Source organism: Rhinoderma darwinii, chromosome 9 (genome assembly GCF_050947455.1).
Source record: "Rhinoderma darwinii isolate aRhiDar2 chromosome 9, aRhiDar2.hap1, whole genome shotgun sequence".
NCBI lineage: Eukaryota > Metazoa > Chordata > Amphibia > Anura > Rhinodermatidae > Rhinoderma > Rhinoderma darwinii.
The window spans coordinates 98,469,836-98,614,014 of record NC_134695.1 but is presented as its reverse complement, the minus strand read 5'-3'; positions in this window follow the sequence as shown (position 1 = coordinate 98,614,014).

The window sequence follows — 144,179 nt, the reverse complement described above, 5'->3', positions numbered from 1 at the left end:
GCAGTGTGATGGCATGGGCATGCATGGCTGCCAAAGACATTGGGTCACTAGTGTTTATTGATGATGTGACTGAAGACAGAAGCAGCCGGATGAATTCTGAAGCATTCAGGGATTTACTTTCTGCTCAGATTCAACTAAATGCAGGGAGGTTGAGTGGACGTCGCTTCACAGTACAGATGGACAATGACCCAAAACATACTGCGAAAGCAACCCAGGAGTTTTTTAAGGCAAAGAAGTGGAATATTCTGCAATGGCCAAGTCAATCGCAAGATCTCAACCCGATCGAGCTACATTTCACTTGCTTAATCCCTTAATGACCGGCCTATTTTAGAGGTTAATGACCAAGCCATTTTTTACGTTTTTCCATCGTCTCATTCAAAGAGCTATACACTTTTTATTTTTGCGTAGACATAGCTGTATAAGGTCTTGATTTTTGCGGGACAAGTTGTAATTTTTAATAGCACCATTTTGGGGTATATAGAATTTATTGATGAACTTTTATTAACTATTGTTTGGGGGGGAAATAGTAAAAAAAACAGCAATTTTGCCACACTTTTTTGCGCCCTAAATTTACGCCGATTACCGTGTGGTATAAATAACACAATAACTTTATTCAGCGGGTTGTTGTGATTGCAACGATACCAAATTTGTAACGTTTTTGTATGTTTTACTACTTTTACACAGTGAAAACACTTTTTTTTCAAATTTATTTGTTTTTGTGTCTGCATATTTGAAGAGCCGTAACGTTTTTATTTTTTTGCGGATGCAGTTGTAGGAGGGCTTTTTTTTTGCGGAACGACTTGTAGTTTTTATCGGTACCATTTTGGAGTAGATGCGACTTTTTGATCACTTTTTATCACATTTTTTTTAAGGCTGGATTCAAAGAAAACAGCAATTTTTGCATGTTTTTTATTTTATTTTTTACGACGTTCACCGTGCGGGTTAAATCATGTAATAAGTTTATAGTTGCAGTCGTTACGTATGCGGCGATACCAAATATGTGTAACTTTTTAACTTTATTTTGTTTGTTAATAATAAAGAATTTTATAAGGGGGAAAAGTGGGTTTTTCATTTATTTTTCACTTTTTTTTTTTTTCACTTTTTATTAAACTTTTTTTTCAACTTTTTTACTAGTCCCACTAGGGGACTTCACTATGCGATCATCCGATCACATTTATAGTACACTGCAATACTTCTGTATTGCAGTGTATTATGCCTGTCCGTGTAAAACGGATATGCATCTCACCAAAGGCAGACCTGGGGGCCTTTATTAGGCCCCCGGCTGCCATCGGAGACACAGACACTCGGCGATCTTATCCCTCCCTCTCTCCAAAACCACTCAGATGCGGTGCACGCTATTGAGCACCGCATCTGAGGGGTTAAATGGGTGAGATCGATACTTATATCGATCTCACCCGGCCGAGTAGGGACGCCCGCAGCCCTCAGCTGCCTCTGGCAGCTAAGAGCAGGGAGATTTGACAGCTCCCTGCTCTGTATACTTATTCCGATGCCGCAACGTAAAAAGTCTATGGCATCGGAATAAGGTTCGTTAGTGATCGACGTAGAAACACTATGGGCCAGTCACTAACGGGTTAAGACAAAACTTAAGGCAGAAAAATACCACAAACAAGCAACAACTGAAGACGCTGCAGTAAAGGCCGGGCAAAGCATCACAAAAGAGGAAGTCCAGCGTGTGGTGATGTCCATGGGTTCCAGACGTCAGGCAGTCATTGCCTGCAAAGGATTCTCTACAAAGTATACAAAAAAAACAACATTTTATTTATGGTAATGTTAATTTGTCCAATTACTTTTGAGCCCCTGAAATGTGGAGGATGTGTAGAAGAATGAGAACAGGCCATACTTACTCATGAGGGAGGTACACACACCACCTCCCAACAGGACGCAGACAAAACACAATGCTACATAGAGGGAGATCAAACAGGTGCAATATACTGATGAACACCCACTCACACGGCTACTATTCGTGAGGGGGGTGGCTGCTTAGTATTATCATTGCACACAAATGTAGCTTATATAAGAATGATGTAGCTTTTATAAGTGATTTTAAACTAATATAACTCTTTTTCAGTGATTTGTTTGTAATAGGAGTGTAGGTACTCGCAAATACAATGGGGACCCTTGACGCGGGTCGCGAGCTTCCGTATTTTGGCCAAAATATCACCAGGGATCAGTAATGAAAATGTATCAGAGCCGGGTTTGTGGTACAGTTGCGATAGTCAGTAGAATAGTCGGACAAGCGAAGGTTTAGTAACAGTAATGTTTTAGAACCGGGTATGCCGTGCAGTTGCAGTAGTCAGGAGAGTAGTTATACCAGCCGGGTCAAATAGAAGTCAATCAGGAGACAATACACAATATGTCGGATAAAAAATGTACTCGAAAGTACACCTTAATAACACTGGGGTCAGTGCATAACTGTCTTAAAAGGCACTTTACAGGAGACCATGAGCTCTTGGCATACTCTGCCCCACATCTCTGCCAGACGCACCACAAGACTGCTGGGAGCTGGCGGGTGAAGATGGCGCTAGAGCGGGGCTGGGTCATTATGTGACATCTATCTATCTATCTATCTATCTATCTATCTATCTATCTATCTATCTATCTATCTATCATCTATCTATCTATCTATCTATCTGTCTGTCTGTCTGTCTGTCTGTCTGTCTGTCTGTCTGTCCATCCATCCATCCATCCATCTATCATCCATCTATCTATCTATCTATCTATCTATCTATCTATCTATCTATCTATCTATCTATCTATCTATCTATCTATCTATCTATCTATCTATCTATCTATCTATCTATCTTTAGGCTAGGTTAATTTTACCAGTGAGAGATAGATTATATAAAAAAAAGAAAAGAAAATCACATTGTCAAAATGATATATATTTATTTGCATTGTGCACAGAGAAATAAGTATTTGATCCCCTACCAACCGTTAAGAGTTCAGCCTCCTCCAGACCAGTTACACGCTCCAAATCAACTTGGTGCCTGCATTAAAGACAGCTGTCTTAAATGGTCACCTGTATAAAAGACTCCTGTCCACAGACTCAATTAATCAGTCTGACTCTAACCTCTACAACATGGGCAAGACCAAAGAGCTTTCTAAGGATGTCAGGGACAAGATCATAGACCTGCACAAGGCTGGAATGGGCTACAAAACCATAAGTAAGACGCTGGGTGAGAAGGAGACAACTGTTGGTGCAATAGTAAGAAAATGGAAGACATACAAAATGACTGTCAATCGACATCGATCTGGGGCTCCATGCAAAATCTCACCTCGTGGGGTATCCTTGATCCTGAGGAAGGTGAGAGCTCAGCTGAAAACTACACTGGGGGGAACTTGCTAATGATCTCAAGGCAGCTGGGACCACAGTCACCAAGAAAATCATTGGTAACACATTACGCCGTAATGGATTAAAATCCTGCAGTGCCCGCAAGGTCCCCTGATCAAGAAGGCACATGTACAGGCCCGTCTGAAGTTTGAAAAAATTAACATCTGGATGATTCTGAGAGTGATTGGCAGAAGGTGCTGTGGTCAGATGAGACTAAAATTTAGCTCTTTGGCATTAACTCAACTCGCCGTGTTTGGAGGAAGAGAAATGCTGCCTATGACCTAAAGAACACCGTCCCCACTGTCAAGCATGGAGGTGGAAACATTATGTTTTGGGGGTGTTTCTCTGCTAAGGGCACAGGACTACTTCACCGCATCAATGGGAGAATGGATGGAGCCATGTACCGTCAAATCCTGAGTGACAACCTCCTTCCCTCCACCAGGACATTAAAAATGGCTTGTGGCTGGGTCTTCCAGCGCGACAATGACCCGAAACATACAGCCAAGGCAACAAAGGAGTGGCTCAAAAAGAAGCACATTAAGGTCATGGAGTGGCCTAGCCACTCTCCAGACCTTAATCCCATCGAAAACTTATGGAGGGAGCTGAAGATCCGAGTTGCCAAGCGACAGCCTCGAAATCTTAATGATTTACAGATGATCTGCAAAGAGGAGTGGGCCAAAATTTCATCTAACATGTGTGCAAACCTCATCATCAACTACAAAAAAAGTCTGACTGCTGTGCTTGCCAACAAGGGTTTTGCCACCGAATATTAAGTCTTGTTTGCCAAAGGGATCAAATACTTATTTCTCTGTGCACAATGCAAATAAATATATATAATTTTGACTATGTGATTTTCTTTTTTTTTTTTATATAATCTATGTCTCACTGGTACAATTAACCTAGCCTAAAAATTCTAGACTGTTCATGTCTTTGACAGTGGGCAAACTTACAAAATCAGCAAGGGATCAAATACTTATTTCCTTCACTGTATCTATCAGGTCTCCCTGATATTGTAATGCTTCTGGAAAGTGGAAAATTAGACAGGGTTATACTTCCAATGGGGCCAACTAGAGCAGGGGCAAGTTCCCTCCATGGACTCCATATCCTTTGCAGGGGATAACTCCTTAGGGGAACGCATGGCCAGCTGACATAAGACAGCCCCTTTAACATTGCTGCTGTAAGAAATTTAATTAATACATTTAAAAATATAGCCAAGAAATAGAGATCATCATATTTTATTTAAGAATTAAAATGTATTTATATTATATTTTTGTTTGCTTAAAACTCAGAATTTCAATTTAAAGCAAGCGATCAAATCAGGTGACAATGCCCCCATTCTAATAAGGTATATCAACTTTTAACATTTCCAATCACAGCTGCCAAACTTCTATCAGTAACAAAATGTAGTAAAAATCTAAACTTCCAACTAGTTCTATGCAACTTGTAATTGTAAAAGGCAATCAATAATTATGTGCGTACATTCCATACAGTGCTGGAATTTTTTTTTATTTTTTTTTTTTATTGCCAAGCAAAGTAATATTGGAGAATAAATGAATTTTTTAGAATTTACTTAGTTTACTATTCTATTATGACAGTTTTCTAAATAAGAAGTTTCTGCTGAAATGAGATCAGGCAAATGATTAATTCTGCAAGACAGTGTGGATCTGACAGATGACAATTAATCTATAGTAGTTATTTGCTTAGCCCAATCTGTAGTCTGGTAAAACCCACTTGAAGTGTCAAAAGAACATAATTTAGCAACATATTGTAAAGATTGTTTATTGCCCATGGGCTCCACGGTGCATTCGTAATAACTGTAAACTTCCCTCTAGAGAGCTGCCCAACTGTTATCCTCCATAAAACGGCTTATAGTCCAGTTAATGTGAAAATATAAACAACATTTATCCATTTAGTGTATTAGATAAGGAACGGAATTTCCAACAGAAAATGACAGTAGGTTCTACCATAACCTTCTCTTTAATGGTTGTATTATATTCAGTCAGACTCTTTTCTGTATTCGGTTTTCATGTAATATTGAATTGCAATTAAACATAAGTGGTTCAATAATAATTTGCGAATAAAAGGTAGCAACATCTTGATATAAAGGGAACATAGTGTAAAAATATCTACAGTCTGGTATATGCATCAAGGTAATACATGGACCTGTCAACATTTGGACTAATCTCAACAGGCTACATTTTTTTTAAAGACCATATGGTGAAGAATTTATATTTTAAGTAACTTAAATTACTCTATAATATCTACCATATTTGACATAAATTATACCTTGACGGTTCACCCCCTTCCCTTTATTCCCCTTTGCCCATTTTACTTTCTGTATCCCATTTTTTTGAGAAAATGTTTAATAAAAATAATTTTGGAAAAAATACTTTATAAATAAATGCATCTGTTCATACTTGAAGCTGCTTTTCTCAGCCTGTGGGAGGGTCAGCTTGCTTGTCTGTCTGTGTCTAACCATACAAAATTGTAAAGGAACATAATAAGGATCTCTTTACCCACAATCTGCATCTTAGGTCCAATCTTATTCCGCTAATGACTGAATGAATCGCTGTGTAGAAGAAGCAGGATGTAGAACCTTCAGGTCCAGTAACAGGCACTTCGAGACAGAATGATGCAAGATAAGTGATAAGGGAGCAATGAGGGGGGCTGTGCAGGAGGAAGGAAGAAAAGAATGCAAGAGCATGACAAAGTATACCAGAAGAGGAGCTGTAGGAATTATCTAGACATAGACATGATACACATATCTCTATAGGCTGATATTCCTACCATGACTTACAAATGAAAATCAAATGATAATGCAAGTGGCAGAAATAAACAGAGGAAGTTAAGTAGTTCCTGTTGGCACTGTGTCATTTAGTTTTTCTTGCATGGAATATGACTTTAAAACTGTGGAAAGTCCGTTTTTGGTCAATGAAAGGGTCAGCAAGAGGTACCATGTGTGGTGACATTGACACCATTTGCAATATGTTCTTCATACATTTTGAGTTGTGTATACTAAGGACCAGAGCCGGTAGAAATGCAGCAAGAAAAGTAAGACCTGCTAATGTCAACATTTTGGACTATTCCCAACTGATGTGACAAATCTCCATCCATTAAGAAGCTGAAGCAAAAATCTGCAGTCTATGCTATGTTTCTCTGCTTTTATCCTCTGCAGAACCTCTTTATGTGAAAGCTGGGAGACCATGCAGTAGATACACCGTGTGTTCTGATAGTTCATCTACCACATTTAACCTCCTTGATATTGGGGATGGTGAGAAACTTTTCCTGGAGTCAGTGTGTTGAATTGTTATCCGGACTATACAGTGTGTAGCTCCATTGCATATCATTTTTATATATGACAGTAGAGATAGTTACATTTACTCACATGTAAGATATTCTTTTTCTGTGTGAATACATAGAGAAGAAAGGATATTTGAAGCCATCAAAATAGTGGTTTTAAAGACAATTTTTACATTCACCGCCCCCTTAATGTGCCGCATATTGCATAGTTGGGGCTTTAGTTTACCATTTAAAAAAATCTTAAGTAGGTAAGCAGCATATTGTAAAAATGATCAAGTGTCTGTATTGCTGTATGTCATAAAACTCTATCATCTATCTATCTATCTATCTATCTATCTATCTATCTATCTATCTATCTATCTATCTATCTATCTATCTATCTATCTATCTATCTATCTATCTATCTATCTATCTATCATAAATCTATCATTCTATCTATCTATCTATCTATCTATCTATCTATCTATCTATCTATCTATCTATCTATCTATCTATCTATCTATCATAAATCTATCTATCTATCTATCTATCTATCTATCTATCTATCTATCTATCTATCTATCTATCTATCTATCTATCTATCTATCTATCTATCTATCTATCTATGTCATATCTATCTATCTATCTATCTATCTATCTATCTATCTATCTATCTATCTATCATCTATCTATCTATCTATCTATCTATCTATCTATCTATCTATCTATCTATCTATCTATCTATCTATCTATCTATCATAAATCTATCTATCTATCTATCTATCTATCTATCTATCTATCTATCTATCTATCTATCTATCTATCTATCTATCTATCTATCTATCTATCTATCTATCTATCTATGTCATATCTATCTATCTATCTATCTATCATCTATCTATCTATCTATCTATCTATCTATCTATCTATCTATCTATCTATCTATCTATCTATCTATCTATCTATCTATCTATCTATCTATGTCATATCTATCTATCATCTATCTATCTATCTATCTATCTATCTATCTATCTATCTATCTATGTCATATCTATCTATCTATCTATCTATCTATCTATCTATCTATCTATCTATCTATCTATCTATCTATCTATCTATCTATCTATCTATCATCTATCTATCTATCTATCTATCTATCTATCTATCTATCTATCTATCTATCTATCTATCTATCTATCTATCTATCTATCTGTCTGTCTGTCTGTCTGTCTGTCTGTCTGTCTGTCTGTCTATCTATCTATCTATCTATCTATCTATCTATCTGTCTGTCTGTCTGTCTGTCTGTCATTCTGCCTGCCTGTCTGCCTGCCTATCTATCTATCTATCTATCTATCTATCTATCTATCTATCTATCTATCATCTATCTATCTATCTATCTATCTATCTATCTATCTATCTATCTATCTATCTATCTATCGATCGATCGATCGATCGATCTATCTATCTATCTATCTATCTATCTATCTATCTATCTATCTATCTATCTATCTATCTATGTCATATCTATCTATCTATCTATCTATCTATCTATCTATCTATCTATCTATCTATCTATCTATCTATCTATCATCTATCTATCTATCTATCTATCTATCTATCTATCTATCTATCTATCTATCTATCTATCTATCTATCTATCTATCTATCTATCTATCTATCTATCTATCTATCTGTCTGTCTGTCTGTCATTCTGCCTGCCTGTCTGCCTGCCTATCTATCTATCTATCTATCTATCTATCTATCTATCTATCTATCTATCTATCTATCTATCTATCTATCTATCTATCTATCTATCTATCATCTATCCTTTAATGGATATTCCATTTTTATAGAGGAAAAACCCTATTTACTATATAAAGAGATTATCTAACAACTTTCCAACATAATTTGTGCATCAATTCCACACAGTTTTAAAATATCTGCTTGCTCTCAATGAATGGAAAGATTCATTGTTTACATGTTCTGCTGTTTATTGACCATGTCCTGCACCCAGAGTTTACATGACAGAGCTCTGAAACACTTAACAATCCATGTACATGTGTTAGTTGTCCATGATCAGGACAGGTTTTCAGCCTTGGATATAAATAAGAATGTTTCTATTTACTGAGCACAGATCTGTAAAATGATAACAAAATGAAATGCGAAGTGCTGTGTATTAGAAAGTAGCAAAACTTTGATTTCTGTAATGACTTATAGATAACTGGAACACTGGCATGTATTGTCTGTTCTCCTTCGCCTACAGCTAGACAAAAAATAATCCTGGAATTTAAAGCCACCAGATTAATTTGAGTTGAGCAAACCTGAACATCCAGAATAAATTCCTTGTTACTTTTTTAGTTCATTCATGACCGCTTTGCTCACAAATCAACCCTTGTTCCAATGAAAACTAATGGGGGGTTGGTATAGCCCCATGTCCTATACTGCTAAGAAAGCCACACGATGAGTTAAGATCGTGAATACTGATCTGTTGTCAAAACGGCATTATCATAGAGTCAATATCTATTAAAATGTGTGGAATAACAGCACAATTGGCTATTTGGTGCCCACACTTTCAAGTGATGGCATATCGCTACTACTATCGCTATTTTCTGATCAGTGGGTGTGCATCGGTGTGTGACTAACTGGACCCCTACCGAACCTGACATTGAAGAACTTTAGCACTGTGGCCCTTTACTGTTTTTCACTGCTGCACTTCCGGACACTCTAGAACTGCAGCACACAGCGGCGTAGCTATTGTTTGGAAAAGGGATAGCAGGCACTACCGGTCCCTGAAGGGGCCTCTCTGCCACATTAGAAGACACCAGTATTATAAATGGCACATGGTAGGTAGAGGGCCTGTTACAGACTTTGCATTTGGGGCAAGGTGCTTCAAGTTACGCTTCTGGCAGCACAGCTTTATTCAAATGAATGGGGCCATGCTGCCGTTCCCTGCACATTCGGTAACTGGAAACACTGTTGTGCCGGGAAAAACTGAGAAGGGGACACAGCGCTAAACCAGTGATACCACTTTATTCTCAGGATTGGTAGCGTCCCGGCAGTCGGACCCTCACCGATTGCAAAGTGATGTGATATCATAGTGATATGCTATCCCTTTGTGTGATGAGAATATCCCTTTAAACATAGACAAAAGTGAGTCATGACTGGTATAATAAAGCACTGTTCCTGTTTTGATGAAGAAAGAATTTGCTTTCAGGTAATGGTAACCATAGAAGTTTTTCATTTCCCATCGATCCATCTCTGCTCTAGCAAAAGTCATGTGCTTAAAGCTAAAAAAAAATCTGGAGCTGGTCTCAGCTGCTTCAGGCAGTGGGTCATTAACTCATAATGTGAAAGAAGAGGAGCCGAAAAGCTTAGATCCAGCAGATGATCAGTCACCTTGATACCGCATGGCCTATGGGTAATTATAAAACATTTACAGAAAGCAAGAGAAGAGCATAACAAAAGGAAAAGTTGACATAACTCTGGTATATGTGAATTGAGTTTACACTGGTTTTGATGGCTGCATTAACGCAGCATGACTAAATCCATATAATAACTCAAGCGAATGAGGTGTTTCTTTGAGTTTTCATGTTGTTTAAGCTATAATAAAATAGTCATAAATCTGTTCCTGAGACTGCATCATCTACAGAAGGTCTTCTTTATTTTCTATATTGCCTATCACGAAATGCGTATTGTGTCTCCAAGGTTGGACTGAAGAGTACTAGAGGATCCTCTGGTGGGCCCGACAAGAGCAATGGGCCCTAAGGGTCCAAATGAAGATGACCCAATTAGGAGCTGGTTTGGAGCCAATCATTTCATCAGAACACAAATAACCTCTTAGATCTTTTTGATGGTATGACCGACGTGTGCATAGATGGAGGGTGGGCATCAGAATTATTTCCTTTGGTGTACCCAAAGAAACCCAGGCTGTGAATCTGTATCAGTTAAATGGGTTCCAACATACTGAATATGCAAATGAGTTGCTAATGACTGCCAAATTCTTAATGTCCATTATTGGAGAAGAATGTAACACTGTGGACTGTCTTTACAAGTGTGTCAGCGTTTTACAGTATTGAGCAGTAAAGAGAATATAGGGGAATCGGCGCTCACACGATCACCGTGGTCCCTTCAAAACAGCTTTCTCAGCAGGGGTGCAGTGAGTCGGACCCCCACCGATCAGATATTGATGGCCTATCCTGTGGATAGGCCATCAATTTTCTTTCTCCAAAAAAAAACCTTTAATACTTTAAACCTGAATTAGTTGCCATGTTCTGAAAACCAAGTACTTTGTTTCTCATTTTACAAGCAGTAGACACGCACTATGTCTGTCAAAGTGAATGAATGGGTCTAGCCTGCATTTAGAAAGCTCAGAGTTTCCTGAATATTTACATGGCTTGGTTGTTAGTAAATCTTGTCTGTACTCCTAAGTATATTCAATATATGGCCAAACTAGTTTCTATGAAATATAGCACAAAAGGTCTCATCATTATACTACTTTTTTCTTTCTGGATTAATTTTTTGACATAGATTTTAAGAATTAATAAAGTATAATAACAAAACAATAAATAACAAATTCTATTCATAAGACAAATTACTATCAGGACATTACAATATTACATGATATAAAAAAAAATGAGAGAAAAAATAAATAAAACAAAAACCCAACTAAAATTAAAAAATATACCTAACCTTGCCACCCCCCTCGAAAAAAATAAAACCTCTCAGACATCCCTTCTTATTTCCTATGTCTTCCTCCTACTTCTTCTACCCTCTCGCCTCCTCCACCACTCATTACTTAAAATACCCAGCATTATACCACTGTCTGCCTGGAGATTTTAAACAGTATCACATATAAAAAGAGACAATTGTCATTTTACCAAGACACTGATAGCTGGAATTCTGAATTATTTGCCCTAGAAAGTATTGGACCTGGTTATACAGTGGCTTCGGGCTTTGCATTGCTAAGCACATAGGAATGCATTGAGTTGCCCAATTTTTTGCAACTTAAAGAGGACCTGACGGTTCTCCTGACATGTCTGTTTTAATAAACAATTGCATACCCGATGAAATAACAATTCTGGAGCATCTTTTCTTAGAACTCCATGTTGTGCCGTTTCTGTGTTATTCCTTCTAGAAATTTAGGAATAAGTTGAGAACTGGGTGTTACCAGCTGGGGGGTGTCCCTACAGGGGCTGACACTGTCCAATCAGTGCTGGCAGAGTGAGACTGTGGATGGGCACACCCTGTTGACAAGGGGAATGGTAACACCCAGTTGTCAATTTATTCATATTATCCCAGGAGAAATAACAGAGGAACAGCACAACACAGAGTTCTAAGAACAGTTCTAAGATGCTCCAAAATCCAGCAGGGTTTCATAGGAGACTGTCAGTATCACAATATACTGCAATACATTAGTATTGCAGTATATCATGCAAGCGATCCAACAATCAATGGTTCAAGTCCCCTAGGGGGACATGTAAAAAAAGTTAAATACAGTAAGATAAAAATACAGTAAAATAGAGTCTTTTTAATATATATATATATATATATATATATATATATATATATATATATATATATACACAGTGAAGGAAATAAGAATAAGTATTTGATCCCTTGCTGATTTTGTAAGTTTGCCCACTGTCAAAGGCATGAACAGTCTAGAATTTTTAGGCTAGGTTAATTTTACCAGTGAGAGATGGATTATATTTAAAAAAAAAACAGAAAATCACATAGTCAAAATGATATATAATTATTTGCATTGTGCTCAGAGAAATAAGTATTTGATCCCCTACCAACCATTAAGAGTTCAGCCTCCTCCAGACCAGTTACACGCTCCAAATCAACTTAGTGCCTGCATTAAAGACCGCTGTCCACAGACTCAATTAATCAGTCTGACTCTAACCTCTACAACATGGGCAAGACCAAAGAGCTTTCTAAGGATGTCAGGGACAAGATCATAGAACTGCCCAAGGCTGGAATGGGCTACAAAACCATAAGTAAGACGCTGGGTGAGAAGGAGATAACTGTTGGTGCAATAGTAATAAAATGGAAGACATACAAAATGACTGTCAATCGACATCGATCTGGTGCTCCATGCAAAATCTCACCTCGTGGGGTATCCTTGATCCTGAGGAAGATGAGAGCTCAGCCAAAAACTACACGGGGGGAACTTGTTAATGATCTCAAGGCAGCTGGGACCACAGTCACCAAGAAAACCATTGGTAACACATTACGCCGTAATGGATTAAAATGCTTCAGTGCCAGCAAGGTCCCCCTGCTCAAGAAGGCACATGTACAGGCCCGTCTGAAATTTGCAAATGAACATCTGGATGATTCTGAGAGTGATTGGGAGAAGGTGCTGTGGTCAGATGAGACTAAAATTGAGATCTTTGGCATTAACTCAACTCGCCGTGTTTGGAGGAAGAGAAATGCTGCCTATGACCCAAAGAACACCATCCCCACTGTCAAGCATGGAGGTGGAAACATTATGTTTTGGGGGTGTTTCTCTGCTAAGGGCACAGGACTACTTCACCGCATCAATGGGAGAATGGATGGAGCCATGTACCGTCAAATCCTGAGTGACAACCTCCTTCCCTCCACCAGGACATTAAAAATGGCTCGTGGCTGGGTCTTCCAGCACGACAATGACCCGAAACATACCGCCATGGCAACAAAGGAGTGGCTCAAAAAGAAGCACATTAAGGACATGGAGTGGCCTAGCCAGTCTCCAGACCTAAATCCCATCGAAAACTTTTGGAGGGAGCTGAAGATCTGAGTTGCCAAACGACAGCCTCAAAATCTTAATGATTTACAGATGATCTGCAAAGAGGAGTGGGCCAAAACTCCATCTAACATGTGTGCAAACCTCATCATCAACTACAAAAAATGTCTGACTGCTGTGCTTGCCAACAAGGGTTTTACCACCAAGTATTAAGTCTTGTTTGCCAAAGGGATCAAATACTTATTTATTTGCGCACAACGCAAATAAATATACATAATTTTGACAATGTGATTTTCTGTTTTTTTTTTTTTAATATAATCTATCTCTCACTGGTAAAATTAACCTAGCCTAAAAATTCTAGACTGTTCATATCTTTGATAGTGGGCAAACTTACAAAATCAGCAAGGGATCAAATACTTATTTCCTTCACTGTATGTAATGACAGGGATAGGGAAACAGACAAGTGAGCCCTAATCTACACGCCACTCAGTCCCTGTCTACTTGTAACGACCCGCCCTAGGCGACGGGGTACAACTGGGCGACGGTCCCTACACTCAGTAAGTGCACGACAGACAACCAGACAAGGAAACACAGAACAAAGGGAAACGGGGAAGTTACCCACGGCAACACCGTGAGCAACAAGAGTAGTAAACGAGCCGAGTCAAACCAGGAGAGTACGAGGTTGCCAAACGCAGAGCAGGAGAGTAGTGAACAAGCCGAGTCAAACCAGGAGTGTACGAGGTACCAAACGCAGAGCAGAAGAGTAGTCAGTAAGCCAGGGTCAATACGAAGCAGGGACAAGTAGTTCAAGAAGCTGCAGCAGGGCCAGGAAACCAACAGAGAAGAATCACAAGCAAGGAGGAACAGGAAAGGCAGGTATAAATAGACAGAGGGCGGGAGCCAGCTCCATCTGGCAAGGCTGCGATAGGTTCTCCCACTCCTAAGCCTGCCATCCTGAGTGGTGGAAGATGGAGTCAGTCTCACAGACATAGAAGCAGGTGCAGACTGATTACCTATGGGCGTGGATACAGAAGCTGTGCCTGGCAGATCCTTAATAGTACCCCCCCTTTTATGAGGGGCCACTGGACCCTTTCTAGATGGACCTGGTTTATTGGGGAAACAAAGGTGGAACCTCCTGACCAATACCCCAGCGTGAACATCCCGGGCGGGTACCCAAGTCCTCTCCTCAGGCCCGTATCCTCTCCAATGGACCAGGTACTGGAGGGAGCCTTGGACCATCTTGCTGTCCACAATCTTGGCCACCTCGAATTCTACCCCCTCAGGGGTGAGAACGGGGACAGGCGGTTTCCTCGAGGGAGCCAAGGACGGGGAGCAGCGTTTAAGGAGGGAGCCATGAAACACGTCGTGTAGTCGAAAAGATGGGGGCAACTCCAGTCGGAAGGAGACAGGATTGAGGACTTCAGTGACCTTGTACGGCCCTATAAACCGGGGAGCAAACTTCTTGGTCGGGACTTTAAGGCGCAAGTTCTTTGACTATAGCCACACCAGATCCCCGACCATAAACAAGGGGTTAGCAGAACGTCTTCTATCTGCCTGAGTTTTTTGTATGCTCTGAGACGCCTCTAGGTTCTTCTGAACCTGGGCCCAGACTGTGCACAGTTCCCGATGAATGACCTCTACCTCGGGATTGTTGGAACTACTAGGAGAAACGGAGGAGAACCGTGGATTAAACCCAAAATTACAGAAAAAGGGGGAGACCCCTGACGAGTTACTGACCCGGTTATTAAGGGAAAATTCGGCGAGGGGAATGAATGAGACCCAATCATATTGACAGTCAGAGATAAAACACCTTAAATATTGTTCTAGAGACTGATTAGTCCTCTCGGTTTGGCCATTAGTTTCAGGATGGAAGGCAGAGGAGAAGGACAGATCAATCTCCAACTTTTTACAGAAGGCTCTCCAAAACAAAGAAACAAATTGTACCCCTCTGTCAGAAACAATATTGACAGGGACCCCATGGAGACACAGGATGTGTTTGACAAACAAGGTAGCTAACGTCTTCGCATTGGGTAGTTTTTTGAGGGGCACAAAGTGGCACATCTTACTGAAGCGGTCTACTACAACCCACACCACCGACTTGCCTTGAGATGGAGGCAAATCGGTGATAAAATCCATGGAGATATGGGTCCAAGGTCTCTGGGGAATGGGCAAAGAACGTAGTAAGCCCGCTGGTTGCAACCTGGGAGTCTTGGACCTAGCACAAACCTCACAAGCGGCGACGTAGGCCTTAACGTCTTAAGGCAACCCAAGCCACCAATAGTTTCTGGCAATGAGGTGCTTGGTACCCAGGATGCCTGGATGACCAGATAGTGCGGAGTCATGATTTTCCCTAAGTACCCTTAGCCGGAATTGCAGGGGAACAAACAGCTTGTTCTCAGGAAGGTTCCCGGGAGCTGAACCTTGATCAGCAGCAATTTCAGAGACTAAATCAGAATCAATAGAGGAAATGATTATACCTGGAGGCAAAATACAAGCAGAATCTTCCTCCGAAGGAGTGCTGGCCATGAAGCTACGCGACAGTGCATCAGCCTTAATATTTTTAGACCCAGCCCTATAGGTAACCAAAAAATTTAATCTGGTAAAAAATAAAGCCAATCGAGCTTGTCTCGGGTTTAGCCTCCGGGCCGATTCTAGGAAAACCAGATTCTTGTGGTCAGTAAGGACCGTTACCTGGTGCCTAGCCCCCTCCAGGAAGTGGCGCCACTCTTCAAATGCCCATTTAATGGCTAAGAGTTCGCGGTTGCCAATATCATAGTTACTCTCAGTGGGCGAAAACTTCCTGGAGAAGTAGGCACAGGGACGGAGATGGGTGAGGGACCTGGTACCCTGGGACAAGACAGCCCCCACTCCCACCTCGGACGCGTCAACCTCCACGATAAATGGCTCCATTTGGTTGGGCTGAACCAGCACCGGGGCCGAGATAAAGCACTTCTTAAGGGCCTCAAAAGCCTGGACAGCCTCAGGAGGCCAGTGGAGGAGATCAGCACCCTGTGAGTGAGGTCCGTAAGAGGCTTAGCGATGACCGAGAAGTTAGCAATAAATCTCCTGTAATAATTAGCGAACCCCAAGAAGCACTGTAACGCCTTCAAGGATGGAAGGTTGGACCCATTCCGCAACAGCCTAGACCTTGGCGAGGTCCATGCGAAATTCATGAGGAGTGAGCATTTGACCCAAAAATGGTATCTCCTGCAACCCAAACACACAATTTTCGGTCTTCACAAACAGTTTGTTTTCCCGAAGGACCTGGAGCACCTTCCTGACATGCTCAATGTGGGAGGACCAGTCCTTGGAAAACACAAGTATGTCATCAAGGTACACTACAAGAAATACCCCCAGGTAATCTCTTAAAATCTCATTTATGAAATTCTGGAAGACCTCGGGAGCATTACACAACCCAAAGGGCATGACGAGGTATTCGAAATGACCTTCGGGCGTGTTAAACGCAGTCTTCCACTCATCACCCTCTTTGATGCGGATAAGGTTATACGCCCCCCGTAGATCAAACTTAGAGAACCATTGGGCCCCCTGAAGCTGATTAAAGAGATCAGGAATCAAAGGAAGGGGATACTGGTTCCTTACAGTGACCTTATTCAAGTTACGGTAGTCAATGCATGGCCTAAAACCACCATCCTTCTTCCCTACGAAGAAGAAGCCAGCACCTACCGGAGAAGTAGAGGGGTGAATGTAACCCTTGGCCAGGCATTCCTGGAAATACCCTCTCATGGCTTCACGTTCGGGACAAGAGAGATTAAATATCCTAACCTTAGGGAGCTTAGCTCCTAGTACCAAATCGATAGCGCAATCGTATTCTCTATGAGGAGGTAACACTTCGGCGGCCTCTTTAGAGAAAACATCAGCGAAGTCCTGAACAAACTCAGGTAGCGTGTTCACCTCCTCAGGGGGAGAAATAGAATTAACAGAAAAATATGACGTCAAGCATTCATTACCCCATTTGGTAAGATCCCCAGTATTCCAGTCAAACGTGGGATTATGCAACTGCAACCAGGGAAGGCCTAAAACCAAATCGGACGATAATCCCTGCATCAACAGTACAGAGCACTGCTCCAAATGCATGGAGCCAACAAGGAGTTCAAAAACAGGGGTATGCTGTGTAAAATAACCATTAGCAAGAGGAGTGGAGTCGATACCCACTACCGGGACAGGTTTAGGCAAATCAATCAAAGGCATAGCTAGAGACATAGCAAATTCCACAGACATGATATTAGCAGACGACCCTGAATCCACGAAGGCGCTGCCAGTAGCAGACCTACCACCAAATGAGACCTGAAAGGGAAGCAAGATTTTATTACGTTTCATATATACGGGAAATACCTGTGCGCCCAAGTGACCTCACCGATGATCACTTAGGCGCGGAAGTTCTTCCGGCTGCTTATTCTTACGCCCAGGACAGGTGTTCACTTGATGCTTGTCATCCCCACAATAGAAGCAGAGACCATTCTTCCTGCGGAACTCTCTACGTTGTTGGGGGGACACGGAGGCCCCGAGTTGCATAGGTACCTCTGAGTCTTCCGTGGAAGAACGAAGCAACGGAACCTCGGGAGGCATCATGGGGGAGTCAGAGGAGAAAACACATAAACGTTCACGTTGTCGTTCCCTGAGACGTCGGTCAAGTCGTACCGCTAAAGCCATAACCTGGTCTAGGGAGTCAGAAAAGGGATAGCTAACTAGCAGGTCTTTCAGGGCGTTCGACAGACCCAACCTAAACTGGCACCTTAAGGCAGGGTCATTCCACCGAGAAGCTACGCACCACTTCCTAAAGTCAGAGCAATACTCCTCAACAGGTCTCTTACCCTGACGTAAGGTCACCAGCTGACTCTCGGCAATGGCAGTCCTGTCAGTCTCGTCATAAATGAGTCCGAGAGCAGAAAAGAAAAGATCAACGGAGGAAAGTTCAGGGGCATCAGGAGCCAAGGAGAAGGCCCATTCTTGGGTCCCTTCCTGAAGCCGGGACATAATTATACCCACCCGCTGGCTCTCAGAACCTGAGGAGTGGGGCTTTAAACGAAAATAGAGCCTACAACTCTCCCGAAAGGAGAGAAAAGTCTTCCGGTCCCCTGAGAACCGGTCAGGCAACTTGAGGTGGGGTTCAAGAGGTGAGGTGAGGGGCACTACCATGGTAGCATCAGGCTGGTTGACCCTCTGAGCCAGGGCCTGGACCTGTAGGGAGAGACCCTGCATTTGCTAAACCAGGGTCTCAAGGGGGTCCATAGTGGTGTGAGGGACCAGGGTAGAGTAGGTATATAGGCTTGTGATTATGTAATAACAGGGATAGGGAAACAGACAAGTGAGCCCTAATCTACCCGCCACTCAGTCCCTGTCTACTTGCAACGACCCGCCCTAGGCGACGGGGTACAATTGGTCGACGGTCCCTACACTCAGTAAGTGCACGACAGACAACCAGACAAGGAAACACAGAACAAAGGGAAGCGGGGCAGTTGCCCACGGCAACACCGTGAGCAACAAGAGTAGTAAACGAGCCGAGTCAAACCAGGAGAGTACGAGGTGCCAAACGCAGAGCAGAAGAGTAGTCACTAAGCCAGGGTCAATACGAAGCAGGGACAAGTAGTTCAAGAAGCTGCAGCAGGGCCAGGAAACCAACAGAGAAGAATCACAAGCAAGGAGGAACAGGAAAGGCAGGTATAAATAAACAGAGGGTGGGAGCTAGCTCCGTCTGGCCAGGCTGCGATAGGCTCTCCCACTCCTAAGCCTGCCATCCTGAGTGGTGGAAGATGGAGTCAGTCTCACAGACATAGAAGCAGGTGCAGACTGATTACCTATGGGCGTGGATACAGAAGCTGTGCCTGGCAGATCCTTAATAGTACCCCCCCTTTTATGAGGGGCCACCGGACCCTTTCTAGATGGACCTGGTTTATTGGGGAAACAAAGGTGGAACCTCCTGACCAATACCCCAGCGTGAACATCCCGGGCGGGTACCCAAGTCCTCTCCTCAGGCCCGTATCCTCTCCAATGGACCAGGTACTGGAGGGAGCCTTGGACCATCTTGCTGTCCACAATCTTGGCCACCTCGAATTCTACCCCCTCAGGGGTGAGAACGGGGACAGGCGGTTTCCTCGAGGGAGCCAAGGACGGGGAGCAGCGTTTAAGGAGGGAGCCATGAAACACGTCGTGTAGTCGAAAAGATGGGGGCAACTCCAGTCGGAAGGAGACAGGATTGAGGACTTCAATGACCTTGTACGGCCCTATAAACCGGGGAGCAAACTTCTTGGTCGGGACTTTAAGGCGCAAGTTCTTTGACTATAGCCACACCAGATCCCCGACCATAAACAAGGGGTTAGCAGAACGTCTTCTATCTGCCTGAGTTTTTTGTATGCTCTGAGACGCCTCTAGGTTCTTCTGAACCTGGGCCCAGACTGTGCACAGTTCCCGATGAATGACCTCTACCTCGGGATTGTTGGAACTACTAGGAGAAACGGAGGAGAACCGTGGATTAAACCCAAAATTACAGAAAAAGGGGGAGACCCCTGACGAGTTACTGACCCGGTTATTAAGGGAAAATTCGGCGAGGGGAATGAATGAGACCCAATCATATTGACAGTCAGAGATAAAACACCTTAAATATTGTTCTAGAGACTGATTAGTCCTCTCGGTTTGGCCATTAGTTTCAGGATGGAAGGCAGAGGAGAAGGACAGATCAATCTCCAACTTTTTACAGAAGGCTCTCCAAAACAAAGAAACAAATTGTACCCCTCTGTCAGAAACAATATTGACAGGGACCCCATGGAGACACAGGATGTGTTTGACAAACAAGGTAGCTAACGTCTTCGCATTGGGTAGTTTTTTGAGGGGCACAAAGTGGCACATCTTACTGAAGCGGTCTACTACAACCCACACCACCGACTTGCCTTGAGATGGAGGCAAATCGGTGATAAAATCCATGGAGATATGGGTCCAAGGTCTCTGGGGAATGGGCAAAGAACGTAGTAAGCCCGCTGGTTGCAACCTGGGAGTCTTGGACCTAGCACAAACCTCACAAGCGGCGACGTAGGCCTTAACGTCTTAAGGCAACCCAAGCCACCAATAGTTTCTGGCAATGAGGTGCTTGGTACCCAGGATGCCTGGATGACCAGATAGTGCGGAGTCATGATTTTCCCTAAGTACCCTTAGCCGGAATTGCAGGGGAACAAACAGCTTGTTCTCAGGAAGGTTCCCGGGAGCTGAACCTTGATCAGCAGCAATTTCAGAGACTAAATCAGAATCAATAGAGGAAATGATTATACCTGGAGGCAAAATACAAGCAGAATCTTCCTACGAAGGAGTGCTGGCCATGAAGCTACGCGACAGTGCATCAGCCTTAATATTTTTAGACCCAGCCCTATAGGTAACCAAAAAATTTAATCTGGTAAAAAATAAAGCCAATCGAGCTTGTCTCGGGTTTAGCCTCCGGGCCGATTCTAGGAAAACCAGATTCTTGTGGTCAGTAAGGACGGTTACCTGGTGCCTAGCCCCCTCCAGGAAGTGGCGCCACTCTTCAAATGCCCATTTAATGGCTAAGAGTTCGCGGTTGCCAATATCATAGTTACTCTCAGTGGGCGAAAACTTCCTGGAGAAGTAGGCACAGGGACGGAGATGGGTGAGGGACCTGGTACCCTGGGACAAGACAGCCCCCACTCCCACCTCGGACGCGTCAACCTCCACGATAAATGGCTCCATTTGGTTGGGCTGAACCAGCACCGGGGCCGAGATAAAGCACTTCTTAAGGGCCTCAAAAGCCTGGACAGCCTCAGGAGGCCAGTGGAGGAGATCATCACCCTGTGAGTGAGGTCCGTAAGAGGCTTAGCGATGACCGAGAAGTTAGCAATAAATCTCCTGTAATAATTAGCGAACCCCAAGAAGCACTGTAACGCCTTCAGGGAGGCAGGTTGGACCCATTCCGCCACAGCCTGGACCTTGGCGGGGTCCATGCGAAATTCATGAGGAGTGAGGATTTGACCCAAAAATGGTATCTCCTGCAACCCAAACACACAATTTTCGGTCTTCACAAACAGTTTGTTTTCCCGAAGGACCTGGAGCACCTTCCTGACATGCTCAATGTGGGAGGACCAGTCCTTGGAAAACACAAGTATGTCATCAAGGTACACTACAAGAAATACCCCCAGGTAATCTCTTAAAATCTCATTTATGAAATTCTGGAAGACCTCGGGAGCATTACACAACCCAAAGGGCATGACGAGGTATTCGAAATGACCTTCGGGCGTGTTAAACGCAGTCTTCCACTCATCACCCTCTTTGATGCGGATAAGGTTATACGCCCCCCGTAGATCAAACTTAGAGAACCATTGGGCCCCCTGAAGCTGATTAAAGAGATCAGGAATCAAAGGAAGGGGATACTGGTTCCTTACAGTGACCTTATTCAAGTTACGGTAGTCAATGCATGGCCTAAAACCACCATCCTTCTTCCCTACGAAGAAGAAGCCAGCACCTACCGGAGAAGTAGAGGGGTGAATGTAACCCTTGGCCAGGCATTCCTGGAAATATCCTCTCATGGCTTCACGTTCGGGACAAGAGAGATTAAATATCCTAACCTTAGGGAGCTTAGCTCCTAGTACCAAATCGATAGCGCAATCGTATTCTCTATGAGGAGGTAACACTTCGGCGGCCTCTTTAGAGAAAACATCAGCGAAGTCCTGAACAAACTCAGGTAGCGTGTTCACCTCCTCAGGGGGAGAAATAGAATTAACAGAAAAATATGACGTCAAGCATTCATTACCCCATTTGGTAAGATCCCCAGTATTCCAGTCAAACGTGGGATTATGCAACTGCAACCAGGGAAGGCCTAAAACCAAATCGGACGATAATCCCTGCATCAACAGTACAGAGCACTGCTCCAAATGCATGGAGCCAACAAGGAGTTCAAAAACAGGGGTATGCTGTGTAAAATAACCATTAGCAAGAGGAGTGGAGTCGATACCCACTACCGGGACAGGTTTAGGCAAATCAATCAAAGGCATAGCTAGAGACATAGCAAATTCCACAGACATGATATTAGCAGACGACCCTGAATCCACGAAGGCGCTGCCAGTAGCAGACCTACCACCAAATGAGACCTGAAAGGGAAGCAAGATTTTATTACGTTTCATATATACGGGAAATACCTGTGCGCCCAAGTGACCTCACCGATGATCACTTAGGCGCGGAAGTTCTTCCGGCTGCTTATTCTTACGCCCAGGACAGGTGTTCACTTGATGCTTGTCATCCCCACAATAGAAGCAGAGACCATTCTTCCTGCGGAACTCTCTACGTTGTTGGGGGGACACGGAGGCCCCAAGTTGCATAGGTACCTCTGAGTCTTCCGTGGAAGAACGAAGCAACGGAACCTCGGGAGGCATCATGGGGGAGTCAGAGGAGAAAACACATAAACGTTCACGTTGTCGTTCCCTGAGACGTCGGTCAAGTCGTACCGCTAAAGCCATAACCTGGTCTAGGGAGTCAGAAAAGGGATAGCTAACTAGCAGGTCTTTCAGGGCGTTCGACAGACCCAACCTAAACTGGCACCTTAAGGCAGGGTCATTCCACCGAGAAGCTACGCACCACTTCCTAAAGTCAGAGCAATACTCCTCAACAGGTCTCTTACCCTGACGTAAGGTCACCAGCTGACTCTCGGCAAAGGCAGTCCTGTCAGTCTCGTCATAAATGAGTCCGAGAGCAGAAAAGAAAAGATCAACGGAGGAAAGTTCAGGGGCATCAGGAGCCAAGGAGAAGGCCCATTCTTGGGTCCCTTCCTGAAGCCGGGACATAATTATACCCACCCGCTGGCTCTCAGAACCTGAGGAGTGGGGCTTTAAACGAAAATAGAGCCTACAACTCTCCCGAAAGGAGAGAAAAGTCTTCCGGTCCCCTGAGAACCGGTCAGGCAACTTGAGGTGGGGTTCAAGAGGTGAGGTGAGGGGCACTACCATGGTAGCATCAGGCTGGTTGACCCTCTGAGCCAGGGCCTGGACCTGTAGGGAGAGACCCTGCATTTGCTAAACCAGGGTCTCAAGGGGGTCCATAGTGGTGTGAAGGACCAGGGTAGAGTAGGTATATGGGCTTGTGATTATGTAATAACAGGGATAGGGAAACAGACAAGTGAGCCCTAATCTACCCGCCACTCAGTCCCTGTCTACTTGCAACGACCCGCCCTAGGCGACGGGGTACAATTGGTCGACGGTCCCTACACTCAGTAAGTGCACGACAGACAACCAGACAAGGAAACACAGAACAAAGGGAAGCGGGGCAGTTGCCCACGGCAACACCGTGAGCAACAAGAGTAGTAAACGAGCCGAGTCAAACCAGGAGAGTACGAGGTGCCAAACGCAGAGCAGAAGAGTAGTCACTAAGCCAGGGTCAATACGAAGCAGGGACAAGTAGTTCAAGAAGCTGCAGCAGGGCCAGGAAACCAACAGAGAAGAATCACAAGCAAGGAGGAACAGGAAAGGCAGGTATAAATAGACAGAGGGCGGGAGCTAGCTCCGTCTGGCCAGGCTGCGATAGGCTCTCCCACTCCTAAGCCTGCCATCCTGAGTGGTGGAAGATGGAGTCAGTCTCACAGACATAGAAGCAGGTGCAGACTGATTACCTATGGGCGTGGATACAGAAGCTGTGCCTGGCAGATCCTTAACACTGTATATATAAGTTCAACCCCCCTTTTCCCATTTTCCCCCAAGCAGAATGTAAGAAAAATAAAATACTAACATAACTGGCATCAACACATCTGTATTAAAGTATATAATTATATAGTCCGCACGATAAACGCAGTAAAAAATTAAACCGCCAGAATCGCAGTTTTTTGTCACTTTATCTCTCACAAAAAAAGGAATAAAAATTTATCAAAAAGTCTCATGCAGCCCAATCATATTATTAGAAACTACAGCTCGCCCCGCAAAAAATAAGCCCTCATACCACCAAATTAAAAAAAATTATGGCTCTCAGAATTTGGCGACAAAACACAAATTTTATTTTTAACAATCAGTTTTTTCCTTGTAAATGTAGTAAAACATAAAAAAAACTATATGTTTGGTTTCGCCATAATTGTATTGACCCGCAGAATAAAGTTAACATACAGTTTTTAAAGCATGGTGAACACCTTAAAAACAAAACCCCCTAAAAGATTGAGGAATCACTGTTTTTTTCCTATTACACTACACGAATATTTTTTTTCCAGATTCCCACTACATTATATGGTACAATAAATGGTGCTGTGAAAATCTACAACTCATCCTGCAAAAAAAAGCCCTCATATGGCAATATTGATGAAAAGTTAAAAAAGTTATGGCTTTTGGAAGGTGGGGAGGAAAAAAATAAAGTGAAAATCCGAAAAATGGCTGCGACGGGAAAGGGTTAAATGAAGAGTACACTGTGCCAAGTCCTCCAGAGAGGGAACTGATTTCTGCAGCAGCTCTTTCCTCTGACTAATAGAAGGAGGTGCTGAATGAGGAACCCCCATTAGGATGTTTCAGGGGAAATGTAGAATTACGAATTACAAGGTGCCCATTCAAATAAAGATTGTAGATAGTAGATTGCGGCCAAGCAAACAAAAGTAGGAATTGTTTTTTGCAGCAGCTCTTCACCATGACTAAAAGAGGGAGGTGCTGAATGTGGAACTCCCATTATGTTGTCCATAGGCCCTTGAAAAGTTTTTCTTAAAGAAACATCCTCTTTTTTGTGGCCTTTATAGAACTACGACAAAAAGTTATAATGATCAGACACTGCAGAAAAAAATGTTAAGCCATAAACATACTTTCTTACGGATAATGAGATAAAGTTGTCATCAAGTCATGAAAATAAATATTTTTTTCCTCCCATCTGATCCAGCTGACTGTCCATCTTTTCTATATTATTAATAATAAAGCTACTAAGAATCATTATAATTTTATCCTAACATTAGATATGTTATATAGCAATTATTATATTTAAGTATGTTGTTTTATTTTGTGTTTCTTCCTTCATACTTATGTGTCTGTTAATAGGTGTAGATTCATTTACTTTATGATTCTCTGTACATACATACATAGACTAGTTTATGACTGATACAGAGTTAGGCCACATGCACACGGCTGTGCCCGTAATCATGGTCCGCGATTGCACGCACGGCCGGCCGGCATAATTTTCTGAACATTTCTACGGCACGGACACCCATCCGTAGCGAAACGGAATGGTGTCTGCAGCAAATGGAACTGAATGGGTCCGTAATTGCGGACCGTATTGCGGTCCGTAATTACGGAGCGTTTTTACGGTTGTGTGCATGGGCCCTTATACAAATGTTTTTTTTATCTGCACAATAAAAAGATACAAAAATAACAAAATGCAGCGAGATGTCTTTAGATATCTTTAGAAATCACACAGCTCCTACACTATATAGATGTGAGAAAAAAAAGATACATTATAGAGGTTGACTTTAACATGGTATATTAGCAATCAGGAAGGTGGGGACAGAGAGCCTGACACCAAAGATTCAACTCAGGGCTCGTCCACACGCTGCAGAATTGCTGTTTTTTTTCCGGACAGAATTTTTGATGGAAAAAATGCAGAAGAATACATTAGCACCCACTGAGCTCTGAACTTGCAGCGCCTCAAGCAGATGCGTAAGAAACAACAGCTCTTGAAAATAAAAGAAACAATGGAGAAATTAGCCAACAAGATAGTACAACTTAAAACTCTCCAGGTATATAAAAACAAACCTTAAAATATTAATTCCTTGACACTCTTTAAGGGCAGTCAACAAAATTTACATATGACACACAGTATCATTACTTTGCATGCTTGCTGCATGACAATACAGTTCAAAAACACTGATGTCCTCATGAAAGTTTTACACAAAATTTAAATATACAATTTGTTATCACAAATGTTCAATTTTAGATATTTTTTTTCAATATTTATGAATCAAAGGGACCATGGATACAATATTGCTATTACTTTGGCTTTGATTTTTCACCTAATATAATAACATTGCAGGGAGTAGCAACACCTCCTTTCAAGATCACTTGGATTCTGTTGCATTTAACCTGTGAGACTCACAAAGATTCTTTCTGTGCAAGATTCTCATGCATAAATGATTGTGAAGTCACAAAGCCACCTGCAATTTTGAAGATCAATACAATTCTGCAATTCTTTAAGAGCTCAATATCACTTTGGCTTTATGCTCTGAATAAATGTCTGCGTCTATTGATCTCCTGATTGTGCTCTTGGTAACATGGGAACTTCGCATTTTTATACTGTGGTGGTGTCTTGTACAACACTTTCCTTATTTTTATGTTAAAATGAATGTTAAAAGACCAAATAATTTATTGTTCTGAAACTTATTCACTACTTTCAAGTAGATTTTTTATGTTGAGAACTATATACCATGTGTCACAGTGTATTAAAAGGCTTTTTTTTTTTTTACACTTTGCTCTATATATAGGTATTATTTAATTTATTGCATGGATTCCACTGTGTCCCAGTGGTTCAGAGGTTAGCAATGCTTCTTTGAATCCCCCATTTGTATTAAGTCTGGTATTATTATCATGGGGTTTGTACAATTTTAGTTGAGAAAAATCTCTTAAAGGGCACCTATCAGTCACTTATCAGGCCGCTATAGAATATTAAAAAACATTTAAGGAATGGTGTGTCTAATCTTTGTTTTTGGGTTTCTTTCAATCCCTATTTATGCCTATTTCAGAGGGCGTTCTCTCCCTGTAGTGATATAAAAGCTACACTGTGCGCTTTGGGAAAAACAAATGACTCCCTACTTCTGCGATTCTTCACCTCTCACTGCATGCAGTCTAACATACAGAGAGAGAGAGTGAGAGAGAGAGAGAGAGAGAGAGAGAGAAACTGCAGCTGCATCCCCTTCTTACCCCCTCTCCCCTGTCTTCTATTTACTCTATTGCTCTAGACAGGTTTCTGTGGAACTATTTCTGAACATTTACAGAGAGCTTGCAGACTGGTAAAGATAAACTACTTGGAGGCTAGGAAGATAGTTTTCTGCAATAAAAAATATATTACAATTTTACACATTCGCATATACAACTGATTTGTCCAATAAACAAAAAATATATATATCGATAGGTACTTTTCAATCTAATTAGTCTAACTTTTATCAGATTATTCATTGCCCCCACTGGTCTGTATTTTACCCAAATTAGTTTATACAAAAAAATATGAATGTAAAGGATCTGCCAGGCACTACGTCTGTGGATACTCCCAGGATTAATCAGTCGACACCTGAGGCCAGACCTCTTAGATTGACACCGGCTCCCACCAATCAGGGTGGCAGGCTCACGAGTGGGAGAGCCTATCGCGGCCTGGTCAGTAGGAGTTAGCTCCGCCCCCTGTCCATTTATACCTGCCGTTTTCTCTTCCTCATTGCTTGTTATTCTTCTTGGATTCCTGGCCCCACTGCTGCCTTGCTCCAGCCTGCTTCTGCCGTGCTTCTGCCTTGCTTCAGTTCCCGCTTATCCTGGTTCGCTCTGCCCCTGGCTTGCTTCCTGCTCCGTGCTCTACGTTTGTATACTCCACTACATACTGATCCTGACTGGCTCGTTCACCACTCTGTTTCCTCACGGTGTTCCGTGGGCTACTGCCCCTTCCCTTGCTTGTTCCCTGTTTGAATCCCCTTGCACTTAGTCAGCGTAGGGACCGCCGCCAAGTTGTACCCCGTCGCCTAGGGCGGGTCGTTGCAAGTAGGCAGGGACAGGGCGGTGGGTAGATTAGGGCTCACTTGTTCCCTTCACCTCCTTCCTGCCATAACAATGAAAAGATCAGATGACAAATTTAAAAGCAAAAGCCATGTTAAGTTATGATAGTAATTTTCAGAATAAATGCATCTCCTAAAGCAGCGTTCAGCCTACTGACCACAAAAACATACATCAATCCTGCCCATCCCTTGCTCTTTGAACTGCTTTCAAGGGGTTATCATTTCCCCTGTAGTGGACGCTGCAGGAGAAATGGGGAAATGTAGTTTTACATGTTGATTATGTAAATTCTCTGGCAACCATGTAGTATATGGATGGGCCAGGGCCATCAGAGCTCTTTGTTAGTGATGCTCTGCTCTGGCCAATAGACATAGTTGGAGGATCCACAAAAGGATTCACGGGTGGGCCCAGGCTCCATTACAATAATAAAAACCAAATGTCCAGAAGAATAATAAACAAACAAACATGAGCTTACTTTGGAGGCAATAACTTGCCACTATGGTCTATTTCTATGACTTGATTCACACATAACCTACTAAATCGTATTTATAAAAAGGGTCTGTGTATATAGCGATAACAACAAAGTTGTACGGTGGTATTCCCAACTCAGACATTTACATCATATACATAGAATATGCCATAAATGTCTGACAGATGCAGGTCCCATCTCTAGGACCCGCACCTATCGAGAACGGGGGTTCTCATCCAGACAGGAAATCAGTGCAAAGGTGGTCAGGGGTTACGGAAACAACCGAACTCGCTGACCTATGCTGTTTCCGTAGCACCTGTAGAAGTGAATGTGAATAATGGAATCAGCATACCCTCACAAGACTGTAGTGCAGTTGGGGTACCCCTGTTCTCGGGATAGTTGTGGTTTCCAGAGCTGAGGCCTGTATCTGTCAGAAATTTATAGCATATCCTATTTTAAGAGTGAATGTGTACATGTTCTGTAGAGATGTAAGGTGTGTCCTCAAAATAATTTCTTATGGTAGGCCTAAGGAACCCCAGTCTGACACTGCTAAAAGAGGAGGTCGCCATGTCCATTTGACCAACCCCTTATTAAGACTACCGCTTAAGGTCATGTTTTTATGTTAATACTTTCTGCCATTATTTCAAGTGTATTAATGTGATATTTTCTAAAATTCTGTATATATTAACACTATAGTTCATGAATAAAACCATTAGGGCGGGTTCACACATGGCGGAATTTCACTTAAATTCCGCTGCGGACACTCCGCAGCGTTAATCCGCAGCGGAGCCGTTTCTCCATTGACTTTCACTTTAATTTAGCAGTGTTCGTTTACACGATGCGTACAATTCCGCTGCGGAGCATAGGCTGCGGAGCGGAATTTGGTGTCCGCAGCATGCTCTGTCTGTTGCGGAGCAGTGGCGGACTGGTTGCGGACTCATGGCGGAATTTCTCCATTGACTTCAATGGAGAGTCAAAATTCCGCAATGAAGTCCGCAGATCTTATGTGTGCTGCGGAGCGTATTGTTTTTACTACCATGACATTTCTTCATTCTGGCTGGACCTATGTATTTCTAGGTCTACAGCCAGACTGAGGAAGTCAATGGGGCTCCCGTAATGACGGGAGCGTTGCTAGGAGACGTCTGTAAATAGTCACTGTCCAGGGTGCTGAAAGAGTTACGCGATCGGCAGTAACTGTTTCTGCACCCGGGACAGTGACTACCGATCTCAATATACATGTATCTGTAAAAAAAAATATAAGTTCATACTTACCGAGAACTCCCTGCGTCTGTCTCCAGTCCGGCCTCCCAGGATGACGTTTCAGTGTAAGTGACGGCTGCAGCCAATCACAGGCCAAGCACAGGCTGCAGCGGTCACATGGACTGGAGCGTCATCCAGGGAGGTCGGGCCGGATGCCGAAAGAGGGACGCGTCACCAAGACAACGGCCGGTAAGTATGAATTTCTTTGACTTTCACTAGGGAAAGTGCTGTCCCTTCTCTCTATCCTGCACTGAATAGGGAGAAGAGAAGCACTTTTCCTGCAGTCCGCAGCGGCCAGTCCGCATCAATTTTCTGCACATTTTGTGCAGATCCGCTGCAGAATCTGCAACGCAGATTCTGTGCGGCATTGATGCGGACAGTTGCGGAGGAATTCCGCCATGTGTGGTCATGCCCTTAGAGTCAAACACAAACCTACAAAGAATTCTTCAGAGGAAATGGCATTAGATACATCTTATTACTTATATGTGAAACAGAGAACACGTCATTGACGTAGATCATGAAATGAACTTGCCTTCTCTGTAACAGTGTCATTTATTAGAGCACTAAAAGTGACATCTTTAACTTGGCCTGACATGATATATGGAATGGTCTTATTTTTTATATGTCTTTGACTTTGTATTTTTGTTCCTAAGGACTTTAATCATAGAGGGCAGCCGTCTTCAAGAACAAATGTACAAGAAGGAAAATAAAGTGGCAGAAAATACGAACAAACAGGCAAATCTTAAAGGGGTTATGTGGGGACCAAAAAGTATTAGCCGTGTACACACTGCAGTATGTGAGTACACTCGCTAATATACATTCCAGTCCATCGTCGCGCTGATTGTGAGATTTTAATCGATTTTTATAGTGCTGGCGGGGGACCGGATATCTACACGCAGAGTCTTTTACAGCTACAGCGATTACATAGAGTACAGTGGGGCTGGTCACATGACAAAGAGTCGTGTCGTCATGAAGAAAAACTGTGCCACTAGACTTCCGGTCCCCCGCCAGCGCTATAAAAATTTATTAAAATCTCATAATCAGCGTGACGGGGGACCGGAATGTATATTAGTGAGTACATACTGCAGTAAGTACACTGCTACTACTTTTCGGTCCCCGCATAACCCATTTAAGTTAAGAACTTCTCCAAAGGACCACTACACAGTATTCCTAAATAATAGTAAATGATAATTCTGTTTTATAAAAAATGATCATGCTATGATTTATATGCCAGTGTACACCCATATCATTCCATACTTTATATGACCTCATATATGACTATACAGCTAATATACCTCCATATCAAATGCCTCTTTATAACCAGTCTATAAGTCAATATAATCTCCTAAAATATCACATACTCTAGCCCTATAAAACCTCACACCCAAGAATCATCTGTATACAGACGTATCCTTCTTTACATTTTCTCCTACCTCAACATAGATGTGTGGCGCGATATGACCATCTTTATAAGGAAACATGATTTTGCAATACTTGTCATGAGATGTCTATGCTGTATGTGTCCAATGGTTGTGATTTTAATTGCATCCTGTCAAGTGTTTTACTAGCACGTCGCGATATTTTATTGAAGTTGTTTCATGAGAGTCCTTAACCAGATTCAAACAAGGTAAGGGTGGACACTTCTGTATCTCCCAATAGCTTCATACATATGCATATAGCCAGTATATCACAAACTACCAACACTAAACAACATTTCTGACAATACTGTTACCAGGTGTCAGCCTTGCTTTATTTAGAACAAAATACTCCGGTCAAGCTGGAATGTGTACTTTGGTGAGCATGGAGTTGATCTACGGCCGCTATGGTTAGGGCATGGCCTGGGTAGCCTGTCTACCCAAGTTTGGCCAATGAACTTATATTTACAAGCCAGATTAACACCACCTGTATAACAGTACGGAATTATTAAAGATGGATTAGTTGGTAGGACATATCTCAGGTTCGTGCTTAACAAGTTGTGGGGTGAATTATCTTAGTAGGATAATTAACCTTAATATAAATATGGGATATATTTGACATAAAGAGGTTTTACACTTATGCAATATATTTTATAAAACTGTGGTTAAAGTGGCAGTAAGAAAAACAGAAACGCGTTTACTTGAGCTGAAGCCTGGAGTAATCTAAGACATACTGGTTACTATGGACATTGTGCCTGGCAATACCATTGCAAGAACAGTGAGTATTAGCTAATATATGCCTAGCAACAAGACTGTCAACATTTCTCTGCTAATCAGCTCAAAATTGGATTGTCGGTCTTCTGACAACAGAGAAGAGCCAGCAGCCAACCCATGCCATTCTATTTCTCAGGCTACTTTATTGACAGATATTTCTAGTTTCAATTCTTTTTAAGTGAAGAACTACTTTAATATAGTTTAGCTTTAATGTGTGTTCACTTTAATCCAATTTCATTTTTAGCTCCAAAATGTGCTAATTATTTACAAACTATATGTTTTTAGGGATTGGACCTCCAAATTCCCTGTGTAGTCATATGTAAATGATACAATTATAGCAACCTGCCGCCCCCACTAGATGGAGCCTATGAGGTTACTGCATACACTTTAGGAGCTATATAAATCTCTATACAGATAGATATTCCTAGTGATGACAACAGGCCACATGCTCCAACCCTTATAAAAAATATATTATAAAATGCATCACTGCAGAGTTTTGGAACTACCTAGATAAAAAAATATTTTTTTTTTAATATAAAAGCATTGTATTTTTTACTATTTTTGACCATATTTTTCTAACTTGCAGACTTTACTCGAGTGGCAGGTGTGTTTGAGCACACATGCATGGCAGTGTATAAACAAAAATCAAAGTAAATAAAGTAATATATTTAATTCACAGATGAGATAGTTCTAAGCTCAGTGTCAGTGGGAAGTAAACCTGGAAAACTGATCGCAATAGCCATAAACATATATTTAAAATTTAATTTTTGACAGATGGTAGTAAATTACAAATTAATCACAAAACATTCTAAATAAAAATAACAGTAAAAAAGTTTTGAAAAATAAAAAGTTAAGGCTATCCTTCAGTATTTTCAAATTGTCTAGTTATAGATATGCCTAAAAAGTTTTTTTTAATTATTTGTCTTCATTTAAATATTTTCAAAACGGCACCTGATGTCACAAAAAAACACCTGAGATCCAACGTGTAATGTTTTTCATTTCTCAAAGTAATTTCTTTTTTTTTTCTACTAAATATTTATTTAACTTTGTGTAATGGTGAAGCCGCTCTTGAGGACACATGCATATCGTTTTTCACAGCTCATACATGCATCTTAAACTGAACAGTTTAAATATTTTCCATTACAGAGAGTAATGAATTAATATTGATTTCCTCTATCTCTGGGGTATACTTGGAAACAATGACATTTTATAAATAAATATTTATTTATATGATACACGCCTCTGCTGGAAACTCTGTGTTTAGTAGCAGATAAAAAAATGTAACGCAGTCAAATTAACAAAGGTCACGGCTGTGAAAGTGACCAGACTCACTACGGATTTCACACTATCATTAAATATATCTTTCAGTCCAAGGCTTTAAAGGGTAACTAAATGTTCGACCAACTTCTGACATGTCATAGTGACATGTCAGATGTTTTGATTGGTGGGGGTCCGAGCACTGAGACCTTCACCAATCCCTAAACTGAAGCGGTACCAGCGCTCAGCCACTTAGTTTTTCTTTGGCTTTTTCCAGAAAGCCGATGTATCGGTGTACGGGCTCATAGACTTTCTATTGAGCCTGTACTCCGATACATTGACTTCCGGAAAAGGCCGAACAGAAACAAAGCGGCTAAGCACTCACACGAGCGCATCTGCTGCTTCGTTTTAATGATTGGTGGGGGTCTCAGTGCTCGGACCCCCACCAATCAAAACTTCTGACATGTCACTATGACATGTCGGAAGTTGTCCTACTTAGGAAGAGAGTTACAAACAGTACCATATGTATGTTACCGTATGTTGCTATATTGTACCTTATGTTGCCTCACCTTACAGATGTAGCCAAGTTTATCTTGACTCTGATAACTTGCTGCGTGATATCACACAAGAAAAGCCATTGAAATGTCATTGAAAAGGTCAAGTTAAAGTTTCCTGACACTGTGTATTTATTGTGTTAAAAGTCAAGATAAAGAGTATAAGGATAATATTATGGGGTTATTTTTCAGGGGTAGGCTCCTTAGTTCCAAGGAAGGGAACTCTTAATGCTTCAGCATACCAAGACATTTTGGATAATTGTAGCTTCCAACTTTGTAGGAACAGTTTGGGGTTCGGCCCTTTTTTGTTCCAGCATGACCAATCACCTTTGGGCTAAACTAGAACGGAGATTGTGAGCCAGACCTCTCATCCAACATCAGTGCCTGATCTCTCAAATGCTCTTCTGGATTAATGGGCATATATTCCCACAGATACACTCCAAAATCTTGTAGAAAGTCTTACCAGAAGAGTGGAAGCTGTTTTAGCTGCAAAGAGGAGACCAACTCCATATTAATACCTATGAATTTACAATGTAATATCATAAAAGCTCCTGTAGGTGTAATGTGTAGGTGTCCCAATACTTTTGCCAATAAAGTGTATGTAATATAGGGTTAGTGGCATAGCCATATGCCTCCTAAGAAGACACTATTGTTATAAGTAGCACATGGTATATGCGATACCCTTTTACAGATTTTGCATTGGGGCCCATAATCTTCTAATTATGCCTCTGAATGCAGGCAGCATATAGACGTTATCACCCAGCACCGACAATACTGAATGCATAGATAATGTAGCTTTCTCTATCCCTTGCACAGCTTGATGCAGGTGGTATCCGTATATTAAAAGTAAGCTATATTACGTACAGCAATACAACATTATTTCAGAAACACTCTTTGATTTGGTAGATTATACAGCATAGCTCAGGGCAAAGAAAAATGTTATTATTGGAAATTTAGCAGGGAAGAATTGGCAGGGTGGCGGGCAGCACCTGCCGCTTGTTTCATGGGAGCTGTTAAATCATCACTTTGTTTCTTAAATACAATATAAAGGTGAAGCCGACGCAGCAGAATTCCAGGTCTAAGTCAAAATAAACAAAAAAGTAAAGCGTTGCAATACTGCAGTAAGCACAGCATGGGGATGTGCTGGAGTTTTGTTTGGTTGAAAATAAGAAAAAGACACGAAGCCGTCATCCCACTATTTTCTGTACTATAAATTGCTCTGTTGAAATGGGGAAATAATCGATTAATGAGGTTGTCTGGTTTAAAACCCCGTTTTTCAAATTCCCTGAGTTAATAGAGCAGTGTTTCCTGTCAATTGTCACCTAATAGGCCACATGCAAATGACCGTAAGAATCGTCCGTAATTGCGGACCGTAATTACGCTTCGCAATTATGGACCCATTCACTTCTATTGTCCACGGACACCGTCCCGGTGTCCGTGCCATAAGAACCTTCTGCAAAAGATAGGACATGTACTATCTTTTGCTTTTTACGGGCCGTACGCCCATATTTTATATTGGGAGCGCGGCCCACAACTGCGGACGAATATCTACAGCCGTCCTTGGCCGGCCGTGCCTGTAATTACGACCATGATTACGGGCACGGTCGTGTGCATGGGGCCCTAGTCAGATTGAGTAGAGGCTATAAAGAGAGTGCTTTGCTCCGGAGGACCAGACCCATCCATGCATAGCTCGTACACCTCATTGCTTTTAACCCCTTAACGACCACCAATACGTCTTTTCATGTCAGCCATTAAGGGTACTTATGCCAGAGCGCCGCCTTTTCACGGCGCTCTGACATAAGCCCGGCACGGGTGTCCTGTGCTGACTAAAGCGAGTGTCAGGGGGTCTAAAGACAGCTGGACACCTGCACTAATGGGCGGGATAGATTTCAACATCGATCTCACCCGTTTAACCCCATAGGTGCGGCACTCAATAGCGAGCACCACATCCAAGTTGTTTTGGAGGGTGGGTGCTCCCTCTCTCACCTCATTGGCACCCTGCAATTGCAATCGCAGGGTGGCAATGGCTTTTATGGCAGCCGGGGGCCTAACAAAGGCCCCCAGGTCTGCCCTTAGTGGATGCCTGCTAAGCCATGCCTGAGGCATGACCTAGCAGGTGCCTGTCAGTTTTACACTGACAGGCAATAATACGAAGCAATACAGAAGTTTTTATTAGTTCCCCTAGGGGACTTCAACCAGCGATCGTCGGATCGCTTGCACTGCCAGAGGCAGGGCTTAATAGGAGCACAAAGATGGCAGACCTGGGGGCCTTTATTAGGCCTCCAGGCTGCCATAGCAACCATCGCCACTCCGCAATTGGTGGGGATCGGTGAGCTGCTAGAGGGGATCTTTCTAATGAGTCGCTATTGACCGCAGCATTTAATGGCTTAAACGAGCGGGATCGCGCTTCAGTGCTATCCTGCTCGTTACTGTGAAGTGTTGGCTGTACGTAGCCATACGTGAAATGTCGGGAAGGGGTTAAAAACATTTATTATTGACAAAGTTATGAACATTTTTTGATTTATGCTAATTTTTTCTAAATGCCCAACTGGGCGTTTTTTTCTATTCACCAAGTGGGTGTTGTATAGAAAAGTGTATGATGCTGACCAATCGCCACCAGCCGTGCCAGGACATTTATCCAAATTTGCAGCGGCTGGAGGCGATGTTTGTTCAGTTTACCGTCACTCCGGTGAAGGACCTGCGGGAGGAAGTGATATCACAGCGTGATCTCGCGAGATCACGCTGTGCTGTGAATTAAGCAGGGCTGGAATGAAGAGAATTGTATGACGCTGATTGGTCAGTGTCATACACTTTTCTATACAATGCCCACTCAGTGAAAAGAAAAAAAACACCCAGTTGGGAATTTAGAAAAAATTTCCATAGATCGAAAAATTTTCATAACTTGGTCAATAATAAACGTGTTTTTTAGAAAAAAAATAACAGTAGTTATCTACATCAAAGCGCCTATTAGATTAGGAAGGAGATAGGGAATTTATAAACTGGTGACAGAGCCTCTTTAAACACCAATGTCACCTAAGCCTCTAAATAGAAATAAATATGTATTACTGCTAATTCTACTTACAATAGGGATGTTCTTAGCGCACATTTTGATCAAATTGTGTGAGCCCACCTGCCACGACCAGACGTCCTCTATAGGTGGGAACCTACTCTGCACATACACCCAGAACTGGGACTAAGCCTACATATATCTGGGGATGGTACGAACCAGCATTACATGAAATAAACTCACCCGGGGCAGAATGGGAGGAGTGCAAGATCAAAAAATGGAGGCAGTCACTAACCCCACATATATAAATCACATAAAAAACACAAAAGTTTGAACAGCACATTCCAACAAAATGAAGCAAAACGTGTATACAGGTGTAAGAACACCTGTGACTGCAAATTACAGCACACAAGAAAATGGCGAAAATGATCTTGCACTCCTCCCATTCTTCCCTGGGTGATTTTAATTAGTTTAATGCTGATTCCAACCATCTGCTACAACAGTATTTTACCATATAGTTGATAAGCTCTTAATAACCACATCTGAAAAATACAAATCTGCGATGCAATATATTCTACAACGGACTTCATGTTTTACATTATCAAGGCGGGTGTTTTTGCTGCAAGACATAACTTCATTGGCACTTCCCTCTTCCCCTTTTCTTACCCATCTAATATCCACACGGAACATACAGAATATATTTTTATTTTTCCATTTTCCATGCTATAAAATTAACATCTCATCTAGAGAAGAAAAGGTGGTGACAGTTTCCCTGCATTGAACAGAGGCTGGAGGATCATTCTCATAAGATCAAAGTTTTATAATGGCAAGAAAATCACATTGAGAAGTTCAAAGCATTTCTGCTTTCTTCTGCCTTTTCCAGTATACAATGAAAGCATTCTTCTAGTGTACAGTATGCAGAGATAAAAAAGTATAAAAAAAAAGGCAATAATAGTTTACATTTTAACCATTTCACAAGTTTCAGAGAGAACTGGTGATGTATTGTTCAACAAATAAAAAAGAGCGAGCGTGAAAGGAAAGTGTTCGTTCAGCATCCAGACTTGCTGATCTGCAGAATGCTGTAACTGTCTTACACTGAACGGTGTCCTTCAACTCTATGGAAGAAATTACGATAGTAAGTGTTGGAAATGAGTTTTCTAGAGTGGGGAGGCAGAGGTCACCTTATAAGCATGCATGGGCATCCCTCATCTGGGCGACGGAGCTATTAAGAAACATTTGATGATTCACAGTATTACTATTGTTCATTGGCCCCATGAATAATGAATAAATATCTTTGAAAATGAAGTCGTAATGTAGGACTATTGAAAAGACAAAAAATAAGTGAAGAATTTGACATATTTTTTTCAGTTCAGAGATGCAACAAGTGTCCCCGTAGAATTAAAAGGGACTTCTGTCCATATTCTGTCCATATTCCCTTTAGGGCACATGAAATTCATAAAGGACGTTTCTCCCCCAAGAAAGCTTTGGCGGACCCTAGCCATCCATGTGTTACCTGGACGGTCATTCGTCTGAATAGCTGCCATGTAATACTACATTTCCCCTGCAGTGGTCACTGCAGGGTAAATGTCTGTCAGAGGCTCCCCTTGCAAAATAAGCTTTTTGTTTGTTGTCAGGAGCCAAATCCCTGACGATCAGATGATTGTCGCGTTGGCTCCCATATGAAAGGGGTTGTCTATGATGAGATCCATTTAAGGAAAGTCAAGGTCATAGCTATTGGGTCGGCACAGAGGTAGCAGTAATACCTGAGCTTGAGAGGTCCTCTGCTACAGAAGAAGACGCCAGTAATAGAGGGGAGCTGTTACAGATTTTGCATTGGAGTCTACAAGCTTCAAGTTACGTCTCTGGAAAAGGTTAAAGTACCTGTATACTTTTTCTGTAGGTACTAGGCATTTCTAAAGCTAAACCTGATAAATTTTCTCCTACAGGTGTAGCATAGTTGAACCTGTCAATAAAGAGGAGCTGAGTATGTAATTTAGCACAATGCACCGTGATATTACAATGTTTTATTAATATTTTTCCATAAACCTGAATCCAGTGAGTTATCATGGTGCACAAAAGAAAGAGTTAATGGATAAATCCAACTCTGCTACATCTATATAACTTCTCCTCGTAGCCTGTACAGATAAACTAAACTGCACCTTACGTTTTCTAAAACCTATCTTTATATATATATATATAGAAATGAATGTCTATTGTCTGTTCTTTATGCACGGCCGAATGACTGGACCAATCTGCACCAAATTTAGGGCATAAGTAAACCAAGCGCTTTCGAAGGTTTTAGACCGGATTTCCGCTCTCTAGGGTCCACCGTTCTCGACATATTCACAAAAAAATATGTCACCGTTGGCTTCCACATCAAGGGTCCTCCTCGATATCACATCAGATGACTAATATTAGCCAATAGAGTCTCGCAGGTTCTTCATTCACACAGTTTTACACCAGGTTCCCATATCAACCGAGTCATCTTTGTTTTACACCGTGTTTCCATAACAATCCAGCCATCTTTCTTTACTCGCCGTGAACGCCAACACTGGATTTCAGCATTCTCATAAATTAAACCGCTTTCAGGCAAGACATGCCTGCAAAAAGGATCCCTGCACTTGGATGAAAGCGCGTGGCCGCTGCCTGAGCGGCTGAATCCTCTCAACAGACCCAAGCCCGTCTCCAGGCTGACAAGATATGTCACAGCCAACAGCGACCTGCCGAAACTCCCCAACGGACTGAGGCTCTCATCAGCAGACCCAAGCCCGTTTCCAGTCTGAGAATATGCGTCCCCGCCAACCTTTTAGAATAAAACTTGATGTATTTTGTAGTAAAAGGTTTACTCTTTTGAGACCCGTGCGAAGCTGGGTAACTCTGCTAGTCTCTCTATAACAATGATAGCCTTTATCTTTTCTGTTGTGTGATATGTATTATTGTGGATTAACTAGGGAACCAACAGAAATAGATAGCGGGTCTGTTACCTAATGCCAGAAAGTAATAGGGACATGGTACCACCAGGATGCCAATCTCTCCGACCTGGCTTATAGTAGGGTATCCCAAACAAGAGTCCCCTCTGTATAACATGCAAATGCTGTAATAAGGATTATAGACAGAGGTTTCTCTAATAGACTTCAACAAAGAGGACAGTTCAAGGTCTTACAGTGACATGAAGTTTTACATTTTAGATTAAATGCTCTCTGTTATATTTATTCAGTAGACAAGGATATCTCAAAGATCAGAGTATTAATGGGAACTGACGACAGATATTTTCAGTTTCCATATATTTGCATTCACAAACCACACTATCTTAATAATGACTAATCTTAATGCAAGATCTTATTCTAAAACAGCTACTTAGATCAAATAATGCAGATTCCTGCCCACAAAACATAAAAATTGTGTACATTATGTAAACATTTATTGATTAGATGAATAGATATTTGTGATTTTCTCTTTATATCTGTTATGTTGTCAAACCATGTGGGCTTCCAATTTAATTGTGTAGATAACAGACTGGATTAAACTTCGTCTTGTTGAAATCCTTAAACATGGAGAGAAAAGATTACTGATGCAATTTTAGAAGATTAAAAAGTAAATCATACAATTTCATGCAAGACGACTGGAGGAAGATGAATATGAGCTTCCATGTTATTACAGACTCTTTGCACCAGTCAATCCAAACTGTCAAAGTTCTGAACTAGATACTCATCATGAATAGATTCCAAATATAGTAAACAGAAAAGTATACTCGGGTTGTCTGCGTTCTTGTAAATAAAGTTTTAAAGACATACATGATCAACAACTTAGGTTCTGTTCACATCATGCCCTACATTCGGCATATGCGATGCAAAAGCTCCCGGCTCATATGCCAAATGTATCCATAGGCCCCTATTCCCCTGGTGAATGCCAAATGCCTCTTCTCTTATCTTGTCTCAAAGATTGGACCAGGCAGATGGAGGGCAGAAACACTAAGGGCATGGCCCCACGTGGCAGATTTCTTCCGCAACTGTCCGCATCAATGCCGCACATACTCTGCGTTGCAGATTCTGTGGCAGATCTGCCCAAAATGTGCAGTAAATTGATGCGGACTGGCCGTTGCGTATTGAGGTGAAAGTACTTCCCTTCTCTCTATCAGTGGAGGATAGAGAGAAGGGACAGCACTTTCCATAGTGAAAGTAAACAAATTTCATACTTACCGGCCGTTGTCTTGGTGACGCGTCCCTCTTTCGGTATCCAGCCCGACCTCCCTGGATGACGCGGCAGTCCATGTGACCGCTGCAGCCTGTGATTGGCTGCAGCCGTCACTTAGACTGAAACGTCATCCTGGGAAGCCGGACTGGAGGAAGAAGCAGGGAGTTCTCGGTAAGTATGAACTTCTATTTTTTTTACAGGTTGATGTATCTTGTGATCGGTAGTCACTGTCCAGGGTGCAGAAACAGTTACTGCCGATCGCTTAACTCTTTCAGCACCCTGGACAGTGACTATTTACTGACGTCGCCTAGCAACGATCCCGTAATTACGGGTGCACACACGTAGTCACCCGTAATTATGGGTGCACACACGTAGTCACCCGTAATTATGGGTGCACACACGTAGTCACCCGTAATTACGGGAGCCCAATTGACTTCCTCAGTCTGGCTGTAGACCTAGAAATGCATAGGTCCAGCCAGAATGAAGAAATGTCATGTTAAAAAACCAATACGCTCCGCAGCACACATAACCATGTACATGACATCTGCGGACTTCATTGCAGAATTTAGAATCTCCATTGAAGTCAATGGAGAACTTCCGCAATGAGTCCGCAACCAGTCCGCAACAGGTCCGCAACATCCATTGTATGCTGCGAACACCAAATTCCGCACCGCAGCCTATGCTCCGCAGTGGAATTTTCCGCATCGTCTAAACGAACCCTACTAAAAAGCAGTGAAATGCAATGGAGAAACGGGTCCGCTGCGGGGCGTTTTCGTCTCTGACCTCCCGTTGACATCAATGGGAGGCAGAGAAAGCGTTTTTCTCTGCGATTTTGCCCGTGGCGCTCAATGGCAGCGGGCAAAAAATGCGGCAAACGGTGTGCAAAAAAACTCTGTGTGAGCAGGGCCTTACAGTGAGCCACAGACTGCACTGTTCTCTATGAGAGGATTTTTTTCTGCCTAAACACCTCAATGTTATTATTGTTCACAGGCACAATGTACTGTTATTTAGAGATTTAGTGCTAGGACATTATACATAGAAAAAAAAATCTAAGTAATGGCACTAAGACAATAAGAAAATGTTGCCGATAAATTTACGTTTAAAAAAATAGAACGCTGCCGAAAATACAATAAACACATTTTAAAAAAAATACATTTTAGTAAATAAACATCAGAAAACAGTAAATAACATAGACCTATGTGGTATTCCTGCAACCAACCATTACAATACAGTTATCGCATGATTTATGGTGAACAGCAAATGGCGTAAAAAAAACATATATAAAAAAGTCAAAAACAGTTCATATAATTTAAATGTTTACTTATGTGTATCGCAAAATGTTGCCTTAACAAACTACTACAGGTCCCAACAAAAATAAGACCCCATTCAGCTACGATAATATTAAAATAAAAATGTTATGTGGGAAGTCATTAATAAAAAAAGTTCTGAATAAGTACAGCACCCAAATTTGCAAACTGCTTCTCTTCTACTTAGGATATGTTCACACGTTTATTGCTGACATTTTAATAGCATGTTTTGGTAAAAACGACACATAATATTTAAAACTTTTTGCCAATAATGCCGAGTATAAACATGCACTTAGTGGCACTGGCATCATTGTAAGTATTTAAAGTATTCTGGGTTTGTGAAAGAAGTTAAGGCATATGGGGGCCCACTGTGTCACCCAAAAACGCAACTAAAACTGGAGCTGGCCCTGTACGGATATATTATGAAAATAATCATTCTATATAATAGTGACAGAATTTAAGTCAATTTAATTTCACATATTAAAATGCATTAGACCATGTTTACATCACGTTTTGGGGACTACATTTAGGCCGGGTTCTCATTTTGGAGTCCTATGGACAGGTTTAGCATGTACATCGGGAGCTTTCCCTAGCGTGCACGCTAAGGCTTTGTTCACACAGAGTTTTTTGCAGGAGGAAAATCTGCCTCAAAATTCCATTCGTAATTTTGTGGCAGATTTTCCTCTTCCTGCACGCCGATTTTCACAGTTTTTCGCCCGCGGCCATAGAGCGCTGCGGGCTTAAAAGACCGTAAAGTACGCTTTGATGTCAATGGGAGGTAAGAGAGGTAAACGCCCAAAGATAGGGCACGTCCATTCTTTTTCCCGCGAGCCGGTTTTTCTGCTCACGGGAAAAAACGCCTCCGCCTCCCATTGAAATCAATGGGAGGCATTTTTTGGCGCGTTTTGCGGCACGGTTTCCACCTAAAAAAACTCATAAAAAAACTCTGTGTGAACTCCCCCTAAGGCCTTATTCACACGGACGTGTCCGTTTTGCGTGAGCAAAAAACTCTGTGTTTTCCGCGCACAAAAGGTCCGTGTGGCATCAGCATATGGTGTGTGGCTGCGTGATTTTCGCGCAGCCGGCATCATTATGACACGAGGTGCATTTCTGTTTTCATTCATTCTTTTTACTACTGTTGCGTGAATCACGCGCGGCACCCGGAAGTGTGCCGAGCACGATTTGCACTAACCCATTGACTTCAATGGGTACCTGCTGCGCGAAACACAAGCAAGTATAGGACCTGTCGTGACTTTTACGCAGCGGACACACGCTGCGTGAAAATCACTGAAAGTCTGAACGGCCCTATTCACTAACATAGGCCCGTGCGACGCGCGTGAAAATCACACGCGTAGCACGGAACGTATAACACGTTCGTGTGAATAAGGCCTAAATGTAGAAAAAAAAACGTGCTGTATTAAATGGTAGATGTAAAAAAAAAAATCACATGCTTTAATATGTTACATCTCTCATTTTATCTTTGTATTTTAAGACAAGACTGCAGAAGAAATGACACAGATGGAAGTGCCCCGTGCATTACCCTTTGGAGCGTGACTTGTAACATACTGTGCGAGAACTGACATTGATTTTTAAAAAATTTGTCATTTTTTACCATATGCTGTAAAGTCATTATCCGCTAGTGACATCTGCCTTGTGTCAAGATGAAATTGAACCTGTAGCAGTAAAATATAGAATCAGAGGGAAAACTAATCAGATATCCTCATATAAAAAATAATAATTCACAGGATGCAGCAAAGGCTAATAGATGCCTGATTGTAGTTCATTGACAGCGTTCAATAAGGGACAAGTAGTAAAGGCTCCAATATTGGAATTGTTGTTTGTCTTTGCTCACTGTGTTGCCTAGCAACTAAATGGAATGTTGCTTCTTTAGCAATTATGATAATGTCTAACGATGTTGCTCCTGGTCTAGATTAACTTTTTGGGAAATACCATTTGTGCTGCCTCCTTCAGGTGCTTGAAGGCATAATTGGGTCATTTAGATGAAATTGTATACGTCAATCCTGTGTACCCCAATTATTGATGCTAAGGATTATCACCTTGAAAAAGTAATCATACCTCACTTATGCCGAAGATTTATTGTAACTACTAATTGAGCGTCCTTTAGTTATGAATATAATTTGAACATCTAATTCATATAGAGGTTAATACATTTATAAATCCCATCAACAACTAGTAATTTAATGAACAATTCAGTATTGTTTAGTTTTGAAAGGGGAATCAGAAATCCAAAAATTGTTATAAGTTTTTACTACCGCCATCTTTATATATGCTGGAAAACTATAGCAGCTACTAGACTACACTCCATAATTAAAAGGTATATACACTTTGCAAACAACTCTCTAAATAGTTGTGAATAAAACAATTCTACAGTCTTATGGATACAGCTCCAAAGCAGATCTATGTGTCTCCATGGTTACAGACTACAAATAAACCCTGTGCAGTCTGATCTTTCAGTCATATGTTTCACCCTTTCATCTGCTCCCTCCTCTATTATCTATAGAGTAGAAAGAAGAGGGGGCAGAGAGAGTTGGGTTTGAAATGACTTACGATGAGACTTTACAGGGTTTGTTTGTCTGTAACCGTGGAAACATGTAGGTCTGCATAGGAGCTGTAGGTACAAAATGGTAGAGTATTTATATTCAACACTATTTACAAAGTTGCTTAATTTTTTGGGGAGGAATATTTTTTAGTTCTTTTTTTGCAAATACCACTAATAGTCTTACACTAATTTTTCCCATCCCTTTTTCCATCCCTTGGTTGAACTTGATGGACATGTGTCTTTTTTCAACCGTACTAACTATTTAACTATGTAACATAAAAAAAAAATGGTGTTGAGGGGCAGGTGGATAATTAGATTAAGATAATCCTAGAAATCTGCATGCCGTCATTATCCAAAGCCCTAGAAATAGTCATTATCCAAAAAAGAGTACATGGATGCTAAAAGTAGGAGAAGTTAATCCCCACTTAAAAATTAACATGGAGCTCAAGAATTAGTATTTAGTATGAATGTGCCTTTAGAAAATGTTCTTCAAGGACCTCTGTCTGTACTGGGAGGAAAAGACATAGGGGACGGAGTGGGGACCAAAAAAATCATAAGCCTTTCATGTCCTGTTAGAGTGGTGTCCCATTCCAAGTTATGCAATGGGCCACATAGCTGCTTGTTACACCCCTGGATTCAACATTTTCACCCTCTGCCTGTTGTTAGCCACCCACCAAAATTTAAGGTAAGAGCAGCACAGTAAGCCTAGCCCTCACAAGGGTCGATTGGTTGCCGGCCTCCAGGAATCCGACTTGTGAATCCCTCAAATTTAAACGAGTCAAAGAGAAGCGGCAGCACTCCGTATGTGAAAAGGATGCCACGTTTCAGCTGCTCAATGCACCAATTTTACCAAGTTACTTCAATAAATAATTTTAAGATGTTCATATCTTATCATTAATACATAGAGTGAATCCTCCCCAAAGGACCACCTCTTTGAGAAGATCACGCATGATCTAGACCAATTTTTATGTTATGGTTCCTTACGTTCTATGCTATTCTATATTTTTATAGGACCACCATTCTCAAAAATTTAACTTTAATCTCCTGGGCCCCAATGCAAAAACTGTCATAGTCCTTCCCTCCTCCCCAACTATCACACATTATTATAGTACCAGTCGTCTCATAGAGGACAGAAGGAACTTTTGGAACCCCCCTGGCTCTATGGAAGGGCCATCAGGGGCCTGGTTGAAATTTTTAAAAAGATGTGCCTTTTGCTGCTGCCCTTTGTTTTTTGTTGCTTAGCAGCAAAGTTACTGTAGTAATTGGTGCTATTGTAGTTTCGATTAGGTGAGACTACTTGGGACCCAGTTACTACAAAAACTCTACTGCTGTGTAAGCCTCTATTTACTTATCCTGCTCGTTCCACAGTCCAGGATTTTTTTCCCCACTTTGTATTTTTGGTTCTGTGGTATGATTTTTTTTGGGGTCTAAATTCACTTTTGGGTCTGGTGTGGAGTGTTATTCCCTTCAATGCTCTCATCTCGCATTTTCTATTTTATTTCCACAAGTTACTTTTTTTTAACACCCTTACCCCAAAGAGTTGATAACCTCTGTTAGATTTGACTCCATGACGCCAACGGCCTAGTGAAGGCACAAAAAAGGCAAACGTTATAAAGACAGAGAGTGCTGGGTTACAAGATAGAGAACCGATTATGTGTGTGTGCAGGGTTAGGGGTTTGTGAATCTTTACCTTTATGGGGCCCAGAAAATCGTGATGCTCAAGGGTCTGAGTGTGACTGCAACCTCTGCACCCCCTATAAAGTCCCCTCTAAAAGAGCATTTTTCCCTGGAGTTTAGATTGTCATCTCAATGAGGTTTCCACCTTATAAAACAAACATAATCTCTTTTTAAAAAACATCTTTCGAGAAACAGACTGTAAGCACAATACAAAGAAACAATTTAAGCTGCCCTAATATTTTGAGAAATAGAACAAACCCTAATTTTCCAAAAGAGCTCACCTGAAATGTATTCCGCGTGTTTTCATTTGACTGGCTTAGTAATTTGTAATAGTTGAATAAATACTATAATGACAGAGTATGCTAATAATTGTGTAACTGCTGAGTCATATGTTACATTAACATACATCTTAATTACAGCAGAAGGAGCTATTGATTCAAAGTATTTCAGATTATACTTTGTAACATTGGTAATTTCACACTACTTTATATTTTCAATTACCTTCCAAATTACTATGAATTTTAAATAGTTTCAATGGCTGAAATTACTTCTGTTTCAGAGAAAGTAAGGCCATTTGTATTTAAATACTCTTTAAACAAGCAATCAAAGGTAATTAAATGAGATATCCTCCAGTGCTTGCTGACTATTAGTCATTGAAGACCACATAGGATATTTTACTTCGGTTACTGAAAAAATATGTCTTAAGTCTAGCATTTAGTTTAATATATTTTTACATCAGTCAAAGCCCTTACATCTCAAATAAAATGATATATTGAGGTAGCAAAACGTATAAACATTAAAGGGGTTTTCCACTACCGGACAACTGATGACCTATCCACCAGATAGGTCATCATTATATCATCGGTGTGGGTCCGACACCCGGACCGTTAAGCCGCTCCGGTGCCCGGAAGCAGCTGCTTTCGGCAACGGTATAGCATCCAAGCTGCAGTACTGCAGCTCTGCTCCGACTCAAGTTCTGCAGTTCTGCAGCACGGCCGGTATGCTATGTACGGCACCAACTGCTTCCGGCTCCGTATATCACATAATGGGTGGATAGGTCATCAGTTGTCCGGTAGTGGACAACCCCTTTAAACAAAATGAAAACAACCACTACCTGAGCTGTCTAGATCCCAAGTAGAGTTTGAAATTGTTTTTTTAATAAAAATATCTATCAGTCACAGCAGGTTCTGGGTGTCTCTGACACGCAGGATCGAGCTGATACCGATCACATCTAAGTTCATAACTTAGATATGATCGATACCAGATGTGCCGCTGACCTGATGTATACAGGTCTCAGCACTAGATACAGCTGCTCTGTGTACAGTTTACAATGCAGCTGTATCTCAAAAAGTAAAAATATTTTTTAAATAAAAAGTATTTAGAAAGTTGCAAACAGGTGAAAACGTGAATAGTTTCTACTACAAATGCTCGGAGAATGAGGAGACAGAGGATAAAGTCCAGCAGTGTCAAATGACGCGCCCGTACACTGCATTGATCTGAAGCAAAGAATGAAGATGGATGGATGTGACGTCGGCGGAAGTGGCGATTTCAAAGGGGAAGACATCACGTGACCAGCCAGGGAGATATGGCAATCGGTAAAGAAAAGGAAATGTAAGTATATTGGAAAGTAGTCTCTTTTTATATGTTTCGTTTGGGTAATTATAGTAGCTATATCCTGGAGAACCCCTTTAGGTAGGACTCGGAGACACCTTTTTGCTTATTGGTATGGAGTAACATAAACTTATAGTTTATGAATAAGTCATTTAAATGATATAGTTGCCTTTGTACCTACTCTCACAGTTGTGACATACTGTATGCAGGCTCATAGTCTGTTTGGGATGAGTTATTACATTCCAAGTGTGACATTTCTTGGTCTGCTGGGACGCAGGTATGGTGATCCCAGTCTAAATATAAATGGTGTGCAGCTTTACTTTATGTTCTGTATTCTCAAGGCGGGTCTCAGCAGAAGATTCGACAGTTGAAAGGTCATATAATATAAGACTTGGAAAGGCCAGCCAATTGGTCCCATGGGTATTACAGAGGCAGTATGTTGGAAAATAATAAAATGAGGTATGTGACGGGTAAAGTCACAAAAGGTCACTAAGTAAAGTTGTTTGGGGAAAGTTTTCAATTGTTAACTAGTAGTAGTTATATGGGTAACGTAGTAGGTAATGTCACTAACCAGTAGGTGGTGAATCACAAGTCATTGTCCTCTCGGTTATTATCTTCTGTCATGTAAATAAATGTTGTTTTTACTTGGAGTCTTTAGGCAATGTCATTGGACACTTTTGTGTTCAAGGACATAGAACAACTGTTGTATATTTGGGATATTCACGTCATATACCTATCCATCTGACCACCGAGTCCAGGTTGTCCATGGCTGTGTATTCAAGCAGGAAAGAAAACAGAGAAGGCAGGGGCATCGTGGGACATGCAATTTCGGTGCAGCAGTATTAGTCTACGATCTACATCCGCCTTTATCGGTTCAAGACACTGTTTCGCCATTTTTAGCATGCGTTAAATAGCTCTTAGCGACGTGATTTTTTTTTGTGATCAATGCATGTTTCTTTATTGCTTTATTAGCATTTTTATGCTTATAGTTTGATAAAAAGCGTAAAAAAAACATTCTTTTTTTTTTTTTTAGTATTCACATAATGTTACCCTACAATAAACTTGTCTAAACATGTCTATTTTTGGGTGATCGGGTCAGGGTTAGCATTATAACAATTGTGTTTTTCTCGGGGGAAGTATTTTATGTGTAATATTTATTTACATTATTTTAGAGGTTTTTTTGCTTTTATTTTTTGTTATTATGGTCTGTCCCTCATAGGTCAGAAAAGACCTGTGGGTGACTTTATTATTCCATTATTTATTTTTTTACACCATTGTCACTGTTAGGGCTGTGCTGGGTTCAGTTAGACCCAATAGCAGCCTCCTACTACCAGTATCCCGGCAATCATGCGACCAGTCACATGATCCCCGGTACCAATAGAGGCAGTGGCGCTGCTGCCTCTACTCTATGCAGAGCACTCATAGAGCGCTGTGTACATGAGTCCAGAGAAGACAAAAACAGTAAAAAACAGTTCTGTCTTCTCTCCAGGGTCCCTTTCAGTCTCTAACTCCCAGGCACCCGACATTCAACTGCCCAATCGCTCGGGCAGAAAGCTTCAACCCGTGCCATATGTCCCGTGCTGTATAGTGGGCAGTCCTCAACTGGTTAAATAAGCCAGTTGCTATTATTAATATGAGATTAATGCTACAGAATTAATACAATGAAGGCCTCAAGATGGATTTCTATTTTAGCCTTCATTGTCTTAAATTGCAAAAATACCATTGATAGGGAAAAAGTGAAAGCTGCTAGGAAACCTGCATAAACCATGCAACCATGAATAAACCTGCAAACAACTCATCTCTAAAAGACATGCAAACACCCTTCGTCAGCCCAGCTTAAAGGGGTTGTCTCATCAAAACAACAAGTTGAAATTAAAGCCGGTTCACTGACCTGCGGATCACTGTGGGATTGGCTCCTTAACCCCCTGCCAACAGCTGGTCATGCATTTCCCCAGCACAGGAGTAATAAATGTTGTCCATTCAAGAGCCGGGTCCAACTGGAGTCAGAGCTACTCTTTGTTAGAAGCTCTCTGCTCTGACTAATAGAAGAATGTCTCGAGCCGGATACCCATATGCCCTAATAGAGTATATTGAAATGGGTTATCGTCCTGACACAACCCTTCAAAGATTTTTTTTTTACCCAAAGCAAAAGTGTTTACATTTTGTTTGATTTACTTATAGAAATATTATATTTTTTCTGAATTTTTATGGTGACCATTTTTACAAAAATGCCAATATTAAGGGAAAACCTATTGATTATAATGTTTAAATCAGGTTCTTAGAAAGATGAGATGGCAGCAGTGGCGTAACTACCGCCGTAGCAGCCGTAGCGACTGCTACGGGGCCCGCGGCATGGGGGGGGCCGTATCGCCCGCCGGCACGGGCCCCCACCATGGCCGCAGGCTGCTATGGCTGCTACAGCGCGACGCCACTGAACACTACGGCAGAGCAGGGAGGTATCTCCCCACTCTGCCATTAAAAAAAAAGACATGTATCCCCTCTCCACAGGATCTCCACAGGACAGGGGATACATGTGTGATCTCTGGCAGCGATAGGGAGAACGGGGGACTGAAAGTCCCCCGAAGTTCTCCATCACAAACCTCGGACTTCCGGGGTCTGTGTCGGCAGCTCCGTAGAAATGAATGGAGCGCCGGTCGCGCTTGTGCGCATGCGTGACCAGCGCTCCTTTCATTTTTATTGAGCTGCGCAGACGCCGGAAGTCAGAGGTTAGTCATGGAGAACTTCAGGGGACTTTCAGTCCCCTGTTCTCCCTATCAATGCCAGCGATCACACATGTATCCCCTGTCCTGTGGATAGGGGATGCATGTTATTTGTAGGACACACTATAGGTCGCATTTTTTTTGGGGGGGGCTGTATGGCGTTCCCTACAGGGGGGGCGCTGTATGGCATTCCCTACAGGGGGGGCGCTGTATGACGTTCCCTGCAGGGGAGAGGGGCGCTGTATGGCGTTCCCTGCAGGGGGGGCGCTGTATGGCGTTCCCTACAGGGGTGGGCTCTATGGCGTTCCCTACAGGGGGGGCTGTATGGCGTTCCCTACAGGGGGGGCTGTAGGGGGTTCCCTACAGGGGGGGCTGTATGGCGTTAGCGCCATACAGCCCCCTCTGTAGATAACGCCATACAGTCCCCCTGTAGATAACGCCATACAGTCCCCCTGTAGATAACGCCACACAGTCCCCCCTGTAGATAACGCCACACAGTCCCCCCTGTAGATAACGCCACACAGCCCCCCTGTAGATAACGCCATACAGTCCCCCCTGTAGATAACGCCATACAGTCCCCCCTGTAGATAACGCCATACAGTCCCCCCTGTAGACTGTATGGCGTTATCTACAGGGGGGACTTTATGGCGTTATCTACAGGGGGGGCTGTAAAAAAGGCACTATCTACAAGGGGGGGGGTTGTGTGACACCCAGGGGAGGGGGGCCCCAGTCAAAAGTTTGCTATGGGGCCCAGTCTTTCCTAGTTACGCCCCTGGATGGCAGCTCAATGTTTAATGACTAACATTGTAACAATTTGTAACAGGTCCATCAAGTACAACCTAAAAGCTCATTCTAAGGTGACCACCAAATTACTGCATTTGCTTTCAAAAAATGTTTACAACAACCTAATAGAAAAATATCAAGTCGTAAATGGTAATTGTACACAGTCGAGCCACATTATTATGACCACCAGCTAATATCCACAGTAACCGCCGTGTGCAGCACGGACAGCAGCTAGACAAGGGGGGGAGTGGCTCAATAAGGTGCTGGTCGGTGGTCTCAGGTATCTGGAGCCGTGCTGACTGCAGTGCGTCCCACATTTGCTGGAGGGTGCGTGGGGGAGGTTCCATAGAGTGAATAAGACATTCGAGGTCTCACAGATGCTCAATTGGGTTCAAGTCTAGCGAATTACGATGCCAGGAAAGTAGCTCGTGCTCTTCCAACCACTGTCGGTCATTTCTAGCATTGCGACATGTCTCATTCGCTTGCTGGAAGATTCCATCTGCCCCAGGGAAGACAAACAGCATGTATGGGTGGACATGATCTGCAACCACCAGCTTGTGTTCTTCCAGCAATGGTTGCAGGGTATTTTTTCTCTGATGTTTCTCGCCTGACACGCCAACGTCCATCCGTTCGATGAAGCAGAAAACAAGACTCATCGGAGGAGGCAACCCTTTGTCAATCATCGGTTGTCCAATTCCGATACTGCCGTGCAAATTGAAACCTTTTTTTCCGATGCACCTTTGTTATCATAGGAGCAGTGACCATCCGTCTGCTTCGGAGCCCCATACGCAGTAGTGTTCACTGAACTGTTGTTTTAGACACACGTCTGTGTGAGAAATACTGCCACCCTTGGCCTGAAACTAATAATCATCCATTTTTGCAACTCTTATAAATCTCCTCTTTTACCCATGGCAACAACTAGTGATATGTGTTCAGACAGCCTATCACACCTTATATGCCCACCACGCCAGCCCACAACACTTCACTATCTTTATGGGCTACGCGCTGCCGACTTCGAAAGTACGAGGTGGTCATAATAATGTGACTCGACTGTGTGTATGTTGGGTGGAAATCCTCTTTAGGGCCCCTTTGCCTTTCACAGTATTCGTGACTGGTCACATTAGCCATGTTTTGGCTTATAGCCACTTTACAAATTAAAATGAGGAGGCTTTAAAAGGTCAGCAGGGCAAGTGAGGTGACATTGAAATTCCTAGCTGCCTTCCATGTTATTACCACAAGGCTCCTACAGCTAAACAGAGCTGTTCCTATAAAACCCACTATATTTCTGCTCATTCAATAACTTAGGTCTCTAAATAAGCACTCCACTTTAAGGCTAATTGATAATTTCACTCAATATCCCCTCCTGTTCTTATTTTATTCTCGTGAGCTAAGCTTTAAAATGACAACGGTAGCAGTGTTGTACGTATGCCTGGAGTTTTCCTAGGAGATCAAGAAGATTAATCAATGCCAGTCATGCTAAACGATCCACCTTTACTACTAATTGATCCACACTGGGTGGGAAGAAGTCCTGTCTCTTGGCGGTTTGAAAGCCAGTGCTCAAAGACAGGATTATAATAAAAAGTCACTTAAAGAAAGCTCGAAGACAGGAGCCGACAAATTATTAACACAACATTCTGCTGCAAAGTTGCAGTACGGTGGATTGTCAATATATCCCAAGCGAAAACGTGTTTGTCCCTTTCTCTGACATGCAGTGTCCGAGCAGCAAACCTTGCCTTAGGCCTTATGCACACAAGCATATCTGGGATTTGTATCACACCGATCTCGAATAAGGCAATAATGCATTTCAATGGAGATATGTAGACTCCAGTATATGCATGGAAAATTGCAACATGCTGCAATGGATGTTGTATTTTGTACTGAGATCTTCCCTACAATCATTGACTTGAGTATTTTATAAAGGAAAATTCAAAGACTCACACAGAACTATTTGGTTGGTAATAAAGTCTGCAATACAGTTCCTTACTGCATACAGTATTGAAGGTCGAAATGCACATGTCATGTAAGGAGACCTTATTTCCACTCTTGAACATCCTTTTTTTTCTTTAATTCTATATTGATTAATTTCTTAACATATCTTTATAGTTTGTTTTTCTGATCAGAGCGTAAAATCCCCTGCATAGACGTAGATTTCAAATATAACATGCTGTCTTCCTGAAGCTACCACTAGGGGAGCTAAGGAGTGTACGGTATAAAAAAAAAAAAGCTCCTACCGCACTTAAGTTATATTAAGTAATTAATTAGCCTATAATTTGGACCTTAATGTACCATGGAAGGTTAAAATGTTGAGATTCACGAAAAGCCTCTATCAGATGGTCATGTTACTACTATATTCTAATATGCCTGACGAAGACCACAGTGCGTGGTCGAAACGCGTTGCAGCACTGTCTATTTATTGTTTTAAACAGTTCATCAAATAAAATCGTTGTTTTAAACTCTGACGATTTTGTGGAATTACCATCCTATATCACACCTGAGCGCCCGTATAGAGGAGCATCTTTTTCTTTCAAGTCTGCTTCATTTCAAAACCATGAGGAAATGAATTCCTGAGATGAATTCACCCGATGCGGTTATGGCTCCAGAGGCAAGCACAGTGTGAACAAGCGTTTACAAGCTACAAAGTCAAGTTGTTCTGGCGACATTGCACAACTTACTAAGGTGAGCTCTATTCTTATCAACATCAATTGTCAATATAGATCTGAACGATATCACCTTAGAGGAGCACCGTTCTCTCTTTTTTTGTCTTCTTTTCAAGAATACTATATTCTAATGTGTACTGTATATTATGACCACAAGACCCGGACTTTCAGATCACTCACTGACAGCAGCCAGCAAATTATACATATTACTTTCTGCTACAAAGTTGCAGTACGGTGGATTATTCCTCAATCCCAAGTGATAATATGTTTGTTTCACTGACATTAGTAGTATTTCAGAAGGCCGTAATACAACCACATATTAGTGTCTCTACTATAGTTGCAAGTCTAGAACTATAGCAGTTCTATTGAGATACAATGACAATCCACCTTACTGCAGCTTTATTATTATATTATTATTATTTATATTACGGTTATCACTATTACTAATACAGTCTTTCAGACGGCTGTAATGCAAACAGATATTAAGATGTCTATTATGGTTGCAAGTCCAGGACCCTCGTAGTTCTACTCAGATCCAATGACAATCCACCATATGGCAACTGTTCTTGTATTATATGGGTATCATTATTATTATTTATACAATTTAATATTTTAATATTTGGCAAATTATTAAAAAAAAACTGTAATAGAAATTGTATTTTTTTTATTCATCATTTCAACTATTTTAAGATTTCTTTTTCTATCTTTTCCTTTATTTCTGGAGTGTAAAATAATGTACAGTACATGTTGTTACTTACAATTTCCTGCTAAATAAGAAAGCTTTATAAATTATCACATGGGCAATGTTGCATTTTCCTTCTAAATTGAACGCATAATAATGTATCATAGTGTAAAAAATGCAACACCGCTCAGAGTACTGTTATATAACGGCGAAAGCTGTAGAATTATGGAAGAGGTCTAGCATTAAATGAAGTTTGTTCAGAGCTATTTTACCGCTGAGTGTTCCCATATAATACACACAATGAATTTATGTTTATAATGCTATAACAATGGACATGTCAATGATCTGAGCAACTTGATGAACTAAAAAGGTCCTTTTTTTTTTCTGTTTACATAACAGCTGCTATTTACCAATCATAGGCCTGATGTTTTAGGCCATGTTCACACTGAGTTTTTTGGCACTGATTTTGACCCGGAAGCGCGTGGTTGATTTCAATGGGAGGTGGAGGCGTTTTTTTCCTGCTCGGGGTTTTAGCAGCTCGTGGGGGAAAAAAGCGACATGCTCTTTCTTTTCGCGGTTCTGTCTCTAACCTCCTATTGAAATCAATAGGAGGCAGAGAAAGCATTTTTCACAGGATTTTTTTGCCCGTGTCTGTCAAAATCTGCCTCAATATTACTTAATTCCGCATGAACATTGCCTTAAAAAATATTATGTCTAGAAAGTTCTATGTAATGCATTATATTTAGTGTTGTATGGAAATGGAAAGATAGATAGATAGATAGATAGACAGACAGACAGACAGACAGACAGACAGATAGATAGATAGATAGATAGATAGATAGATAGATAGATAGATAGATAGATAGATAGATAGATAGATAGATAGATAGATAGATGCGATAAATAGATGCGATAGATAGATGCGATAGATAGATAGATAGATAGATAGATAGATAGATAGATAGATAGATAGATAGATAGATAGATAGATAGATAGATAGATAGATAGATAGATAGATAGATAGATAGATAGATAGATAGATAGATGCGATAGATAGATAGATAGATAGATAGATAGATAGATAGATAGATAGATAGATAGATAGATAGATAGATAGATAGATAGATAGATAGATAGATAGATAGATAGATAGATAGATAGATAGATAGATATAGATAGATAGATGATAGATAGATAGATAGAAAGATAGATAGATGCGATAGATAGATGCGATAGATAGATAGATAGATAGATAGATAGATAGATAGATAGATAGATAGATAGATAGATAGATAGATAGATAGATAGATAGATAGATAGATAGATTAGATAGATTAGATAGATAGATAGATAGATAGATAGATAGATAGATAGATAGATTAGATAGATTAGATAGATAGATAGATAGATAGATAGATAGATAGATAGATAGATAGATAGATAGATAGATAGATAGACAGATGCTTGTTAGAGCATGGCCAGACGTGGCGTATTTCTGACGACACTGTCCGCATCAATGCCGCACATAATCTGCGTTGCAGATTCTGTTGCGGCTTTGCCTAAAATGTGCAGTAAATTGATTAGCCGTTGCGTATTTAGGTGAAGAATACTTCCTGCTGTCTTTTTAAAACATTTCATCTATAGACCTCGAAACACATAGGTTCAGCCAGAATGAAGAAATATCCTGTTTGTAAAACCAATACACAAAGCAACACACATAACATCAGCGGATTTCATTGCGGAATTTTGAAACTCATTGAAGTCCGCTACACGTCCGCATCAGCCAGTGTATGCTGCGGACACGAAATTCAGCACCGCAGCCTATGGTCCGCAGCGGAGTTTTCCGCCACGTGTGCACAAACCTAACTAAAAAGGTGTGGAAAACAATAGATAAAATGTCCGCTGCGGATTTCCGCAGCGGACTGGCCGCAGCGGAATTCCAGAGCAATTGCGCCACGTCTGGCCATGCCCTAACAGATACAGAATATTATCCGGGATCTTTAAAACCATGAGGAATTTGCAAAAAGTATATCTGAAATTTTTGAAACTTTGCAATATACAATGATTAACCTAAAACTGGACAACCCCTTTAAGCTAAGCCTAAAATGCTCACAGGGCAGCTCTGGGGACTTACCAGGGACGTAAATAAAGGGAGTTTAGAGTTTTCAGTTGGATCGGGGCTATTTAACCTGAGGGGGCTCAAAGGGCTTTCTACTACATACAAGGAGACCAGTATTATAAATGGCAAATGATGGTTGGGGGGTCCTGAAGTTTCAGGTAATATCCTTTGGCACTAGTCTGTCAGTCTGAAACTGCAGATGCAGCAATTGCTATGCCAGAATTGACAGGGGAGTGATACAAGCACTTTATACAGTACATGATCAGCATTGATTGTGCTATCGGGAAGGGCGGGAGCGGTAAACGGCCTGGATCAGAGCATTCTCTGATGCCATCCCCGTAATGTGGGAGCGTAGCTGTTAGTCACAGCTGCACTTCTGCAGGTTATAGCATGGGCCCAACTACGCTGATCATAAATGCCTTGCAGCCAGTGCCACAAGGTTTGCTACTACTGGAACCCTCAGTGATTAACTTTGGGTACCTGACAGCAAGAGTTCAATTTCCCTGCAGTGCCACAGCAGTTGAAAAGAGGCATTACATCATTCCTATTGAAATTAATGGGCTGACCTTGTAATGTTCGGACCTGTTGGGTCCTCCAGAGTGAGAGACTTTAGAGCTGCTGTCCACTCTGTATAATAAAAAAGGGTCCTGAACGAGGAAACTCTTCTATTAAACCAGGATTCATTAATAAGGTATTTTTAAATGTGTTTTCTAACTCAGACAACCCCTTCTAATGGAAAAGTCAGCTCTGACAAACTTCACGCATTCACTCAAGCTACATTTATACATACATACATTTATACATAGCAAACCCCCACTCTTGTATTGATACGTAACTAGGTTAATATGTCATTCCGAGCTCTAGGAAAGCTGGATGGTATTCTCTGTGGGTATAATAATGATATTAGTTGTCACCCAGCCCACCCAGAAACAGATATAACTAAGAAACAGCAGCATAGAATTTTTAGCATCTTGTTAGTGGTGGATTTATATTTACAGACATGACCAATGAGACCTCTACAACCGATCCTGCGAATAAAGGGGCCGCAGCGCTATTTTAGCTGTGTCCCCTGCACAAATTCACACGTGAATGGGGCCACAGTTCTAAATCAGTGCTGAAGGTCGGACCACGACGATCAGGAATTTGATGGGAATAATTCTTTAAAAAAGGGGCAAAAAAAATTGTATCTGAATTCTACCTTTTTTTTATTCGTTTAAAACGTAATAAGTTTCAGGATTTTTTTTCCAAACAACATTTGGTAGATCCCGGCGTTTCTCTCGCAGGCAAAGATGTTTTACAACAAATTAGATAATATTAAATTAACACGGCTTATTTTTTTTGCTTACCTATTCAAATAAAATCTATTGCACTGTACAGCTGAATAAGGTTTCATGTGGTCTTAACCTGGCATGTTGATAAGTAAAAAATTTAATTTTCCAGTGCAAACAAGTGTGAAATTAACTACATAGAAAGACAGTCTTACAACAGCGGTCTCTTTATTGACTGCTTTCAGGAAGAGTTTACAATCCAATCAGTTTAAAAAGTCAAGTTAATCAGATAGCAATAAAACAGTGAATATACGCACATACGGTAGCTAAAGGAGAAAACAAAATTTTTGGAAAAATATATTCAGAGTTAGTGGAGTCACTATAGTGATTTAAGCCTAATATTCACAATTGGACCCCTATTTTTGAATGACCCAGAGATCCCCAGTGCTATATAATAGAACAGCAGCACTACAGGTGGACTGTGGGCAATGTGGCAACACAACTACTGATCATACGAAATCCACAATGATCTAACTGTACAAATGGATATTTGATATCGATTCCATAGAACCAGGAACGGCTTTAGTGAAGTACCTTCTATGAATGCCCCATTTATGGTGTACCATATTGTGCCCAAATAATACATTCATACAGTGCCCAAGTAACACTGCCCAATCAATATATTAGAGGATGTAGCTGCCCATACCGTGTAGCTGCCTTTCCATATGTTTGGGCACCAAGTGTGGGATTACGAGTGCAAGGTTTGGGTGCCCAGGCCATCTAGGCAGTGACAAGTAAGACGCTCTGGGTAGGTGGGTGGCTCATATAAATCTTTTGCACTGGTAGTAATGAACCAAAAGAGAATTAAATCATCTCATTTGTTTACAAATAAAACATTATACTTGTAAACTTTTTTTTATATGATTATAGGGACAGTCATCTTGACTGCAATGGCAGAAGGAAAACCAAAATATTTTAAATATAGATAGTGACATAGAATAATAAAAAAAAACATCTACCACCAAAAACGCTATCTATCTATCTATCTATCTATCTATCTATCTATCTATCTATCTATCTATCTATCTATCTATCTATCTATCTATCTATCTATCTATCTATCTATCTATCCATCCATCCATCCATCCATCCATCCATCCATCCATCCATCCATCCATCCATCCATCCATCCATCCATCTATCTATCATCTATCTATCTATCTATCTATCTATCTATCTATCTATCTATCTATCTATCTATCTATCTATCTATCTATCTATCTATCTATCTATCTATTTATCTATCTATCTAACTATCTCCTATTCCATATCTATCTATCTATCTATCTATCTATCTATCTATCTATCTATCTATCTATCTATCTATCTATCTATCTATCTATCTATCTATCTATCTATCTATCTATCTATCTATCTATCTATCTAACTATCTCCTATTCCATATCTATCTATCTATCTATCTATCTATCTATCTATCTATCTATCTATCTATCTATCTATCTATCTATCTATCTATCTATCTATCTATCTATCTATCTATCTATCTATCTATCTATCTATCTACAGTGAAGGAAATAAGTATTTGATCCCTTGCTGATTTTGTAAGTTTGCCCACTATCAAAGACATGAACAGTCTAGAATTTTTAGGCTAGGTTAATTTTACCAGTGAGAGATAGATTATATATAAAAAAAAAAACAGAAAATCACATAGTCAAAATTCTATATATTTATTTGCATTTCGCAGCTATTCCGCCGGAAAAAATGCAACTCAGCAAAAAAAAAAATCACATATTTACCCAGAAGTCTGCGTTCCTCCCTTCAGCACGGCTTCCTGGGATGACGTTTCATCCCAAGTGACCGCCGCTGCAGCCAATCACATGCTGATGAAACGTCATCCCAGGAGGCCGGCCTTCTAGCAGGGTAAGTGCTGCAGTGTTCTGCAGTGGAAACTCCGGGCGCAAAACTGCAACAGTTTGGTGCGCTTTTTAGCCCGGAATTCCGTGCGGCGCACAGGGTGGATATGCTGCATGCAATTACGCAGCGTATCCGCCTCATGTGGACGCAGCCTTAGTAAAGTCATTCCTGGTGGCCGGGTCTTTTAATTCTGTGTTTCAAGCCTTTAATACAAAAACCTCTTGGTTTAATTTTTTTTTACCCAGGAATTTGTATACATTTAGAGTCTTTGTGGTCTTTAATATATCACTTCAACTGAAAAACCGCTTGGTACTGTAATATTATTATGTGATTATCTTTCCAAGTGCAACAATTTCTTAAGAAGTAGCAGGAGGCAAAAGAGAAAGAAACAAAATGAATTACACTTAGACGCCCTGATAACAATTGTAAGTTATATTCTCGCTGCCTATGGCCAAGCTCCAGTACATGTCTATGACTCTGCTGCTAAAGCCACAGGAGGTGACGACCAAACCCGCTCTGCCACTGGTTATATACCAAAGAAACCGTAACTGAAGAATCATCATTCTGATTTGTCCCTGGAAAATTGTAAGACGCAAAGAAGATAGACATGTAAAGAATGAGTACAGCTAAAAGACTAATTCATCCAGCAGTAAATTTGTAACAGGGTCTGACTATCTATCTATCTATCTATCTATCTATCTATCTATCTATCTATCTATCTATCTATCTATCTATCTATCTATCTATCTATCTATCTATCTATCTATCCTCTTATTGTCTATCTATCTATCTATCTATCTATCTATCTATCTATCTATCTATCTATCTATCTATCTATCTATCTATCTATCTATCTATCTATCTCATATCTATCTATCTATCTATCTATCTATCTATCTATCTATCTATCTATCTATCTATCTATCTATCTATCTATCTATCTATCTATCTATCTCATATCTATCTGTCTATCTATCTATCTATCTATCTATCTATCTATCTATCTATCTATCTATCTATCTATCTATCTATCTATCTATCTATCTATCTATCTATCTATCTATCTTGAAGCAAACCATAAATTGAATCTGAATATTCAGTTTTGAATGCAATTAATCCCTATCGTTCTCTTTCCCCCAAATCAAATATACAGGTGTCATTGAAGCAGATTAAATTCTTAATATATGTTCACAGTGGTTGGAGTTCTGTTTTTCTGATGTTGGAGCTCCATTTTTCTGATACAGATATACTAGTATATGCATATACATAGCGTTAAGTGATAAAATTCTCTCTTATGACACTCACCACTAGACAGAGATTACTGCATACCATTTTATTATTGACTTCAATATCTAAACAGTATGCAGTAAGCTCCTAAGCTCCCTCTAGTGGTGGCTGCAGGAAGCAAAAATTGTTTTATTTAACTCTCTTTATGCAGAAACTTCAGAGCTCTGTATCAGAAAAATGGAGCTCTGACCTTTCTAAAAACACATTCATAAATTCATCAGCACAGAATTCTGGATTTATTAAGAATTTAAAAAAACAAATGTTGTTGATGGGTGGACATCCATGGTGAAAACAGGTCATTTGAGCATTTACCCAGTGCACAAAAGTTCTCTGAAGCAATAAACATTTGACTTCCTGAAAGAAAGAGACAGAATAATATAAAATGTTACTGTCACAAATGTCCTTTAATATACACATTGTGAAAGGTTGACAAAGTTCTAGAGGCTTGCATTTCTGCAGCTAATATGCTTTATCTTATTATATTTTGTCACTGACTTAGCATTTCAAACAAGAATTGTGACAGATTTGAAAGCCTTGTTTATTTTTGAGGTGACTTTGAAATCAGTAGACCATCCGAGTAATTGTGTTTTTAAATCTGAAATGTGTTTTGAATGTTAAAGAAATTGATAGGAATATTGCTGTGTTTACATTCTAGTCTCATGTAAGTTCAGTTAAATTTTTGCTTCTGCAGTGTAGAGTAGATGTATGTTGAATGTATAATATGCAACTATTACATTAATATTTCAAGTGGAGTCACCATTCACATAATGCCATTACATTATGACTTAAACGGGTTGCCAATAATTAGAAAAGCTCAACTGTTTTCTACCAGAAACAGCGCCACACCTGTCCATAGGTTATGTCTAGTATTCCAGCTTGTCTTCAGTGAAGTGGATAATACTGCATTTCCAAACACAACCTGTGGACAGCTGTGGCACTTTTTAGAAGAAAGCAGCCCCTTTAATATATTTGATTAATGTAGTTAATTGCAAGATCATGAACATATTTTTAACATTAAAGGGGTTACCCAAACAAAGCAAAACCTATCCTCTATATGCCTTATTAGAACATCTGGAGTTAACAAAGCGGTGTACCAGACTGCTTAGAACTCAGAATGGAGCTACAGTTGAATAATAACCATAACTCCGGAGGTCTTCATGCAACTATCTATTGCATAATCACCCACTGTTTTTAATGAGCTCCATGTAATTCTGCATTTATCCTGCATAGACAGCGGATCAGCCTCAGGAAAGTTGGTCGACCTTGTGTCACATCTATTTTAACAAAAATTGAGGAACTTTTTTGATGATAGAGTATTAAAATATGGCACCGATCTCAAAACCAAGATGGTCTCAGTCTCAATTGTCAAAGCGAGAATGGCACAATGCTTCCTGGAAATACTGAAGTACTCATGGGATTTACTCAATACTATTAATTTAAGTGGATACTCATGTAAAGCCATGTCAATGTTGAAATATGCACTATGTCTATCTTGTTCCTGAGATTGTTGGGGGTTACAGACATATTGACATCTCATAATTGGAAAAATCCCTTTAAATACATAAAAGGAAAACTATTCAAAAACCCCAAACAATTGTATTTTAGAGATGTACTGTTGGCATGTAGTGGTGATGCATTACTAATACAGTACAATATCAGGCTTTCACTCTGGCAAATATCTGTTGGTGGCACTCAGGGGAATCTGAGGCAGGCACCCTGTGAGGCATCTGTTATAGGCACTCTGGAGGACCTGAAGCAGGCACGCTAAGGGAAATCTATGGTAGACGCTCTGCGGGTATCGATGGCAGGTACTCTAGAAGACTTATATCAGGCACTCTAGGAGACATCTATGGTAGCTACTTTAATGGGAATCTGTGGCAGGCACTCTGGAGACCTGTAGCAGGCACTCTATGGGACATCTATTGTAGACATTCTAGAAGAATCTGTGGCAGGCACTCTATGGGACATCTATTGTAGACATTCTAGAAGAATCTGTAGCAGGCACTCTATCGGACATCTATTGTAGACATTCTAGAAGAATCTGTGGCAGGCACTCTGTGAGGCATCTGTTGCAGGCACTCTGGAAGACCTGTAGCAGGCACAATGAGGGACATCAATGGTAGGCACTCTGGGGACATCCGTAGCAGGCACTCTGCAAGACCTGTATAATGCACTCCAGATATCTTTAGGCACTATAGACATCTGTAGCAGGCACTCTGGGAGATCTGTAGCAGGCACTTTGAGGGACACCAATGGTTGGCACTCTGGGTGCATCGGCGGCAGGTACTCTTGGAGACATCTATGGTATGCACAAATATGGCTTAAGCACACATTGTTAAGGGACCCTAGTGCCTTACTAGCAAAAATGTTGGTGCAAAAAATTGGTACCGCATTGCTTTAGATTTAGTTCCAAGTTTCAATCACTCCAAAAGAGAGGGCAGGCTTGCAGACTGGTTGCTATGTAAGCATTGCCAAAACAAGTTTATGAGGAAAAAAGTTTCTTCTGACCTCATTGTTGCCATATTTATTCAAGTGAAAATATGCTTACCCTGCCGACAGGTTCTCTTGATTTTTTTTTCGAATATAGGGTTGCAGTTATATGGGGTACAGAGGAAGCTGTAACACCCAGGTCCTGGTGCTCAAGGGACCCAAAGGTCCCTCTGACACATAAATGGCACAGGTGAAGGATCTGTTACCAATTTTGCGTTGATGCCTAGAAGCTTCGAGTTACACCTCTATTACAATATATTCCCCTAACTACTGAAATACAAACTATACCTCTTTAGATACACTACTAATATGAGTGCACCATAGCCATACTATGATATTGATTAAAAAATACTTTAAAGACGGTCTTAAATTATATATTAGACAGCAATTAAGATGTTGATAATGCCTTTGGAAAATTTCAAATGAATGATTTCTCTTAGGGAAGTAACCTTAAATAACTGTTTCCCAATAGAACATGAAGTAACAAATCCCATGTATTGTTTGGCAGATACCCCTTTGTGGAAACAATGCTTAGTGCAGACTTGTACAAATAAAATATGGATAGTCTCTCCCGAGAGATACGACTGCAAATCCTATTTCTAAACACTGAAGAATGGAATTACAGTGATGAAATACCTTGTAATGCTTTTCTCTTAAATCACTTAAGGAAAATGTAACTAGGATACACATGCTAAGAGAGAATTGTATAACATTCAAAATTCTTTATTAAATATTCCATAAGTATATGCAGAGCATAAATTATTACAAATTAGTTACTATATATTAAATAAATAACTAAAATTTAGGCTTTAAGCAGAGCTTGAGGCCATAAATGCCGGTGGAATTCATGAGACTCTCCTCCCACCCCCACAGATCACTAAGTCTACTAGCTAATAGAGTAGATTACTTTATGCTTCACTGAAAACCTTAAAGTGTAGCTAAACGTTTAACAAACTTCTGACAGAAGTTTTAATTGGTGGGGGTCCGAGCACTGAGACCACCCCCAATCGTTAAAACTAAGCAGCTGAAGCGTGTCTGTTCGGAGTAAGGACTCAATAGAAAGCCTATGAACCCGTACTCCGATACATTTATTTACGGAAAAAGCCGAACAGACACGAAGCGGTTGAGCGCTCACACGATCGCTTCGCTTTAGCGTTTGGTGGGGGTCTTGGTGCTCGGACCCCCACCAATCAAAACTTCTGACATGTCACTATGACATGTCAGAAGTTTGTCAAACATTTAGCTACACTGTAACAGCATCTTATATTTAGTGACATCACTATGAGACATGGTGATGTCACAAATCCCATCCCAGTGTCCGGGAGCATTCATAGCCCACCCAGAGACATAGCTTGAAGCTCCTGAATCAAGATGATAAATCTGTTTTGATGATCCCAACCTTAAATGATCATTTATAGTACTGACTTTCTCTTGCAATGCACAAGGGCTATTTAATTCCTTTAGGCACCAAGGTCCAGGTGTTAGTGGAACCTTTACATCCACTCCCCATTATTACGGCACTGAGCCCGCCTCTTGTGACAGTGCAAAATATCTGGGTTTCCATTGAAATAGATCACTCTCTCCAGTGTATTGTTTTCTTGTAGGCACCCTATCACTTGACCCTCCACCCCCCACCATGACCTGGCTTGTAGTCCCCTATATCCCTTTCTAATCACATCCTTCACCCCTTCATTTTCCTTATGCAGCAAACACTGCTACACAGATTTATAAGCATTGTCAAGAAAAATAAATTAATCACTATCTGAGCAGTTCTGCAGACCCACTACTGTTAAGAAACAAACCTGAGATTTGGAAGCAGCGGTTTAGGGTGCAGTAGACAATTGTGACTCCAGTGGATTTTACTGCTTCTTGTAGCAGGGGTCTATTGGCTAAAGACCAGATTGTTTATACAATTTTGACAATCCCTGTAGATCCGCCAGTGGTTTAAAGGGGTTGACTCATCAGAGACATCCCCATCTAGATTGCAGTCGCGGTGATCAGCTGACAAGTCTGACTATCGGCACCACCCGCAAAAAGACGATTTTGCTAAGGGAAGCTTTTTCTGGTCAGACATTCTCCCTGCAGTTGCCTGTAGTCCACCAAAAGTTTGCCATTTTGGCTCATAGAAGGGGGTTCTAAGTAAGGGACCCCATCTATGACATATATATGCCCTAATAGGGGATAGGGACAGGGGTTTTCTTCATGAGACAACTCCTTTAAATGTTTTAACGTTTTCCTTCTCAATTCCCTTGTGTTTCTTGATTTTGTAATGTTCCATACTATTTTAAGGAGCTGCATATAACTGTATAAATAATGTATCCATAAATCTGGTATATCAATTTCTGAATGATATCTGTCACATACAGTACAACAGGGGTCCCCCAGGAACATCTTCCTATTAGTATGTCAAGTTGGGAGCATTAATACATATTTGCCTTCAGGTCTTACTGTATGCATCTAGTTCCAAAGGGTTCCAGACAAAAAATATATTTCACTTCATAGTAACCACTGAGGAATCATTCTTAAAATGAGATGCCACTAAAATATTATAAGTTGGCATTGAACACAGTGATAGCTATGAGATAAGAAAATGCAGTAGATTTTCCCGTATTTTATTGGACACCCACACAGTGATGTCACAAGCCACAGCCAACTCATCTCTGATACATCTAACCGACTTCTTAACAATACAAAAACATCACTAATGTCACAAAGTAAAATGATGTCTAAAAAGTCACTGAGCTCTTATGCAAGAAAACTGAAAATAGATCCTTTTGAGTATTGCTAAGTTTCATAATGAATTGAAATCATCTCACGTATAGCTCCTTGACAGCTCATAAAATGCTACTTTTATTACAGAGGGCCCCCTTCCCCTAGATATATTACTTCACACTTTCCAATATGACCCAATTCACCTGATGCAAAAAGCTTTACTCCTGAACTTCCCATTTAATTTACTACTTTAATTAGCCGGCTGAATAAATTAACAGCAAATATGATTCTCATCAAGGAATTAATTCAGCGCTTGCATCTGCAATAAGGAATTAATTTCGGACTTCTGAAGCAGAAGGTTCCTTACTGGTCGGAATGGAGCACAGTTGATGGTCTGCGGCTTTGGTTATTACAGCTGCTATTATATTTTGTACTAAAATCTATTATATAGATTGAAAGTAGGAAAAGCACTAATATACAAAATGATAAGACTGCTGGGGGCGAATCCTAACCATCAACTCAGGAGCCATCTTTCGATATTCTACGGCAATATTCACACGATCCAAATCTATTCATGGACTACAGACAACCTCTACCTACAGACCATGAATAGATCTGGAATGTGTTGGATCATAATTGCATAGCAAAGACCCATTAATAATAGACATGATGGACATTGGAATAAAAGAACTAAGATATTAGGTGGGTAAAATAAGGAGGGAGATCCTCATAGAAAAATAAAAATGGAGTTCACCCCCTGGTACAAAACTTCAACTGGTTGCACCAAACCATACCACCATCAATACCAACATTGTTGGGTGTATGTAAGGCTATGTTCACATTAGATTTTTTTGGTCTATGTATAGCGTATATGCCAGGCAAATTTCTCAACATATACGTTAAACTTAGGGCATGACCACACGTGGCGGATTTCCTCCGCAACTGTCCGCATCAATGCCGCACAGAATCTGCGTTGCAGATTCTGCTGCGGATCTGCACAAAATGTGCAGTAAATTGATGCGGACTAGCTGCTGCGGACTGCGGGAAAAGTGCTTCCCTTCTCCCTATCAGTGTAGGATAGAGAGAAGGGACAGCACTTTCCCTAGTGAAAGTAAAAGAATTTCATACTTACCGGCCGTTGTCTTGGTGACGCGTCCCTCCTTCGGCATCCAGCCCGACCTCCCTGGATGACGCGCCAGTCCATGTGACCGCTGCAGCCTGTGCTTGGCCTGTGATTGGCTGCAGCCGTCACTTACACTGAAACGTCATCCTGGGAGGCCGGACTGGAGACAGACGCAGGGAGTTCTCGGTAAGTATGAACTTATATTTTTTTACAGATACATGTATATTGAGATCGGTAGTCACTGTCCCGGGTGCAGAAACAGTTACTGCCGATCGCTTAACTCTTTCAGCACCCTGGACAGTGACTATTTACAGACGTCTCCTAGCAACGCTCCCGTCATTACGGGAGCCCCATTGACTTCCTCAGTCTGGCTGTAGACCTAGAAATACATAGGTCCAGCCAGAATGAAGAAATGTCATGGTAGTAAAACCAATACGCTCCGCAGCACACATAAGATCTGCGGACTTCATTGCGGAATTTTGACTCTCCATTGAAGTCAATGGAGAAATTCCGCCATGAGTCCGCCACTGCTCCGCAACAGACAGAGCATGCTGCGGACACCAAATTCCGCTCCGCAGCCTATGCTCCGCAGCGGAATTTTACGCCTCGTCTAAACGAACACTGCTAAATTAAAGTGTAAGTCAATGGACAAACGGCTCCGCTGCGGATTAACGCTGCGGAGTGTCCGCAGCGGAATTTAAGTGAAATTCCGCCACGTGTGAACCCGCCCTTAGGCTGAGATGGAAGCCTGAAGGGCCATTCGTTACCCATAGTCTATAAAGGGATACTTTAATCGTATAAGTCATGAACTCTCATGACCCTTTTCATGACGTATACATTAAGCGAATACCATTATAGCCTAAGGGTGATAGCTTCCACTGTTAGGCATTAGTCACGGGAATCCGTCACCCATAGACTATTATAGTATCCATTTAACTATAAGTCATGAAAAGATGTTAAAAAGTCCATGACATGTACATTAAACGGAGCCTGTGACGTATGCCAAACAGTGGTCGACGTCACCCATAGGCTCCCATGTTAAAAACATATATCATATAGTATTTTTTTTTGCGGGATACCGTTGTATGGAGTAGCGTAGTCTACTATGCCATTTTATACTTAAAAAAAGTTATACTAGAAAAATCTAGCCTGATGGAGTACAAAACCTTTTTGACATCCCTTTGGCTAATGGAGCCCTATGGAGATGTTTAGTATCTACGTCAGGAGCTTTCCCGAAGTACACACTAAACATAGAGCAAAAATGTGAAGTGAATGGGGTGTTACACACCATTGCAGATACTGGTAACAGTAGTAGAAGAAGATTACCCAAGGCTGAAATGCCCTTACTTCAGTTATCGTTTTTGGAATTGAGGATTTGTCTTTGAAAATGCATGGTTCTAGGGTGGCATGGCTTACCTTTATTAAAGTATGACTAAACTTTTGAAAAACTTTTGGATTGTCATAGTGACATGTCAGAAATTTTGATTGGTGAGGGTCTGAGCACTGAGATACCCACCAATCGCTGAAACGAAGCAGCAGAAGAGCTTGGGTGAGCGTTGTGCCGCTTTGTTTCTGATCGGCTTTCCTCGGCTTTCCTCTGAGCGGTGTATAGGCTTAATAGAAAGTATATAAGTCCGTACACCGCTCGCTCTGCATTCTAAGAAAAGCCGGTTAGAAACGAAGCAGCACAGTGAACAGCGGGGGTCTCAGTGCCCGGACTCCTACAGATAAAAATTTGTGTCTGTTTCTGTTCTGAACCAGAAGTATTACTAGGTTACGGCATTTTTAATATTCACAAAAAAGGAAAGAATGTGCTGATTAAATTAAGAACATTTCTACTGAATGGTGAGTGCCGTGGATTTTTTCTTTCCTTTTTGTGCATTGCAAGAACTTGTTTCCCTATACCACAGAGCACCACCCATTGTACCTTGATGTGGGTCGTGCGGAGGTTCATGCATGGGGCTGGGATACATAGTGCTCAAAGTGACAGAGCAGTGCCGATCATTCTGTTTCTCATATAATTATTATTAATATTCAGGTGGACTACTTGACTTATAGCTAGAATTATTTGGTCAGAAAACCACACGGCTGCCTTGGCAGCTTGTAGGAGACAGATGTTTTTGAAAATAGACACAGTGGTAATTAAATCTATTAATGAAGTACAATTCTTATCATCCCTACCTGTAATTCTAAATGTTCGGGATTGTATTCCAGTATCAGTGTATGACATTCTATCAAAAAAGGAGAGCAAACTAATTTTTGGCAAAAGAAGAGAGCATTTTTGCTTTTGGCTAATACATGGCAATACTACACTTTAATACTAATTAAACACATTCTTTTTTAATCTAATTTGCATCATGGAATACCTAACATATTGCTTTTGCTATTGCAGACAAGAAATCGGTTATCTATCCTTCTAAGCTGATTATACAGAGACTTTTCCAAGAAATATGGGTGGAGAGTAGGTGTAATCCGCATAACAGTGGAAGGGTAGCGGTATTATATAACAAACAAATGGTCTTTTTTATTATTTTTAGCCTAAAAAGTGCTACACGAGTGATCAATTTGTTCACAAAACATCTATGAGAAGTAATTTGAAAGACAGTAAATTTTCAATGAAGAAACCATAACACTCAAGGCCTTTCCAAAAAGATATATTAAAACACAAATGTCAATATCTATTCTGTCGTAAATTTCTTTATATGTGTAGTTTGAACATTTATTAAATCTACAGACTCACATTCTTCCCAAAGTGCTCAGATATATTAAAAAAGCAAAATTATTCTGTTTCTCCATTCGTTTTCAGTATATAAGACCAAACTGGATTGCGCTATGTGACAGATATATGACTATTTGAGGAGATATATTTCAGAGATGGCAGAATAATAGGCATTTTAATCTTGAAATCACACACACTCCACATAAAGAAAACAGTCTCTACCATGTTCACTACTTTAGAGTACTATTCCATTTCGTCAAAGTCTGTAGTGTATAGTGTCTTTTTTTATCCTATTTTCTCAAGGTTATGCCTTATTTATTTCTTCATCTCTTGCCTCTGCTCTTTAAAAACTAACTTTTAAAACTCGGGTTTGTATCACTGAAAATATCTAATATACAAAAATAAATCAATTTAAAAATGTAAAAAGTTGACCCTTACAGAAATTAAAACCAACTATATGTTGGGGCTAGTTAACCTCTTAAAGGGAACCTGTCACCAGAATTTCACCTATTGAGCTTTACATATCTCTCACTGGCCGCTGCTATCAAAAGTTCATTGCCATTATCCCCTCTCCTAAACTCCTCCTCAGACTGTAAATAACGGCCTGCAAACATTTTGCGCCTTTTATCGTAATAATCCGGTGTCCCGTTGTGCGCACACACCAGAAGAGGACATCAATGCACAGGCGCAGTATTTTGTGTGCTGGGTAAAGGCGAGGAGCTGTCCATCAAAAGTAAGGAGGCGGGAAAAACTCGGAAAGACTTGAGGAATGAAGATTTGACTCTTTTCAAACGAAGATCTGACTCTTTTCAAATGAAGATCTGACTCTTTTCTGCTCATTTGCATACAGTGTGGAACACTAAAAAGCTGAATACTAAAGCTATAGAGCTGACTAAGAAGACAATTATAGGTTATATAGAAATGATTTTTCACCCACTACCACTCGGTAGTGCTGGTTTAATAGGTCAAATGCTGGTGACAGGTTCCCTTTAAGGCCTCATGCACACGGGCCGCGATTGCGGGCACGGCTGGCCGCCGACGGCCATGGACAGCCGCCTGCATTTTTTGGCCCATGCTCCCATACATAGTATAGGAGCACAGACCATAAAAAGTAAAAGATAGAACATGTCCTATCTTTTGCGGTAAACTTCTACGAACCAGACACCTTCCCGTAAATAAACGGGAAGGTGTCCATAAACAAAAGAAGTGAATGAGTCCGTAATTGTGCACCGTAATTGCGGAACGTTATTCATAATTGCAGTCCGCAATTACGGATGATTTTTACGGTCGTGTGCACGGGGCCATACAGTCACCTTCTGTGGTTTTGGGCTGGACAGTGTTAGGTAGAGATGAGCAAATCGGCCCTACGCAAATCAAATTCAATCCAAATATCCAAAAGTTTTGGATTCTGCAAATTGCGAACTTATGGGGTTTGCGGTACGAAAATCGCGGCAAAATGGTGGCCGCCAGTGAGCGCCAGCCGCCATTTTACAAATTAGAAATTTGGATTCAGATTTGCCAGGGAATTGTTGTGGACCCCCTTTGCCTTGCAATGCATAGGGTGAAATCTGCAAGAAAATCCATGTCAAAATTCGTAATTAACTCATGCGTACATTTTTATTTCTTTTATTTTGATATTTACATTTTTTCAACAAGATGTCCACTTGTAAAAACAAACATAAACCTTCCCAAAAACAGGTGCTTTGAAATAAAATTGCTTTTTTACAGCCGTGCACAGGTTTTCCGAACAATAATCAGCTCAACATTTAGCTTAGTGATGTGAGGAACAAATTAATTACCTCTTAATTAGAGAAATCCCGAAACTGAGGAACATTAGTGGCCCTTGAGGATTGAGCTCTACTCTTCGGCTTTGTATCATTAAAGCAACCTTGTTGCAGAATCCTTTCAAGAATCAAGTGCAGCCATCTTTTATTTCAGGACTACACAAATTGCTGTACTTTCAATTTATCGAGCTCTGGTTGTAATCTATCTGTAACATTGTTCTTTTGAAAACCGCAGAACTGTTCGGAGAGCCATGGCCATAGTGTACGGGCGCTGTTCTTGCAAAACATATTGAACAGTGCTGCATTATCAGTCCTGTGTAAATACAAGCTAACCATTCTAAGAAATGCTCTTTTGTCCTTGGGGGCTGAACAAGTGTGTTTTCTATTAGATAATTAACCTCCTAGGGAGTACCCCACTAATAACTCCTATCATCTCTCTCTTGAGGGCGATTATCTAATGTAACACAACTGAAGAAATGCTTTGATGCTGTACAAGGAGGAGGAAATTAGCTGAAAAGCTTGATGTTTACACATCCTCAACTTCAGTTTCAGTCTTCCCTGGCGCTAAAGCACTTACCTTGGGATAAGAAAACAAAAACATATAATCCTTCAGTCAATTATGACTTACTTGCTAATTAAAATCATAAGGTAAGCATGTTCTTGATATTAAGTTGATTAGATAAGTAGATAACGGCAAGAAGTTTATTTGGATTTATAATAATGGATGATGAAAGTTTTCTCCATTTTTAATATACGCTATAACTCCAGTAATCCCTCACACCTGGGGCAGACATTGTACTGAAGGGTGGATTAATTTTAATTTCCTATTTATACAATGAAAACAATTTTTATTTTTACCGTTACAATTTATGCAAAGGAAAGATAAAATGTCACAGGTGAAAAAAATGCAAGCAAATCATTATTGCAGACGAGAGGGACTCCATCGCAGTGTTAATCACCCCTGTCCAGGCTGTGTGTGGTATTGCAGCTGAGCTTTATTTACTTATTTATTTACCCATCGACATTACATTGATGGAATGAAATGCTGTGAATAATTGTCCAGTTCTACAGTCACAGTGAAAGCAATGGAAAAAGATAATGTCACAGGTAAAAAAAAAATGCTGCAAAATCCTTTCTGTAGCCGAGAGGGATCCCAATCCAGGGTTCTTCACCCTGTCCGGGTTGTGTGCGGTTTTGCAGCACAGTTGTATTCACTTATTTAGTTACCCATCGACATTGCATTAACAAGTGAATTTATTTTATTTTCCTATTTATACAATGAAATGCTAGGAATAATTGTTCATTTCTAGGCACAGTGGATGCAATGAAAATAGGTAATGTCACAGATGGAAAAATAAATGCAAGAAAATTCTTACTGCAGCCGAGGGAATCCCAATCCAGAGTTCTCCACCCCTGACCAGGTTGTGTGTAATGTTGCAGAAAAGACAAGTTGATTTATTTACTTACCTCTCCCTCTTCCCTTTATCCTCTCCCTTTCCCTGGGTGAACATACAATATGGGGCGTTTTTTTTAATACTGATGACCTAGCCATGGCATAGGTATTCAGTACATGATCAATGGAGGTCCGTTACCCGTACCCCCCGCACCATCAGCTTTTCTGGCTGACAACAGGCACCAGAAGTTATTCAGTTATTCACTTGAAAAGGAGCAGAGCTGCAGTACTGCAGCAAAGCCACTATACTGTGAATGGAGCCATCTGCTTACGGCATGGACATCCGGTGCCCGGAGGCATCGGAACAGCTGATCGGTGCGGGGTCCGGTTGTCGAACCACCACCGTTCATGTACTAATGACTGATACTGATACTGTGGATATGTCATCAGTATGATAAACTGCCCTGTGCCCGGATAACCCCTATAACGGAGCTGAGCTGCAATACCCGACACAACCGATGGGCAGGTGTGTTGCTGTTAAGCCCCCTTTACATATATCCTATAAGAAATAGAGGTTCCAGCTGTGAAAGGTTAAATGTGACCATTGCTTGGTGGGCTGGTTTCTAATTATTTTGTAATTGAATTGTTACCTTCTTTGTGACCAATAGAAGCTTATTTGTGCTCCTTACCTCATTAGTCAATCTTTTTTTTTCCGGAGACAGGGTATTGTGAAATGACAAATTCAGCTCTGCTACATTTGTATATATAACATAAGCCGTTGAAATCAGTAAGAAATGCTACATCCTGAGTGCTTTGTGGTAGGAGCTTTTTTCCTAACTTGGTTTGTGTAATCTCTGGCTTAGCAACTGTTAGAAAAAGACAGACTTCAATAGCAGGGAGTAGATTTCTCATGTGAGCAGGGTTATAGGTTGCGGTGGCATTCAGGTCCTGAAATCGAAGGGGGCCCAAAAGAACTGCCTTATAGGAGGAGACGAGTACTATAAATGACACATGGTAAGTCCCATATTTTGCATTGGGGTCCCGCAGCTTCATGTTACACCTTACTGAATGTGACATTGAAGAAACTCTAATCTGATATCACCGGAGATACATTCCCAGCTTCAAAATACTTCCGGCAATAAATGCAACATTCAATCTCTCATCAGCCCACTGCAAATCTAATAATTAATTGGGAGTCACTATGTCATGACCTAGACTGGTCTTTGTTCTTAAATTACCCTATCACAGCTAATAGTATTGATTCAAAACCATCATTCATATAATCCTCTAGCAATATATCACATTGGCAATTACAGAGCTTGTATTCTTCTACAAAAGAGAATTCTGTCGTGCAGATGCTGAACATGATGGCTCAGTGGTTGTCTTTGTTGCCTTACCATACTGGGGTCCTGGGTTCAAATCTGACGACAACCGCACTGCCAAACTACCGTTTTTGTATGTTCACCCTGTGTTTGTGTAGGTTTCCTCCCACGCTCCAAAAAAATACAGCTGGGTTGATTTAAAATTGAGATTGTGAACCCCCAAGTGAGTGATGACTATCTTTGTGCTGTGAAATATGCTGGCGCTATAAAATAAATGTATGAATTAAACAACATGAATTCTTTATAGTGGATCTATCATCTGTTTAAGTCCAGTTTAATATATGGTCAGGTCGCTCTACTATTAGCCACAAAAAGTTTTGGGCTATTTTGCTAGAGTCCACCGTATTCATGAGGGGAAGTGCTTTCCCACCTCTTCCCTCCCCTCTTACCAGTGATTGATGGCTGCCATGTATACATGCAGATACATGGTAGCCCGTCAATTATATGTACGGAGGGCAATGGAGGCAGAGGAAACGCTCCCCTCGTGAATACAATGGCCTCATAGTTATGAGTCTGCTCTAGTCTTTATAAGGATTATAAAACCCATTATATTAACCCATTTGGGTTAATACTAGTAGAGTGGACCTGTCCCTATATTATGCTGCCCTTATATTGGACACTATAATATGATGACAGATCTGCTTCAAATCACACCTGAAAAGTTACACATTATATAAACAAATAACTAATTTGATTAGAAAAACAACAACAGATCCACTGTTATAATTAAATCCCTCATTGGCCCTAATAAATAATTTGTTTTTCTTTAGGGTATTTATAAAAAAAAAAGGTCTACATTTCCAATAGTAAAACTAGCTATGCAAACAAACTAAAAAAAAAGAAACAACTTAAAAAGTAAAAGTAAATAAAATAAAAATAAGTACATAAATAAATAAATAATAATATTAATAATAATAAAACCGGAATCATTATTAGAATTAGCATAATTATAATTATGCTTTCATTTAGGGTTACATTTAAAAAAAAAAAAAATGAGAACAATACAAAAAGCAGAGAAAAATCCTCCGAAAATCAAGTCTAATTTACATTACATAAGACACAATAGCAACATTGATCTTCCACACAATACTCACTCACTGCTAAAAGCCCTGCTCTTTCAAATGTCAATTATATATATTCACAGATGTAGGAGAGAGAGGGGGAAAAAAAGTGACATTAAATAATAGCAATCAGCTTTGTATTACAGTCTGTTTGTTTTGTTCAAACACATAATTATATTGGCTTCCACTGTTTTACATTGTTCGAAAATGAAAATGTCAGCAGCACATAAACATGACAATCACCTTCGTCGCTGAGTGGAACAATGTGGTTCTGCTTAGGTAACTAATGTTTCAGAAAGTCCATTTATGAATTTGAAAGATTTTTTCAATGTGTTTTTTTTTTTTTTGTTACCCTAGGTGTAAATGAGAATTCAATTAGAGCTTATCGACACGAGCCGTTTTCTCGAGCCGTGTTCCAGATGGAAAGCAACACACGAACCTGCTGCAGAAATAGGATGGTATATAGTGATTATCACCCATGTCATCTCTTATATGATGTTTAGAACCATTTGTATAGGCAACAACATAGGGTACCAAACACTTCTTAAAATTAGACCCCTTATAGATGACTGTATTACAGCTTCATACAACCTCTGAATTGTTTGGATCCATAATATGACACTCATAGATGGGGCCATACTGTACCCCTTCCATTGCACACATCAATATGGAATCCAACAGAAAGCAATATGTGCCATGTCCCATCGAATGTTAAACTGTTGAGGTTTTCTTCCCTAGAAATATTGCTCTTATTATTTATTATTCCCATCACTATTATTCTTTAGTAATTTCTTTCCCAAATTTCATGTACAAAATATGAAATATAACTTAAAAGATTTGTACACTTATGCAATCAGGTATTTATTGATCAAATGCTATATGGAATGCAAAATGACCCATGTGTTTCCATGGTTACAGACTACAAACAAACACTGTGTAAAGTCTGATCCTGAAGTCATGTGTCAGGGTTCTCTTAGTCTGGGTTCACACAGAGTTTTTTGCAGGCGGAAAATAAGCCTCAAAATTCTGTTTGGAATTTTGAGGCAGATTTTGTTCTGCCTGTACGCTGATTTTCGCTGTGTTTTTTGCCCGCGGCCATTGAGTGCCGCGGGCAAAAAAACGCAGCGAAATATGCTTTCTCTGCCTCCCATTGATGTTAATAAGAGGTCAGAGACTTAAACGCCGGAAGATAGTGCATTTCACTTATTTTTCCGTCGAGACGTTTTTTCCGCTCGCGGGAAAAAAAACGCCTCCGCCTCCCATTGAATTTCAATGGGAGGCATTAAATTTAAAGCAAATAAGACATATTAAGACAAGTTCTTGTCAACATGTGGTGATTACAATAGAATTATTCTCCAGAATTTCAGGTCCTAACAAAAACCAGCATCACTCTTTGAGGAGCAAGCCAGGCAGCAATAAAATCTGACATAAAATTGCATTTTGTCACTGCCTTTGGGATAGTCACACTTACACAATATTTACATTTTTCCCACCGATTATATGGCCTAAATGACTATAAATTGTAATTTGTCTTAGGAAATATATCTGCCTATTGCATCACATAAAACAGATATGTGGCCTTTAAAAGCCTTGTAAATGAGGTTTGTTGGCAGAACAATTAGCATTTAAAAGCTGGACTGACCTTTACTCTGTGCATCATTGTGATTAGTTTGGACTTTAATATCAGGTATAGGACCAAAATCTGCCTTACTTGCCAAGATAAAAAGCTTCCAGCTCTAGCAAAAGGACATTGAGTATTAGTGTGAAACATGTGCACTGAAACATAAAGGACAAACTTGTATGATTATGTTTGATTTGTGTTGACTTAGCAACCAAGCAGAAGGGCCTTCTATCTTGAGCAATAACCATGGGCAAATCAGGAGCCATTTCTGGGAATCACCGACACTTGTTATACGGTTTAACCTTAAAATATCTCTTAAAAACATTTAATAAACTGTAGGGATGTAGAAACTTGATGATTAAAATAAAGGTCAATTGACTTTTGTAATAATTATGAGAGTCAGAAAATCCTGCTGTAGCATGTAATAATGCATGAGTGCCGTGGAACAGTCTTAGAGATAGGACACCCTGCTCATCACATTTATGTTTAATGTCTATTTATTTGATCTGTTCGGTGACATTCTAGAAACTGCACATTCCCTAGTCATGGAAGGTCTGTGGTATTGCAGCTCATCCCCATTAAAGTGTAATTGGACTAAGCTGCAATACAACAGACTGCCCATGAATAAGGTTGGCACCAGTAGCGTAGCTGGCAGGGGGGAGTGGCCCAAGGCCCACTGAGATGGTGGGGCCCAGAGCCAGTCCCCCAGCAGTGGTGTGTCCCAGTTTCAACTGTATCTGCATCCTCAGGAAGCAGATACAGTTGAATCCAATGCTGTAGCAGGGAGCTGACGGCTCCTTGCTCCAACATTTAATGTGCAATGCCAGCTTCAGCTGTGAGCGGCTCGATGCAGACAAGTGCGATGTAGTGATGTCATCGCGCCTGTCTGCACAGAGCCACACACTGCACAGAGCGGAGGAGCAAAAGGCGTCTCTGCCACTCCTCATTGGAACAGGGATAGGTAAATATGTATTATATTATTTTTTTATTAGGCACTATGGGCCATTATACTGTGTGGTGGCAGCTAAGGGGGCATTATACTTGGTATGGGGGCCGCAATACGGAAGTAGACTGTATGGAGCAGCTATGGGGGCATTATTTGCTGTATGGGGCAGCTATGGGGACATTATACAGTATGTGGCAGCTATGGGGACATTATACTCTATGAGGCAGCTATGGGGACAATATAGTGTATGGGGCATCTATGGGGCATTATACTGTATGGGGCAGCTATGGGTGCATTATACTGTGTGGGCAGCTATGTGGGCACTATACTGTATGTGGGCATCAATGGGGCATTATACTGTATGTGGGCAGCTATGGGGCACTATACCGCGTGGGAGGCACTATAGGGGCATTATACTGTGTGGGGACAGCTATAGGGGCATTATACTGTGTGAAGGGAAGATATGGGGACATTATTCGGTCTGGGGAGGCACAATAAGGGCATAATACAGTGTGGGGCCACTAAGGAGTAATTATGCTTTGTGCGGGCCACTAAGGGGTCATTATACTGTGTGAGGGCCACTAAGAGGTCATTATACTATGTGGAGGGTCCTAAGAGGTCCTTATAGTAGGTGTGGGTAGGTATGGGAGCATTATTCTGTGTGAGGGCAGCTATAGGAGCTTTATACTATGTGGAGCACACTAAGGGGTCATTATACTGTGTGGGGGGCGCCCTGGGTTGAGGCCCACTCAGATGGGTTTCACCCCCCCATGCTAAACCCCTAGCCATGCCTCTAGATCGCACTGTTTTTGGAAAAAAATAGACCAATTTTTGTAATATCATGCAACTCTATACAAGTTTATACATATAACATTTATGTCACCATAGTGAATTTTGCATTATCTCATTTGGAAGCCTACATGGTTCACTTGCTGGTGACTCTTCCAACTGCTACTAGATATTGAATGACTGTTAGAAAGAGGCAGCACCTAATACTTGTCGCTGGGTCATCTCACAAAATAACAGGATTTCCATCTGTTGCATTTTGTAATTGCGATAGCTTCTTTGCCTTTCCAATGCAAAATAATAGGTCCGCCCAACTATCACATTTAATTCATAGTTCAGCTGTGGTCTTATGTAGCAGAAGGGCCAATGGGCTTCTCCATGAACCAGGACCTGGTGCAATTGCAACCTCTTATACATACAACCTACACATGCAACGTTGAACTGACCATATTGAGGTGACACTCTTGCCTCGTGTTGCTTACAGTTTGAGGTTTGCAGTGTTAGTGTATTAGGAAGCTTAAATGATTAACTTTGTGGGTAACATTAGCAATTTTCTTATGGTCACTGGCTGTTGACTTGAAGGAAAGAATCTCACAGTTCCTGGACAAGAAAATGCAGGTTGTCTTATCACCCCAGCCTTACAATGCCTTGTCTCTGGTCATGTTTCCAATAGTAAGTCTTAGGGCTTATGCACACAGCTGTATAATGGATCCATGTTGTATTGATCTGTAATATAGAAATCTATGGACACGTACATTACATTGGTGGGTTTATGACTTTGCTGAGTGCATGAAGATTTTTACAGTAGTAGTTTATAGTAATATGAATTACAATGTCAACTTTACTCATACAGTATGTTTTACCCTAATCCTTGCTACCCCCTTTAATTATTCAATAAACTCATAATTTCTCAAGTTATAACCCACTGCCTAATGATTTGTACCTTATCTTAGAACCTGCAGCTTTCACAAGGCAGGGGTGTACCTATGGAGGGAGCTAACCCATGTGCTGAGTGTCAGTGGGGGCACCAAGCCACTCTGCCTTGCCTAGGGTATTGAGTTACAGGACTAGTCCACCAAAATAAATCTTTGCCCCATGTTTACGCAATCCTGGCCAAAATATATTAGACTGAAGGTTTAGGTGGGTGTGTCAACGAACACCAGTCAGTACACTTATCCAGATCCAAGTCCATATGTTAAATCGATATATCGGAGAGAAGTAAGACAAAAAGAGACACGCTTTGTATAACCAAATATCCTTCTCTGCTTTATTGATAGTAATGCGTTTACAATAATATCTTTCAAAAGGGGAGTAGGTTTGAGCTCAGCCAATCACGTACAATGTGGAGTTGATTGGACTAAGCCAATCACAAGCAAGTAAGGCTTTTTACATGTCAGACTAGAATTTCCCATAAAATGCAACGTCACCACGACTGATGGGTCATAACAAAAATGGTAAACAAAATGCGTTCCCAGACAGTATGAGGCGTCAGACTCACTTCTCATAATAAAGAACTGGTAAATATTTAACTATATTGTCCATATCAAGGAATCATAACATTAGCTAAGAAACAAAACCATATAATTGTTCAGACAATGCTAGCATGAATTTACTTTTACAAAGACACAGATGATTCTTCAAAACACAAAATGGATTCTTTAATATATAAAATGGGATACTCCATGCAAGATGGAGTCACATAACCATACTTTCAAAATGGAGTCACATAAACACATTTTACTCACTTTCACACCCCAGGTAAAGGAAAGCCTAGCTATGACTACGCAAATTTTGTCTTCAATCAAGTTCTGGAGAACGCAAACCGTTTTAAGGTAAAATGGCAGCTCCAGGTGGAAAAAAAAATTGTCTGAAATAACTAGTTTATGGGCAGTTCAGGAGGACATGTCATGGTGGCAACAAAACAACATTATTGTATTCATAAATAATATATATTTACTGCAATATACCTTACCTATATTTATAAACCTACAGCGGCTTAAACCCTTAACCTGTTTAAGTCCAAGTAAAGTCTTGATGACTGTGATCCCTGTGGACATCATGCGGGGTATTACATAAGCTGTAGATCACACTTCAGCTGTAATTCCCAGGTGTTCTACTTACTCTATGCTACACATGGATATAAATAGGTGACAGAGAATGTGTATTAGTGTGCTAGCAACATTTTTCATATATTAAGTAAATCACTTATAGTAGATTGTGTTGAAGTAAGAATATCCTATAGGCAGAAGGGAAAAGTTAAATAAAACCAAAAGAAAGAGTAAAAAGTAGAAAAAAAAAGAACTAAAGTCAAAGACTAATTTTCAACTTCAACAAATCTCTTTCAACTTTGTGTTCTCCCCCACTGTCAGAGTCAATATTTCAGTTGGCAATCAAGTTTCATTTAATCGCATCCATCAAAGAAGTGTAAAATGTGTCAAAACTGTAATCAAACTAAAGAACTATTGAGAAGATAAACAAGCCATCATTTCTGTATGCTGCATTAGATAACATTTTAAGAAGGTTTCGGTAAATGATTGAACAAGTCTAAATAAATTCACAGGGTGCACTGCTCTCGCAAATTACAATGCTGATTTTTTGCCGGATGTTCACTATAACCTAAAGAGGATCTGTCACTAGTTTATTAATTCCCTATCTCCTAACTAATCTAATAAGCGCTATGATTTTGATAACTACAGTGTAATTTGTTTTCAAAACCTTTTATTATTTGTAAAGTTATGAGCATTTTTCTAAATATGCTAATGTGGCTCTAATAGCCAAATAGGAGGTGACTCTTTCTTTTCACTCCGCGCAATGTAATGTTTACTGTATGACGCTGTCCAATAATAGTTACATAGTTACATAGTTACATAGTTACATAGTTTGGACGGTTGAAAAAAGACACGTCCATCAAGTTCAACCAAGGAATGGGAAAGGGGAAGGTAAAAACTTCTACACATAGGAGCTGATATTTTTTTGTTCTAGGAAATTATCTAAGCCTTTTTTAAAGCCATCTACTGTCCCTGCTGTGATGGCTCCTGCAGTGACTATTCCATTATTCATAGCTCTCACAGTAAAGAAGGCTTGTCGTCTCTGCAGGTTGAACCTTTTTTTCTCCAGACGGAGGGAGTGCCCCTTTGTTTTTTGAGGGGGTTTTACTTGGAACAGGATTTCACCATATTTTTTGTATGTGCCATTAATATATTTATATAAGTTAATCATGTCCCGCCTTAGTCGTCTTTTTTCAAGGCTAAATAGGTTTAATTCTTTTAATCTTTCCTCATAACTTAGATTCTTCAAGCCCCTTATTAGCTTCGTTGCTCTTCTTTGTATTTTTTCTAACTCCAGGGCATCCTTTCTATGAAAAGGAGCCCAGAACTGGACTGCATATTCTAGATTAGGCCTCACTAATGCTTTGTAAATTGGCAATATTACATCCCTGTCCCGCGAGTCCATGTCTCTTTTAATACACGACAATATCTTGCTGGCCTTTGAAGCAGCTTATTGACATTGCATGCTGTTATTTATTTTATGATTTACAAGTACACCCAGATCCTTCTCAGCAAGTGACTCCCCCCAGTGCAGCTCCTCCTAGGACATATGATGCATGCAGGTTGTTCGTACCCAGGTGCATAACTTTACATTTATCTACATTAAACTTCATTTGCCAAGTAGACGCCCAAACACTTAGTTTCTTTAAATCCGCTTGCAAATCACGAACATCTTCCATAGACTGAACATTACTACATAGCTTGGTGTCATCTGCAAAAATAGAAATAGTGCTATTAATCCCATCCTCTATATCATTAATAAATAAGTTGAATAATAGTGGTCCCAGCACTGAACCCTGGGGTCACCACGTATAACCGAGGACCATTCAGCATAGGAATCATTGACCACAACTCTCTGGATACGGTCCTTGAGCCAATTCTCAATCGAATTACAAACGATACTTTCTAAACCTATAGTCCTTAATTTACCCATTAGACGTCTATGTTGGACAGTGTCATATGCCTTTGCAAAGTCCAAAAACACTATATCCACAGCGGCCCCTGTGTCTAGGCTTCTGCTCACCTCTTCATAAAAACAAATCAGGTTGGTTTGACAACTTCTGTCCTTAGTAAAACCGTGCTGGCTGTCACTTATAATACTATTTATTGTCACATAATTCTGTATATAGTCCCTCAATAGCCCCTCTAACATTTTCCCCACAATGGATGTTAAGCTAACTGGTCTATAATTACCCGGGGAAGACCTAGAGCCCTTTTTGAAAATAGGCACCACATTTGCCCTGCGCCAGTCCCTTGGCACTATACCATTCACTAGAGAATCTCTAAATATTATTTGTATTTTTCAAATGCCCTTTTTTTGTCATGTATTGCCCTTTTTACAGAAAGTGTAAGCCATGTGGGATTTTTAGTCGTTTATACTTGTTACCTATAGGAATACATTTTGCACTATAATTACCCAAAGTAGATTTGAAAATCTCCCAATTATCATTTGTCCCATTATTTAACATTAGTTATTCCCAGTCTATATCCTGAATTGCAGTCCTCATTTTGGGGAAATTGGCCTTCTTAAAATTGTGTTTTTTCCCCCCCAGCCTGTTTGTTTTTTGCAGTATATATAAAATATAACTATATTATGATCACTGTTACCGAGGTTTTCACGAACATTGACGTTCCCAACAAGCTCTGCCTTATTAGAAATGACCAGATCCAACAGAGCTTCACCTCTAGTCGGGTCTTCCACAAACTGGCCCATAAAATTTTCCTGCAACAGGTTGAGGAAATGTCTCCCCTTTGTAGTTGAAGCCGAACCATGACACCAATTAATATCCCGGTAATTAAAATCTCCCATTATCACTACAGTACCAGCCTGTGTAGCCCCCTCCATCTGTTTATATTGCTGATCGTCCAGTCCTCAGTTATATTGGGGGGTCTATAGATTACACCAAAAGTAATTTTTTCAGTGTTTACCTCCCTTTGTAATTCCACCCACAAGGTTTCAACCTCCTCACAATCTTCACCCTCTAATCTCTCTTTCACACTCGCCTTCATATCACTTCTCACATACAGACATACACCACCGCCTTGATATCACTTCTCACATACAGACATACACCGCCGCCTTCATATCACTTCTCACATACAGACATACACCACCACCTTTCCTATTCACCCTGTCTTTCCGAAACAGTGTAAAAGCCTGTAGATTTACAGCCCAATCATGTGAAGAGCCTAGCCATGTTTCAGCAACACCCATTATATCTATATTTTCTTCCAGTACCAAGGCCTCCAGCTCCCCAATGTTGCTTGCTAGACTTCTGGCATTCGTGAACATACACTTTAACTTGCCTTTAAATGTTTCACTTTCAGTATCAGAAATGTGATTATTTGACATTATTTGGGCATTTTTATTTTCACTGCTGTTTTCTAACAAAAGGATCTCCTTATCTTGTTGCCTAGTCCTCTCCCCACAGTCTATTTCTCCCCCCACCAATTTAGTCTGACCCACTCTAACCTAACTACTCCTTTATTTTCTACATTAGCCTCCCTTCTCTGCTCTGATTTACACACATGGAGTAAACAGGAGCCGAGAAGCAAGCTCCACCCACAGCCCATCCTGCAAGAAGCCTGTGATCCTGTCAGCAAGAAGTGATGGTAAGTGTCTCTGTGTTGGTGTGTGTATATATTCCAGTGTGTGTGTGTGTGTGTGTGTGTGTGTGTGTGTGTGTGTGTATGTCTATATATGGGTCTGCATGTGTTTATGTGTCTTTGTAAGTGTGTGTTCATTATTAAAGAAGAACAGATACAATTAACATATCTGTGCTGCCCCTATATACTATATACTTTGTTGGCCCCTATATACTATGCTGTCCCATATATATACTTTGCTTCCCCCTATATACTCTGCTGGCCCTATATACTTTGCTGCCACTATATACTCTGCTGCCCTTATATACTCTGTTGCCCATATATACTCTGCTGCCCCTTGTATACTCTTCTGCATTCCGATATACTCTGCTGCCCCTTATATACTCTGCTGCCCCATATATACTCTGCTGGCCCTTATATACTCTACTGCCCCTATATACTCTGCTGCCCTTATATACTCTGTTGGCCCTTATATACTCTACCCCATACATACATACATACATACATACATACATACATACATACATACATACAGTGTATATATATATATATATATATATATATATATATATATATATATATATATATGTGTGTGTGTTTATATGTGCCTGTGTGGGTATAGTTATCAGATTTTGTTATCTGTGGTGGTACATTGGACTGCAGGTAACATTTACTGTATTATCTGTACTCAGAGAGCTATTACTGTGTGTTATCTGTGGTGTTACATAGGACTGCCGGTAACATCTACCACATTGTCTGTACTCAGAGAGTTATCACTGTTTTATCTGTGGTGTTACTTAGGACCGCAGGTAACACTACTACATTATGGGTACTGAGAGAGTTATCAGTGCGTTATCTGTGCTGTTACATAGGACTGCAGGTAACACTACTACATTACCTGTACTGTGTATATGTGTACCTATTTGGATATATATAGGTTTGTATGGGAATGTGTCTTTGTGATTGTATATATGTGCCTTTTATTTATTCGTATATGTTCCTGTCTGTGTATTTATTTGAGGCAGCACAGCCAAATAAGTGAAAGAGATGATACTGTTTAATTCCACATGCAACGCTTCAGCTCAGTGTGAGCCTTTCTTTATATATATATATATATATATATATATATATATATATATATATATATATATATGTTTCTCTATGTCTATAAATTTATTTATGGATATATTCCATAATGTGTGTGTGTATATTTGCCTGTTTGTCTAAATATCTGCCTTTATGTATGTACATTATATATGTACCAGTATGCACGTGTCTATATATGTGGTTAATTTTTGTTTTGTGGAGGGCAGCAATAGAGAATCCCGCATAGGGCACCATCCAACCTAAGGCTGACCTTGTACACACATACCTCCCAACCATCCTGGATTCAGCGGGACAGTCCCGGATTCCGGGTGGTGTCTGGTGTATGTCCCGCTGTCAACTGTATCTGCCTCCTCAGGACACAGATACAGTTGAACCCAATGCTGAAGCAGGGAACCCTCAGCTCCCTGCTTTACAATTAGGGTATGTGCACACATACTAATTACGTCCGTAATTGACGGACGTATTTCGGCCACAAGTAGTGGACCGAACACAGTGCAGGGAGCCGGGCTCCTAGCATCATACTTATGTACGATTCTAGGAGTCCCTGCCTCTCCGTAGAACTACTGTCCCGTACTGAAAACATGATTACAGTACGGGACAGTTGTCCTGCAGAGAGGCAGGGACTCCTAGCATCGTATATAACTATGATGCTAGGAGCCCGGCTCCCTGCACTGTGTTCGGTCCGGTACTTGCAGCCGAAATACGTCCGTCAATTACGGACGTAATTAGTGTGTGTGCACATACCCTTAGTTCAGAGCGGAGGAGCAGAGGGAGCTCCAGCGCTCGCCGAGGACTCCCCGGGCACAGCGCTACTTTAAGCGCTCTGCTCGGGGAAGCCCTTGACGTCACTGTCCATTTATGGACAGTGAAGTCAATGGCTACTGATTGGGTGGAATCCCTGTTGCCGATGATCTGTCAGGGGATTCCACTACTAGAGGAAACCCCTGAGGTCACTGTCCATATATGGACATTGACGTCAGGGGCTCCTCCTGGAGCGGAATCCCCGGCCAGAGTCGGCAAAAGGGATTCTGCTCAAGGAGTAGCCACTGACGTCACTGTCCATATATGGACATATATGGACAGTGACATCAGGGCTTCGCTCTAGGAGTGGAATCCCCGCGATATGCTCTGGCTGGGGATTCTGCTTCTAGAGGGAGTCCCAATGGCACTATCAACAAGGGCGGTAGCGCTAGCTACAGGAGGTGGCACTATCAACATCGACACTGTGGCACTATATAGGGGCACTATCTACATGGGTACTATCTACATTGGCACTGTGGCACTATATACAAGGGCACTGGCACTTTATATGTGGGCACTGGCAATAAGGGCATCTAGGGTGCATTATACTGCATGGGGGCATCTATAGGGGCATTATGCTGTATGGGAAATTAAGCTGTATGGGGGTAGCTATGGGCCATTATACTGTATGGGGGCATCTGTGTGGTCTTTATACTGTATAGGGGCATTATGCTGTATGAGGCAGCTATGGGGGAATTATGCTGCAAGGGGCAGCTATGGGGCATTAAGCTATACGGGTGAATTTGTTTGGGCATTTTACTGCATGAGAGCATTTGTGTGGGGATTATACTGTATGGGGGCATCTGTGTGGGCATTATACTGCATGGGAGAATGTGTGTAGGCATTATACTGTATGGGAGCATCTGCATTGGCTTTATACTGTATAAGTGCATCTATGGGGGCATTAAACTGCATGGTGGCAGTTAGAGGGCATTATACTGTGTGGGGCAGCTATATGGCATTATACTGTGTGGGAGGCACTATGGGAGCATGATACTGTGTGGGTTGGACCGGGTGTGTATGGGCAGGGATTGGGTGGGGATAGAGGCATGGCTTAAAAATTTAAAAAAATAGCCGTGGCGCAGCGGTTGTCCATCTTTGTGATACTTAAAAGTTGGGAGGTATGTATACAGTTTCCATTCCCGACTTTGTTTTCAACCAGTGATATCTCCAGCTATTTCACAGCTAGAACTGCGAGCCTGTGTCATATGAAAGCCTAGAATCGCATCTATCATATGACACCAGAACCACTGTTCTAGGTGGTCCACAGCCCAAGATATGTTTTAATTGATCTCCCTTCCCTCCAGCCTTAGTCTCTCACACTGTGTGAAGCAGCTTCATGCTGATAGGACAGTGTCAGAGTCTGTGAGGTAGCTCCACCTCAGGAGAATCGCTGGTGTTGATGCCCATTTGTCAAGTACAGGCTCATTTGCATATTTACAAAAAAGTTCATAACTTTTAAAATAATAAATGTTTTGGGACACAATTTTCACCAGCATTATCAGTGTGGCAGCTTCTACTAGATTAGCTAGAAGATAGCGCATTACTAAACTAGTGACAGATCCTCTTTGATATATTGTAAATTAAAACCATAACTCTATAAAAACCTAGGAATTGGTTACAAAGCCTCCGAAATTTCAACCTAAAATGGTGAGAAAGAAAGATTTAAGAAAAATATGCAGATAATAAAAAAGTTACATATAAAAGCCAGAAAGTAGCTAGATGGTGGAAAAACACTTTCTGTGTGGAGGAGCGAAGATTCTTTAGGAATATGTATAATACACACAGTATACAAAGGCAGAGTAAATGTAGTACAGGTAGATAAAAGCACAATACATGTAGTACAGGTAGATAGCAGTACAGTACATGTAGAACAGGTAGAGAGCAGTGCAGTACAAGTAGTACAGGTAGAGAGCAGTACAGTACATGTAGTACTTGTAGAAAGCAGTACAGTACATGTAGTACAGGTAGAGAGCAGTGCAGTACATGTATTACAGGTAGATGGCAGTACAGTACATATAGTACAGGTAGAGAGCAGTGCAGTACAAGTAGTACAGGTAGAGAACAGTACAGTACATGTAGTGTACAGGTAATGAGCAGTACAGTACATGTAGTACAGGTAGATAGCAGTACAGTACGTGTAGTACAAGTAGAGAGCAGTGCAGTACATGTATTACAGGCAGATAGCAGTACAGTACATATAGTACAGGTAGAGATAAGTACAGTACATGTAGTACATGTAGAGACCTGTAAAGTACATATAGCACAGGTAGATAGCAGTACAGCACATATAGTACAGGTACATAGCAGTACAGCACATATAGTACAGGTACATAGCAGAACAGTACATATAGTACAGATAGAGAGCAGTGCAGTACATGTAGTACAGGTAGAGAGCAGTTCAGTATATGTAGTGCAGGTAGATAGCAGTGCAGTACAAGTAGTACAGGTAGAGAGCAGTACAGTACATGAAGTACAAGTAGAGAGCAGTACAGTACATGTAGAACAGGTAGAGAGACGTGCAGTACAAGTAGTACAGGTAGAGAGCAGTACAGTACATGTAGTACTTGTAGATAGCAGTACAGTACATGTAGTACAGGTAGAGAGCAGTGCAGTACATGTATTACAGGTAGATGGCAGTACAGTATATATAGTACAGGTAGAGAGCAGTAGAGTACATGTAGTACATGTAGATAGCAGTACAGTGCATGTAGTACAGGTAGATAGCAGTACAGCACATGTAGTACAGGTAGAGAGCAGTGCAGTGCATGTAGTACAGGTAGATGGCAGTACAGTATATATAGTACAGGTAGAGAGCAGTACAGTGCATGTAGTACAGATAGAGAGCAGTACAGTACATATAATACAGGTAGAAAGTGCCATGAAAAATTGAATTTTCTTTTTTATATCTAGTCTATCATTTTGAAAATTAATTGAAAGACACAAAGTTTTCTACACTAGACTCCTTTTACACACTCTATCATACTATCATCTACAAACCAGTAATGTCAAAACCTGTAATATTGTTGTCTTGGGCAAATCTCACATGGACATTACACCAGGTGCCAAGAAAAAAGCCATGCGCTAAATTGGCTTAAATGTTAGATATAAATAGATACTGTAGATAGATAGATAGATAGATAGATAGATAGATAGATAGATAGATAGATAGATTAAAAAAAACACTACAAAAACATCTTTGCACAGTCGCCAAAAATGAATGGGTGCAAGCCTACCAGGGTTAGGACCAATAACCCAAACCAATATATTCCAAAATCAGGCAGCACTCCAAGGTTTGCAAATATAGTGTGTCACTTTAATTATCCATAGTCTAATGCAACATTTCTGCTGTTTCATAGAGCTTAAGAAAGGCTGTATGGAAGAGCTGAAACATTGCTTTGGACGTATGGATAAATAAAGTACCACACTTCTTTATTTGCAAACCTTGGAGTGCTGCCTTATTTTGGAAGATGATAGATAGATTAGATAGATAGATAGATAGATAGATAGATAGATAGATAGATAGATAGATAGATAGATAGATAGATAGATAGATAGATAGATAGATAGGTGATAGATAGAATATAAAATCCATTAGCAACCATTTAGCCACAGGGGTATAGTCTACCATCCAGGGCAGGATTGATCTCCTGGCACAGTAGGCCTATGCCTGTAGAAGGAAATGTTTGAGAGATGATTCTTTTACTGCACAGTATGTATATCAAAGTTATTTTCTTTCACTGGCATATAAAAATGAACTCATACTAGGTTTTACTGAGGTGTGATGAATTGTGTAAGGCAGAAACTCTATATTTTGATCTCTAAATCAACTTCAAAGTTACAGAATGTTCAATGTGAAAACTAAAGATGTGGATGGTGTGAGGCTTGGAGTGCCAGATAATATATCCCCATCAAAGCCAACACAGAACTAGATTCATGGAATGGTGGAACCTTATGATGAGTTGAAAAGGTGGATGACAGTAAAAGGCTTATATGAGTTATGGGATGCTCATAGAGGAAGTGTCGGGACTGAATATGTTGTACCAGAACTGCCAAAGTGGATATTACATGTTAATAAGTTCTGATGATGTCATCTTTTACATGTTACTTTTATATCTTTACATATTAATGGACTTAAAGGGATTACCCGGTGGCCCAAAAATAAAAACCAAATGCCCAAAACACATTTTAAAACCTTTACTTATTGTTATATATGATTTTCTGTGGATAGGTTATTAGTATAAAAAACAGCCCCTAACCTGGACAACACCTTTACTAGAATCTTATTGGGTCTATTTGTCACGGTGCGGGTGTGGACCCACTGGGCCGTACCGCGTAGTGGTGATAGCAGCTGGCCAAACAGGTACAGGCAATGTCTATAGTTCTAGAAAGGGTACCTGAGGCAACGTAGACAGTAGCGGTTGTTTCAGGCTGAGATGAGGCTCCGGCAGTAGACAGATACCCGGCGGGGTGCAACACAGCAGATACAGCAGAGAGCACAACACGACTCCAACACTTCAAGGCACAGGGGAACGGTAGCACGGGACACAGGGTACAGGCAGCAGGAATGGGAAACACTGGAAAATGGAAAACACTAGGAGATCATTTGCAAAGACAAACTAAGGTAACACAACAACGCTCAGGCAATGAATGGAAGGGCAGAGCCCTTTTTATAGTCCAGAGGCATTCTGGGTTATTTTTGCAGATATTCTGCAAGTGCGCATACTGGCCCTTTAAGACAGGGCACGCACGCGTGCACACTGCGGGAGCCAGTACCACGATGCAGAAGTGAGTGCCGGCGTCTCCCAGGAGGGAAATGCAGCCCGGCACTCACTCGTCCATGACCGCGGCTGTCAGAGGGTAAGTCAGGACGACAGTCTGTGGCCATAGACGTTACACTATTCACCTTAAAATTATTTTAAAGCTACAATAAGTACATGTTTGAAGGGTCAGATCAACTATAAGTATCCTACATGCAAAATAAGGTTCCTCCTACTATTTGGATCTCCGCAATGAGAATCAATACCCGCCATGAGGACGTATCCTATATGTTAAACTGCCTATTATTAGTCTAGTTTACCACTATTTTCATCACTATCGGACTTCTTTTACTGTAAGGCCTCATGCACACGACCGTAGCCGTGTGCACGGCCGTGATTTTCAGGTCGGGCGGCTGCGGACTGTCAGCGGACTGTCAGCCGCGGGCCGCCCGCAAATCGTACGACATGCACATGGCCGCCGTCATTGTTTTCAATGAGCCCGGACCACAGAAGATGTCCGTAATAGGACATGCCCGTTCTTTCTGCGGTGCAGGTTCCCGGGCCATGCACGGACCGTAAAAACTACGGTCGTGTGCATGGCCCCATAGAAAAGAATGGGGCCGCAATTCTCCCGTGGATTTTCGGGGGAATTGCGGCCGCAAAAACACGTTCGTGTGCATGGGGCCTAAGCCTTCCCAAAAGGGGTTTCCTTATTTTTTAATTAGTACCACCACCTATGTTACAGCAGAGTTACTATTATGACTAACGCCCAGAAGAGATGAGACAAATATCAGAACCTTAAAGGAATCTAAAATCTTAAAGAAACACTTTGAGCAGAAGTTATATACAATGGCATGTATTGTGGTGCGCCTGAGGGGCAGTGCATGACACAAGGATTCAAAAACCACCAAAAGGACAAATCTCTGTGTCATGCATCATTTCTACTGTTTCAACTTCTTAAATGCCGTGGTCACTGCTGACCGCATCATATAAGTATTTAGACAGAGGGAGGGATGTCCTTCTGTAAGCCTATCGCTAACTCAGGGTGCTGATGGGTTGCTATTGCAGCCAGGGGTCTATTGATGGTCTTTAGGTCTAACCTCTTAAGACATCAATTATTATTGCTGACAGGCATTATACATTGGAATACAGATGTATTGCAGTTTATTATTTGTGTGAGCTAATGATCGCATGGCCTTGTCCTCTAGTGGGACTGAATTTTTATTTTTTTTAAAAAGTTAAACAAAGTTTAAAAATAGGAAAAAAAACCCAAAGAGATATAAATACAAAAAAATGTCCCCTCAAAAAATAATGTATTATAAAATTTGAATTGCGCATCCGTAACGACCCAAAGAATCAAATTATCACGTTATATAACCCCCACAGTGAACAGCGTAAAAAAATAAAAACCAATGGCCAAATAAAAAAATTTTTGTTCATTCCACCTGCCAGAAAACGGAATAACTAGCAAAAAAAAAGTTATATTTACCCCAAAATGAGCCGACAGAAAATTCAACTCATACCACAAAAAAATAAGCCCTGACGCAGTTCCGTCGACGAAAAAATAAAAAAGTTATGGCTCTCAGAATATGGGACCCAAAAGTATGATTTTTTTTTAAAAGGTTTTTATTGTGCAAAACTAGTACAACATAAACAAAACAATGTAAATTTGGTATTACCATAATCAGACTGACTCGCAGAATAAAGTTAACATATTATTTATACTGAACGGTGAAAGCCAGAATAAACTATACCCAAAAATTTGTGCGGAAATTTTCTGGTTTTCTACATTATATGTACCCTAAAATAGTGCCATTAAATAATACAACTCGTATCATACATAAAACAGACCACATGGATGAAAAAATAAAAAAAGTTATGGCTTTCAATATGTGGAGATAAAAAAACAAAACAAAAATATGCTGTATCCTGAATTCCAAATTAGGCCGCGTCCTTAAAGGGTTACTAAACTGTCAAAAAATGTTTGACATGTCATAGTGACAGGTCAGCGGTTTTGATCGATGGGGGTCCGAGCACTGAGACCCCCACCAATCACTAAAACGAAGTGGCAGAAGCACTCGTGTGATCAATGTGCTGCATCGTTTCTCACCGGCTTTCCTCAGAAAGCCGAGTGAGAGGTGCACTATTGAGCCTGTGCACTACTTTCTTGGTGTTAGGAAACTTTAAGATTACCACGACTACTAGTCTAGCTTCTGGGTGGTTCTGGTTTTAGTTTCTACCTATCTGATTGAAGGGTGGAGTATTTAAAGCTGGTTTAGTTCTGTTTTCTTTGCCTGTGATTTTCCTTGCTGCATGTGTTTGATCAAGCGTCTGACTATACCCTGTACCTTTGACTATTTGGACTTTTTGGAACTGGACCTCTGCTTATCTCCGGATTACCATTTGCTTACTGATTTGGACTTTCTGATCTCGGCTGGTTTTGACCTCTGCAATTTCTGATTTCCCCTAGCTTTGTTATTTGGACTTTCTGTTTACCCTCTGGCTGTCTTGTTATTTGTTCTGGTTTAGCCTGCATTGCACCTCTTATCCAACACCAAACTCTGTTATTGCAACCTGGGTTCTATGCTGCAAAATCCAACCTGCCTTGCGGTGGGCTCTGGCGAAAACCATAAAGTAGCCTTAGACTCTGTTGATCAGAGTTGTGACAGATTTGGGATTGCGGATTTACTTGCATTCTCATTCCTGAAAGTCTCCAGCAGCCTTTGAGGAATCGCTCACATAGCAATTCCACTGGTCATAGTCATTATGACATGTCACAAGTTTTTTGAAAGTTTAGTTGCTCGTTAAGGGATTAAGGAGGAATTAAGGAGGTCTTCCTGTAACATGTCATCTCTTGCTTCTACTGCAGGTGTTTGCCCCACTTGAAAGATTCAAATGTTCAGAGATTTTGGTGTAATGAAGATATGAGATTGTTTTGGTCATTTTCTTAAATAGACATACTGTAGAATGGCATAGATTTTAAGCATAGAAATAAAAAAATCTTAATAGGCATCCATAGAAAATTAAATGGAATAACACAATATATTAGTATGGCAGTAACAAGAAAAAAATAACCTGGAGACTTTCTGAGATGGAAAAATGCTATTTAGATCAAACAATGGTAAGAAAAAAATAATAGTAATATATAAAACAGAAACAAAAACAAAAAAAAAACCCTACAAAAATAAAATCATTTGTTTCATTTAACCCTGAGGAGGTGATTTTCACAAAGTACATCCACTTTTTATATAACTCTTCAGAATGTCATTTCATTGTCACTGTTTCCTCGTCTAATCTACTGAGAAAGTAATAAATTCCGGAAATATACATTAGCTTTTGAAAGAAACAGTTGAAAGTCCCATGACTGCAGTGTTTCTAAAATGGTGACCTTGTTTGTTAACATTTTAGAGGTGAATCTCGGGAGTACTTCAAAATGAAACATAATCCAACAATCCTCTGCCCCCTGAGCTCCCTGGACCTGTCACTCAGAGAGACTAGAGGATCGTGTCAGTAAGGTGCAAGAAAAAAGCAAATAATATTTCAACCTTTTTTGAGCATTTGTAATTAGTGCACGTCAAATATTTGACCTTCATGTGGCGTATTCATACTGTATAGAATTTATCTGCATGAATACATGCAGATAATGTAAATGGCCTATGAGTCTATAAGGCCACATACAGATCATTTAGCTATGAGCTGACTTATATATGCAGAACATATGCATCGTATTACTTTAGTATTTTATATTATTTCTGAACAGTGCACACTTGCATTCTGGGCCCTAATGACTAAGCTATTTTTTACGTTTTTCCATCGTCTCATTCAAAGAGCTATACATTTTTTATTTTTGTGTCGACATAGCTGTAATAAGGTCTTGTTTTTTGCGGGACAAGTTGTATTTTTTAATAGCACCATTTTGGGGTACATATTATTTATTGATTAACTTTTATTAACTTTTATTTGGGGGGAACAGAAAAATATTTTGCCACTCTTTTTTGCGTCCTCAATCTACGCCGTTTACCGTGTGGTAATAATAACACAATAACTTTATTCAGCGGGTTGTTACGATTGCAACGATATCAAATTTGTATCGTTTTTGTATGTTTTACTACTTTTACACAGTAAAAACGCTTTTTTTTTTCAAAATTATTTGTTTTTGTGTTTCCATATTTGAAGAGCCATAACTTTTTTATTTTTTCGCCGATGCAGTTGTATGAGGGCTTTTTTTTTTGCGGGACAACTTGTAGTTTTTATTAGTACCATTTTGGAGTAGATGCAACTTTTTGTTCACTTTTTATCACATTTTTTTTAAGTCAGGATTTACAGAAAACAGTAATTTTTCCATTGTTTTTTATTTTATTTTTTACGGCGTTCAACGTGCGGGTTAAATAATGTAATAGCTTTATAGTCGGGGTCGTTACGGACTCGGCAACATCAAATATGTGTAACTTATTCGCTTTATTTTGTTTTTTTAATAGTAAAGCACTTTGTAAGGGGAAAAAGTGGGGTTTTCATTTTTTTTTTCACTTTTTTATTAACTTTATTCAACTTTTTTTTTACTTTTTTACTAGTCCCACTAGGGGACTTTAATATTCGATCATCCGATTGCTTTTATAATACACTGCAATACTTCTGAATTGCAGTGTATTACTGCCTGTCCATTTAAAACGGACAGGCATCTGCTCGGCCATACCTAGCGGCATTCACTACAGGTAGACCTGGGGGCCTTTATTAGGCCCCCGGCTGCCATCGGAGACACAGACACTCGGCGATCTTATCGCCGGATGTCAGTGGGATGAGAGGGAGCTCCCTCCCTCTCTCCAAAACCACTCAGATGCGGTGCACGCTATTGAGCGCCGCATCTGAGGGGTTAAACAGGTGAGATCGGTGCAAATATCGATCTCACACGTTCTAGCAGGGATGCCCCCAGCCCTCAGCTACATCTGGTAGCGGAGAGCAGGGAGATTTAATGGCTCCCTGCTCTGTTTATTTATTCTGATGCAGCGACGTAAAAAGTCTATTGCATCAGAATAAAGCCCACTAATGACCACCGTGAAAAGGCGTATCGGCGGTCATTAAGGGGTTAAAAAGTAAGGATTGTATAAAAATACTGTACATCCCAATACAACCCTGATACACATCATTTTGGGGCAAAATATATACAAGTATCAAACATGGGCCCATCAGTGGAAATTATTTGGTGGACCCTCGTAGGTTTGCAGATGTGTATCTTTGAACCTGGGCAAAATCTGTTACAGAGCCCTCAACCTACCTTGTGCCATTTCTAATATTGATGTTTTCTTATGTGACAGATGGGCATTTGGGACCCTTTCAGGCTCCAGATGCTACCCATGCACCATCTTTTTATTTTTCAGTCAACATAGCTGTATGCTTGCTTTTTGTGGATCTAGTTGTTCTTTTTAATTGCACCATTAATTTATTGCACCATACACCATATAATGTACAGGGAAACTAAATAAAAAAAAGTTGTGCAGTGGAATGATAAAAAAAAAAACATGATTCCCCCATAGTTTTTGGGATTTTGTTTTTACAGTGTTCACTGAGCGGTAAAAATGACATGATAAAGGGGTTGTCCACCACCAGACAACTGATGACTTATCCACTGGATAGGTCATCAGTATATGATCTGTGGGGATCCAACACCCAGACCCTGCACCGGATCAGCTGCTCTGGTGTCTTCCGGGCAGCAGACCTTCCATGCCGGAAACGGTTGTCTCCGTTCACGGAATATCAGCACGGCCGCTATGCAATGTACGGAGCCAACTGCTTCCGGCTCCGTACATTGCATACAGTGCAATGACATATGATTCCGGCAGGCCACCGAGCTGATCAGTGCGGGTCCGGGTGTCGGACCCCCAGCTATGATATACTGATGATCGGTCATCAGTTGTCCGGTAGTGGACAACCCCTTTGGGTTAACTTTTTTATCGCTTACCAATTTTTTAGGGAAAAATGTAAAAATTATTTTATTATGAACGTTTTGTTTTTATATTTTATACATTTTATTAAGCATTTTTTTTAGTAGAGAGGGGGTGCGATCGAGTACAGTGAGAGTGCCCTACCTCTGTCTAATTGCTTAGATACGACAGTCGCTATTGACCACGTCCATCGCAGGCGAGTGTCATTTCATTGAAACAGCCGTCACGTGCAGCGTCTGGTGCGTGCTTAGCTTCTGAACCTGCGCAATATAGTGATCGCGTACATCTCATATAGCACGTTGGATGTCGCCAAGGGGTCAATCCACTAGAAGTAAACAACAAAGGTTCCAATTGCAGCAAGCAGAGATCTTGAAAACCATAAGTTATCAAAAAGTATATTGGAAAATGGTATAAATTTTCATCATAGAATCAAAAAAGTTTTATTAACTGAGTACCCCTTTAACATAGTATAAGGGCACATTCAGACGTGGTGGAATTGCTGTTGAATTCCGCTGCGGACAGTCCGCAGTGGAATTCTGCAGCAGCCATTTTTTTCATTTCTTTCTATACATTTTTAGGAAAGTTAGTGCAGACGTTGCAGAAAATAACGGTGCGGAAATTAGGCTGCGGTGCAGATTTTCCCTCCGCAGCATGCTCATGACGTTGCGGAGAAGAAGTGGAATTTCACTGCGGATTTCAGCCTTTGCAATGCAAAAACTGAAATCTGTGGCAAGTCCGCTGTGATATCCGCAACGTCTGAATTACCTGTCAAATATGCAAATGTTGTTGCGGATTCGTTGCGTAATTGCCCCAAATCTGCACCAACATTTGCAGCGGAAAAACTCTGCCAGGTCTGAACATGGCCTTAGACTGCATCTCAATATTTACTGCTATTGACCAGGTGAAGATACATCGATTTCCTATCACATGTATATTATAAATATGCAAATTACATTCATACAAATCCATAGACATAATATTTTGTTGATTTTAGGGATTAAACTATCAATGTCAAGAGAATTTTTGAGACATCATTTCAGAAGAAACAAAATAAGGATTCTGCATGGGACTTCTTCATTTATTTTCTCTGTCAGTCTCAGGAGCAGTTGTCTTCCTAATTAATGGGAATATTTCGGGTGTGAAATGTACTCACTTTCACTCTTTACAGGAAAATCGTTTTTAGATAGAGTGTGCAGTCAATGCAATTGAGGATTATTTAGGAAAATGATGTGTTCTGTAACAGAGACTCCAATGAAATGCTGCATCCAACCAAAACTACAGTAGGTCGTCTAGTGGAACAAAACTTTGACGCATTTCCATCCCCCCACCATGTTTTTCCTATGCTTAATTAGCTCCAAATGAAAGCTGAAAGAAATCTGCTATGCCGTAATTGTTTAATTTATTTTGATTTTCCACAGATATTATTTAGTAATGACTAATTTCCATAGAACGCCTGCAGCAGAAAAAAGAGAGAACTTTGAGATTAGACCTTTCTTAATCATGTCTTGTATCAGTTTAAAACATCAAAGCATGCGTCCAGGAATCTCGCAGCAACTTCCTGCTGAAATGCTCTAGGCCGTCATCAGCGTGGTTCATAAGCAATTGACTGCTCAGCTGCACGGCGTTTGGAAGTACAGTCCCATGAAATAGTTAAAATATTCACGTGACCCACAGTTAAAATGAACTGCTTTTATTAGAAAAACATGACTGCTTGGAAGAATATAAAAAAATATTAAAATGAATTATTTGATTTTAATTAACTATATACCCGTATCTATGCTCCATCAACTCGGCTAACTGAAAAGATGTCACAGCTGACTATGAAGATAAGGGCATGGCCACACGTAGCGTATTTCTTCCGCAACTGTCCGCATCAATGCCGCACAGAATCTGCATTGCAGATTCTTTTGCGGATCTGCCCAAAATGGGCAATAAATTGATGCGGACTAGCCGCTGCGTATTGAGGTGAAAGTGCTTCCCTTCTCCCTATCAGTGCAGGATAGAGAGAAGGTACAGCACTTTCCCTAGTGAAAGTAAACGAATTTCATTCTTACCGGCCATTGTCTTGGTGACGCGTCCCTCTTTCGGCATCCAGCCCGACCTCCCTGGATGACGCGGCAGTCCGTGTGACCGCTGCAGCCTGTGATTGGCTGCAGTCGTCACTTAGACTGAAACGTCACCCTGGGAAACCGGACTGGAGGAAGAAGCAGGGAGTTCTTTTTTTTTTACAGGTTGCTGTATATTGTGATCGGTAGTCACTGTCCAGGGTGCAGAAACAGTTACTGCCGATCGCTTAACTCTTTCAACACCCTGGACAGTGACTATTTACTGACGTCGCCTAGCAACGCTCCCGTAATTACGGGTGCACACACGTAGTCACCCGTAATTATGGGTGCACACACGTAGTCACCCGTAATTACGGGAGCCCCATAGACTTCCTCAGTCTGGCTGTAGACCTAGAAATACATAGGTCCAGCCAGAATGAAGAAATGTCATGTTAAAAAACCAATACGCTCCGCAGCACACATAACATGTACATGACATCTGCGGACTTCATTGCAGAATTTTGAATCTCCATGGAAGACAATGGAGAAATTCCGCAATGAGTCCGCAACCTGTCCGCCGCACGTCCGCAACAACCGTTGTATGCTGCGGACACCAAATTCCGCACCACAGCCTATGCTCCGCAGCGGAATTGTCCGCAACGTGCAAACAAACCCAACCACAAAGCTGTGGAAGGCAATGGAGAAACGGGTCTGCTGCGGAGTGTCCGCAGCGGAATTCCAGAGCAAATCCGCTACGTGTGACCTTGCCCTTATAGTGGCAATACTACTAGTACTAATATTACAACTAATAATAATTATAATAATAATAATACATAATATTAATAGGTCATAAAAAATAAAATAAATATTAATAGTAATAATAATAAAAATAATAATGATAATAATAGGTAATAAAAATAATAATAACAATAATAACAATAATAATAATAATAATAATAATAATAATAATAATAAGAATAATAATAATAATAGGTAATACAAATAATAATGATAATAATAGGTAATAAAAATAATAATACATCATTTAAAAAAAAAGATAATAATAATATAAATACTATAATTATCATAAATTTGAAATTAAGCTCCGGACCATTCTTCAACCCCTCCTCCATCATATTAGATGTAATTCTCTAATATATGAAAATCTGGATAAAAATCTGTACATGCAAACATTTTCAAAGCACAATTATGAATTTTTGTTTTAGGGCAACCAATACTCGATTTGCATCTTCAAGAATGAAGTAGACCACACCTTAAGTCATGATCGCTGGGACGGGCACCTTCTCCCATGGACGCCAGTGAAACAGAATAATGTGATGCACTCACGTGATGAACCTCACATCAAATGATTGGCTCTAAATCAGCTTCAAATGAAGTTGTCAAGTACTGGACCGTCGGTACCTATTATTCTGTTAGATTCTCTTTTACGCTGGGAAGCCAGTCTGACCTCGAAAATATATCATTTACTTACGTCTTCTAGGCCCAGATGTGTAGTTATATTAAAATGTCCCATCATGCAGGCGCCGTTCCCCCAAGGCCACCAAAAAGGCAATTATTTTCTATTTTGAACCATCAGCATGGAAATCAGGACTTTTGTAGAGCAATCCAAAAATAATATGTTTATTTTTCTATTTGTTTGGTCACACACAGGTCATGTTCACATCTTAACAAATAATGAAATAATATCACAATTTGTTCAGTTTAATTGTTTATTGGTTAGATCTCTTTGTTTAACATTGGTCAGTGAAGGAAAAGTTTTTATTTCCATTGGACTCATGATGAAGGAGGGGTTGAAGAATGGTCCGGAACTTAATTTCAAATTTATGCTAATTATAGTATTTATATTATTAGTATTATTTTGAAGATTTTGCATTTTTCTCTTTGTGATGCTATTTTTTGTTATCTTTTTATGTTACACTCTACATTTTAAGCACTTTATTTTATAATGATGAAAACATTCTTCTAACATCTGGAAAGAGCTTCGGCTTCTGAAATTCACATGCAAAATACATAAATCACAAGCTATAAAAATCATCAGATCTGCTCCTTAAATGTTACTTTATTCATTAAGATATCTGGTTCATAGGTTGACCCATTCCTTGCCAGAAAGATTGGGAACAAATTGCAATTAAAGTATCTGATGGTTTTACTGACCTCATTAAAATGCAAATACAGAACAAGCTCAATTTATTTTACTGCTGTAATAATCTTGGTTTTCCCATAGAAATGGTAAGGTTCAGTCATAATTTAAGCTTTCATTTAGAAGTGGTTAACAAATGTTCAAATGTAAAAGTATAAAATCTATACATAGATAAAACCATGAAATGTTACATTTGATCTTTTTGTCCAAAGCCGTTAACCTATGCACGCTATGTTTTTATGACAACCATTGAGAGGCTTTATTTTGTATGTTGGGTGCCCGGTAGAGAAGGCAGACATATTTGTGCGCTATCCCGGCACTCCTGCTCTCTGTGTACACAGTGTTCATTGTGCGATGTGTATACAATGCAGGCAGCCGTGTTTACATGACAGCAGGTCCTGCCGATCACATGATAGATGTTCCCACCCCAGCATGACTTACTTAGACTTTGCACAGCCCTGATTGTGGGTTGGTTTCCGCTGTAACTATGGTTCCAGTTAGCTGTAAAAATTGGCACAATATATATATATATATATATATATATATATATATATATAAAAAAGTATACACTTTTCTGACCTTTTGGTGGGACAAGTTGTAATAAAAAAATAAAAAAATGTAAATGTTAATCGAATAATAATAAAAAAGTTAGAAAAGCTCCCAACCATGTCTTAAGGTCTAGCTCTGCCACAATATCCTAACTCAACTTGTTATGTAGCAAGATGAATGGTAGACAAACGTGAACACAAATAATAATTTGTAAACACCATAATTTAAAATAATTAATTTCTTTATAATAAAAAAAATTACATTTTGTGAATAGTCGCCATTGCTTCTTTCTATATTCCACTAGTTGCGGGGCCTTAAAAGTGATAAAATAGAGTGTAAAAAAGTGGTAATCATACTCTAAAGCCGGCCACACACTTGGGATAGCTGTTTGCCGTTTGGACGACCCCTATTCCTCCAAACTCCCACATATACATGCATGTGTTTTCAATAGGGAGAAAAGAGAAAGTTGCGGCCAGACTTCTCCGGAAGTGAATTATCTACTTGCAAACAAAAGGATCGGGTATGTTGAAATTCAACATGCTCGACCCTTCTATCCCTCGACATTTACGGACAGGGGAAAAGTTGGGACGCCACCACACACATCGGTGGGTTCGGCCAACAAACATCCAATGTATACAACTAACCTAACTCCCAAATTAATTCCAGACTTTGAGCATAAGGTAGACAGGTAACAGGCATACTTGTGAAACCCTTCCCCTTTTGTAAAGATATTTTTTGTAATTTTTATTAAAAAAATTGAAAAATAAATTTACATACAAAAAAACCATTTTAACTTTTTTTGTTCCAATGTTTTTTCTCCAACACCTGAGACTCAAAGATAAGAAAAAACGGGGTCATAATAATTAAAGGGAAAACCTTTTACCAAAAGTAAATACAAAAAATATAACTTACAAGAAAGACCTTTCATGAGATTTTAATGCTGCATATTTTCCAAATCTATCTGAAAAATTTCTTAATTAGACAGGCAATTATTCTTATAACATAAATTTTTACAGTGACAGCGAGTTTCTGTACAAGATAACACAAACATATGTGGCTATGGCGCAAGTAATATGAACATAATTGCAAGGAAAGGGTGAACCTACAAAGACAAGCCACAATTACTGAAACAATATGGATACAAAGTGACAGGTGGAGAGACAGCAATAATTTAAAGAGGAAACTGTGCATGGAACTGTTGATAATACAGCACATTCAGGGTTTCTACCTGACAGAAAACTATAACACAATAGCGAGAGGACACATGTGTAAACCTACACGCATAAGTAAAGCACTATGTATATTATTCAAAGCTGTTTTACTGTCAGATAAGATCATGACGCATATTACCAAACAGCAAAAATCTAAAAAAGTATATACAAATGGAAGACGACCACAATACGTGGAATGCAGCTAGTGAATTTATTCCAACACCATTAAGAGTACAACATATGCTTAGCTTTCAGGCTCTGTTCACATCACATTAAAGCCCTACGTTGGAGATATCTCCCTACATCAGCGTATCTTCCGATGAATATCTCCAGCAAAAGTCTGCAACACATCAAACTGCATGGGCATATGGTAGGATATGTCGCTAATAGGCTCTCATTGTAAAAAAAAAAGTGTATATCGCATGCTAAACTTATTTTTACTTTATCCATATTATAGAAAACCGTAGTCTACTAGAAAAAAAAATAGTATGTCAATCTAAACTGGCCCAGCATATTCCAAAAGGCTACTATTTTGACACACGGCGGATGAATTAGAGTCTAAGGACACGTTTGGCGTATACACCAGGAGCTTTTCAAGTGCATACGCCGAACGTAGGGCTGTACCGTGATGTGACTAGACTCAGCGTCCTTCTGCAGGTCACCGGACATGACTTACAAATAATTCCTTAATTACCGAAGTTTCAATCAGCAAACTATCTATCTATCTATCTATCTATCTATCTATCTATCTATCTATCTATCTATCTATCTATCTATCTATCTATCTATCTATCTATCCTCATATCTCTATCTATCTATCTATCTATCTATCTATCTATCTATCTATCTATCTATCTATCTATCTATCTATCTATCTATCTATCTATTCATCTCATATCCAGGGGCGGACAGGTGCCCGGAGGGGGTTGGGGCCCGCTCAGCTGCCCTAAACGCTGTGTGCATAGAGCGGCACATAGATCAGCACGGCCGCGCGGCAGACGGAGTCCGGCCCCCGTCCCTACCTGTGCACTTTCGCCAACTCACAGATCAGGCCCCCTTCCTTCACATATGTTATTGATGCCATCAATAACATATGTAAAGGAAGGGGGCCCAATCTATGAGTTGTCAAAGGTGCACAGGGTGGGAGGGGGACCCCCTCCGCCTGTCGTGCGGCAGTGTCCATCTATTACTTAGAAAACGTATTAGGAGGGGAGGGGCCTGGCGAGGCTTACTCTGGTAGTCTTTGTCACTTAGTAACCAGCATCACTGTCAGATTCAGTGCAACATCTGGCAATGAGGCTCACTAGGTGACCAAGACCACCAGATAGAGCGCGCCGCACCTCAGCCAATCAGTATTAGGGCTTATTTAGACTAACGTGATATACGTCCGGGCAACGTGCGTGATTTTCACGCGCCTCGCACGAACCTATATCAGTCTATGGGTCAGTTCAGACAGTCCGTGTAAAACTCACGACATGTCCGTTCTTTGTGCGTATTTCGTGCATCACGCACCCATTGAAGTCAATGGGTGTGTGAAAATCACGCGCACCACACGGAAACACTTCCGTGGGACAAGCGTGATTCGCGCAACAGCTGTAAAACTATGAATGAAAACAGAAAAGCACCACGTGCTTTTCTGTTTACAAACATCCAAACGGAGTGTCATTATGATGGCAGCTGCGTGAAAAGCACGCAGCCACGCATCATACGGGGCTGATGAGTGCCTTTTGCGCACGCAAAACGTCACGTTTTTTGCGTGCGCAAAACGCACACGCTCGTTTGAATCCGGCCTTAGGGTTTTCTTGCTCTGCCCCCTGAGTTTGCCGCTGCTTTTACTATGTGGTGTGTGTGCTGAGTGTCGTGAAGGAGACTGCCCTGTCTGTAGAACATTTTTGGATTGGAGCTCAGTGGACAATTCAAGAGGTTTGCCCTTTTTTAACATTTATGGCATATCCACAGGATATAAAGGAGGTTATAGGCATCATATAGAGTTAACACTGGTTAGATTAAATACAACATTTCAAGATATTATGTACTGAAAGATAGATCAATAAGAGTCAGATGAGATCACAAAAAGGGAACTGATACCTGAGTAATTTATTGGGGGAGTAAAAAATGTATTTTATATAAAATATCATAGCTTTGAAATAGGCAGGTGGGATCAAGATGTTCTATCTATCTATCTATCTATCTATCTATCTATCTATCTATCTATCTATCTATCTATCTATCTATCTATCTATCTATCTATCTATCTATCTATCTATCTAATATCTATCTATCTAATATCTATCTATCTATCTATCTATCTATCTATCTATCTATCTATCTATCTATCTATCTATCTATCTATCTATCTATCTATCTATCTATCTATCTAATATCTGTCTATCTATCTATCTATCTATCTATCTATCTATCTATCTATCTATCTATCTATCTATCTATCTATCTATCTATCTATCTATCTATCTCATATGCATCTATCTATCTATCTATCTATCTCATATCTATCTATCTATCTCATATCTATCTATCTATCTATCTATCTATCTATCTATCTATCTATCTATCTATCTATCTATCTATCTATCTATCTATCTATCTATCTATCTATCTATCTATCATCTATCTATCTATCTATCTATCTATCTATCTATCTATCTATCTATCTATCTATCTATCTATCTATCTATCTATCTATCTATCTATCTATCTATCTATCTATCATATCTTAATATATATTGATATTAGCATTTCATATCTATCTATCTATCCGTAGAATTAGTTGACAAATTTTGCAGATTACTTTAGTATGTGTTGTTTTTTGGGGTTTTTTTTGCTTAATTTTGCAAAATCATAAATCAGTTTTATAATGAGATTTCACCAGATTTATCATATCATAAATCATGATGAATCGAGTACTAAAAATGCAAATTGATTTTTATTTTTTAATTAAATCACATATGGCATCTGACATTTTCTGAGATCACACATTATAATTTGGAGCATAGTTTTATTTTCTGTGATTTTTTTTCTAGAGCATATGTATTGATTAATTACTAAAATTTGTTGTTTTTCTTAACATCAGTTCTATCATTTTTTACAGCACCATCAGGAGTCACAAATGGAATATGCTAATCATTTCTTAGTTTGTCTAGTCGTGTTTTTTAAGTTCTATAGATTCACAGGAAGCAAATTGATTTATGGTTTGTTCTACTAAGGAATCAGTTCTTACTTGTAACAGTATATGTTATGCCAGTAAACAGTTCTTACATTCGTTTTGCTTTTTATTGAAACTTTTATAATGATTATTTTTTATTTCTTTTATAAAACTTTAAGAAAACTCAATTCCAATTACCCTATAAGAGAATTCTGAGGTATCCTGTTTAGGACCCTCATCTGTTAGAGCGGCTACAAAGAGCCTCTATCACTTCAAAGGACTCAACCCACCAGTGCATTACACGGACAGCTTATTGGTTTCAATAGGCACTGTGCAATGCTCCATTGCCCCTGTGGTGGCGCTGCAGGGAAATTGAACACTTACTGCTTGTTTAGAGATGACTGCTGGAGGACCAAGGAGCCGGATATATTGGGATTAACTTATCCTAGTTATGAGAATCAGGCATAACATAAAAAAAATTTACTTTTTATTCACCCAAGTGACGTTTCAGCTCCTCCGAGCCTTTCTCAATGCTAATTGCACAAATATTTTCTAATTAATGCACACACGTTCATGATTGATAGTTTAGACTATTCCTAATATTACACGAATATTTAATGATATTTCTGATACCTCACTGTTGTATTTTGTAAATCGTATTTTATTGGAACGGTTGGATATGCGACATGTCTAGTATGTCTGACACATTATTGTATTTCTGTATATTTTTATACTAATTGTTTGATCATTGTTAATGATTTCATGAGCTTTAAATACTGGTCACTTTGTGTATTGCATTATGCGTGAGAAAAGCTCTGAGGACCTGAAACGTCCCGTGGGTGAACAAAAAGTAAACATTTTTGGATGTGCTGCATGATTTCCCATTCTTGCAATTGCTGGGGATGGTTGGATTCAGTCCTGCTAGGTTTGCACTCCTATATTTTTCATATATTCTTACGATTTTACCCTCTTTTGTCTTTACTTATCCTAGGGACTCTCTTCTAACAAAGCAAACAGGACCGATTTTGGGCGCCAATGCTAGACGAAGGAAGATAATAGCCAGGGCAGCATTTTTTTATTAAAACATCTTATGTTCTTTTATTAGGACAACTGGTTTATAGAAAGGACACTACTCCTCATTAGGTCCATCATTGGAACTGATATAGAGAACTGTTCATTCTTGAAGGTCTCTTTATTGTAGCCCTATTACAATAAGTAGAAACTAGCTTAACAGAACATACTGCCCAAGCGAAGCGCCACTCACTTTTTTTTATCTCTTTGCAGCAAATCTCCTTAAAGGGTTTATGCAAAGATAGACATGTTGTCATCTATTCACAGGGTAGATGATAAATGTCTGATCGCTGGGTGCCCTACCGATCACTAGAACAGGGGTCAATAGCCCCCTTGTTTTTCCTCACTGCACAAACAATATGAGGAGAACTGTGTATGGAACGGTGGTCAAGCATCCATTCAAAGTCTATAGGAGTGACGAATACGACCGAGTACAGTGCTCGGCTTTTTCCTTTCAGCCTCATACACGTTGAACGGTGAGGCAGGGCTTATTCATGACCCTCCTCAATGTACCGACGGCAACAGGGGTTTGGGACCCCGCTCTAGTGATCGTTGTGGGTCCAAGCAATGGCGACCCCAACAATCAGACATGTTTCACCTATCCTGTGTATAGGTGACAAATGTCTATCTTTGGACAACCTCTTTATTGTATTTGTAATTGACTGTAATTGTTATGTTATCTTTTCAGAAATTGTTAGAAAATGTATCTTATAATTAGTAATACTTTTTTGGGGATATAAAAATATTTAATGAAATCCCCTTACCCACCATGGTGTAGATTGTATTATAGTATATGTCAGATCTTGGTTACCTTGTAAGGCATACTAGTCACCACCATCTGACATACGTCACAGTCATGCTCTGGGGTGGGACCATGAACCCTCTGTGTTACTATTGGATTTGTCTTAGGACTAAAGTTTAAAGGGAACCTGTCACCAGGATTTCACCTATTAAACCAGCAAAATCTGGTGGAAGTGGGTGAAAAATCATTTTTCTGTAACCTATAATTGTCTTCTTAGTCGGCTCTGTGCCTTTAGTATTCCGTTTTTTAGTGTTCCTGTGCTGTATGCTAATGAGCATAAAAGAGTCATATCTTCATTTGAAAAGAGTCACATCTTCATTCCTCAAGCCTTACCGAGTTAACCCCGCCTCTTTACTTTTGAGTGACAGCTTACTTTTGATTGACAGCATTCAGGGTGGGCCAGTTTTTGGCGGTGGGCGGGCATAAGAAGCGGAACAAACGAGATTGCCCGATTATTACCATAAAAGACGCAAAATGTTTGCAGACAATTATTTACGGTCAGACGAGGAGTTTAAGAGCGGGGATAACGCCAATTAACTTTTGACAGCAGCGGCCAGCGAGGGGTGAGCAGAGTTCAATAGGTGAAATGATGGTGACAGGTTCCCTTTAAGGAATTTTGGCATTTTCACCTGGTCCTGTTTCTGCAACCTGCTAGTGAAAGCTTCACATAGGAGATGGAGTGTTGTTCAGGAGCCAGATATGACCTTTAAAAATGTCATATATATTAGACAGAAAAATGAAATGCATTATGTTCTATGATATACAGTAAATTATGTTTAGGAAATATGCCATATTGGGAAAAAATTCATGATATACAATATTAGTAGATTACATTGAGGAATAGGCTAAAATTAGCAATTTGAGCCATGACCTTCGGATTTTTACTTACTACATTGTGTGTCACATTTACATTTATTTTTTAGGTGCCCTCATTATACTCATACATCAATATGTGCTAATTTAGGAGCCCTCTGGTTTCCAGATAGTTAGGGAGGTTTTTGTTTTTTTAAAAGTCACTTCTAAAAAAGACAATTTCATAAAATTTTTATTTTTTTACCCATAACACAGAGTTAGTTATTTGGATGATCTTTAACCCCTTCCTGACATTTGAAGTATCCATATTTTATAGCCGGGTAGGGGAAATCTGGAACAGGCTCACGGAGTAAACCCGCTCCATACGATGCGGATGTCAGCCGACACTTCACAGTAACGAGAGGGATTGCGCTCAAAACATGATCCCGCTCGTTTAACCCGTTAAATGCCGCGGTCAATAGTGAGTGCGGTGTTTAAATCGTTAGAAAGAGGGGGGCGACTGCCTCTAGCAGCTCATCGCGCCCCCCACAATGCAATCACGGGGTGGCGATGGTTGCTATGGCTGCCTGGGGGGCCTAATGAAGGCCCCCAGGTCTGCAATCTTTGTGCTCCTATTAAGTGCTGCCTCCGGCAGGGCCTAATAGGTGCCTGTCAGAAAGACGATATACTGCAAAACATTAGTATTGCAGTATATCGTGCAAGCGATCCAACAATCGCTGGTTGAAGTCCCCTAGTGGGACTAATAAAAAAAGTAAAAATTTGTAAAATTACGTTTTTTGTTTATGTAAAAAATATAAAAATATAAAATTTAAAAAAAAAAACCCTTTTCCCATTTTCCCCCTAGAGCATAGTAAAAAAATAAATGAATAAACATAATTGGTGTCGCCGCATCTGTAAAAGTCTGAACTATTACACTATATCATTATTTAACCCGCAAGGTTTACCTGGTAAAAAAAAAAATTGTGAACGCCAGAATTGCTATTTTTTGGTCACCTCACCTACCACAAAAAAAGATCAAAATGTCGCATGAACCCCAGAATGGAATAATTAAAAACTACAGCTTATCCCGCAAAAAATAAGCCCTCATGCCGCTTAATCGATGGAAAAATAAAAAGTTATGGCTCTCAGAATTTGGCGACACAAAATAAATTACATGTTTTACACCTAGTTTTTTACTTGTAAAAGTAGTAAAATATAGAAGAAACTATATATATTTGGTATCGCCGTAATCGTATTGACCCTCAGAATAAAGTTAACATGTTGTTTTTATTTCACAGTGAATTCCGTAAAAACGAAGCACAAAAAATAGTGCCACTCCTGCCAATGGGCTTTGACTGGTATTGCAGGTCAGCCCCATTCAAGTGATGGACAAGAGTGATGCTGTTTCTGGAAGATTAAAAAAAGCAGATCCTTTTTTCCAAACTCATACAGCCGCCTTAAAACACATTATTAAAAAAAACTGTAACATAGCATGGCCTATGGCCATCTAGTTATATTTACCCTCTTTCTTTCCCTTCTTCCTTCCTGAAATGCTTAATGACCGCGAATATGGTATTTTTTTAAATTTATTTTAGGGGTGTAATCACAACTTCCCAATTGCCCCGTTTCACTCTCTGATGTCTTTGAGGACTGTATCCAACTGTGATACAGTCCTAGAAGTCATTAGAAAGTCAGACGGGGCAATCAGAGAACTTGCGATTTGCGGTAAAGTTATTCGGACTGAATCTAATTGGACAGCTGATTCAATAGAAACGGCCCCCAAAAGGAATTTCAGGAAATTTGCTCACCTCTACCTAGAAAGGAAGAAAAAAAAAAGCTATAGCTTCCAAACTGAAGCAAAAATGAATTTACTGTGTCAGTATGGCCTAACAGACTTGGTCATTAAAAGAGTTCTCTGCTGTCAACAATCCCTACTTGTTAGAAGGGTTTCTTGACAATAAGCTGATCACAAAGAATCCACCTGCTGGGACTCCCATTGATCATATGTAATCTGTTGGGAAACATGGCAATACGTTTTTAATTTCCCTGCAGTGCCACTACAGGGGAAATTAGGCATTGCACAATGCCCATTTAAATCTATGTGTCACCTGTGTAAAGCAGGGCAGGTCAGGTCCTCCAGAGAAAGAGATGCTATTTGTACCTACTAACTAAGAGATAAGAATCCTGAACAAGGGACCCCCGTCTATTTCCTCGTAAGTCCCTAATAGTGTATGTGAAAATGGATTAAACTGGAAGACCCCCTTAATGGGTCAGATTTGAATTGAGATTTTGAACTTTGATTTTAAGAAGTAAAAATATGATTTAAAAAGTAATCAAAAAAAAGGTACAAATCACTACAGCTCAGTTTAAATTGGTTACATTGGCTTTTTAATTTTTAAATTTTACTTCTTTTTTGCTCAATTTAGAGTTGGGGTATTAGATTTCAAGAGCTATAAACACAAGTAATAACAATATTAATTACTGTACAAAAATTCATGTTGCCCTTTTATGTTTGTTACAATAGTGCAAGTTCCTCTTGTACACTTTTTTCATTATATATATTTTTTAAACTTTGTCATTTTTTTTAAATTAATTAATTTGTACTTGTGTGTCAATTCCAAAGATAAATAAATTATCAGGGCAGTATAAAAAAAACGAACTACTAGCAATTGAAATTATTCTGTATATTAAGTATGTGCATTGTCAGCATAACAAAAAAATAAAAGAAGCCCAGTCATGAAGCCAGGCCCATACATTTCCAATATGCAGCATAAGCAATACACTCTAGACAGCGCTATTATTCTGCTCTGCGTATTGGGACATACAAGAACTGTAATAGAATGACGGAAAAGTAGGCAACGTAATCTAATCAGGGCATCAGCAGATAACGTCTACCAGAAAAATGGTTATACAGCAACGTATTAGCATATTCAATAGCTCAACATATGTGGAGCAAGACCTCTTTCCAACAGGGTAAGATGGGGATTAAAAAATGTCTACAGATGTTCATAATTCATAGTTATAAATGTTCGTCCTCTCAAGGTTGCCTTTAAGGAATCCTTTACTTTTTTGTATTCCATACCATGGGAGTAGCTTATAACTAATACATTATTAGCCTTTTCCCCTTCCACACACATACAAGAATTAGCTGAGCAGTCTTGGGGGTGCAATTAGAAATTAAATGGCATGCCTTACCTATAGTTCTGAAAACATTTATAAAAGCTTTTAGAGGTGGAATTCTCGGGACTCTTATGAGCTTGTTTCCTTGGCAACGCCGACTTTTTTTTTAAGGCGGAAGAGTAAATAAGTAGTTTTTCACATAATCCTCACAATCGTCTTGACAACAATAATAATAAGACAAAAATACGACGTCTGTTACAGGACGTTGAAAAATAGTCAAATGTGATCTTTGTTTTAAGACCGTGGATAACAGATTGGATATATTGGCGACATTAACTAATGATGTAGAAGAGATTTTCAATGAGCACTTAGGCTGAAATGTCAGAAATTACCTTGACATTCTCATCTTGATGCCATTTCGATGCCATCCTCTTGACATTGGGTAATATTGTGATTTTTAAAATAGAAGGCAAGATTTTGAAGGATTCTATTAATGGAAGTTGAAGAATTTGCATCTATATTAGTGAGAGGTACATTAGGATTCCTTGTTTTAATCCATCCTCGGTGAGAGATTTCTTTGTTTAAAGTTCAACGAGTCTATTGTTGTGGAGTTAGCCTCTCTAATGTAATGTTATTGGTTTCTTAATATTGTTATGAGACCTCCTTTACCCGTCCAGGTCATCTGAATAGTCATATAGATCCGTGCCTAGACTTTTATTCGTGTTCTGTGTTATATTTTACCCTATAAATATATTATACTGATCACCTGCTGACTGCATATTTTTACATCAGACAGGCAATGCAATACTATTATTAAAGAGTAACTAAACTTTCCAAAAACTTTTGACATGTCATAGTGATCGGTGTAGGTCTGAGCACCGAGACCCCCAGCGATCGCTAAACCGAAGCCGCAGAAGCGCTCGGGTGAGTGCTCTGCCGCTTCGTTTCTGATTGTTTTTGCTTGGACAGTCGAGCAATTGGTGTAGAAGCTCGAAGACTTTCTATTGAGCCCGTATACCAATTGCTCGGTTTTCCGAGAAAAGCTGATAAGAATCTAAATGGCTCAGCACTTATCCGAGCGCTTCTGTTGCTTCGTTTTAGCAATCGGTGTAGGTCTTAGTGCTCAGACCCCCATTGATCAAAACTTCTGACATATCACTAAGATATGTCAGAAGTTTTTTGAAAGTTTAGTTATCTTTTAACAATACATGTTATTACAACACTTGCAGCTAAAAGAGTTGCTCTGTTTATAGTCAGAGGGATCAATGGAGTCCCGGCCATTGATGTAAGGAATGCAACGCTTGTGGGCTTGCAGCTGGGTGAGGGGGGCACGGGCTTGGCTACTTCAGTAAGACCAGTCAATAAAATCCACTTCTACTACTTAGTAAATTCTCCTGTGCTGTGTGCGGATCAGGGTGAGGACAACAGGAAGGCAGAATAGCCTGCGGCACAGGGCACCATTGGGGAGGGGGTACAATTTATGGATTAAAAAAAAGAACCATGTTCTAGCTTTAGTTTTCTTAATAAAACCAACTGGATGCTGAATTGATAATGCTATAGGATCCAGGATAAAATGAGTTGTTCCCTTTACTTTATTGGGGAAGGAACAGCGTTGGCCACACAGCAGAAATAGACTTTGATTGTGTGATATTGTAAATTTTGTCAAGTGAATCAGCAGATTGTAGAAAGCAAGAGTCGGACAGTGTAAAGATATAGATATATAGATGGATGGATAGATCGATAGATATTGAGGGGTGTAGCCAGGAGCAGAGCCACAGATACATGGTGGAGGGATCAGCCTGCCCTGCATTGAGAACTGTACATGTAAGCAGGCGATGGAGGTGGGCATGGGAATAAGTACCAGAAAGGCAGACAATGCGGCTGCTATAAATGCCTTTCAAAGAGGATGCCCTGTCCTGGTTGGTCCCATTCCCTTTGCTACTGGGTGGTGGAAACCTGTGAGCTACTCCCCTCTCCAGAGGAAGCAAACAAGAGATGGGAGATTGGTTCAATGGTCATGGAAAGGGTGCGGAGGGGGAAACAAATACTAGGCCCTTCTGTCCTGGGTGGCAAAACCCAAAACCATAATGGGGTCCATTTTATTATAAGCTACGGGGAAAAATACTAAGAATTGGTGTTAAAGGTGGGCAACAGGCAAGTCATTAAAATCCTGGAATTCTATCCATGTTTCTGCCTCATTGTCTTATACGGGGCAAATATGGTTCTATAATAATGATTTTGTCCAATAGTGAAAAGCTTGAAGGAGTTTTTGTGGATTCGCTCATCAATACCAGTCCTGCTTCTTTTTTTTTTTTGGAACATTGAATAATAAAGTAAAGGTAGGAATATAAAACCAACCCACTAGCTGAATACTATGACTATACATAGGATTCTTAGTAGACACCAAGACTATGTATTCTAAAAGTAATACGAGACAATATTATCAAACTATAACTCAGTAGCCAGTGGTTTATTTAAGGGGAAATCCAATGACAGCTGTCAACAGCAAGGCTAGCAAGTTGTTGCTACCCAGTGACAAATAGACTAACAGGATATTACTGTACATTTTTGTTGGTGAATAGAATATATTTTCACAGTTGACATTGTTTGAGGAACTAGGAGTATAAGACTATAAAATATACATTCCCTTGCTGTATACTGACTCTAATGATATACATATAATGATATCAAGTGTCAGCAAATGTCTCTTCAACTTTATGAAAGGATTGAATTGTGGAAGTGTTTCTTTTTGAATAATAGTGGAAATCTGCAAAAAAATAGATTGTAGTGTGGAAGACTCATACATTGAAAAGGTTATTTCAGTTTCCTGGTATTCTGTAAGCATCCTTCTATGTAAAAGGACATATCTACCCATATTTGTACTCCCTGATTAAAAATGTATCTAGTGCATATTGTTCTAATTTATTATACTCTGTTTCCTCATCAGAAGTGTAAAATTCCCACTTTGCTATCAGCAGACAAAAGAGTGACAGGCACCATGTGCATTTTGTGCTCAATATCTGGTTTGCAATTTCCCTAAATCCACAAGGAAGTAAAGGGGATTGGGTGTTTTAATCTGGGAAAGACCCGCCCCTGCTTAGAGATGTTGGCAGGACTGTGCACAATGCTCTAATTTTCTGATACACTAAATTCCCTGCATTCACATAGAGTTATTATTCTTTATACCTGTAGGCATCACTAGGGGGAGCTCAGGAACTTATTGCATACTGTTTTATTAAAATGTTCAATGCATATATAAATTATATGCTAAACTCCCCCTTGTGGTGACTGAAAGCAGACTGAACTTTGTCAGTTACATCTATGTCAGTAATTAGCAGTAGACAAAAAAGAAGGTAGGCAGCACTCAAAGGGTGAGGATACATCACCAGTGGTTTATTCCAGTGTGCAAAGTTTTGGCTTCTATAAAGCCTTTATCAAGCAAACAAGAATTAGATAAAAAAAAAGTGTTCAAGGGTAGACACTCACTTTAAGGTCTTGATTACCAATCTGTAATGATAAGTTCTACCACATCAGATCGTTCTTATCCCACCAGATGAAACCCAGTGGTTTTGCATCCAGATTCTACTTTCTCTTCACATCCCTAATATAAGATTATATTGATATCGTTGATTGGCTTTTCAGGACAATCAACATATATCTGTGAAAATGAGTTTGTATATTAGAAAAATAAAAAATTTATTTGCACAATCTGTTCTGATCAGTGGATATCACGAATGTCCCAGTATTTCCATACTTGTAAGGAGGTGCTCCAGGATAAATGGACTAGAGCATTGACCAGCACCCCTTACCCAATTATGCACTCAAACTAACTCTTGTCGCTATGTATGTGAACTGTGTTACACCAGTGAAGCTAACCGGATGTTTAAAGCTGTTGTAATGGTTGCACTGTTTACAGACAGGCACAGTGGGCTGGATAGGTCTCTGGTCATGTGTGCGGACACAGTAGCATGGCGCCACATGGGTTCCATGCTAGGGTGGAGCCAGATTATAAATATAATTGTACACAAAAACAATGCATTGCAAGGCCAAACCAGCCTCTTCACCTGATGAAGAAGCCGGTTCGGCCTCAAAACAAGTTGTTTTTGTGTACAATTATTTTTATTAAATCGTTCAACTTTATTATGAAGCCTGTCCATTTGTTGAAACGGAATCCAGAATTTCTTTAAGTCGGCTGCGCCATGGTGACTATCCGGACTTTCTTCTTTCACTTTCTTCAGATTATAAAAGGAGGTATTTTGGTGCTCCTTGTGGTAAATGTTGTGTATGATTGGAGAGTGTACCAAGCTCCTGTCAGGGGCGGAATATTAGTGCATGGGATGTACATTGTAGCAAACATTCGGAAGAGGACTGTAGAGAGAGTGGAGTCTAACCAATGTTCTTCGTTGAAAAGGCAGCAAACCTGTGTATCCTGCTGAGCGGTTGCGGACTGATTCCAGCAATTCGACCATAGGTGGACTGCTAAATTTCTTCGCTCTGCTGGGGAGAGTGTTTCATGATTGTAGAAGACCCTGTTTATCCTGCAAGTGGTTTCAGACCACTTCCAGCGTGTTCCTGTTCTATGAGCGGATAAGACCCTTGTCACCCCTGCTTGCAAGTGTGACCAGAGACCAGAGATTATACGGCCAAGCTAAGTGCCCATCAAAGACTGTTACAGCTAAGCAAAGTGTCGCTGTTTGTTACCATTACGCACATACCTCCCATCATTTGCATCCCCATTTACAGGACACTTTTAAGCACTGCCCCTGATCCGCCCGGGTAAGCCCACAAACCGTCTTGAGAACACCTGCTTTATGCAAATTTGTATAAGCCTTCTCCACTTTGCAACCCGTTAAACGGGGCGGTTGGTTGGTGTGATTAAGCATTGTGCCGAAACTCGAGTAAAGTTCTGTTCCATTGAACTATCCTTTGTCTATTTCCATTACTGCACCATATTTGAGTGGGGTACCAGATCAGGATCAAAGGTCATGCACAAACAAACGGACCCTCTTACTCTCTCACTCATTTCTTACCTAAATTTTAAAATTCTTCTGTTTGCCAAAAAGAGACTTTCTAGGACATTTGTATTTGAATGCAGAATGCAGCGAAGAATCCTATTGATTCTGTAGACCCTTTTGGGAAAGGCAACAGCTGGATATTATCTGAGAAGATGAAATTCGTTCATGAATTCAAACAGCGGTCATTTTGTCTTACTTTAAATGCAGTCAATTCCACCTTAGAATTTTAAGAAAAAGTAAACTCTCCCAGGAGCCCTGTAAAATAATCGATCCGAGCGTTACGGCGAGTTCATATTACAGAGCAGAATGTTAGGTATCTGACAATGGTCGAGGTTTACAATGTGAATTCACAAAATGATCTTCATAAGGTAGGAAATGAATGTCAATATTTTCTATTATGTTCATAGCCAGGCCGGGAAAGACAACGCTATTGTAAGATTTGTAGGTGGATCTCAAGATGTAACGGGCTGTGATAGGAGGAGGCATAGAAGGAAAACATAAGAGAGATAGAAATATCCGTCTTTCTCATTGTACATGTTAAACGTGGTCTGCAAAGATGCTAGACCCGAAACTCAACCATACTAAGTCCTTATGCGTAAATATATAGAATTTAATTTTAGTGTCCCCCATGTCTGTATGAAACCCAATTCATATATTTCCAATGAACCCCTTGTCCATTTGGTTAGGTACACTTATTCCAGGATGTATCAAATCTCAGATGAATGATCTATGGCTTGAAAAATAGTTGTTGAGAATCTGACCTACATTTTCATAAATTCACTGCGAATCGCAAGTGGCCGATTGCCTTGAAATCTCATGTCTGACTCTCGGATGACCTCTAGGACTGTATTCAACCCCTTCCAAGACCTTTAACACCAAGCCAGCATTAGTAATGTATAGTAATATATGAGTAGAGGGAGGGATAACTGCAGTGAACTTTCGGAAGGCTGCCTGCAAGGCACAATGCCATGCAATCCTTTTTAGAATTTGAACAATGGTGGCCCACGCTCACCGACAGACACCATTTAGCTGCGATTCTTTGGTTGTGAACCTTTAAAGATTCAGATTTCATTGAATCCAAAACTTTTAGGGAGTTCAGAACTCTAATTAAAATCAACAATAAATTATAGTTTTCGTCTTTTCCTCATTCATACTCATTATCAGGGCTGCCATCAGGGCAGTACTGCTGATGCTCCCGTCAGGGGCTCGGGCAAAAAAAGATAGAACAGGAGCACGGGCCCGCCCGCACTCTCCACCGCCGCAGTCCAAAGTTAATTTGGAGAAAGGAACAAACCTCATTATATTGCAGGGCCCGTTCCCTCTCCTAACACTGGGCTCTTCTTCATAGGACTGATGCTAGGTAGCGTCATGACGTTATGCACAGGTCAGACGGGCGTGTCGGTGGTCTTTTTGGCCAGGCCCCTGTTTCTTTTTTTGTCCGGGCTTGTGAAGCAGAGCCCGGTGCCTGGGAAGAAGAGGCGCCCAGGAAGAAGAGGCGTCTTAAGAGAAGAGGAGGCACCAAAAGACTGAAGTCGAGGGAAATGGAACCAAGTACATAGGGGTCTGACATTTTTTTGGGGGTCTGGTCTGCTGTGTAAATTCATTTAGGGGTCTGATTGGGGTTGTAAATTAAGGGTCTGGTGTCTGAATTTTGAGGTCAGGTTGGGATTTTAAATTAATTTAGGGGTCTGGGGTCTGAATCAATATAGGGATCTGAAAAATTAATTAATTTAGGGGTCTGATTTGGGGTTTGAGTAAATTTAGGGATGTGGTTGGAGGACTGAATTAATATGGGGATCTGATTGGGGGTCTAAATTAATTTAGAGATCTGAATTAGTATAGAAATCTGGCTGGGTGTCTGAATTAATTTAAGGGTCTGGTCAGGGGTTTGAATTTTGTATCTGGTGTCTACGCAGGTTACATTTGTGTGACATGTGAGGAGGAGGTGAAGAAGACTTCGTCTGTCTATCTATCATCTATCTATCTGTCTGTCTGTCTGTCTGTCTGTCTGTCTGTCTGTCTGTCTGTCTGTCTATCTATCTATCTATCTATCTATCTATCTATCTATCTATCTATCTATCTATCTATCTATCTATCTATCTATCTACTTTCCATCAATCCTTATTCAGTTCTATTCATACCATTGGTTTAGGATATGTGAAGGGGTCTCTACAGAACCCATTCTGCTCTCATTTGATATTAAGCTCATGTTTACAGCATTATCAGACAGCAGACTTAGTCATACAGAACATTGTTCCTGTAAAAGGTCTATTTAACCTCTGATCACATTTATGTGCTGTTATTGTCTGGAAACTTGCAATGATTTTCACCATAGTCAACTATTAAAGGCATCAACTTTAAATGACTTTTAGTTACATTTACCGCACTCTCTCATGAGCAGATGGAGCAGTCTTCATTATGGAACTTAAGAGAGATTGATATTGCACATTTTCCATTGGAATACATTGATTTTAGCTGTGGTATTCTGTCACCGGCATACTACGGTTCACTGCAGAATAGATTGTAGCATTGTCGGCAAAATGAACACTAAAGATATTTCTCTGGTGATAAAAGTTGGTACTGGTTGATAGTGGGTCTCAGGGACACTTCATGGGTTTGGGTAATGAATTGCAGGTGACTGTAGAGGCCCTACTTTATACAAGGTGGTAGTTTTGCAGAACTTAAAAGACTGTGGATTTAAAGGGAACCTGTCATGTTAAAAATGCAGTTTAGAGTCAGAATACCTTGTAATTTATTAACTCAAATCTCTGCTTATTCAGGGTTAAGGAGTCCAGTGGGCGGTCCTACACAGTGATTGGCAGCCTTCCCTATATAAGTGAGCATACAGAGATAGTTGTCAATCAGTGATTAGGACCGCCCTAATGTTTCTCCTCAGCATGCCCTTTCTACCACAGGGAATGCAGTGACATCATCGATGATGTAATGAGTTTTCATGACAACCGCCTGCCCGAATAAAGACATTTTTACAGATTGCTATCTCAAAGAGGTTTAGAAAGCATTAGAAAAGCATGGATGCTCTGTTCCAAAACAGTACCACCAGGGCCGCCATCAGGAATTTCAGGGCCCCCTACAGCTACATTTTCTGGGCCCCCCTACCGTGGCACCGCCTGTTAACGGTACTCCGTCCAGTACTATATCATGGTACCCAGGGCCGCCATCAGGGGGGGTATTATGGGTACTGATGTGAGAGGCCCGGCCAAACCTAATTGAAAGGGGGGCCCGGCAAACTGCCGCAACTTGCCTTTGGTAGAAAAAAACCAGGCCCCTGCAATGGGGCCCGTTTTTTTCACCAAAAGAATGTCATGAGCTGCGGGCCCCCCTTTCAATTAGGTTTGGCCGGGCCTCTCACATCAGTACCCCTAATACCCCCCCTGATGGCGGCCCTGGGTAGCATGGGGGCCGTCAAACACCGCCGCCCGTGCGACCGATCACGCGCACCCGCAAACTCCCGCGCATGCGCACCGGCGACCGCCTGGAACCGCGCACCGAATTTTGAGGCAGATTTTGACCTGCCCACACTATCTTGCCGCGTTTTTTGCCTGCGGCGATTGAGGACAGCAGACAGAAAACGTAGCGAAAAATGCATTTTCTGCCTCCCATTGATTTCGATGGGAGGTCAGAGGCAGAACCGCGGCAAGAAAGGATGTGCTGCTTTTTCTTTTTTCCGCGACTGGCTCCCATTGATTTCAGATTAAATCAATGGGAGGCGGTTTTGGAAGTTGTTTGGTGCTGATTCTGACGCAGTGTCCGAGTCAATATCAAGGCCCAAAAACTCTGAACTGGGCCTTATTGTTAGGGCTTATTCAGACAAACGTGTAATACGTCCGTGAAACGTGTGTGATTTTCACGCGCCTCGCACGGACCTATGTTACTCTATGGTGCCGTGCAGACTGTCAGTGATTTTCACGCAGCGCGAGTCCGCTGCGTAAAACTCGCGACATGTCCGATATTTGTGCATTGTTCGCGCATCACGCACCCATTGAAGTCAATGGGTGCGTGAAAATCACGGCCAGCACTTCCGCAGCCGTATAAACTATGAATGAAAACAGAAAAGCACCACGTGCTACAAACATACAAACAGAGTGTCATAATGATGGCGGCTGCGCGAAAATCACGCAGCCGCGCATCATACGCTGCTGACACACGGAGCGGTTATGGACCTTTTGCAAGCGCAAAACGCCACGTTTTTGCGCGTGCAAAAAGCACACGCTCGTGTAAATCCGGCCTTAGGGTAGGAACACACTAGGCATGAACACTGCGGATTTTATGCAACACATTTGATTGTGGATAATCCGCAGCGTATTACAGTCGCAGCCGAGGGGGTCAGATATGAACAAATCTCATTCACACGCTGCAAAAATAATGGACCTGCAGTGTGACTTTTTGGCTTTTTAAGCCGCAGCGTGTCAATGTATTCTGTGGGATCTCTGCTCCTCTGTTGCGGAAATGCTGCGGTTCTGCCGCAAAAATCACACAAGAGAAGAAAAAAAAAAGGCACTTTTTTAAATTTATAAAAACGTTTAGACTTGCCCCGGCCGTAGTCCTGGTGACGCGATCCTCTATTCTTAGCGCAGCCCGGCCTCCTGTCATGACGTTTCATCCCATGTGACTGCTGCAGCGGTCACATGGTCTACAGCGTCATCCCAGGAGGCGGGGCTACGTTCAGAAGAGAGAGATGCGTCACTTAAACTATGGCCGGGGTGAGTCTAAACTTTTTTTTCCCTGCAGGATTCCCGCAGCGGACACGCCTCACCAAACCTGCGCCACTATTTGGTGCGGTTTTGCTGGCGGAATTCCCTGCGGCTCCCGGGATAAGCTGTGTCGTTTTACTCAGCATATCCGCCTAGTGTGTCCCTTATGATGTCGCTCCTGGAGCTGCTGCCGCTCTCTAAATAGGCAGTTGGTCCAGTAGAATTTGGAATTATTTTTTTTTGTGAACCAGCTTAAAAAAATACAAAACTTTTGTGTTAGGGCCTGTTCACATCACTGTTCGCTTCCGCTCCGGGGTTCCTTCTGAGGTTTCTGTCGGGTGAACCCCGCAACGGAAAGTGAAAGTGATAGCACAGCTTCCGTGTTTTCATCACCATTAGCGCAGTCGACTGCGCTATTAATTCCGTCCGAAAACCAGCCGGAATGGTGACGAACGGAAACCATTAGCGATGTTTCCGTCACCATTGAGATCAATGGTGACTGAAACGGAAGCTGTGCTGTCACTTTCACTTTCCGTTGCGGGGTTCACCCGACAGAAACCTCAGACGGAACCCCGGAGCGGAAGCGAACAGTGATGTGAACAGGCCCTAACACAAAAGTTTTGTATTTTTTTAAGCTGGTTCACAAAAAAAAATAATTCCAAATTCTACTGGACCAACTGCCTATTTAGAGACCGGCAGCAGCTCCAGGAGCGACATCATAAGGGACACACTAGGCGGATACGCTGAGTAAAACTACACAGCTTATCCCGGGAGCCGCAGGGAATTCTGCCAGCAAAACCGCACCAAATAGCGGCGCAGGTTTCGTGAGGCGTGTCCGCTGCGGGAATCCTGCAGGGAAAAAAAAGTTTAGACTTGCCAGGGCCGTAGTCCTGGTGACGCATCTCTCTCTTCTGAACGTAGCCCCGCCTCCTGGGATGACGCTGTAGACCATGTGACCGCTGCATCAGTCACATGGGATGAAACGTCATGACAGGAGGCCGTGCTGCGCTAAGAATAGAGGATCGCGTCACCAGGACTACGGCCGGGGAAGTCTAAACTTTATCAATTTAAAAAAGTACCTTTTTTTTCTTCTCTTGTGTGATTTTTGCGGCAGAACCGCAGCATTTCCGCAACAGAGGAGCAGCGATTCCACAGAATACATTGACACGCTGCGGCTTAAAAAGCCAAAAAGCCACACGGCAGGTCCATTATTTTTGCAGCGTGTGGATGAGATTTGTTCATATCTCATCCACTCTGCTGCGACTGTGATACGCTGCGGATTATCCGCAATAAAATGTGTTGCATAAAATCCGCAGCGTTCATGCCTAGTGTGTTCCTACCCTAAGGCCGGATTCACACGAGCGTGTGCTTTTTGCACGCGCAAAAAACGTGGCGTTTTGCGCATGCAAAAGGTCCATAACAGCTCCGTGTGTCAGCAGCGTATGATGCGCGGCTGCGTGATTTTCGTGCAGCCGCCATCATTATGACACTCTGTTTGTATGTTTGTAGCACGTGGTGCTTTTCTAATTTCATTCATAGTTTATACGGCTGCGGAAGTGCTGGGCGGGATTTTCACGCACCCATTGACTTCAATGGGTGCGTGATGCGCGAACAATGCACCAATATAGGACATGTCGTGAGTTTTACGCAGCGGACACACGGACACACGCTGCGTGAAAATCACCGACAGTCTGCACGGCACCATAGAGTAACATAGGTCTGTGCGAGGCGCGTGAAAATCACACGCGTTGCACGGACATATTACACGTTCGTCTGAATAAGCCCTAACAATAAGGCCCAGTTCGCAGAGTTTTTGGCCCTTGATATTGACTCGGACACTGCGTCAGAATCAGCACCAAAAAACTTCCAAAACCGCCTCCCATTGATTTAATCTGAAATCAATGGGAGCCAGTCACGGAAAAAAGAAAAAGCAGCACGTCCTTTCTTGCCGCGGTTCCGCCTCTGACCTCCCATCGAAATCAATGGGAGGCAGAAAATGCATTTTTTGCTGCGTTTTTTATGTCTGCTGTCCTCAATCGCCGCGAGCAAAAAACGCAGCAAAAAAACGCGGCAAGATAGTGTGGGCAGGTCAAAATCTGCCTCAAAATTCTTTAAGGAATTTTAAGGCAGATTTTTTTTTGCCTGCAAAATACTGTGTGAACAGGGCCATACATAAACAACACTTTGAGATAATTTACTCACTGTGTCAGAAGAGCTGCTCCCACTCCAGTCCTCTTCCGGCGATGTCTTCCAGGGGAGGTCTTCGGTCCAGACGTCCAGTCCTTCACCTCCAGCCAGGCTCCAGGTAAGTTTTGTCCATGTGTGTCCGCGGGCGGTCTCCAGTGCGGCCGTTCGTGGATGCGCGCTCGCGAGTGCGCACGCGCGGGAGTTTCATTGTACGCGCGATCGGGTGCGCGCGCGCGGGCGGACGGTTTGACGGCCCCCCATGACGAGGGGAGGGGGCCCGCAGCAGCAGCAGCAGCAGCTCACGACATTCTTTTGGTGAAAAAAACGGGCCCCATTGCAGGGGCCCGTTTTTTCCTACCAAAAGAATGTCGAGGCAGTTGCCGGGCCCCCCTTTCAATTAGGTTTGGCCGGGCCCCTCACACCACTACCCCTAATACCCCCCTGATGGCGGCCCTGAGTACCACACCTTGAGCTGCAATTCAAAAAAACACAACCCGTGGACAGGTGTGGCGCTGTTTCCGGAAAAATGCAGCCATGTTTTTCTAATTCTCGGCAACCTCTTTAATATCTCAGTTGCCTGTCACAAAACAAGGTCAAGCTATCAGTCACAGCCCGATCTAGCTGATGGCACCGTATACAGAAGCATGAAGTGTCATAAACCAAAGAGATAAAAATAGAGAGATCGCAGCACACGTTTCTTGTGGTCTCAAAAGAGTGTTGTTTATGACGGTGGAATAAAAGTCATCTTTTACACTCTTTTGATACCACAAGAAACGTGTGCCGCGGTCTCTCTATTTCTATGTTTATATCTGTCGTCGACTTGGCTACGATCTAATACTGTGTGCACCGAACATATACCTGAATTTTCAAAAACTATCTTCCATAAAGTGACTGGCACTGTGAGGGGCTGCTATTTTTCCTTTTTTTTTTTTTTTTTTTATAAACTAAAGAGAGTGATTTACTGGCTATTGGCATGAAGAACGCCTGGTGTGGGGCAGACAGGAAGGGGTTAATCAATATTCCTCACAATCACAAGCATATTCATTGGGCTGTCGAATGAAATGTCACCTTCACGCAGGTCTTATTTGTATCTCGTCACTTTGTGTTAGTCTTTCCGAATTATATTGAGATTGAACTTGTGTAGAGTCATTATACGATAACATTAAAAAGTTTTTAAGACGAAGGGTTAAGATGTATTTTAGTTTGCTTAAAATGTTGTGTACACATAAAAAAAAATGTATTTATAATCAAAGCCTTCTAATAAAGATTGAAAAGTATTGCACGTAGCAAAATCCATTTCATAGAGGATTACACATGCCCCAGATCAGAAAGACACTTTGATCTTCCATAAGTGAAGTTCTGTGTCAGACAGATAGAAAACCTTTACGTTTTTATCCCTTCACCGCAAACAACTTTAAGTGGATATGTATATTTTTGCAAGCATTTTTCTTCGGCGGGTTAACCTCTTACCTTTTCCTTATATTCCATATTTATGTGTGTTAGATCGTTTAGATCTGTTCATATCATCATTTGGTTTTACTAAGATGCAGATGGTCTTAAGCCATCCTATGCAATGGACTTTCCTTGGTGACAGATGGCTAGTGAGCGGGGAGGTGACGACAGGGAATACTGTCACACATATAATATTCCTTGCCATTTCCATCTCATTACCATGCATGCTTTTTTTTATTTCTGATGAAGCAGAGTTGAATTTGTCATTAAATGCTATCGAGGCACAAGAATCGGGCATTGAGAATGATCTCTGGAGTTCTATGTTAAACTACAGATTACATCATGAGCTGTACCGCTGAGCTTGTGCGCACGACCTCTTTTCAGACTAAGGCTGAGTTCACACGACCTATTTTCAGGCGTAAACGAGGCGTATTATGCCTCGTTTTACGTCTGAAAATAGGGCTACAATACGTCGGCAAACATCTGCCCATTCGTTTGAATGGGTTTGCCGACGTATTGTGCAGACGACCTGTAATTTACGCGTCGTCGTTTGACAGCTGTCAAACGACGACGCGTAAATTGACTGCCTCGGCAAAGAAGTGCAGGACACTTATATACATTATATGCAGGACACTTCTTTGCAACGTAATTTGAGCCGTTCTTCATTGAGCTCAATGAAGAGCAGCTCAAGATTTACGAGCGTCTCAGACGGCTCGCAAAATGCGAGGAGGAGCATTTACGCATGAAACGAGGCAGCTGTTTTCTCCTGAAAACAGTCTGTCATTTCAGCCGTAAAAGCCAGCTAGCGTGTGCACATACCCTAATGGAGGCGTTTTACGCCTCGAATTATGCCTGAAAAGACGGCTCCAATACGTCAGCAAACATCTGCCTATTGCTTGCAATGGGTCTTACGATGTTCTGTGCAGAAGAGCTGTCATTTTACTCGTCGCTGTCAAAAGACGGCGCGTAAAATTACGCCAGAGGCAAAGAAGTGCAGGACACTTCTTGGGACGTAATTGGAGCCGTTTTTCATTGACTCCAATGAAAACCAGCTCCAATTACGTCCGTAAAAGACGCCGCGAAAAACGCATGCACTTGTAAAAATGTCTGAAATTCAGGAGCTGTTTTCTCCTGAAAACAGCTCCGTAATTTCAGATGTATTTTGCGTTGCCGTGTGAACATACCCTAAGGGAATGTTCAGACGTGGCAGAAATATTCCACTGCAGATTTTGCTGGAAATTTGGGACAATTACCCAATGAATCTGCTGCAAAATTTGCATATTTGAAAGTTCATCCACACATGGTGAATTGTGCAGTAGACTTGCCGCTGGTTTTAGCCTTTGCATTGCAAGATTGAAATCTGTAGTGAATATCTGCTGCTTCTCTGCAACAGAATATCATGCGGCAGAATGTAAATGCTATTTTCCGCACCTACTAAACTAAATAGCAAACTAAACACAAACTAAATAGCTATGGAAACCAAAGAAAGAAAAGTCTGCAGCAGATTTTCCCATGAGGTTCGTCCGCAATGGAATTCCACAGCAAATCTGCCATGTCTGAACGTGCCCTAATAGGGCATGGCCCCACGTGGCGGTTTTCCTCCGCAGCTGTCCGCATCAATGCCGCACAGAATCTGCGTTGCAGATTCTGCGGCGGATCTGCCCAAAATGTGCAGTAAATTGATGCGGACTAGCTGCTGCGTACTGCGGTAAAAGTGCTTCCCTTCTCTGTATCAGTGCAGGATAGAGAGAAGGGACAGCACTTTCCCTAGTGAAAGTAAAAGAATTTCATACTTACCGGCCGTTGTCTTGGTGACGCGTCCCTCTTTCGGCATCCAGCCCGACCTCCCTGGATGACGCTGCAGTCCATGTGACCGCTGCAGCCTGTGATTGGCTGCAGCCGTCACTTAGACTGAAACGTCATCCTGGGAAGCCGGACTGGAGACAGAAGCAGGGAGTTCTCGGTAAGTATGAACTTCTATTTTTTTTACAGGTTGCTGTATATTGGGATTGGTAGTCACTGTCCAGGGTGCAGAAACAGTTACTGCCGATCGCTTAACTCTTTCAGCACCCTGGACAGTGACTATTTACTGACGTGTCCTAGCAACGCTCCCGTAATTACGGGAGCCCCATTGACTTCCTCAGTCTGGCTGTAGACCTAGAAATACATAGGTCCAGCCAGAATGAAGAAATGTCATGTCAAAAAAGCAAGACGCATCCGCAGCACACATAACATCTGCGGACTTCATTGCGGAATTTTGAATCTCCATTGAAGTCAATGGAGAACTTCCGCAATGAGTCCGCAACATGTCCGCCACTGGTCCGCAACATCCATTGTATGCTGCGGACACCAAATTCCGCACCGCAGCCTATGCTCCGCAGCGGAATTTTCAGCCACGTCTAAACGAAGCCTACTAAAAAGAAGTGGAAGGCAATGGAGAAACGGCTCCGCTGCGGATTAACGCTGCGGAGTGTCCGCAGCGGAATTCAAGAGCAATTCCGCCACGTGGGGCTTTGCCCATACACTCTACTCTGCTACATCTGAACTTTGCTTTAGTTACAACACTACATTGTCAATACGCTTCAAATACTGTGTTGATTTACTGCTATAAAGATTGTAATAAACTGTCTATCGGGGCCGGAGTTGAGGGGGGGGGGGGACGACTCCCATTTTATTTTATAACTTTAGCATAATATGGTCTGTGCTGAACCCACACAATACATTATACTACCATGAATTGAACACATAGCAGTGTCATGTAATGTTCAGAACACAGTCAGTGGGGTACATCAGGATTGTAATGGAACCCTTTTTGCTGCCAGAACAATTTTCACGCTTTTGACATAAACAATAAAATAAAAACAAATAAAACATGAATCATAAAATAAAAACGGTACATTATGCACACATACCCATATATTTCTAAAAGTCGTCACCAGGTTCATTTTGAAAGTATCACCCAGTAATTACTCATACTCACCATTCACTCATGAACGCCTTCATGCAACTTTGTATCAAAATGTAACATTTTGCATAAAATACATAAAAATCATGTTTGTGGCTAAAAGTCTGACTAAAGCAGAGCCTTACATGTACAATTCCTTCTGAACATAAAAGTTTAAGATGTGTAGAGTTAAAACACGCCACTTACTTTATGCTTATGTCTGCGTGCACATATCTACACATAGTGACACCAGTAAACATTTGAGTAAGGGAATCAACAAATGGTCTGATTAGGTGCAGGGGTGATTAGATGGGGAATTACTCACATTATCTATCACCCCTTTACTAAAGAAAAAGAGGGGTGATAACATGAATAAAGTTCCTGTAGCACCTCCTGGGGTCACTGGATGGCTGTACTGGGGGAGAGATGTCAGTGGCAGGCTGTGATCTTTCTTCCTGTTGTCACCGTCCCAGAATGTTTGCTGTTGGGGTAAAAAAAGATCTGGCATGTTAGATTTTATCATGACAGCCCCTTTCTTAATGGCTATGTACACCTTTGAAATCGTTTTTTGTTTTTTGTTTTTTTTAAAATAAAAGCATCTATCAGTGTGTTCGGTGCAACTTTCAAATTACTTTTTATTAAAAAATAATTTTTACTTTTTGAGATACAGCTGCTTTGTATTCTGTACACAGAGCAGCGGTATTGTGCTCTGAGAACTGAATCTGTAGGTCCGCGGGACTGACGGGTTTTGTGTCAGCGGGCCCTGTGTCTCTGAAACACAGGATCCACATGTAATCGATCACATCTAAATTTAAAAGCAGCTCAATCCTTCGTGTCAGAGACGCAGGACCCGCCGACACAAAACCCGTCAGTCCCGCGGACCTGACAAATTAAGGTTTTAGCGCTAGCTACAGCTGCTCTATATATAGAATACAAAGCAGCTGTATCTCAAAAAGTAAAATAGATTTTTAATAAACAATATTTTCAAAGTTGCCCCAATCACACTGATGTGTATATATATATATATATATATATATATATATATATATATATATATATATATATATATAAACAATGTTAAAGGTGTACACAACCTTTAAAGGGGTTTTCCAAGATAAAATGACTGTGTTACTGCTTATAATTTATTAATGTAAATACATTTGTAATATACTTACATTTTCTAAACTGACCCCGTTTCCAGATGCTGCCGTGGGGCACTTGGCGGGTGATGTCACTCTCTGGCCGCTGTGTTGATTTTCAATCCTTTTCCGGGTATACGACACGTCACTTGTGACATGCCATGTATGGGCTGTTTTGTTGTACAGCCCATAACGCGATGCAGTCCCTGCTGTTCTCGAGGTCCCTGCTGTTCTCGCGATAACAGCAGGAACCGCGCATGCGCGTTACGGGCTGTACAACAGAACAGCCCATACATGGCACGTCACAAGTGACATGTCGTATACCCAGAAAATAATTGAAGATCAACACAGCGGCCAGAGAGTGACGTCACTATCAAGTACCCCACGGCAGCATCTGGAAACGGGGCCAATCTGGAAAAAGGAAGTATATTACAAATGTATTTACATTAATAAATTACAAGCATTAAGACATAGTCATTTTATCTCGGAAAACCCCTTTAAGCCAGTAGATAAGCAAAGCCAGAGGTATCTGGAAACTCCTTATCATCCTTTTCCTATAGCATGCTTGGCCAATGGTTTCTTCTAGTTAGCAGTGCATACATTAGCGCTCCATACAGGGAAAACCTTTTGATACATTTTAAAACTTTTATACTTTTGGAAAAATACTTCAAACTTTTTAATCCTCCATGTCTTGCTCCTAGGAGAGTGTAGAAAGTCCAGAAGGGAACTGCATGGTGGGAGACAGTGGTGGAGGCTCCTGGGCAATTGACCATTTTGTTCTTATTATTCGGCCTTGATCTGGTTCCTTAATGTACATTTTTTTATTGATAGACCCCCACTGTCACATTTATCCATATATATCCATTGATACCGATTATAAAATGTGTTTGTAAAAAGTATCATAGACTTTTTGAGAATCTTCTAAAACTACTATATTTTGCCCTCTTCTATTTATGTATGACCCTCTAACTTAATTGATTTCATATTTAACGAAAGTTATAAAATTTATATTTTTATTCTGTTCCCTAGTCCTGTTTTAAATGTTGTATTGTAATCTGACTGCTGCATTATAATTTTTTTTCTAATACCATTTTTCAGGACTATGAGACTCTTTAGTGATATATACTGATGATCTTGTCTTACTGTCAAACAGAATAGACGCTTCAGGTTATTTCACAATGTATTTAAATCAATTTAAATCAGATGACAACTATATATAACTGACTAAACTGCTTTAGTTCTTTAATACAATGAATAGATAAGCCAGTTCTGAAGGATCGGAGCCTGTAGGGAGCAATGTGAATGGCTTGGCAATATATCTGCAAGGCATTTTATAACTTCATATCGCAATCTAAATGTTACAATATATTACATGCAATTAAGTTTGCCATTTTATTTAAAAGTTTAGTAATAAAAGACTTTGCAGATCCATGTATACATGCATGATATTTTATGGGCTGCTGTAACTTTGTTTTTGTTGTGTTTTTTCTTTTTATGACTTTTTTTAGACCACACGTTTGAATGAGATTCTTCTAATATCTGGAAGAGATTGGATAATGGTTTGATATGAATGGTATTAAAGGGGTTTTCCTAGAATCCCATTCTAGGCTCAGTGTCCCCTACTGCAAAAATTCATCAACTTGCCAAATACAAGTAAAGTTTACGATGGTCGAGATTTCAACCCTTACAAAATCCCATCTTCCAATCTTGTCCGTATCTTGTTGCCCTGGGATCCTTCCTCCTGTAGTTCTGTTTGCCACGGCCAAGCATGCATGCTTGATAACTGCTATTTCTTCTTTCTGTATAGTGAGACAGGTCATGTGCACTGCACAGGGCGGGCATGCTATGCACCAGCTGCTGTAACAGAAGAAAGAGCTCCTTGCCACAATTTGGAGGCATCGCTAAGGTGGGACCCACATGGAGCTTGTAGGAGCAGCAAGGGGCTTGTGGGAAATGTAGCTTCCCTCAAGCAAACAACGGTCACATGGACATGGATGAAGGACCACCCAGATCTTGCTACAGAGACAGAAGGAGGTATGGAGGACTGGTAGGCAGAAGAAGTGGAAGTAAACCAGCTGGTGAGTATCTGGACAGCACGTTTGGGTGGATTTATGTAGACTTGTAGGCTGGAGAAATTTTAAAGAAAAGTTACATTCAGGGATAACCCCTTTAAATCAGGACTGGTTTAAGAACAATTAAACTGAGGCATTTTCACTAATTTTTTATGAGATTTCTACATAGTTACATAGGTTAAAAAAAGACACAGGTCCATCAAATTCAACCTTTCTCGATAATTTAATTATAGTTTATTGCTAGATTATTTATAACCCTCAATTCCATTTGTTATTAGATAAACATCTAGCCCTTTTCTGAAAGTTGTCGTTGAGTCTGCCTGATGAAGACGCTAGTCCAGCGTTGAAATGCGTAGCCTCAAAACTGTCTTTATTGTTTTAAACCCAATAAATCCCATTTATCACCTCTTTGTCTGGACTTGAAATTGATGCTAGCAGCGTTGGATATTATATGGTAGGTTTAGAGAATTAAATGGCAGTTTTGTAAAAGTGTGATATGGCAACTTTTTGATGGCACTATATGGTAGCATTAGTTGGATACTTTATGGAAGTATTATATAGCTATTGTCTAGTAGTATTATTTTATGCATGCAGTTTTCAAATTTTCAAGGGGCACTACTTTGCTGGTTGCTTACGGCCCCATTGTCTACAAATTGGCCCGATCAGTCCCTGTAGGACCAGAAAAAAGTGCCACGCATTGATTACTTATTGATATCATAGTTACATTTGCTGTTTTCCTTATCCTTCTTTATACTGTTTTAGAAAATGACGCATCCGTCACTGATATATTCTCGTCTTGGAATAATTGCTGAATTACATTCAAAATTGTATTTTTTCTTCATTAAAACTCTAGCTTGATTGATATGAGGATTAAATTTAACATATAGAAAATGTGGAATATTTGTGCGCAGTTGCTCAAGACTAAGCACAAGGGAGAAGCAAGAGTCTACTGCGAAACGCGTTTTACCACCATCTGCATATCAAATAAATGTTCTTCTATGCAGCCAGATGGTGAGTCCATTATGCTTATTACCAGCTATGTTTCTGCGCAAACTACATTTATGACCATTTATGTTGTTTTTCTTCCTTTGACCCTACTTTTTTTGCATTGTTTATCTCCACTTCAAGATACCTGTCTGTTTTGACGTTGTGGTGAATTTCCCACCCTAAATAACACAAATGATACTGAAATTTATAAAAATGTACTTTGATGATAGGGCATCTTCATTTTACTCTTTTTGTACCATCTGTTGGATTCTATCATGCAGCAATGGAAACTATAATAGGAAGGAAACTTGAAACAATGTCATTTTAGGTTGCAAGGCTTTTGATAATGGCTAATAATACATTCATACCCTTTATTTTTGGCAGACATTGATAATTCCTTACATTGGAAAGCCAATTTAGGTGAGCAGTCCACCTAGCAGGGACATATTCAATATTTTGTTGCAAGGGATCAATAGATATGTGTACATTGACAAAGAAAACCATATAATTGACAGCCAAAATTGGTGCCCTCCCAACAATAACTGTTTAAAAGCACAGTCACAATACCCCTATGCCAGGGTTAGCCACATTGCTGACCCTGTTCAAAGGGACACACACATGCCAAGAAGAAAGAGGAACATCAAACTAACCTTATCTTTTCTCTGAATACATTGCCCGGAGTGAGCCATGCAGCACCCAGTTACTGCATACAGTGCATAGGTGCTAAATAGAGGTGCTAGGTACTGCCATGCATTGCCCAGACACATAGTGAATACTACAATGCCCAGATTGTTATACATTTCTTAAGAGTATCATACAGCGCCTACACAAGGCAACTAGTATACACATAATGCCATACTTTGCCTAAAACGTTAAACAATGTGTGCCGAATACTGCTGACATTTAGCCAAACAGTCCCCACATCATACAACCCAGCCCCAGAAAGTGCCATAAATCGCCCAGTAGATTATTGTACCCATTACATGACCTCAGTGACCACAGCCCCATTGCCCCCTATCACCACTTGTCCTCCTCACATCCAGTAGACGGAAACTCCAGTAGCATGTACGAGAGCTATCCTGACCTCTGCTGCACAATCTGTTTAAGTAATTGGTGCATAGTATATAAGAAAGAAAAGGCACTATATATTAAGGTTTGTTAGGCTATCAATTTGATGTCCACTATTCTGTTTTAGGTCCAAAATTCTGCACTGACTATTTACCTAATATATGGTAGTGTCCTTCCACACCTTTCCTCATATCTTAACATATACTGAAATGTGTGGCGACAGATGACCAGCTTTGAAAAAAATGATTTTCCGATACTCTGTCTAAAGATGTCTATGCTATATGTGTGTCTAAGTGTTGCCACCCAGTGGTTGTGATGTGGACTGCAGTCTGTCAAGAGTTTTGCTAGCATGTCGCGATATTGTATTGAATTTGTTTCATGAGAAATTAGAGTCCATAAGCAAATTCAAGTGTGGGGTAAGAGACTGCTGAAGGATGAGGTCAGGCTCTGATGACTAATGTAATAGTGGGGTCAAGAAAAAGAGTCAGATAAGGGAATGTTACAAGCCTGTCTAAAAAGATGTGTTTTCAGGGCACGCTTAAAACTGTGGATATTGGGAACTAATCTGATTGTATTAGGTAATGCATTACAGAGGACTGGTGCAGCACGAGAGAAGTCTTGGAGACGGGAGTGGCAGGTTCAGATTATGAAGGATGTTAACCCCTTAAGGACGCAGCCTAGTTTTGGCCTTAAGGCTCAGAGCCCATTTTTCAAATCTGACATATTTCACTTTATGTGGTAATAACGTGGGAATGCTTAAACCTACCCAAGCGATTCTGAGATTGTTTTCTCGTGACACATTGGGCTTCATGTTCGTGGTAAAATTTGGTCGATATATTCAGTGTTTATTGGTGAAAAATTGCAAAATTTAGAGAAAATTTAGAAAAAATTGCATTTTTCAGAATTGAAATGCATCTGCTTGTAAAACAGACGGTTATACCACCCACAATAGTCACTAGTTCACATTTCCCATATGTCTACTTTAGATTGGCATCGTTTTTTGAACATTTGTTTATTTTTCTTGGACGTTACAAGGCTTAGAACATAAACAGCAATTTCACATATTTTTAAGAAAATGTCAAATGCCTTTTATTTAAGGTACCTGTTCAGCTCTGAAGTGGCTTTGAGGGGCCTATGTATTAGAAACCCTGATAAAACACCCCATTTTAAAAACTAGACCCCTCAAAGTATTCAAAACAGCATTTAGAAAGTTTTTTAACCCTTCAGGCATTTCACAGGAATTAAAGCAAAGTGGAGGTGAACTTTGCAAATTTCATTTTTCTTGCGGAATTTCAATTTTATTCATTTTTTTTTCTGTAACACAGAAGGTTTTACCAGAGAAACACTACTAAATATGTATTGTCCAGATTCTGCAGTTTTTAGAAATGTCCCACATGTGGCTCTACTGCGCTCGTGGACTAAAACACAAGCCCTAGAAGCAAAGAAGCACCTAGTGCATTTTGAGTCCTCTTTTTTATTAGAATATATTTTAGGCAGCATGCCGGGTTTGAAGAGGTGTTGAGGTGCCAAAACAGTAGGAATCCCCCAATAGTGACCCCATTTTGGAAACTACACCCCTCAAGGAATTCATTTATGGTTGTTGTTACCATTTTGACCGCACAGTTTTTTCACAGCACCTATTTGAATTGGGCTGTGAAATGAAAAAAATGTCATTTTTTCCAATAAAATGTCATTTGTGATCAAAATTTCTTATTTTCACAGGGAACAAAATATCCCATTTGGTTGCCCAATTTGTCCTTAGTGTGGCAATACCCCATTTGTGGTGATAAACTGCCGTTTGGGCCCATGGGAGGGCTCAGAAGGAAAGGAGCGCTATATGTTTGTTGGAGTCCAGATTTTGCTGGATTGGTTTTCGGGTGCCATGTCGCATTTGCAGAGCCTCAGGGGTATCAAAGCAATAGAAACCCACCAAAAGTGACCCCACTTTGGAAACTACACCCCTCAAGGAATTCATTTATGGTTGTTGTTAGCATTTTGAGCACACAGTTTTTTCACAGCACCTATTTCAATTGGGCTGTGACATTAAAAAAATGACATTTTTTCCAATAAGATGTAATTTTTTAGCAAAATTTCTTATTTTCACAGGGAACAAAATGCTCAATTTTGTTGCCCAATTTCTCCTGAGTGCAGCAATACCCCATTTGTGGCAATAAACTGCCGTTTGGGCCCATGGGAGGCCTCAGAAGTGAAGGAGCGCTGTGTGTTCTTTGGAGTCCAGATTTTGATGGATTAGTTTTCGGCTGCCATGTCGCATTTGCAGAGCCCCAGAGGTATCAAAGCAATGGAAACCCACCAGAAGTGACCCCATTTTGGAAACTACACCCCTCAAGGAATTCATTTATGGGTAATGTGAACATTTAGACCCCATAGTTTCTTCACAGAACTTATTTGAATTGGGCTGGGAATTAAAAAAAAATATATTTTTTCAAATAATATGTCATTTTAGCTCAAAAATTCTTATTTTCACAAGAAGTAAAATACTCCATTTTGTTGCCCAATTTGTCCTGAGTGCGGCAATACCCCATTTGTGGTGATAAACTGCCGTTTGGGCCCATGGGAGGGCTCAGAAGGAAAGGAGCGCTGTGTGTTCTTTGGAGTCCAGATTTTGCTGGATTGGTTTTCGGGTGCCATGTCGCATTTGCAGAGCCCCAGAGGTATCAAATCAATAGAAACCAATCACAAATGACCCCATTTTGGAAACTACACCCCTCAAGGAATTCATTTATGGGTGTTGTGACTATTTTGACCCCATAGTTTTTTCACTGAATTAATTTGAATTGGGCTCGGAATGAAAACAAAATTATTATTTTCAAATAATATGTAGTTTTGGCTGAAAATTTCTTATTTTCACAAGAAACAAAATACCCCATTCTGTTGCGCAATTTGTTCTGAGGGCCGCAATACCCCATTTGTTGTGATAAACTGCCGTTTGGGCCCATGGGAGGGCTCAGAAGGAAAGGACCACCATTTGGCCTACTGGGGATTTTCTAGTGCGAAGTCATGTATGCAGAAGCACCTGAGGTACCAGTACAGTTGAAACCCACAAGAAGTGACCCCGTTTTAAAAACTACACCGTTAAGGCATTCATCTAGAGGTGTAGTGAGCATTTTGACCGGAGACCTACACCCCATAGACTGTAATGTGGGTTCTCCCGGGTATGGCAATACCCTACATGTGGCTGTTATCAGCTGCCAGGGCACACAGCAGGGCTCAGAGGGGAAAGACGAGGGGGGATAAGCTGTGTGGAGTGCATCAGGGTAAGTAAAATTGGGGTAAATTATAAACCATGGGATGTATGATAAATTTTAAAACACTTTCATACAGAGCTCTGGTTATTCGGGACACGTGTCACATTGATATATTGTGTCATCCCTTATCGCCCTCTTATAGCAGACTTTGCACCTCTTTTGACTTTTTCCCTTCTTGCCAGTTTGGGGAACTTCCCCTGGAAAGTGTTGCAGCCCTGGTACGATGCGTGTGGCCCCGCTTCCAGAACTACTGGGTGCCCCCCCTTCTTGGTCACTAAAGATTAGGTTCTTGATAATCACCTCTTGAAATTCCAGGAAAGTTCCCGTCTGGCCTGCACATCGACGTAGCACGTACGCATTGTACAAAGCCATCTGTATGATGTGCACGGCCAGCTTCTTATACCACACCGCATGGCGCTGTAGGGCTTCAGGATTTGATCTGACAAGTCCATCCCTCCCATGTACATATTGTAGTCTAGGATGCAGTCTGGTTTGGGGGTGGCCTTTCCTTCATATATCCTAAACCTGTAGGTATACCCTGATGCACTCTCGCAGCTTATACATCTTCACGCCATACCTTGCCCTCTTACCCGGCAGGTACTCGAGGAATTGAACCCTCCCTTTAAAATGTACCCGGGACTCATCAATAGAAATACACTTCTCGGGGGTGTATGCTGGGGAAAACCGGGCACTGGAACGGTCTAATAGGGGTCTCCGTTTATACAAACGGTCAAAACTGGGGTCATCTCGGGGTGGGCACGGCTCATTATCAGTATAATGTAAGAAGCGAAGTATTGCCTCATTTATTTATTTTTTTAGGTTCCAGTTCAGTTCTGAAGTTGCTTTGAGGGGCCCATATATTAGAAACCCCTATGAAATACCCCATTTTAGAAACTAGACCCCTCAAAGTATTCACAACAGCATTTAGAAAGTTTATGAACCCTTTAGGTGTTTCACAGAAATTTAGAGCAAAGTAGAGGTGAAGTTGACTTTTTTTTTTTTGTCAGAAAATCCTCTTTATACCATTTTTTTTATAACACAAAAGGATTTATCAGAGAAACGCAACTCAATACTTATTGCCCAGATTCTGCAGTTTTGAGAAATATCCCACATGTGGCCCTCGGGCGGTAATGGACGGAAGCACCGGCCTCCGAAGCAAAAGAACACCTAGTGGATTTTGAAGCCTCTTTTTTATTAGGCACCATGTCCGGTTTGAAGAGGTCTTGTGGTGCCAAAACATTGGGAACCCCCCAAAAGTGACCCCAATTTGGAAACTAGACCCCTTGAGGAATCCATTGTAGTTTTCTTGGGGTGCATGCGGCTTTTTGATCAGTTTTTATTCTATTTTTAAGTGGCGTGGTGACTAAAAAACAGCAATTCTACTATTGTTTTTTTATTCTTTTTTTTTTACTGCGTGCACCGTGCGCTATAAATGACACATTCACTTTATTCTGCGGGGCGATACGATTACGGCGATACCAGATGTTTATAGATGTTATGGCGTTTGCACAATAAAATACGTTTTGTAAACAATCATTCACTTTTTGTGTTACCTTATTCTAAGAGCCATAACGTTTTTATTTTTCAATCAATCAAGACGTGCGAGGACTTATTTTTTGCGTAACGAACTGTAGTTTCGATCAGTACCATTTTTAGGTACATGCGACTTTTTGATCTCTTCTTATTCCATTTTTTGGGAGGTGAAGTGACCAAAGAATTGTGATTGTGGTTCGGTTTATTATTATTTTATTTTACGGCGTTCATCGTGCGGGATAAATAACGAAATAGTTTTGTAGTTCAGGCCGTTACGGACGCGGCGATACCAATTATGTATAGTTAATTTGTTTGTTTATATATTTTTATTAATAATAAAGGACTGATAAGGGAAAAAGGGGGATTTTTACTTTTATTACTTTTAAAACTTTTATTTTCTTATTTTTACACATCTTTTTTTAACTTTTTTTTTACTTTATTACTTTGTCCCACTAGGGGACATGAGAGCAGGAGGCTCTGATCGCTATTCTAATACACTGCACTACATGCGTAGTGCAGTGTATTAGAACTGTCAGCTACTCACTGACAGCAAGCATAGTGGGTCCTGACGTTGTCAGGACCCACTAGGCTTCCGTCTATGGCATAGCCGGACGCCATTGTTTGGTGTCCGGTTGCCATAGTCACCATCGCCGGCCGCTATCGCGTAGCAGGCCGGCGATGGCAGCTTAACCCCTAAAAAGCCGTGATCTCTATAGAACGCGGCTTTTAAGGGGTTAATCGGCGGGGACACAGCGATCGGTCCCCGCTGTAGGAGCTGTGACAGCTGCTGAACAAGACAGCAGCGTCACAGCTCCTGTATGTGTCGGGAGGACGGCCGAAACGGCCGTTACTCCCATGACGTACTATTACGTCATGGAGCGCGAACGATACAGCTGCCATGACGTAATAGTACGTCAAGGAGCGGGAAGGGGTTAATCTAAGGTTGTTGGCAAAATGAAGAGCACGGGTAGGGTGGTAGACAGAGATCAGGGAGGGAATGTAAGGAGGCACAGCGCTGTGGAGAGCTTTGTGGGTGAGAGTAATACATTTCAATTTTATTCTAAGGGGATGAGCAGCCAGTGCACTGCCTGGCACAGGGTAGAGGCATTGGTGTAGTGGTTGGTCAGAAAAATACTATCTGTTTCCAGTGAATTTTCTAAAGCAACGGTGCAGGTAGCCGCTATGACAATATGACATTATCATAGCAAGCAGAGGTAGCTGTTTAGTGCCATGCTCCCTCCCACTATGGACCCATACCGGTATGGCAGGTATGCCACTGTCCTCAAAACACAAAGAATGCCATCTTGTAGGATTATTATATGATTATTTCCTCTTATAAAGAAAACAATTAAGTTTTATATGGACATTACATATCTAGTCTTCACGGTGGCACCAACTCAGTGTAGGTACTCTACACGGCGTTACATAAGTCTATGCCATCTCTTAATCTGACCAGACATTATTCTTCTATTCACTTAGTTTATAAAGCGCCAAACTACAGTAGATGTGATATTTTTGTTCTTCAACCCAGTTTTCTACATTGAGCCCAAAATGACACAGTACAGTATCTCGCTCTAATGCACATTTTGAGGATTACACGAAGTACCTAGGTAATTCTAAAAGCAGACATGGTAGCAGACTGACACATTTAATCATATCGTTCTCTGACAAGGCGAGTGACTGCAGCAGAACTAACACTCGTTTTTATACTCTGCCGCCTCAGTGCACCTTCGACTTAATCTGCGCTAGAATTCATGCTGGTAAAGTTTAGACTATTGCATTTTTCATCCTGTCAGAATAGAAGGTTCATCAGTTAAGAGAGCTGGATAAATGCCAAGGGAGGAAAATTATATGGAATACATTAATATTTTGCAATAATCAGACGGCACATTATGAAGACATTGAAGTCTACAGTATATAATCAGGTTTTTTTTCTCTTAAATTCAATTGCTTGCATACCACTGCTTGCATGAGCTACACCATATTAACCCTATAAGGAAGATTTTTGTCGCAGCGCATTCCAAAATCCGTAACTTTTTTTATTTTTACGTTGACGTAGACATGTGGAGGCTTTTTTTTTTTTGCAAGACGAGTTGTCTCTATCAATGGCACCATTTTATGATACAGATACATTAGCTTTTAACTTTTATTAAATGTTTGGGAGGAATTAAGTTATGAGGCGCCATGATTATGGGGAAATCATATTTGTATTTTTATTATGTTTGGTCATTTGTATTTAATATATCTTTTTTTTAATGGAACTTTTTTTGTGTAGGTAACTTATTTTTCAAAACATTATTACATTTATATTTATTAACGGCAGCCCTAGGGCCCTTCTTTTTTTTTTTTTTTTTTACCCCCTGGCTGCTATAGCAGTCCATCGGCACCTTATAAATAGGGATGCATAAATAACCTTAGGTTCTTGAGAAGCAGAAGCAACAGTCATACCTGGTCCCTGATGCCTGATGGGGCCCAAAGGTCTCTTCTCTCACATCTTAAGACAACAATATTATAAATGCCACCTATTGACCACAGCATTTATGACCACTTTAGTTACTGCTGACCCCCACTCCCAACATTTGAATCCCCATTCAATAATTCAAGCCCCTCTCCCCAATCCACTTAGGAACGCTCACAAGACCTTTCAGAATTGCCCACATCTGGTTATATTTGCATAAGCTCCACCCCCTTTGAGGTCTGTTTCCCGGGGCATCCCCGATAAAACAGGATAGTTGGGAGATATGGCACAGCTTGTAAGCCGCATTATTTTGGGCGAAACTGTGTGGGAAGGAGTTAAAGTTATATTTCAAAATATAACTTTAATAAAAAACTTAGCTAGATAACTTTTTTAATATTTTGTGGGAACCAATGAATCAGTATCAGTGGGGAAAAAAAATCCTGTTTTAACAGACTTGAGAATTTCTGTAATATGTTTGTCTTATCAGCTTCCAGGTGTCAGAAGCAATTGTCTAGACTACAAATAAATAAATCCTATATGGAGGAAGATTACCATCCAATCATTTTTTATTTAAAAAAATCTTATTCTTTTAGCAAACTCTTATTTGATGTCTTATGTCAGTCACTCACCTAACAACTGTAGCTGCTGAAATAATGTACCCAGCAATTATTGCTTCAGGTTTTAATAGTGAAATTCCCTGTAATTACTGTGACATTTCCTGCAGGTGGAGGGGAGTTTGGGTGGCTTTATTTTTAAATATTATTTCTTTTGCAGTTAAACATTTCAAAAATTTCTGACTAAAGTGCATTTGAAAAGGAGGCGACTATCTTCATGTTACACCGCACTAATCTTGCTGCATCATTTATTATTAAAAATAATAATAATGATAATAATTAATAATAATAGTTATAATAATAATAATGATAATAATTAATAATAATAGTAATAATAATAATAATAATAATAATAATGATAATAATAATGCTAATAATAATAATTAATAACAACAATGATAATAATAAATCATAATAATAATAATGATAATAATGATAATAATGATAATATTGATAATAATAATGATGATAATAAAAAATAATAATGATGCTAATAATAATAATAATATAATATTAATGATAATAATGCAGTGAAATTCTTTAAGGGTATGTTCACACAGGGCAGATACGCTGCACAGGAATTTCCGGATGAAAAACTGCACCAAAATGTGGTGCAGTTTTCCAGCCGGAAGGTCCGCTGCAGAAAAGAGCGGTAAAAAAAAATGCATATACTTACCCATAGTCATGGCGACGCGTCTCTCTGACGTTTCATCCCATGAGACTGCTGCAGCCTGTGATTTCCTGCAGCAGTTACTTGGGATAAAACGCCAGGAGGCCGGGCTGTAGAACATCAGAGGGACGCATCGCCATGGCTACGGGTAAGTATAATCTTCTTTTTGTCCGAGTTGCGATTTTTGCAGCGGAATCACAGCTTTCCACCACAAAAATCACAAATTTTACCTCCGCATTGAGTTCAATGGGGAAAACCCACAACAGAAAACCAGCGATTTCGCAGAATAAATTGACATGCTGCGGATTCAAGAATTTATATTTTTGGGCAGATTTTTTACAAAGTATGTGGATGATATTTGTTCAAATCTCATCCACTCTGCTGCTACTGTATTATAGTGCAGAATTTCTATATGTTGCGTAAAATCCACAGTATTTATGCTACGTGTGGACATACACTTCATCTGGCATCCGAAATTCTAGATATCACTTGTTTTGTAGCACGTGATAATCTTCAATTTCATAAGACCAGAGCTAAAAGGCTGAGCAAAGAAAACTAATGAAAAGTCTCCTCTAGTAAAAGTGGATCTGTCACCATACTAATTTGTAGGAAGGTATGGGGACAGTTCCGCTCTACTCTTAGGGTATGTTCACACGTGCTATTTTCAGAAGTTTTTCGGGCTGTAAACGTCCCGAAAAATTGCTGAAAAATCGGAAGCAGAACGCCTACAAACATCTGCCCATTGATTTCAATGGGAAATACGGCGTTCTGTTCCGACGGGGCGTATTTTACACCTCATTTTCAAATAATGGCGCTTAAAAAGACGCCCCATAAAAAGAAGTGCATGTCCCTTCTTGAGCCTGTTTTTGGAACAGTTTTTTATTGACTACAGAAACATAGCTCCAAAAACGGCGGTAAAAAACGCAGCAAAAAAAAACTGCAAGTTGCTTTAAGGGCATGACCACACGTGGCGGATTTCCTCCGCAACTGTCCGCATCAATGCCGCACAGAATCTGCGTTGCAGATTCTGCTGCGGATCTGCACAAAATGTGCAGTAAATTGATGCGGACTGGCTGCTGCGGACTGCGGTAAAAGTACTTCCCTTCTCCCTATTCAGTGCAGGATAGAGAGAAGGGACAGCACTTTCCCTTGTGAAAGTCAAAGAAATTCATACTTACCGCCCGTTGTCTTGGTGACGCGTCCCTCCTTCGGCATCCAGCCCGATCTCCCTGGATGACGCGGCAGTCCATGTGACCGC